The sequence below is a fragment of the Camellia sinensis genome, unplaced genomic scaffold, assembly GCF_055761805.1.
Source record: "Camellia sinensis isolate YWXY unplaced genomic scaffold, ASM5576180v1 Unanchor3, whole genome shotgun sequence".
Classification (NCBI taxonomy): domain Eukaryota; kingdom Viridiplantae; phylum Streptophyta; class Magnoliopsida; order Ericales; family Theaceae; genus Camellia; species Camellia sinensis.
Window position 1 is genome coordinate 17,070,058 of NW_028129178.1, and position 123,396 is coordinate 17,193,453.

At 39.8% G+C, this 123,396-nt stretch overlaps 4 protein-coding genes across 4 annotated transcripts; 2 read left to right on the forward strand and 2 right to left on the reverse strand.

Moving 5' to 3' along the window:
• Positions 1–52,855: 52,855 nt before the first annotated feature.
• Positions 52,856–74,299, reverse strand: LOC114284679 (uncharacterized). The gene is made up of 11 exons (XM_082912353.1): positions 73,619–74,299; positions 72,963–73,456; positions 72,549–72,876; positions 72,072–72,455; positions 71,621–71,911; positions 54,594–55,906; positions 53,658–54,468; positions 53,521–53,580; positions 53,368–53,418; positions 53,033–53,131; positions 52,856–52,912 (listed from the first exon to the last, which is right to left on the reverse strand). The coding sequence occupies exons 1-11, from the start codon at positions 74,297–74,299 to the stop codon at positions 52,856–52,858; spliced, it is 4,569 nt and encodes a 1,522-aa protein (XP_082768479.1).
• An 11,077-nt stretch (positions 74,300–85,376) lies between these two features.
• LOC145816108 (uncharacterized) lies at positions 85,377–86,246 on the forward strand. The gene has a single exon (XM_082912354.1). The coding sequence runs from the start codon at positions 85,377–85,379 to the stop codon at positions 86,244–86,246; it is 870 nt and encodes a 289-aa protein (XP_082768480.1).
• A 2,993-nt stretch (positions 86,247–89,239) lies between these two features.
• LOC145816109 (uncharacterized) lies at positions 89,240–89,862 on the forward strand. The gene is made up of 2 exons (XM_082912355.1): positions 89,240–89,504; positions 89,552–89,862. The coding sequence occupies exons 1-2, from the start codon at positions 89,240–89,242 to the stop codon at positions 89,860–89,862; spliced, it is 576 nt and encodes a 191-aa protein (XP_082768481.1).
• Positions 89,863–89,967: 105 nt separating this feature from the next.
• Positions 89,968–112,423, reverse strand: LOC145816110 (uncharacterized). Its single transcript, XM_082912356.1, has 7 exons — positions 112,250–112,423; positions 111,606–112,087; positions 111,192–111,519; positions 110,715–111,098; positions 110,264–110,554; positions 93,789–94,635; positions 89,968–90,059 (listed from the first exon to the last, which is right to left on the reverse strand). Exons 1-7 carry the CDS (start codon positions 112,421–112,423, stop codon positions 89,968–89,970), a joined length of 2,598 nt encoding a protein of 865 aa, XP_082768482.1.
• Between the last annotated feature and the right edge of the window lie 10,973 nt (positions 112,424–123,396).

Sequence of the window (123,396 nt, forward strand, 5' to 3'; positions counted from 1 at the left end):
ATAGGGTACTTATTCTTAACCGTAGCCCGATTCAATTTCCAGTAATCTATGCAAAGTCTCAAAGCACCACCTTTCTTTTTAACAAAGAGGGCCGGTGCTCCCCACGGCGAAACATTAGGACGAATAAAGCCCTTATCTAGCAACTCCTGGAGCTGAATCTTCAACTCAACTAACTCGGCTGGGGCAAAACGATAAGGTGACATAGAAATCGGCGCCGTGCCGGGCACTAGGTCAATAGAGAATTCAATCTCCCGATGCGGTGGCAAACCAACAAGATCCTCGGGAAAAACGTCCGAATACTCACAAACCACCCTTGGCAACACAATCTGAGTCTCATCATCCTCACTAATCGAAAGGTTAGCAAGCAAACCACTAAGCTCACTTCGTCCTCGCGGAACATACCCCGGTGGCAACACATTACCAACCCGGTCCCCCAGAAAATGAAAATACTCTCCGCTCACAGTACAACAAGTGACCCTCTGGTGGTAGCAATCCATAACTGCCCGGTATGACGATAACCAGTCCATACCCAAAATAACATCGAAACCCCTCATAGGCATAACGACAAAGGAAAATGGGATTCTATGGTAATCAACCTCTATATCACAACCCCTAACACCTTGTTTCAAAATCAATTCACCCCCAAGAGGTGACACTACACAAATAGGAGATGCTAACTGTGCTAACTCCAACTCCAAAACAGATGCAAATGCAGCAGACACAAAGGAATGAGATGCACCCGTATCAATCAAAACATTAGCAACCGAGTTGCAAAACAAGAAGGTACCTCTCACAACTGATGGTGCTGGCACAAGATCCTGCGCGGTAACAGCGTACACGCGCCCAGACGACCTCTGATCAACTTGCTCACCCCTAGGAGCATAAGATTGCTGCACAGACTGGGACGATGAAGCCCCCTGATTGGCCCTCGAGGCCTGACCTGACTGAGCTGGCTGCTGACCCTGAATCGGCCTCAAACCAGATGCACCAAGTGTGCCACCCAACTGCGGGCAATACCTCTTCATATGCCCTGGCTGACCACACTAATAACACGAGAGTGGCTGGCCTCTACCCTGACTCTGGCTCTGAGATCGAGCCGAAGATGATGCTGTTCTCTGCACTCCTCCCCTCTGAGGACAAACTGGAGACTTGTGGCCCAGCTGGCCACACTTGAAGCAGGTAATGTCTCCCTGACTACCTTTCCCCGAACTAGCACTCGGCACAGGAAAAGTCGATCTAGAAAAGCTACCCTGAGACTGCTGAGGATTAAAACCCTTCTGTCTCCTACCATCACTCTGACCATTCTGACTCCTCTTGGAGCCCTTCTGTCCTTCCTCCTCCTCCTGCATCATGATTTCCATGTGGGCTGCAGCATCAACCATACGTCCATAATCCCGAATCATAGTTCCCCCAACTCTCAGCTTGAGGCCACGCCTCAACTTCTTCTCAAACTCAATACAGCGGCGTTTCTCAGACGCCACCAACTCAGGTGCAAACCTGGACAAGCTAGTAAATGCAGCATCAAACTCGGCCACTGAAGAACTCGACTGCTTAAGCTGACAAAACTAGTCTCGCAGCTTCTCCCTGACTGCTGGAGATAAGAACTTCTCCTGAAAAGCATTCACAAAAGCCTCCCATGTACCTCCTATACGACCTTTAGTAAACTTCCACCACTGACCCGCATCCCCCTTCAACTGGAAAGATGCCAAGGTCACTTTCAACCCTTCGTCTTCGATGCCAAGCATCTCAAACGTCTTCGTTGTCTGTTTGAGCCATTCATCTGCCTTAAGCGGCTCTTTAGGATCACCCACAAATTCATCCAGATTAGACCGGAAGAACTCCCTCTTCAGAAAGGAAGGTCCTGCATCTGCAACAACAACCTGAGCTTGATTCTCAGCTCTGAGAATGCCTACTGACTCCCTGAATGCCCCTGCTATCTCTCGGGCTAAAGCGCCCATAGCCTGCTGACCTACTGGCTCGGCCACATTGGCCTGGCCAATTCCCTCCTGAACTACCGGAATCCCCTCTGGCACAGGCACCTCCTGCCTACCCGGCCTACCACGCCTACCGCGTCCTCGTCCTCGTCCTGACATCCTAATAAAGGAAACAAAGACATTAGCACATTAATAAATGTGCCGAAGCTAAACACCCGCGTCCTAATGCATTGGACAACAATAATTCATTCCACGTAAGCACATAATCACATAAGCACCTACGAATTTCATTCCTGGATAATGATAGTCCCATTGGGTTACTATAGTTCCGGTTGGAAGCAGCAGTGATCAAGTGCCTTTCCAACAAGACTACTAGAAACTCAAGGGTCCAATCAACATCCTAGAAACTACATTCCATACCCACATAATCACATAAACATGTTATCACATAAGCATATAACATTGCACTAAGTCTCTATCAAACGAGACGAACCCAATGTGATACTAATCACTTCTCACGTACCCAAAGTATTCAAACCCGGTACGCTCTGATACCAAGTTGTCACGCCCTCAAAATAACCCATTATATATATACCATTGACATGCATTCTTTAAAGAAAACAATTTATTAATTCATTCATCAGAGTATATTACTAAATAAAAGCATTACATGTAACATCGAATAAAATGCCCTACAGGCTTACATCTTTCCAAGCCAACACTTGGATACAAAAATATGAGTTCTAACTCAATACAAGAAAAGCCCTGGGCTTGAATGTTTACATGTACTAATAAATAAAGATAATTAACTAAAAGTAGTCTTCTTCAATCCAGAAGCCAAACCCTCCCAAGCTAAGTCCTTGGAGGTAGTTTATCACCTGAACCTGAAAATGATGTTCCCATAAAGGGTGAGCCACAGCCCAGTAGAAATATACTAAACCACATATAAGCAATGAATAAAGCAATAGCATTCAACAGATGGTTAACCAAGATAATCAATTACTTCATTTTACAGCCTCGTGACACTATTGTCTAAGATACGTTTTACTTTCCAACTTTATCAACATGGCTCCGAACCTGGCCAAACTTACAACAGTGAATTATATATATCATATTCACATTCTTCCAATATCAACAAACAAATGAGACTCATGCTCAAATCAAAACACTTCATACTTCCAGATTGATACACATTTTAGTGCTGTATCAATAAAACACTTCTATATAAATAAGCACACATAAAAGTGATGCTAATGGAGTCCATCCCCTATCTCCTCCCAAACAAAATCCGGTTTAGAGGTCCATCCCCTATCTTCCCCTAAACCGTAGAGTACATCCCCTATCTCCTCCCACACACAAAACAATGTAAGCAAATGCAATGCTCAATCAATACACGTATTTTCTGTATCAATGCAATAGTCAAAATTAATGACTTAATCAATGTGATTAGTTTCAGTTATTCCTAATCCACATGCAATGTCTACAACAATCACGACTATCCTCCACCGATAGCCCAAAACAGTTATTTCTAGACTGGAAATAAATATATCAACAATTCAATGGGCGAGTGATTTACATTATCCAACTACACCATTTAAACAATAAATTTCCCACTTTCATGAATTTAACCAAATTCCCCAATCCCCTTAAATTAATTATACAAATTAATTAATTTAAACAACTAGGTTTTCCCAAAATTATCAAAGTAACCCCAACTTATCAAAATACCAAAACTTAGAACAAAACTTATAAAATGGAGTAGGAAATCCCTACCTCGAAGAAGACAACCCAAATGGAGAAGACAGAGATGATACCCAAATACCAAAGTGCTCCAAAATCACCAACTATTCAGATTAAATGGAAGCTCTCGACTCACTCTATCTTTTTAATGAAGGATCTAGGGTAGAAACACTCCCTAAGTGGATCAAATCTAAGAGAGAAGGTGAGTAGGGAGAGAGAGAAGTCGGACCTAGGGTTTGGAATAAAAAAGGAGATGAAAAGGACTGATCAAAACCCGCGGCTGTGTATATAAACTGGACAGGCTTGCTCGAGCGAAGACTTGGTCGCTCGAGCGACCAGACACAAAGAAGCTATGCTCGAGCCAAGGAAGCCTTGCTCGAGCCAACAACCCAAAAGCTCGCTCGAGCGAAAGAAAACTCGATCGAGCGAAGAACTCAAGTCCTCAGGTCTGTAACCAGACTCACGCTCGAGCGAAGGAACTATCGCTCGAGCGAAGAACGAACTAACTCGCTCGAGCGAAGAAAATCTCGCTCGAGCCAAAAACCTCTGCTCTCAGGCCTGACTACAAAACGCAATCCTCGCTCGAGCGAATTAACCCTGGCTCGAGCGACGGACCAAAACAAAGAGCTCGCTCGAGCAAAGAACTTCTCGCTCGAGCGAAGGGTCAAAATTCTGGGCAGCAACCCTTTGCTCCCAAGCTCAACCAACCTGCTACAACCTGCCCATTGCATCCCCCAACTCAGAAATAAGAAATTAAAGGACGGTAACAATCATAATACAATGGCAGGAGCTACGGAACCTAAGTCCGGATACAATAATCAATGGGAAAAGACCGGGGTCGCTATACGAACAGATTCTACACATTATAGTAGAACCTGTAATCCAGCAAAGACCAAACATAATTAAATAATCAACAACAGAGTACTTTGCAAAACTCAGAAACCTGAAACAGTTAACATCACACATATAATTGCTCACTACAATCAACCCACAAGTATCTATGCTCACATCACTCGGAAAAAACCAGCTCCATACACCTGCAAAAGAAAATATACAGAGAATATATAAAAGCATGTTAGTTCCTCTCAATGTGGCTAGTAAGTTGGGGGTTATGGAGTGTTTATTCCTCACACGAAACTCAACCCTCAGATTGATTGGCATACACTCATCCATTGGTTTTCCAGGACTCCAAGCACCTATATGAATAACAAACATTAGCAAACCCCACAATGTAGTTTCTAACCTTCACTCAACCCATATTTTGTGAACTCTCAATCCTCACATCAGCAGCAGCACGCTTCAGCATAGTATGTGGCAATTTCCATGAGCTAAGATACCATCTGTCATTATGGTTAGTCTTCAAATTGGTAATATGCATTACCCTGAATCTTACCATACCACAATACACTTAATAACAACCTCTTCAGGGACCATATCTTTACTAAACACTCTATTATTCCTAGCAACCCATAACTGGTACACAGTACAAGTAAATGCAAGCTTGGCCCAGGGATTTCCCTTTCAAAGATTTAGTAATGAGCTAGACCAAATCATCCCAAAGAAGGGATGGCCAATCAACATTGATTTTACCTTTAATACAAGACCACACCCTTTCCGAGAATGGACATTCAAAGAAAAGGTGGTTATGGTCTTCATTATGGTACTGACAAAAGGCACACACAGCAGATTGCGTCACAGCAAAAAGGTGCAACCTATCCCCAGTGTTCAGACGGCCAAGAATCGCCATCCAAACCACAAAACTCACTTTAGGGATATTGTGGGGGCCCCAAATTAAATGAGACCAATTCACATGATCAAAGTGAGTCCTTAACGCATTCCAAGTGGATTGAATGGTGAATTTCCCATCATGAGCAGGACACCAACTAACACTATCATGACCACCAGTAGGGAGGAAATTTGAAGGAGTTTTGTTAATGAGGTCCATAATCTCCCAAGAAGAAGGAAATGGCTATCTCCAAATATTACCCTCCACAATCTGACTAACCTTAGCATCTATGCTTAAGGCGGTGTCGTACACAATACGATTCCCAAACAGAACCCATAGGGTGCCAATTATCAAACCATAAGAAAACTTCAGATCCATCTCCCACCTTATATTTGATTAAGAGGTAAATTATAGGCCTTAGGGAGAGAACCTTCCTCCAGACCCAAGAAGGGTCATTTGGCACCCTAACTCTCCAAAAACTCCTACCTTTGAGGAGATAAGACTTTACCCAGCTACGCCACATAGACTGCTCACCCCCAAAAAGAAGGAACCAAACATGCTTAGTAATAGCAGCTTTATTCCATACAGAAAGAGACTTAAACCCCAGACCCCCTTCCTTCCTGGGAGAGCAAATTCTATCCCAAGAAACCTTAGCCCCATGAGTTTTCAACTCACAACCCGACCAAAAAAAAGCCCTAAAAAGACTCTCGATAGACCGAATGACCTTCTTTGGGAGAATGAACAAAGAGGGCCAATACACTTGCATCGAAAACAAAACAGATTGGATCAATTGAGCTCGGCCAGCATAAGTAAGACACTTATTTGTCCAGCTCTTAATCCTTTTAGTTATCCGATCCACAAGTTGATCACAATCAGTGGCTTTAAGTTTCATGGAAACTAATGGAACCCCCAAGTATCTCATAGGCAGTTTGCCTTCACTGAATTGACAAACCCCAAGAATCTCATCTCTCAACTCATTATCACAACTAGAAAAGAAAATATGACTCTTAGCGGGGCTAGGTGACAACCCAGACAAGCTCTTAAATTCTTCTAACCCCAACTTAATGGACCGAATAGTGAACACATCCCCCTTACAGAAGATCATTAAATCATCTGCAAAGCACAAGTTAACAATTTTAGGTTGATCACATCTCCAGTGGAATTTGAAGGCAGGATGCGAAGCCTTCTCAGCCAAAATTCTTGAGAGAATTTCCATGACTAAAACAAATAGGTAAGGGGATATAGGGTCACCTTGTCTCAAACCTCTCTCCCCCCTAAAATAACCATGCAGACTCCCATTAATGCAAATGGAATAGGTGGGACTAGTCATGCAAGCTTTGACCCAAAAGACCATGTTAGGGGGGAAACCCATAGCATTAAGGGCATTAAGAACAAACTCCCATCTTACATTATCATATGCTTTCATAATGTCCACTTTCATGGCACACCTAGGAGAATGAGAGAATTTATGATACCCCCTCATAAGTTCCTGTGAAAGGAAAATATTGCCAGCAATTCTCCTACCGGGGACAAAAGCTGATTGCACATGTTCAATAAGATCATTCAGACCAGATTTGATCCTATCGGCATTGATCTTAGAAATACACTTGTACAAAGTATTATAGCAAGAAATGGGTCTAAAATCCTCCACTTTTTCAGCATTGGGGATCTTCGGGATAAGAGCAATGGAGGTGCTATTTACTTCCCGAAGAAGCTCTCCCGATAAGAAAAAAGATTTGATGGTTTCGACAACCTCTCTCCCACAATGTCCCAGGCTTTTAGAAAAAAACCCGCAGAATAGCCATCAGGGCCGGGGCTTTGTTGGTTTTTAGAGACCTGAAAGCATCAATGATCTCTTTTTCAGTAACATCCCTAACAAGGCTATGATACTGAGTTTCAGACACTCTCTTGGTGATAAGACCATTAATCCTCTCAGACCCATTATAGTTGTCAACAAACAGCTTACCGAACAAATTAGTGAAGTAATCCACAAAAGAGTTATGGACCTCAGCACTGTTTGTCACCCTCTCCCCATTCAGAAGCACAGCACTACGAACACGCCCCTTATTCACATTCCCCTTAACAGTTCGAAAGAAGAACTTTGAATTCCTATCCCCTAATCCGAGCCATTGGACACGAGATTTTTGATGGGCAAGGCTTTCCTCAGCTTTATTGAGATCAACATATTTAATGTAAGCAGCCCTTTCCATTTCCTAAAGATGAAGATTCATCGGATCTTTATCAAGCTTAATTTGTGAATTAAGAAGTTGATCCTTAGCAGCACCAACACGGATGGAAATCTCACTATACTCCTTTTTGTTCAAATCTCTTAGGATAGGCTTAAGGGTTTTAGGCTTCTAACAAACCCTAAACATAGGGGATCCCCTAATGTATTTAACCCAAACGCCATGCACTCTAGGGAGGAAACTAAAGTGATTAGCCCAAAAGTCAAAAAACTTAGAAGGCTTTTTGAACTTAGCCTCCTCACCCTCAAGATGCACAACAACTGGAGAATGGTCAGATACACCAGGAGGCAGAAAAAGAGCATAAGAGTTCGGGTTAGCAGACAACCATCTCTCATTAGCAAGAACTCTATCAATTTTTGAAGTAATAAAATTACCACCCCCCCCTCCCCCGCTTATTGGACCAAGTAAATTGACACCCCTTGTAACAAAGATCATCCAACTCAGACTCCAAGGAAAATGGATGGGTGACTAGCATGAGTGAGAGCAATTTTCTTTAAATCAAAAAATAAGGGGAACTCTTAACTCATGTTTATTTTCAGCGTAAACAAAAGTGGCAAAGAAACTGGAATCTGTATCAAAAACATGAACTTTGACAAAAATATACTGGTTTGATTTTTGAAGCATCAAAATATCACAAAAGTTTGGGTCCCAACACACCCAAATTCTAGCTGGCAGATCTGGCTGTGAATTCAACAAAAAATTCCAATTTTTAGAGCTATTTGCAAAAAGTTTAGCTTCATTCTCCATTTTAATTTTTGTCTCCAAAATACTTATTATTTTAATGTCTTCTTTTCTAACAAAATCAGTAACTTCTTTGTGTTTAGATGGGTTGTTAAACCCCCTAACATTCCATGATGATAATTTAAAAGACATGATAAACGTAATAAAAATACAACCAGATCACCACAAAAACAACAAAAGATAGTTACCTCATTTTCTTCTTCTAGCTGCCTGATTTGCCAGAAGACTTCTTCTTTGTTGAGCTACTCACTTTGAGACCATCATCTCCCTTGCCTCCCAGAATTTCAGGAGAATTAGCTCTCATTTCCTCTTTTCCCACATTTCGGACAATATCCTCAGCTGCAGGGCTAGCATTTTCTACAACCTCAGGAAGGGGAAGATCAATAAGTTCCGTATCAACCTCAGCAGAAATGTCAGCCACTGGATGGAGGCTAGCCCCCTCAGATTGGATCTCAGGTTCACCCCTCTTAGTAGCAGATGAACTGTTGGCTTCAGGAGGGACACTGTGAACAGGAGAGGAAGGATCCCCCACTTTTTTCTTTCCCTTATCCTTGACTATGGTCCACCCCTCATCATCTTCAATCCGTTCCTCTGAATTCTTCTATAATTCAATGAGATGAGTTACTTGAGCAGAAAGACAAGTCTTAGTCTCATGTCCAAAAACATGGCAATGTGTGCATCTCGAGGGAACCCCTTGGTACTCCACATGGATGTTCATAGAAGCATCACCATCAGTGAGAAGAAAACTGTCAGGAAAGGTCGATTCAGCTGATATATCCACACACAATCTAGCAAAGGAGATCCTACTTCCAGGAGAGGTAAGTTGAACCATAAACAAAGGGACACCCACAGCACTGGCTATTCTCCCTAACCGTTCCCCATCCCAATATTCAAAAGGAATGTTAAAAAATTTCACCCAGATAGGGATGGTTTTCTTGTCTTCCTTTGACAGCTTCATCATACGATGCCACTGTTTCAAGATAAGCAGAAAACCACTTACATACCAAGGTCCCCCCTCCAGCACATCAATACAACAATCCCGATTTTCAAACATAAAAAAGAAAAATCCATCATCATTCTTCAGAATTTCTACCAATCCCTTATGCTTCCACATATTATTAGCATTATATTTTATAAGGGTGTATGGCAGATTTTTGTCAAGAAAGAACCCTACCAAGCAAGCATCCCATTTCACCGTGGGGGAGAGGGGAGGCATCTCAACCACAATTTTATCTTGATCCATCTCAACCGCAAAGTTTAACTCAAGCTAGCCTTGCATAGCCACTAGAAACGAGAGTTTTATGAGTAATCGTAGCTTAATGACATTAGTTTAACCTAAGCACCTTATTTAAGGTTTTCTTAAACACCCAAGTGTTCAATTCTAAATTCCAAAAGGATGAACTTCAATTCCCTTTGATTTTTTTCCTATATCTCTTTCCTTTCCCTAAGTTTCTCTTCTTGCTCTCAAGAAGAATGTTTCTCTCTAACTTTCTCCATACTTCTCTATCCTTCCCTATTTTGTTCTAGGAACTAGTTAGCTTCAGCCACTAATTGTTTCATTAGATTAGGCGGCCAAGTTTAACTCAAACAACCTTGCTTTTCCTCTAAGAACGTGAATTTTCGGATTAACTGGAGCTTAATGATATTAATTTTAACTTAACCACATTGTTTAAGGTGTTCTAAATCACCAAAGTGTTCAATTCTAGCGTAAAAAATGATGAATTTGATTTCCCTTTGATTTTCATCATATTTCTCTATCTTTTCTCGAGCTTTCTTTTCTAGCTCTCATGAAGAATGTTTCACGATAACCTTCTCTGTCCTTGTCCATCCTTCTCTATTTTGTTCTATGAAGTAATTAGCTTAGGCCACAAAATGATTCATTAGCTTAAGTGGGAAGTTTAACTCAAACTACCCTTGCTCAGCATTTAGGAAAAATAATTTTCTCAGTAACTCTATAGCCTAACGATATTAGTTTAACATAAGCACCTCATTTAAGGTTTTCTAAATTACTTAAGTGTTCAAATCTCAAGCACAGAAGGATGAATTTGAATTCCCTTTGATTTCCTTCCTATTTCTCCTTCTTTTCTCTAACTTTCTCTTCAAGATCTCAAGAAGAAAGTTTCACTCTAACTTTCTCTGTCCTTCTACATCTTTCTCTATTTAATATAACCACATCATTTATGGTTTTCTAAATCACTAGAGTGTTCAATTCTCAAGTCCAAAAGGATGAATTTGAATTCCCTTTGATTTTCTTCCTGTTTCTCTTTCTTTTCTCTAACTTTCTCTTCTAGCTCTCATGAGGAATGTTTCTATCTAACCTTCTTCGTCCATGCCCGTACTTCTCTATTTTGTTCTAGGAACTAACTAGATTAGGTCAGCAACTGATTCATTAGCTTAGTTGGGAAGTTTAACTCAAACTAACCTTGAATAGCTTCTAGGAAAGAGAATTTTCTGAGTAATTGTAGCTTAACGATATTAGTTTAACTTAAGCACCTCATTCACGGTTTCTCACTCACCTAAGTGTTGAACTCTCAAGTCTATAAGGATGAATTTGAATTCCATTTGATTTTCTACTCTTTATTTATTTATTTATTTATTTTATATTTTTTCGTAACCTTCTCTTCTAGCTCTCAAGAAGAAAATTTATACCTAACTTTTTCCATCCTTCTCCATCCTCCATTTTGTTTTAGGCACTAATTAACTTAGACAACTAATTGTTTCTGCAGTAAGCTTAAGTGGCCCTGTTTAACTCAAGCTAACCTTCTTTAGCATCTAAGAACGAGAATTTCTGGATTAATTGGGGCTTAAAGATATTAGTTTTAACTTAAGCACCTTATTTAAAGTTTTCTAAGTCACCTAAGTGTTCAATTCTCAAGTGCAAAAGGATGAATTTGAATTCCTTTTGATTTTCTTCCAATTTCTCTTTCTTTTATCTAACTTTCTTTTCTAGCTCTCATGAAGAATGTTTCCCTCTAACCTTCTCCGTCATTCTCCATCCTTCTCTATTTTGTACAAGGAATTAACTTAGGTCACCAACTGATTCATTAGCTTAAGTGGGAAGTTTAACTCAAACGAACCTTGAACCGCCTCTAGGAAAGAGAATTTTCTGTGTAATTGTAGCTTAACAATTTTAGTTTAACTTATGAACCAGATTCAAGGTTTCTTAGTCACCTAAGTGTTGAATTCTTATTCACCCAAAAACGTGTTGAATTCTTGAGTCCACAAGCATGAATTTGAATTCCCTTCGATTTTATTCCTAATTCTCTTTTATGTCTATAACTGTCTTTTTTAGCTCTAAAGAAGAAAGTTTCTCCCTTACTTTCTTCGTCCTTCTACATCCTTCTCTATTTTATTCTAGGAACTAATTAGCATACGCCACTAATGGTTTCATTAGCTTAAGTGGCCAAGTTTAGCTCAAACTAACCATATTTTCTTTTCTTGGTAAATAAACTAACCATCTTTACGCTCTAAGAAGGCAAATTTTCAGTGTAATATAAGCTTAACGATCTTAGTTTAGCTTAAACACCTTATTTAAGGTTTTCGAAATCACCAAGTGTTCAATTCTCAAGTCCAAATGAATGAATTTGATTTCCCTTTAATTTTCTTCCTATTTCTCTAACTCTCTCCTGTTGCTCTCAAGAAGAATGCTTCTCTCTAACTTTGTTCGTCCTTCTTCATCATTCTTTATTTTGTTCTAGGAACTAATTAGCCTAGGCCACTAATTGTTTCATTAGCTTTAGTGGCAAAGTTTAACTCAAGCTAGCCTTGCATAGCCACTAGGAACGAGAATTTTATGAGTAATCGTAGCTTAATGATATTAGTTTAACCTAAGCACCTTATTTAAGGTTTTCTTAAACACCCAAGTGTTCAATTTTAAATTCCAAAAGGATGAACTTCAATTCCCTTTGATTTTTTTCCTATATCTCTTTCCTTTCCCCAAGTTTCTCTTCTTGCTCTCAAGAAGAATGTTTCTCTCTAACTTTCTCCATACTTCTCCATCCTTCCTTATTTTGTTCAAGGAACTAATTAGCTTAGGCCACTAATTGTTTCATTAGCTTAGGTGGCCAAGTTTAACTCAAAACAACCTTGCTTTTCCTCTAAGAACAAGAAATTTCAGATTAACTAGAGCTTAATGATATTAGTTTAACTTAAGCACATTGTTTAAGGTGTTCTAAATCACCAAAGTGTTCAATTCTCAAGTCAAAAATGATGAATTTGAATTTCCTTTGATTTTCATCCGATTTCTCTTTCTTTTCTCGAACTTTCATTTCTAGCTCATATGAAGAATGTTTCACGATAACCTTCTATGTCCTCGTCCATCCTTCTCTATTTTGTTCTATGAAGTAATTAGCTTAGGCCACTAAATGATTCATTAGCTTAAGTGGGAAGTTTAACTCAAACTACCCTTGCTCAGCGTTTAGGAAAAATAATTTTCTCAGTAACTGTAGCTTAACGATATTTGTTTAACATAAGCACCTCATTTAAGGTTTTCTAAATTACTTAAGTGCTCAAATCTTAGGCACAAAACGGTGAATTTGAATTCCCTTTGATTTCCTTCCTATTTGTCCTTCTTTTCTCTAACTTTCTCTTCAAGATCTCAAGAAGAAAGTTTCACTCTAACTTTCTCTGTCCTTCTACATCTTTCTCTATTTAATATAGCCACATCATTTAAGGTTTTCTAAATCACCAAAGTGTTCAATTCTCAAGTCCAAAACTATGAATTTGAATTCCCTTTGATTTTCTTCCAATTTCTCTTTCTTTTCTCTAACTTTCTCTTCTAGCTCTCATGAAGAATGTTTCTATCTAACCTTCTTCGACCATGTTCGTACTTCTCTCTTTTGTTCTAGAAACTAACTAGACTAGGTCAGCAACTAATTCATTAGCTTAGTTGGGAAGTTTAACTCAAACTAACCTTGAATAGCTTCTAGGAAAGAGAATTTTCTGAGTAATTGTAGCTTAACGATATTAGTTTAACTTAAGCACCTCATTCACGGTTTCTCACTCACCTAAGTGTCGAACTCTCAAGTCTATAAGGATGAATTTGAATTCCATTTGATTTTCTACTCTTTATTTATTTATTTATTTATTTTATATTTTTTCGTAACCTTCTCTTCTAGCTCTCAAGAAGAAAATTTATACCTAACTTTTTCCATCCTTCTCCATCCTCCATTTTGTTTTAGGCACTAATTAACTTAGACAACTAATTGTTTCTGTAGTAAGCTTAAGTGGCCCTTTTTAACTCAAGCTAACCATCTTCAGCCTCTAAGAACGAGAATTTCTGGATTAATTGGGGCTTAAAGATATTAGTTTTAACTTAAGCACCTTATTTAAGGTTTTCTAAGTCACCTAAGTGTTCAATTCTCAAGTGCAAAAGGATGAATTTGAATTCCTTTTGATTTTCTTCCAATTTCTCTTCCTTTTATCTAACTTTCTCTTCTAGCTCTCATGAAGAATGTTTCTCTCTAACCTTCTCTATCATTCTCCATCCTTCTCTATTTTGTACAAATAACTAATTAACTTTGGTCACCAACTGATTCATTAGCTTAAGTGGGATGTTTAACTCAAACTAACCTTGAACAGCCTCTCGGAAAGAGAATTTTCTATGTAATTGTAGCGTCACGATTTTAGTTTAACTTATGAACCAGATTCAAGGTTTCTTAATCACCTAAGTGTTGAATTCTTATTCACCCAAAAAAGTGTTGAATTCTTAAGTCCACAAGCATGAATTTGAATTCCCTCGATTTTATTCCTAATTCTCTTTTGTTTCTATAATTGTCTTTTTTAGCTCTGAAGACGGAAGTTTCTCTCTTACTTTCTTTGTCCTTCTACATCCTTTCCCATTTTATTCTGGGAACTAATTAGCATAGGCTACTAATGGTTTCGTTAGCTTAAGTGGCCAAGTTTAGCTCAAACTAACCACCTTTTTTTTTTTTTTGGGTGAATAAACTAACCATCTTTACACTCTAAGAAGGAGAATTTTCAATGTAATATAAGCTTAACGATCTTACTTTAGCTTAAACACCTTATTTAAGGTTTTCGAAACCACCAAGTGTTCAATTCTCAAGTCCAAACGAATAAATTTGATTTCCCTTTAATTTTCTTCGTATTTCTCTTTTGTTTCTCTAACTTTCTCTTGTTGCTGTCAAGAAGAATGTTTCTCTCTAACTTTCTTCGTCCTTCTTCATCATTCTCTATTTTTTTCTAGGAACTAATTAGCCTAGGCCACTAATTGTTTCATTAGCTTAAGTGGCAAAGTTTAACTGAAGCTAGCCTTGCAAAGTCACTAGGAACGAGAATTTTATGAGTAATCGTAGCTCAATGATATTAGCTTAACCTAAGCACCTTATTTAAGGTTTTCTTAAACAGCCAAGTGTTCAATTCTAAATTCCAAAAGGATGAACTTCAATTCCCTTTGATTTTTTTTCCTATATCTCTTTCCTTTCCCCAAGTTTCTCTTCTTGCTCTCAAGAAGAATGTTTCTCTCTAACTTTCTCCATACGTCTCCATCCATCCCTATTTTGTTCTAGGAACTAATTAGCGTAGGCCACTAATTGTTTCATTAGCTTAGGTGGCTAAGTTTAACTCAAAACAACCTTGCTTTTCCTCTAAGAACGAGAATTTTTGGATTAACTGGAGCTTAATGATATTAGTTTAACTTAAGCAGATTGTTTAAGGTGTTCTAAATCACCAAACTGTTCAATTCTCAAATCAAAAATGAGGAATTTGAATTCCCTTTGATTTTCTTCCTATTTCACTTTCTTTTCTCGAACTTTCTTTTCTAGCTCTCTTGAAGAATGTTTCACGATAACCTTCTCTGTCCTTGTCCATACTCCTCTATTTTGTTCTATGAAGTAATTAGCTTAGCCCACTAAATGATTCATTAGCATAAGTGGGAAGTTTAACTCAAACTACCCTTGCCCAGTGTTTAGGAAAAATAATTTTCTCAGCAACTGTAGCCTAACGATATTAGTTTAACATAAGCACCTCATTTAAGGTTTTCTCAATTACTTAAGTGTTCAAATCTCAGGCACAAAAGGATGAATTTGAATTTCCTTTGATTTCCTTCCAATTTCTCCTTCTTTTCTCTAACTTTCTCTTCAAGATCTCAAAAAGAAAGTTTCTCTCTAGCTTTCTCTGTCCTTCTACATCTTTCTCTATTTAATATAACCACATCATTTAAGGTTTTCTAAATCACCAAAGTGTTCAATTCTCAGGTCCAAAAGGGAGAATTTGAATGCCCTTTGATTTTCTTCCAATTTCTCTTTCTTTTCTCTAACTTTCTCTTCTAGCTCTCATAAAGAATGTTTCTATCTAACCTTCTTCGACCATGTTCGTACTTCTCTCTTTTGTTCTAGAAACTAACTAGACTAGGTCAGCAACTGATTCATTAGCTTAGTTGGGAAGTTTAACTCAAACTAACCTTGAATAGCTTCTAGGAAAGAGAATTTTCTGAGTAATTGTAGCTTAACGATATTAGTTTAACTTAAGCACCTCATTCACGGTTTCTCACTCACCTAAGTGTCGAACTCTCAAGTCTATAAGGATGAATTTGAATTCCATTTGATTTTTAACTCTTTATTTATTTATTTAATTATTTTATATTTTTTCGTTACTTTCTCTTCTAGCTCTCAAGAAGAAAATTTCTATCTAACTTTTTCCATCCTTCTCCATCCTCCATTTTGTTTTAGGCACTAATTAACTTAGACAACTAATTGTTTCTGTAGTAAGCTTAAGTGGCCCTGTTTAACTCAGGCTAACCATCTTCAGTGTAACGCCCTCAAATTAAACCCATAATATATATAACATTAACATGCATTATTAAAAGAAAACGAATCTTTTGACTTATTCATCAGAGTACTTTTATTAAAAGTCATTACATGGAACATCAAAATAAATGCCCTAAGGGCTTACATCTTTCCAAGCTAACACTTGGACACAAAAGAATGAGTATTAACCCATTTACAAGTTAAGCCCTTGGCTTGAATGTTTACATGTAATCTTATTTAAAATAAATAACTAAAGGCAAGCCTTCAAAATCCGCATCCTTCCAAACTAAGTCCTGGGAGGTTGCTTATCACTTGAACCTGAAAATGATGTTCCCATAAAGGGTGAGCCACAGCCCAGTAGAAATATACTAAACCACATATAAGCAATGAATAAAGCAATAGTATTTGACAGATGGTTAACCAAGATAATCAACCACTTCATTTTACAGTCTCATGACACTATTGTCTAAGATACAATTTACTTTCCAATTTTATCAACATGGCTCAGAACCTGGCCAACCTACAACAGTGAATTACATATACCATATTCACATCCTTCCAATATCAACAAACAAATGAAACTCAAGCTCAATTCACAACACTTCATACTTCCAGATTGATACACATTTTAGTGCTGTATCAATAAAAACACTTCAATATAATAAGCACACATAAAAGTGATGCTAATGGAGTCCATCCCCTATCTCCTCCCAAACAAAATCCGGTTTAGAGGTCCATCCCCTATCTTCCCCTAAACCGTGGAGTACATCCCCTATCTCCTCCCACACAAAACAATGTATGCAAATGCAATGCTCAATCAATACACGTATTTTCTGTATCAATGCAATTGTCAAAGTTAATGACTTAACCAATGTGATTAGTTTCAGTTATTCCTAATCCACATGCAATGTCTACAACAATCATGACTATCCTCCACCGATAGCCCAAAACAGTTATTTCTAAACAGGAAATAAATGTATCAACTAACATAATTCCAACATTTTCATTGGTGAGTGATTAAACTAACCAACTACACCATTTACTCAATAATTTCTCCAATACAATGAATTTAGCCATATTCCCCAATTCCCTTAAATTAATTATACAAATTAATTTTAATATTACAACCAGAGTTTTCCCAAAAATTACCAAAGTAACCCAACACATCAAAATACCAAAACTTAGAGCAAAACCTATAAAATGGAGTAGGAAATTCCTACCTCGAAGAAATAACCCCAAAAGAGAAGATGGAGATGAATGTCCAAACTCCAAAGTGCTCCAAACTACCAACAATTCAGATTAAATGGAAGCCCTCCACCCACTCTATCTTTTTAATGAAGGATCTAGGGTAGAAACACACCCTAAGTGGATCAAATCTAAGAGAGAAGGTGAGTAGGGAGAGAGAAAAGTCGAACCTAGGGTTTAGAACCAAAAAGAATAAGAAAAAGACTGATCAAATCCCGCTGCTGCAAATATATACTGGACAGGCTCGCTCGAGCGAAGACTTGGTCGCTCGAGCGACCAGACACAGAGAAACAACGCTCGAGCCAAGGAAGCCTTGCTCGAGCCAACAACTCAAAAGCTCGCTCGAGCGAAATAAAGCTCGATCGAGCGAAGAACTCAAACCCTCAGGTCTGCAACAAGACACACGCTCGAGCGAAGGAACTATTGCTCGAGCGAAGAACGAACTAACTCGCTCGAGCGAAGAAAAACTCGCTCGAGCCAAGAATGCAAAGCTACAGGTCCATACTGGACGCCAACTCTCGCTCGAGCTACCAAACCCTGGCTCGAGCGAATAACCAAAAACAACAGCTCGCTCGAGCGACAAACTCCTCGCTCGAGCGAAGATCTAAAATTCTGGACAGCAACACTTGATTCCTAAACCCAACCAACCTGTAACAAACCTGCCCAACACAACCTATAATTCCAAATGAGAAAAAAAAAGACAACAACAACCATCATACAATGACAGAATCTACGGAACCTATGTCCGGACACAATAGTCAAATGGGAAAAGACCGAGGTCGCTATAACCTCCCCCCCTTCAAAGAATTTCGTCCCCGAAATTAAGCATAAATTTTTGAAAACAGATTTTTCTCGATTTCCCAATGATATAATATAACCATAATAAACAACTTGACCCAAAACTGGTCATTTCATCTCTTTATCAAGAGGCATCTCATATTAAATATATAACACAACATATATTTCAACCCGTACCATTTATTGTGCATTATTCCTTTCAATGTTAACAATTCTCATATCATATTCAATCGCATGATATATACAACCCATTCAACAATGTACTCAACAGATGCAATGTTACACTAAACTTCTATAATGAAGCAAGTTTCAAGATACACTCTTTTATCAAAACAAACTCAATGTTTTACAACTTAAGACATATATATAAAGCTCTTAAGTTCAACAATATAACAGAATCTAATTATAAAATTACAAATCAATAAACATGTCCGGATATTTCTCGCGGACTTCTAACTCCCGTTCCCAAGTGGCTTCTTCCACTCCGTGGTGTTTCCACAAAACTTTGACCAAAGGGATGATTTTGCCTCGCAAAACTTGATCCCGCCTATCCAAGACCCGAACCGGTCTCTCCTCAAATGAGACATCATCATCAACCACTAAATCGGTCCAATCCAACACATGTGATGGATTCGGCTCATACTTCCGAAGCATACTCACATGAAACACGTCATGTACTCCGGACAACTGCGGCGGCAAGGCTAAACAATAAGCAGCCTCGCCAATCCTCTCAAGGATCTCAAACGGACCAATAAACTGAGGAGACAACTTCCCACTCTTCCCAAACCTCATCAAACCTCGTCTAGGTGATATCTTCAGAAAGACATGATCACTCACCTCAAACACCAAAGCTCTCCTCCTACGGTCGGCATACGATTTCTGACGACTCTGTGCTGTAACAAGCCTCTTACGGATAAGCTCAACTTTCTCCGTCGTTTCCTTCACCAACTCCGGACCCAACAGAGGTGCATCACCCACCTCAGCCCAACAAACAGGAGATCTACACGGTCGGCCATACAAGGCCTCAAATGGTGCCATACCGATACTAGATTGGAAACTGTTATTGTAGGCAAACTCCACCAATGGCAAGTGCCTCTCCCACGACCCACTAAAGTCTAGAACACAACCCCGAAGCATATCCTCAAGGATTTGAATAGTACGCTCGGACTGTCCGTCAGTCTGAGGATGATAAGCCGTGCTAAAGGTCAACTTAGTGCCTAAGGCACTCTGCAAACTCTGCCACAACCTGGCAGTAAAACGAGGATCTCTATCTGAAACGATCGTCACTGGAACCCCGTGTAACCTCACTATGTCCCGAATGTACAAGTCGGCAAGATGATCTACCGAATCTCTCACGCGCATAGAAATGAAGTGCGCCGACTTAGTCAACCGGTCTACAACCACCCAAATAGCATCACTACCCCGCTGAGTCCTCGGAAGACCCACAACGAAGTCCATAGTGACGTGCTCCCACTTCCACTCGGCAATAGGCAAGGGTTGTAACAAACCCGCTGGCCTATGATGTTCGGCCTTCACTTGCTGGCAAGTAAGGCACTTAGATACAAAAGCTGCCACATCTCTCTTCATACCCCGCCACCAGAACTGGCGACCCAAATCCCGATACATCTTAGTGCCTCCCGGATGCACCGCAAGGCGTGAATGGTGGAACTCTCGGAGTACTTCCTCTCGGCAAGACTCCGGCACAAACAGACGGTCTCGGTATCTCACACTCTGGTCGGAATACACCGTCAAACCCTTCTCTACCTTCCCACCGGAAATCTTCTCACGGAGAGATTCTACCTCAAGGTCACCTCTCTGAGCCTCTAACACTCGAGTCACAAGTGTGGGCTGTGCAACAACAGAAAATAAGGCCGCAGCCTCAACGGATTCGCCCAGAAGTAAATCAAACTCCCCAAGTGCACCCAACATCTCCCATTCTCGGATGGCTATACCAGCTATATCACCAATAGGTTTCCTGCTAAGGGCATCGGCCACAACATTGGCCTTTCCCGGATGATAATGCAACTCAAAATCATAATCCTCTATAAATTCCATCCACCGCCTTTGCCTGAAGTTCAAGTCTTTCTGTGTAAACAAATATTTCAGACTCTTATGATCCGAGAATACCTCAAATCTCTCACCATAAAGATAATGCCTCCAAATCTTCAAGGCAAATATCACAGCTGCTAACTCTAGATCATGCGTAGGGTAATTCTGCTCGTGAATTTTCAACTGACGTGAGCCATAGGCAACTACTTTCCCTTCTTGCATTAACACACAACCCAGACCCTCTCGTGAGGCGTCACAATAGACTGCATAACCCAACCCTCTCTCTGGAATAATCAAGACCGGAGCGGTGGTCAGTCTAACTTTCAACTCCTGGAACGACTTTTCACAAGTCTCACTCCATACAAATTTGACTCCCTTTCGAGTCAACCTTGTCAAAGGCGAAGCTAATCTGGAGAAATCTTTTACAAACCGACGGTAATAACCAGCTAATCCCAGAAAACTACGGATCTCAAAAACACTCTTAGGCTGTGCCCAATCCTGCACTGCCTCTACCTTGGATGTATCAACAGACACTCCTTCCCCAGAAACAACATGGCCTAAAAACTTGACCTCTTCTAGCCAGAACTCACACTTCCCAAACTTAGCATAAAGCTTATGGGCTCTAAGTAACTCAAGCACCACTCTCAAGTGTTCCTTGTGCTTCTCCTCAGATGGTGAATAAATAAGGATGTCGTCCACGAAGACGACCACAAAACGATCCAAAAATTCCCGGAATATCCGGTTCATCAAATCCATAAAGACTGCCGGTGCATTGGTGAGCCCAAATGGCATCACCAGAAACTCATAGTGGCCATACCGTGTACGGAATGCCGTCTTCGGAATATCCTCCTCCCTGACCCTCAACTGGTGGTAACCCGATCTCAAGTCTATCTTAGAGAAACAACGGGAACCCTTCAACTGGTCAAACAAATCATCTATACGAGGCATAGGGTACTTATTCTTAACCGTAGCCCGATTCAACTTCCGGTAATCTATACAAAGTCTCAAAGCGCCTCCTTTCTTTTTAACAAAGAGGGCCGGTGCTCCCCACGGCGAAACACTAGGACATATAAAGCCCTTATCTAGCAACTCCTGGAGCTGAATCTTCAACTCAACTAACTCGGCTAGGGCAAAACGATAAGGTGCCATAGAGATCGGCGCCGTGCCGGGCACTAAATCAATAGAGAATTCAATCTCCCGATGTGGTGGCAAACCAACAAGATCCTCGGGAAAGACATCCGAGTACTCACAAACCACCCTTGGCAACACAATCTGAGTCTCATCATTCTCACTAATCAAAAAGTTAGCAAGTAGACTACTAAGCTCACTCTGTCCTCGCGGAATGTACCCCGGTGGCAACACATCACCAACCCGGCCCCCCAGAAAATGAAAATACTCTCCGCTCACTGTACAACAGGTGACCCTCTGGCGGTAGCAATCAATAACTGCCCGGTATGACGATAACCAGTCCATACCCAAAATAACATCAAAACCCCTCATAGGCATAACTACAAAGGAAAATGGGATTCTATGATAATCAACCTCTATATCACAACCCCTAACACCTTGTTTCAAGATCAATTCACCTCCAAGAGGTGACACTACACGAATAGGAGATGCTAACTGTGCTAACTCCAACTCCAAAACAGATGCAAATGCAGCAGACACAAAGGAATGAGATGCACCCGTATCAATCAAAACATTAGCAACCGAGTTGGAAAACAAGAAGGTACCTCTCACAACTGATGGTGCTGGCACAAGATCCTGTGCGGTAACAGCATACACTCGCCCAGACGACCTCTGATCAACCTGCTCAACCCTAGGAGCATAAGATTACTGTACTGACTGGGACGATGAAGCCCCCTGATTGGCCCTCGGGGCCTGACCTGACTGAGCTGGCTGCTGCCCCTGAATCGGCCTCATACCGGATGCACCAGGTGTGCCACCCAACTGCGGGCAATACCTCTTCATGTGCCCTGGCTGACCACACTGATAACACGAGAGTGGCTGGCCTCTACCCTGACTCTGGCTCTGAGATCGAGCCGCAGATGATGCTGCTCTCTGAACTCCTCCCCTCTGAGGACAAACTGGAGACTTGTGGCCCAGCTGGCCACACTTAAAGCAGGTAATGTCTCCCTGACTGCCTTTCCTCGAACTAGCACTCGGTACAGGAAAAGTCGACCTAGAATAGCTACCCTGAGACTGCTGGGGATTAAAACCCTTCTGTCTCCTACCATCACTCTGACCATCCTGACTCCTCTTGGAGCCCTTCTGTCCTTCCTCCTCCTCCTGCATCATGATCTCCATATGGGCTGCTGCATCAACCATACGCCCATAATCTCGAATCATAGTACCCCCAACTCTCAGCTTGAGGCCACGCCTCAACTTCTTCTCAAACTCAATACAACGGCGTTCCTCAGACGCCACCAACTCGGGTGCAAACCTGGACAAGCTAGTGAATGCAGCCTCAAACTCGGCCACTGAAGAACTCGCCTGCTTAAGCTGGCAGAACTGATCTCGCAACTTCTCTCTGACTGCTGGAGATAAGAACTTCTCCTGGAAAGCATTCACAAAAGCCTCCCATGTAGCTCCTATACGACCCTTAGTGAACTTCCACCACTGACCCGCATCTCCCTTCAACTGAAAAGATGCCAAGGTCACTTTCAACCCCTCGTCTTCGATGCCAAGCATCTCAAACGTCTTCGTTGTCTGTTCGAGCCACTCATCTGCCTTAAGCGGCTCTTTAGGATCACCCACAAATTCATCCGGATTAGACCGGAAGAACTCCCTCTTCAGAAAGGAAGGTCCTGCATCTGCAGCAACAACCTGAGCTTGATTCTCAGCTCTGAGAATGCCTACTGACTCCCTGAATGCCCCTGCTATCTCTCGGGCTAGAGCGCCCATAGCCTGCTGGCCTACTGGCTCGGCCACATTGGCCTGGCCAACTCCCTCCTGAACTGCCGGAATCTCCTCTGGCACAGGCACCTCCTGCCTACCCGGCCTACCACGCCTACCGCGTCCTCGTCCTCATCCTGACATCCTAATAAAGGAAACAAAGACATTAGCACATTAATAAATGTGCCGAAACTAAACACTCGCGTCCTAATGCATTGAACAACAATAATTCATTCCACGTAAGCACATAATCACATAAGCACCTACGAATTTCATTCCCGGGATAATGATAGTCCCAATGCGTTACTATAGTTCCGGTTGGAAGCAGCAGTGATCAAGTGCCTTTCCAACAAGACTACTAGAAACTCAAGGGTCCAATCAACATCCTAGAAACTACATTCCATACCCATATAATCACATAAACATGTTATCACATAAACATATAACTTTACACTAAGTCTCTATCAAACGAGACGAACCCAATGTGATACTAATCACTTCCCACGTACCCAAAGTATTCAAACCCGGTACGCTCTGATACCAAGTTGTAACGCCCTCAAATTAAACCCATAATATATATAACATTAACATGCATTATTAAAAGAAAACGAATCTTTTGACTTATTCATCAGAGTACTTTTATTAAAAGTCATTACATGGAACATCAAATGGGAAAAGACCGAGGTCGCTAAGAACGAGAATTTCTGGATTAATTGGGGCTTAAAGATATTAGTTTCAACTTAAGCACCTTATTTAAGGTTTTCTAAGCCACCTAAGTGTTCAATTCTCAAGTGCAAAATGATGAATTTGACTTCCTTTTGATTTTCTTGCAATTTCTATTTCTTTTATCTAACTTTCTCTTCTAGCTCTCATGAAGAATGTTTCTCTCTAAGCTTCTCCGTCATTCTCTATCCTTCTCTATTTTGTCCAAGGAACTAATTAACTTAGGTCACCAACTGATTCATTAGCTTAAGTGGGAAGTTTAACTCAAACTAACCTTGAACAACCTCTAGGAAAGAGAATTTTCTGTGTAATTGTAGCTTAACGATTTTAGTTTAACTTATGAACCAAATTCAATAACCCACGTGTTGAATTCTTATTCACCCAAAAAAGTGCTGAATTCTTAAGTCCACAAGCATGAATTTGAATTCCCTTCTATTTTATTCCTAATTCTCTTTTATTTCTATAACTGTCTTTTTTAGCTCTGAAGAAGAAAGTTTCTCTCTTACTTTCTTCGTCCTTCAACATCCTTCTCTATTTTATTCTAGGAACTAATTAACATAGGCCACTAATGGTTTCATTAGCTTAAGTGGCCAAGTTTAGCACAAACAAACCATCTTTTTTTTTTTGGGGTGAATAAATTAACCATCTTTACACTCTAAGAAGGAGAATTTTCAATGTAATATAAGCTTAACGATCTTAGTTTAGCTTAAACACCTTATTTAAGGTTTTCGAAACCACCAAGTGTTCAATTCTCAAGTCCAAATGAATGAATTTGATTTCCCTTTAATTTTCTTCCTATTTCTCTTTTGTTTCTCTTTCTCTTGTTGCTCTCAAGAAGGATGTTTCTCTCTAACTTTCTTCGTGCTTCTTCATCATTCTCTATTTTGTTCTAGGAACTAATTAGCCTAGGCCACTAATTGTTTCATTAGCTTAAGTGGCAAAGTTTAACTGAAGCTAGCCTTGCATAGCCACTAGGAACGAGAATTTTATGAGTAATCGTAACTTAATGATATTAGTTTAACCTAAGCGCCTTATTTAAGGTTTTCTTAAACACCCAAGTTTTCAATTCTAAATTCCAAAAGGATGAACCTCAATTCCCTTTGATTTTTTTCCTCTATCTCTTTTCTTTCCCCAAGTTTCTCTTCTTGCTCTTAAGAAGAATGTTTCTCTCTAACTTTCTCCATACTTCTCCATCCTTCGCTATTTTGTTCTAAGAACTAATTAGCTTAGGCCACTAATTGTTTCATTAGCTTAGGTGGCCAAGTTTAACTCAAAACAACCCTGCTTTTCCTCTAAGAACGAGAATTTTTGGATTAACTGGAGCTTAATGTTATTAGTTTAACTTAAGCACATTGTTTAAGGTGTTCTAAATCACCAACGTGTTCAATTCTCAAGTCAAAAATGATGAATTTGAATTCCCTTTGATTTTCATCCTATTTCTCTTTCTTTTCTCGAACTTTCTTTTCTAGCTCTTATGAAGAATGTTTCACGATAACCTTCTTTGTCCTTGTCCATCCTTTTCTGTTTTGTTCTATGAAGTAATTAGCTTAGGCCACTAAATGATTCATTAGCTTAAGTGGGAAGTTTAAGTCAAACTACTCTTGCCCAACGTTTAGGAAAAAAAAATTTCTCAGTAACTGTAGCTTAACGATATTAGTTTAACATAAGCAGCACATTTATGGTTTTCTAAATTACTTAAGTGTTCAAATCTCAGGCTCAAAATGATGAATTTGAATTCCCTTTGATTTCCTTCCTATTTCTCCTTATTTTCTCTAACTTTCTCTTCAAGATCTCAAGAAGAAATGTTCTCTCTAGCTTTCTCTGCCTTTTTACATCTTTCCCTATTTAATATAACCACATCATTTAAGGTTTTCTAATTCACCAAAGTGTTCAATTGTCAAGTCCAAAAGGATGAATTTGAATTTCCTTTGATTTTCTTCCTATTTCTCTTTCTTTTCTCTAACTTTCTCTTCTAGCTCTCATGAAGAATGTTTCTATCTAACCTTCTTCGTCCATGTCCGTACTTCTCTATTTTGTTCTAGGAACTAACTAGATTAGCTCAGCAACTGAGTCATTAGCTTAGTTGGGAAGTTTAACTCAAACTAACCTTGAATAGCTTCTAGGAAAGAGAATTTTCTGAGTAATTGTAGCTTAACGATATTAGTTTACCTTAAGCACCTCTTTCACGGTTTCTCACTCACCTAAGTGTTAAACTCTCAAGTCCATAAGGATGAATTTGAATTCCATTTGATTTTATACTCTTTTTTATTTATTTATTTATTTTATATTTTTTTGTAACTTTCTCTTCTAGCTCTCAAGAAGAAAGTTTCTATCTAACTTTTTCCATCCTTCTCCATCCTCCATTTTTGTTTTAGGCACTAATTTACTTAGACAACTAATTGTTTCTGTAGTATGCTTAAGTGGCCTTGTTTAACTCAAGCTAACCTTCTTTAGCGTCTAAGAACGAGAATTTCTGGATTAATTGGGGCTTAAAGATATTGGTTTTAACTTAAGCACCTTATTTAAGGCTTTCTAAGTCACCTAAGTGTTCAATTCTCAAGTGCAAAAAGATGAATTTGAATTCCTTTTGATTTTCATCCAATTTCTCTTTCTTTTATCTAACTTTCTCTTCTAGCTTTCATGAAGAATGTTTCTCTCTAACCCTCTCCGTCATTCTCCATCCTTCTCTGTTTTGTACAAGGAAATAATTAACTTAGGTCACCAACTGATTCGTTAGCTTAAGTGGGAAGTTTAACTAAAACGAACCTTGAACAGCCTCTAGGAAGGGGAATTTTCTGTTTATGAACCAGAATTTTCTAATTAACTTATGAACCAGATTCAACGTTTCTGAATCACCCAAGTGTTGAATTCTTAAGTCCACAAGCATGAATTTGAATTCCCTTCGATTTTATTCCTAATTCTCTTTTATTTCTATAACTGTCTTTTTTTTTTTTTTTTTTTTTTTTTTTTTTTTCTATAACTGTCTTTTTTAGCTCTGAAGAAGAAAGTTTCTCTCTTACTTTCTTCGTCCTTCTACATCCTTCTCTATTTTATTCTAGGAACTAGTTAGCATAGGCCACTAATGGTTTCATTAGTTTAAGTGGCCAAGTTTAGCTCAAACTACCCATCTTTTTTTTTTTTGGGTGAATAAACTAACCATCTTCACACTCTAAGAAGGAGAATTTTCAATGTAATATAAGCTTAACGATCTTAGTTTAGTTTAAACACCTTATTTAAGGTTTTCGAAATCACCAAGTGTTCAATTCTCAAGTCCAAACGAATGAATTTGATTTCCCTTTAATTTTCTTCCTATTTCTCTTTTGTTTCTCTAACTTTCTCCTGTTGCTCTCAAGAAGAATGTCTCTCTCTAACTTTCTTCGTCCTTCTTCATCATTCGCTATTTTGTTCTAGGAACTAATTAGCCTAGGCCGCTAATTGTTTCATTAGCTTAGGTGGCCAAGTTTAACTGAAAACAACCTCGCTTTTCCTCTAAGAACGAGAATTTTCGGATTAACTGGAGCTTAATGATATTAGTTTAACTAAAGCACATTGTTTAAGGTGTTCTAAATTACCAAAGTGTTCGATTCTCAAGTAAAAAATGATGAATTTGAATTCCCTTTGATTTTTATCCTATTTCTCTTTCTTCTCTCGAACTTTCTTTTCTAGCTGCCATGAAGAATGTTTCACGATAACCTTCTCTGTCCTTGTCCATCCTTCTCTATTTTGTTCTATGAAGTAATTAGCTTAGGCCACTAAATGATTCATTAGCTTAAGTGGGAAGTTTAACTCAAACTACCTTTGCTCAGCGTTTAGGAAAAATAATTTTCTCAGTAACTGTAGCTTAACGATATTATTTTAACATAAGCACCTCATTTAAGGTTTTCTAAATTACTTAATGTTCAAATCTCAGGCACAGAATGATGAATTTGAATTACCTTTAATTTCCTTCCTATTTGTCCTTCTTTTCTCTAACTTTCTCTTCAAGATCTCAAGAAGAAAGTTTCTCTCTAGCTTTCTCGGTGCTTCTACATCTTTCTCAATTTAATATAACCACATCATTTAAGGTTTTCTAAATCACCAAAGTGTTCAATTCTCAAGTCCAAAAGGTTGAATTTGAATTTCCTTTGATTTTCTTCCTATTTCTCTTTCTTTTCTCTAACTTTCCCTTCAAGCTCTCATGAAGAATGTTTCTATCTAACCTTCTTCATCCATGTCCGTACTTCTCCATTTTGTTCTAGGAACTAACTAGATTAGGTCAGCAACTGATTCATTAGCTTAGTTTGGAAGTTTAACTCAAACTAACCTTGAATAGCTTCTAGGAAAGAGAATTTTCTGAGTAATTGTAGCTTAACAATATTAGTTTAACTTAAGCACCTCATTCATGGTTTCTCACTCACCTAAGTGTTGAACTCTCAAGTCCATAAGGATGAATTGGAATTCCATTTGATTTTCTACTCTTTTTTTATTTATTTATTTATTTTATATTTTTTTGTAACTTTCTCTTCTAGCTCTCAAGAAGAAAGTTTCTATCTAACTTTTCCATTCTCCATTTTGTTTTAGGCACTAATTAACTTAGACAACTAATTGTTTCTGTAGTAAACTTAAGTGGCCCTATTTAACTCAAGCTAACCTTCTTTAGCCTCTAAGAACGAGAATTTCTAGATTAATTGGGGCTTAAAGATATTAGTTTTAACTTAAGCACCTTATTTAAGGTTTTCTAAGTCACCTAAGTGTTCTATTCTCAAGTGCAAAAGGATGAATTTGAATTCCTTTTGATTTTCTTCCAATTTCTCTTTCTTTTATCTAACTTTCTCTTCTAGCTCTCATGAAGAATGTCTCTCTCTAACCTTCTCCATCATTCTCCATCCTTCTCTATTTTGTACAAGGAACTAATTAACTTAGGTCACCAACTGATTCATTAGCTTAAGTGGGAAGTTTAACTCAAACGAACCTTGAACAACCTCTAAGAAGGAGAATTTTCTGTGTAATTGTAGCTTAACGATTTTAGTTTTACTTATGAACTAGATTCAAGGTTTCTTAATCACCCAAGTGTTGAATTCTTATTCACCCAAAAAAGTGTTGAATTCTTAAGTCCACAAGCATGAATTTGAATTCCCTTCAATTTTATTCCTAATTCTGTTTTATTTCTATAACTGTCTTTTTTACCTCTGAAGAAGAAAGTTTCTCTCTTACTTTCTTCGTCCTTCAACATCCTTCTCTATTTTATTCTCGGAACTAATTAACATAGGCCACTAATGGTTTCATTAGCTTAAGTGGCCAAGTTTAGCACAAACTAACCATCTTTACACTCTAAGAAGGAGACTTTTCAATGTAATATAAGCTTAACGTTCTTAGTTTAGTTTAAACACCTTATTTAAGGTTTTCGAAACCACCAAGTGTTCAATTCTCAAGTTCAAACGAATAAATTTGATTTCCCTTTAATTTTCTTCTAATTTCTCTTTTGTTTCTCTAACTTTCTCCTGTTGCTCTCAAGAAGAATGTTTCTCTCTAACTTTCTTCTTCCTTCTTCATTATTCTCTATTTTGTTCTAGGAACTAATTAGCCTAGGCCACTAATTGTTTCATTAGCTTAAGTGGCAAAGCTTAACTCAAGCTAGCCTTGCATAGCCACTAAGAACGAGAATTTTATAAGTAATCGTAGCTTAATGATATTAGTTTAACCTAAGCACCTTATTTAAGGTTTTCTTAAACACCCAAGTGTTCAATTCTAAATTCCAAAAGGATGAACTTCAATTCCCTTTGATTTTTTTCCTATATCTCTTTCCTTTCCCCAAGTTTCTCTTCTTGCTCTCAAGAAGAATGTTTCTCTCTAACTTTCTCCATACTTCCCTATTTTTTTCGAGGAACTAATTAGCTTACTCTACTAATTGTTTCATTAGCTTAGGTGGCCAAGTTTAACTCAAAATAACCTTGCTTTTCCTCTAAGAACGAGAATTTTCGGATTAACTGGAGCTTAATGATATTAGTTTAACTAAAGCACATTGTTTCAGGTGTTCTAAATTACCAAAGTGTTCGATTCTGAAGTCAAAAATTATGAATTTGAATTCCCTTTCATTTTCATCCTATTTCTCTTTCTTTTCTCGAACTTTCTTTTCTAGCCCTAATGAAGAATGTTTCACGATAACCTTCTCTGTCCTTGCCCATCCTTCTCTATTTTGTTCTATGAAGTAATTAGCTTACGCCACTAAATGATTCATTAGCTTAAGTGGGAAGTTTAACTCAAACTACCCTTGCTCAGCGTTTAGGAAAAATAATTTTCTCAGTAACTGTAGCTTAACGATATTCGTTTAACATAAGCACCTCATTTAAGGTTTTCTACATTACTTAAGTGTTCAAATCTCAGGCACAAAAGGATGAATTTGTATTGCCTTTAATTTTCTTCCTATTTCTCCTTCTTTTCTCTATCTTTCTCTTCAAGATCTCAAGAAGAAAGTTTCTCTCTAGCTTTCTCTGTCCTTGTCACGACCCCGAACCGCCCCTAGTAGTTTGATGCCGTAATGGCCAATAATCCGAGATTACTGAAGGCGAACTTACAAAATTCACACACAATCAGAGTATAAATATACGAGGCTCAAAAGTGCGGATGCAAAAACAAGTACAAATACAAGTGGTCCATAAGAGCGGTGCATAAGTTAGATGCAATGGCATACAACTTTACAGCCTTACAACTTGAATACAAATAAAACGAAGTACCAAAAATACATATTACAAGAGGGCTTCACAAGCCGACATAAACAAAATACACGGAATACAACCGAAAGAATAATCTTCAGGATTGCCGACATCCTCACTGCCGACATAGCAAACATACAAGCACACATCCTGATCAAAAGGCTTCTCGAGCCGACGTATGTAACGTACAACTTTTACAAATCGAGAAGCATAATTTTCTAGACTGCCGACGTAAGTACAGGTTAAGCCGACATAAAAAAAATCTAAAATAAGCTCCAAAATCACATCTAGGCATCACCGCCTTCTTGTTCATCACCTACATATATATAGAGAGGGTGAGCTTGGATACTCAGTGAATGATATAAATAATAAACGGGTTTTGCATGAATAATAGCCGAAGTCCTTTAAAACAATACAAGTCAAAACTCTAGATAACAAGGGATGGACCTCGTCCATCCAACAAATCTTCAAAGCTTCAAGGAATACTGCCTAGCATCACATATTACACTGGTAACATTCCGGCAAACATATCCACGAGGTAAACTGTCAGTGGCAAAACAAGACAAAGCAAGAGAGGCATCTCAACCAAGGGTGCTACAAAAGTTTAGAGTCCTCTAGCACAAGGGACCTATGTTACAAAGGCCCGCAGCCTTTTAACACGAGAGTGCTGCGAAAGTTTAGAGTCCTCTAGCACGAGGGACTTTCAAGACAAGATGTGCTGTGAAAGTTTAGAGTCCTCCAGCACAAGGGACTTCCAAAACGATATGTGCTGCGAAAGTTTAGAGTCCTCCAGCACAAGGGACTTTCAAGACCAGATGTGCTGCGAAAGTTTAGAGTCCTCCAGCACAAGGGACTTCCAAAACGAGATGTGATGCGAAAGTTTAGAGTCCTCCAGCACAAGGGACTTTCCGAGAAGGTCATCAAAACAAGATCATGCTTGATATACAAAATAGGGACAATTATTCATGCTTATCAAATACTTTCAAAACAAAGCAAAACGAAGTCTTTATCAAAACGTATAACATTGCTTTATTAAAAATACCACTCACCTAGTTCGTCAAACGTCGGGGTCAAGCAAATCCCAGTCCTACAAACACATGGCAACGTCTATTGAATGTACTACTCAAAACAAGTCTAGCATGCACGTAAATGACCTCGGCATTCTCCAAAAACTAAGCCAAATCAAATCAAAACACCGTTTCTCATTTCGGGAAAACAAGCTGGGCAACTACCAAGTCTAGGCTGAGGTCCCATGCCTCCTTGCCGAGTTGTGGCCCCGACGGCCACATTCAAAAGCGAAGTCGGGAAAATCTGGGTTTCCCTTTTGATAAACATGAAGAACATGAAGAACATGAATCATGAGGAAGACAAGGGCGAAGATCAAAACTGGCTATTACGAAAGCTCGGATTTCATGCTATGAATTCAAAAACATGGACCTGGGTACCCATATTCAAGGATCTTATCAAAACAAACACAAAAACACGGTTCTAGATGCAAACTTTCGGATCAAACGAGGCTTTTCCTCAAGAACACAAGAAAACCATTTTCTCTTTCCAAAACCAACTTTAAATCAATTCATGACGTGTAGAATGAGTTCGATCGTGCAATGCAGCTAGATGATCAGTAAGAACAACAAGAGCAGGTTAAGATTCTAACCTCAAAACTCGAATCTAACGGTTCAAGCTCCAACGATCAAGCTTGGAAGTTCACTCTCTCTAGCTTAAGCTTCCCTTCCTTCTTCCTAGAGTTTCTCTCTTTAAAAGGCAAGATTTGATACAAATGATATATTTCTCACGACAATCACTGACTTAATCCCTCTGCTGGGACACGTGGCATCGGCTGATTGGCTCTACTCGAAAAGGTGACTGACTTGACCAGACAAGACCAAGACAAAGTGTATTCAGCAGGCTAAACAGTAAGAGTACTCCGGCAAGTGATGATCTCGGCTAAGGGAAAAGCTTCGGCAAGCAGGGTAACAATGACATCGGCTTGGAAGGACAACACTTTGACTAAGCTGTGCCGCACCTTGGCCTAGATGTGCCACACCTCAGTCTAGGTCATTTCGTTCTAGGAACAAAATCACTCATGCAAGAATCAAGGATCTAGAATGCCTAGGTATTAACATCTCGGCCCAGATGATGCACCTCTCGGCCTAGGCGACGTGCACCTCAGCCTAGATGGTGACATCTCGGCCAATATGCCAGGGTGAAGGTGGAGGTCAATCAAGGGGTTCCAAGATAGTCCTAAGTGATAGAGGTCTCGATGGTGTCTAGGCTTAAGATGACCTCGTCAACACACCAGACAAGAACAAAGCATGCAAGCAATCATTCAAGTAAAACAAGACAAGATTTGCAAATGCATATATTAAAACAAGATCATCCATAAATGTGTGCAAGTATGACTAATGTTAAAATGAGGGTTGTTACATCCTACCCCCCTTAAAGAAGTTTGGTCCCCAAACTTGAGTTACCTTGTTCCAAAAACAATTCTGGATGTCGGACTTTCATTTCGTCTTCCATTTCCCATGTAGCATCCTCTCCGTAGTGCTCCTTCCATTCAACTTTCACCATTGGTATCGACTTGCTTCTCAACTGTTTCACCTGCCTATCGACAATCCGTATTGGCTTCTCTTTGTAGCCTAAATCTTCATTAATTACGATTTCGAAATAGTCAATCACATATAGCGGGTCTCGAACATACTTCCTCAACATCGAAACATGAAATACATTATGGACTTGGCTCAATCCTAGCGGCAAGGCAAGTCTGTATGCAGCGAGCTTAATCTTCTCAAGAATTTCAAAAGGCCCGATGTAACGGGGTGCTAACTTACCCTTCTTCCCAAACCTTGTAACTCCTTTCATTGGCGAAATCTTTAGGAACACGTGGTCCCCAACTTCAAATTCCAACTCTCTTCTTCTTTGGTCGGCATAACTCTTCTGTCGACTTTGTGCGGTTTTGATTCTTTGCTGGACGAGCTTAATCTTCTCGATTGTTACTTGAATTAAGTCGGGACCAAGCAGAGCTTTGTCTCCTACCTCGGTCCAATATATCGGTGACCTGCACTTCCTTCCATACAGTGCCTCATACGGTGCCATGCTAATGCTAGCTTGATAGTTGTTATTGTAGGTAAATTCTACCAAAGGCAAATGTACTCCCCAACTTCCTTGAAGGTCCAATACACATAGTCAAAGCATGTCTTCAAGTGTCTGAATCATCCTCTCTGTTTGCCCATCAGTCTGGGGATGAAAAGCTGTGCTAAACCTCAACTCGGCTTCGAAAGCTCTTTGTAGGTTCTGCCAGAATCTAGAAACCAACTTCAGATCTCGGTCTGACACAATTGACATCGGCACTCCATGAAGTTTAACAATCTCATTCACATACAACAAAGCAAGTTTATCGACATTGAAGGTGGTCTTAACAGGCAAGAAGTGTGCTGACATAGTTAGTCTATCCACAACAACCCAAATCGAAACCATACCCTTTTGTGTCTTCGGCAAACCAACCACAAAGTCCATGGAGATGTGCTCCCATTTCCACTCGGGAATTGGTAAAGGTTGAAGAAGTTCTGCTAGCCTTTGATGTTCTGCTTTCACTTGTTGACAGTACAGACACTACGACATGAACTCGGCTATCTCTCCTTTCATGTTCGGCCACCAAAATGTCTGCTTCACATCCTGATACATCTTGGTGTTCCCGGGGTGAACAGCAAACTTGGAACCATGAGCTTCCTCCATAATTTTTCTTTTCAACTCTGGGATGTCGGCTACACACAACCTCCCTTCAAACTTGAGCACTTGATTCTCTATGCTGTACCCTGATCTTGGCTTTGCGATAAACTCATCGGCCACTTTCTTGAAGAATTCATCGTCCATTTGTCTCGTCTTTACTTCCTCAACAATAGTCGGCTCCACTGAGATCGCGGTTAGGCATGCCAAATTTCCAACCACCTTTCTGCTCAAAGCATCAGCTACGGTGTTAGCTTTTCCTGGGTGATATTGAATCCGCATATCGTAATCTTTCAACATCTCAAGCCATCTTCTCTGCCTCAAATTCAATTCCTTCTGAGTGAACAAGTACTTTAAGCTTTTATGATCTGTAAAAACCTAACAAGAAGCTCCATACAAGTAGTGCACCAAATCTTCAAAGCAAATACCACAGCTGCTAATTCTAAATCATGGGTGGGATAGTTCTTTTCATGTGGCTTCAACTGACGAGAGGCATATGCTATAACCCTACCTTTTTGCATTAATACACAACCCAGACCCTTATGCGAAGCATCACTGTAAACATGAAACTCTTCATTACCTGATGGTAGTACAAGAATTGGTGCTGCGACCAATCTCGTCTTCAACTCCTGGAAAGCTGCTTCTCTATCCTTAGTCCATTCATAAGCCACTCCCTTCTTAGTCAGTTGTGTCAATGGAATTGCAATCCTTGAGAAATCCTTTACAAATTTTCTGTAATAACCAGCCAATCCCAGAAAGCTACGAACCTCGGACACATTAACCGGCCTCGGCCAATTCACAACGGCTTCAATTTTACTAGGATCGACCGAAATACCCTTTTCATCAATTACATGACCCAAAAATGAAATAGTGGAAAGCCAAAACTCACACTTGTTAAATTTAGCATACAATTTTCGATCCCTCAAAGTCTGTAAGGTAAGTCTCAAATGCTCCTCGTGTTCGGCATTACTTCTAGAGTAAATCAATATATCATCGATGAAGACAACCACAAACTCGTCTTGATATGACTTAAAGACTCTGTTCATCAAATCCATAAATGCTGCAGGGGCATTGGTAACTCCAAAAGGCATTACTAAAAACTCGTAGTGGCCATACCTCGTCTGAAAAGCAGTCTTCTCAACATCTTCGGCTTTAACCTTAAGATGATGATAACCCGACCTAAGGTCAATTTTGGAAAAGACTCTTGCTCCTTGCAACTGGTCAAACAAATCGTCTATCCTCGGCAACGGGTACTTATTCCTGATGGTTACCTTATTCAGTTCCGGGTAATCAATACATAGACGAAGCGTACCATCCTTCTTCTTAACAAACAAGACGGGTGCTCCCCAGGGTGAAGTGCTCGGCCTAATAAAACCCTTATCTAGTAACTCTTGTAGTTGAAGTTTCAATTCCTTAAGCTCGGCGGGGGCCATCCTATAGGGTGCTTTAGAGATGGGCTGGGTTCCCGACATGATGTCAACAGTAAACTCTACCTCTCTATCAACTAAGTGACCAGGCAAATCATTTGGGAAGACGTTGGGGAATTCATTAACCAGAGGGACGTTGGCTAACTCAACATTTCCATTCAAATTACTTAATATGCTACACAGGTAACCCTGACACCCTTTTTGGATTAACCTATAGGCCTTCATGGATGAAATTAAGTAAGGTGGGGATATCACACCTTTTCCCTGAAACGTGACCTCGGCTAGGTTCGGGGGTTTTAACGTGACACTCTTAGAAACACAATTTATGGACGCGTGATTTGCCACTAACCAATCCATCCCCAATATAACATCAAAATGAGTTATGTCCAATGGCATTAAATCAGCTAACAGTTCAACATTCCCAATCACAACAACACATGCTCGATAGATGGATGCAACATTCATAGATCTCCCAGATGGAGTAGATACAGATAATACATAATCAAGGGGTTCTAGTTTCCTATTAATCTTCTCGGCAAACTTAGCAGAAATGAATGAATGCGTAGAACCCGAATCAATCAATACATATGCACTTTGAGAGCAAATTGAAAGTATACCTGACACCACTGTCTCAGCATTTTGAGTGTCCCCTGGTACCAGTGCAAAAACTCTGCCTTGTCTCATCGGTCCTTTCCCAGCGTTACCTTTCTACACGGAGCCCGAAGTATTCTCATCTTTCTTACCTTCACCAGCCTTCGTTTTGGGACAGTCCCTCAAAAAATGACCTACTTCGCCACATTCGTAACAAGCTCCAGACGCCCGATGACAGACCCCGAAATGTGGCTTCCCACAACTGGAACTTGTCAGCTTAGTACCACTCTCTTGTCTTGGGTTGCTTGAACTGTCGACGTTCGATTTCTTCTTGGTACCAAACGGTGCTCGACGATTGTCATAACTCTGCCTCTTCCTCTAGCTCTCTCCCGAACCCTGGTATCTGTTCAAGTTAGCTTCGGCCAGAATAGCTTTGTCCAACACTCCGACATAAGTCGGCATGTTGAGCATGTTAACTCGGTCTTGTATCGATCCATGGAGTCCACTTTCGAACTTCCTAGCCTTCATATATTCATCATTGACCATGTGGGGTGCATACCTTGCCAACTCAGTAAAGGCACGGTCATATTCAGCTACTGTTCTACTGCCTTGCGTCAAAGTCTGAAACTCGGTAGCCTTGCGATTCTGAACACTTAAGGGAAAATGCTTAGTGTAGAACAATTCTAAAAATTGGGTCCAGGTCAAGTCTGGATTGCTTTCTCGAACCATCATCCACCATCTGCAGGCATCGTTATCTAGTGTAAAAGCTGCTAAGGTCACCTTCTGGGTGTTGGTGCTGGGAAAGATCTCAAACAGCTTTTCCATTTCCAAAACCCAAGCTTCAGCCTTCATTGGTTCTATACCCCCTTGGAATTTGGGTGGCTTCATTTTCTTGAACTCCCTGATCAGAACTATCGTGTCGTTCCCATATAAAGCTGGCTGTGGGGGCACTTGTGGTACTGGAGGAGGTGGAGGTGGAACTGCATTTCGGCCGTTTGTCTTCTCGGCCTGAGTCGATGTATCACTAGCATACTGCTGTCTTGTCTGCTTAACTCGCGGGCCAAACCTTCAAATAACCTCTCCAGTCTATCCAATCTGTCCTCGGACTGATCTCGGCCAATTGGAGGTCTACATCTCCTCATGATGCTATGAGTATGCAAAATGTGACTTTTAAACAAGACGAACAAGTAATCACGTAGGCAAGTAGCAATTAAGCATGCCGAGATGATGCACACCTTGACCACATAGCAAGCAATATGATGCAATCCTAGCATCATTCTAAGGGGAAATCATATACTCTTTAGGAGTCAAAGTGTGTGAATAAGTATACCAAGGAACTTGTGCTCTGATACCATTCTGTTACGACCCCAAACCGCCCCTAGTAGCTTGATGCCATGATGGCCAGTAATCCGAGATTACCGAAGGCCAACTTACAAAATTCACACACAATCAGAGTATAAATATACGGGGCTCAAAAGTGCGGAAGCAAAAACAAGTACAAATACAAGTGGTCCATAAGAGCGATGCATAAGTTAGATAGAATGGCATACAACTTTACAGCCTTACAACTTCAATACAAATAAAACGAAGTACCAAAAATACATATTACAAGAGGGCTTCACAAGCCGACATAAACAAAATACACGAAATACAACCGAGAGCATAATCTTCAGGATTGCCGACATCCTCACTACCGACATAACAAACATACAAGCACACATCCTGATCAAAAGGCTTCTCGAGCCGACGTATGTAACATACAAGTTTTACAAATCGAGACGCATAATTTTCGAGACTACCGACGTAAGTACAAGTTAAGCCGACGTAAAAAAATCCACAATAAGCTCCAGAATCACATCTAGGCGTCACCGCCTTCTTGTTCATCACCTACATATATATAGAGCGGGTGAGCTTGGATACTCAGTGAATGATATAAATAATAAAGGGGTTTTGCATGAATAATAGCCGAAGTCCTTTAAAACAATACAAGTCAAAACTCTAGATAACAAGGGATGGACCTCATCCATCCAACAAATCTTCAAAGCTTCAAGGAGTACTACCTAGCATCACATATTACAATGGTAACATTCCGGAAAACATATCCACGAGGTAAACCGTCAGTGGCAAAACAAGACAAAGCAAGAGAGGCATCTCAACCAAGGGTGCTACAAAAGTTTAGAGTCCTCTAGCACAAGGGACCTATGTTACAATGGCCCGTAGCCTTTTAACACGAGAGTGCTGCGAAAGTTTAGAGTCCTCTAGCACGAGGGACTTTCAAGACAAGATGTGCTGCGAAAGTTTAGAATCCTCCAGCACAAGGGACTTTCAAAACGAGATGTGCTGCGAAAGTTTAGAGTCCTCCAGCACAAGGGACTTTCAAGACAAGATGTGCTGCGAAAGTTTAGAGTCCTCCAGCACAAGGGACTTCCAAAACGAGATGTGCTGCGAAAGTTTAGAGTCCTCCAGCACAAGGGACTTTCAAGACAAGATGTGCTGCGAAAGTTTAGAGTCCTCCAGCACAAGGGACTTCCAAAACGTGATGTGCTGCGAAAGTTTAGAGTCCTCCAGCACAAGGGACCTCCAAAACAAGATATGCTACAAAAGTTTAGAGTCCTCCAGCACAAGGGACTTTCAAGACCAGATGTGCTGCGAAAGTTTAGAGTCCTCCAGCACAAGGGACTTCCAAAACGAGATGTGCTGCGAAAGTTTAGAGTCCTCCAGCACAAGGGACTTTCCGAGAAGGTCATCAAAACAAGATCATGCTTGATATACAAAATAGGGACAATTATTCATGCTTATCAAATACTTTCAAAACAAAGCAAAATGAAGTCTTTATCAAAACGTATAACATAGCTTTATTAAAAATACAACTCACCTAGTTCGTCAAACGTCGGGGTCAAGCAAATTCCAGTCCTACAAACACATGGCAAGGTCTATTGAATGTACTACTCAAAACAAGTCTAGCATGCACGTAAATGACCTCGACATTCTCCAAAAACTAAGCCAAATCAAATCAAAACACCGTTTCTCATTTCTGGAAAACAAGCTGGGCAACTACCAGATCTAGGTCGAGGTCCCATGCCTCCTTGCCGAGGTGTGGCCCCGACGGCCACATTCAAAAGCGAAGTCGGGAAAATCTGGATTTCCCTCTTGATAAACATGAAGAACATGAAGAACATGAATCATGAGGAAGTCAAGTGCGAAGATCAAAACTGGCTATTACGAAAGCTGGGATTTCATGCTATGAATTCAAAAACATGGACCTGGGTACCCATATTCAAGGATCTTATCAAAAAACACAAAAACATGGTTTTAGATGCAAACTTTCGGATCAAACGAGGCTTTTCCTCAAAAGCACAAGAAAACTATTTTCTCTTTCCAAAACCAACTTTAAATCAATGCATGACGTGTAGAACGAGTTCGATCGTGCAATGCAGCTAGATGATCAGTAAGAACAACAAGAGCAGGTTAAGATTCTAACCTCAAAACTCGAATCTAACGGCTCAAGCTCCAACGATCAAGCTTGGAAGTTCACTCTCTCTAGCTTAAGCTTCCCTTCCTTCTTCCTCGAGTTTCTCTCTTTAAAAGGCAAGATTTGATACAAATGATATATTTCTCACGACAATCACTGACTTAATCCCTCTACTGGGACACGTGGCATCGGCTGATTGGCTCTACTCGAAAAGGTGACTGACTTGACAAGACAAGAGCAAGACAAAGTGTATTCAGCAGGTTAAACAACAAGAGTACTCCGGCAAGTGATGATCTCGGCTAAGGGCAAAGCTTCGGCAAGCAGGGTAACAATGACATCGGCTTGGAAGGACAACACTTTGACTAAGCTGTGTCGCACCTTGGCCTAGATGTGCCACACCTCGGTCTAGGTCATTTCATTCTAGGAACAAAATCACTAATGCGAGGATCAAGGATCTACAACGCCTAGGTATTAACATCTCCGCCCAGATGATGCACATCTCGGCCTAGGCGACGCGCACCTCGGACTAGATGGTGACATCTCGGCCAATATGCCAGGGTGAAGGTGGAGGTCAATCAAGGGGTTCCAAGATAGTCCTAAGTGATAAAGGTCTCGAAGGCGTCTAGGCATAAGATGACCTCGGCAACACACCAGACAAGAACAAAGCATGCAAGCAATCATTCAAGCAAAACAAGACAAGATTTGCAAATGCATATATTAAAACAAGATCATCCATAAATGGGTGCAAGTATGACTAATGTTAAAATGAGGGTTGTTACAGTCCTTCTACATCTTTCTCTATTTAATATAACCACATCATTTAAGGTTTTCTGAATCTCCAAAGTGTTCAATTCTCAAGTCCAAAAGGATGAATTTGAATTCCCTTTGATTTTCTTCCTATTTCTCTTTCTTTTCTCTAACTTTCTCTTCTAGCTCTCATGAAGAATGTTTCTATCTAACCTTCTTCGTCCATATCCGTACTTCTCCATTTTGTTCTAGGAACTAACTAGATTAGGTCAGCAACTGATTCATTAGCTTAGTTGGGAAGTTTAACTCAAACTAACCTTGAATAGCTTCTAGGAAAGAGAATTTTCTGAGTAATTGTAGCTTAACGATATTAGTTTAACTTAAGCACCTCATTCACGGTTTCTCACTCACCTAAGTGTTGAACTCTCAAGTCCATAAGGATGAATTTGAATTCCATTTGATTTTTTACTCTTTTTTATTTATTTATTTATTTTATATTTTTTTGTAACTTTCTCTTCTAGCTCTCAAGAAGAAAGTTTCTATCTAACTTTTTCCATTCTCCATTTTGTTTTAGGCACTAATTAACTTAGACAACTAATTGTTTCTGTAGTAAGCTTAAGTGGCCCTGTTTAACTCAAGCTAACCTTCTTTAGCCTCTAAGAACGAGAATTTCTGGGTTAATTGGGGCTTAAAGATATTAGTCTTAACTTAAGCACCTTATATAAGGTTTTCTAAGTCACCTAAGTGTTCAATTCTCAAGTGCAAAAGGATGAATTTGAATTCCTTTTGATTTTTTTCCAATTTCTCTTTCTTTTATCTAACTTTCTCTTCTATCTCTCATGAAGAATGTTTCTCTCTAACCTTCTCCGTCATTCTCCATCCTTTTCTATTTTCAACAAGGAACTAATTAACTTAGGTCACCAACTGATTCATTAGCTTAAGTGGGAAGTTTAGCTCAAACGAACCTTGAACAGCCTCTAGGAAGGAGAATTTTCTGTGTAATTGTAGCTTAACGATTTTAGTTTAACTTATGAACCAGATTCAAGGTTTCTTAATCACCCAAGTGTTGAATTCTTATTCACCCAAAAAAGTGTTGAATTCTTAAGTCCACAAGCATGAATTTGAATTCCCTTCGATTTTATTCATAATTCTCTTTTATTTCTATAATTGTATTTTTTTAGCTCTGAAGAAGAAGGTTTCTCTCTTACTTTCTTCGTCCTTCTACATCCTTCTCTATTTTATTCTAGGAACTAATTAGCACAGACCACTAATGGTTTCAATAGCTTAAGTGGCCAAGTTTAGCTCAAACTAACCATCTTTTTTTTTTTGGGTGAATAAACTAACCATCTTTACACTCTAAGAAGGAGAATTTTCAATGTAATATAAGCTTAACGATCTTAGTTTAGCTTAAACACCTTATTTAAGGTTTTCGAAACCACCAAGTGCTCAATTCTCAAGTCCAAACGAATGAATTTGATTTCCCTTTAATTTTCTTCCTATTTCTCTTTTGTTTCTCTAACTTTCTCATGTTGCTCTCAAGAAGAATGTTTCTCTCTAACTTTTTTCGTCCTTCTTCATCATTCTCTATTTTGTTCTAGGAACTAATTAGCCTAGGCCACTAATTGTTTCATTAGCTTAAGTGGTTTAACTCAAGCTAGCCTTGCATAGCCATTAGGAACGAGAATTTTATGAGTAATCGTAGCTTAATGATATTAGTTTAACCTAAGCACCTTATTTAAGGTTTTCTTAAACACCCAAGTGTTCAATTCTAAATTCCAAAAGGATGAACTTCAATTCCCTTTGATTTTTTTCCTATATCTCTTTCCTTTCCCCAAGTTTCTCTTCTTGCTCTCAAGAAGAATGTTTCTCTCTAACTTTCTCCATACTTCTCCATCCTTCCCTATTTTGTTCTAGGAACTAGTTAGCTTAGGCCACTAATCGTTTCATTAGCTTAGGTGGCCAAGTTTAACTCAAAACAACCTTGCTTTTCCTCTAAGAACGAGAATTTTCGGATTAACTGGAGCTTAATGATATTAGTTTAACTAAAGCACATTGTTTAAGGTGTTCAAAATTACCTAAGTGTTCAATTCTCAAGTAAAAAATGATTAATTTGAATTCCCTTTGATTTTCATCCTATTTCTCTTTCTTTTCTCGAACTTTCTTTTCTAGCTATAACGCCCCAATAAAAGTAAACATTTAAAGCCATCAATTTAGACATGCATTGATATAGGAAACAATCATCGTTCTATTCCACAGAGTAATTCTTTTCCGGAAGCATTACATGTTACAACTTTCCAAGCTAACACTTAGTTGCAAAGAGGAGAGTACTAACTCAAATACACATTTAAGCCCTTGGCTTGAAATTACATATAATACAACAAAGATAACAAACCACAAACGTCTGCCTGCCTCTAGCCTCCCAAGCGATGTCCTTGGAGGTGGCATGCTTCATGTACCTGAAAATGGTATCCCATATAGGGTGAGCCACAGCCCAGTAGAAATATACTAAACCAATTATGAACAATGACTAAAAGATTAACAATTGATAAATGGTCAACACTTATACTTCCATTTACATCTTATTACAGTTCCATGACGGTCAAGTCTAGGTTACAATTCACCTTCCATTTCTTATTCAACTTTGAGTTTGAAAACAAGGTTCAGTACTCTGGCCAAAACATTTGATGAGATTATAGTTCATCATGGGAACATCTTCGAAATTCAAGGTGGATACACATTTTGGTGTTGTATCAATAACACATAAACTACTTCCATGCTTCACAAACGATGATGATATACATTTTAGTGCTATATCAAATCAAACAAACTTTTCAATAGATAAGCATATGAGCTATATCACTACTACAACAGATAAGCATATGAGCTATATCAACACTTCAACAGATAAGCATATGAGCTATATCACTACTGCAACAGATAAGCACATGAGCAGTATCAACACTTCAACAGATAAGCATATGAGTTGTATCAACACTTCAACAGATAAGCATATGAGCTGTATCATCACTACAATGGGCGAGCATATGAGCTGCATCCCTGGGTCCATCCCCCATCTTCCCTTAACCATTAACCGGTTTAGAGGTACATCCCCCATCTTCCCCTAAACCGTGGATTACATCCCCCATCTCCTCCCATACACAAGTAATGCATATAAACACAGAATCACATACGCAATCAATCAATACATAAAGTTAATGTATTCTATCAACTGTCTACACATAATGCATATAAACACATTGGCCATATGCACAATCAACCAACACATAAAGTTAATGCGTTCTATCAACCGTCATGCTCTATGACACATCCAATTGATTAGTTTTAGTTTGCCTAATCATCATGCATTGTCTACAACAATCAACACTACCCTCCACCGGCATCTCAAAGCAATTATTTCTAAGCAGGAAATAAATGCACAAGTGGATAATATATCAACATTTCAACTAGATGAGCAATAAAAGATTTGACTACACTCTTTAGTCCCATACATTCCCAATTCCAACATTCTCAATTCAATTCCTCGTTTTCTTCGATTAATTATGTGCATTAATTAATTAAACCAATTAGGGCAAATTACTATAATTCACAAAACAACCCTAAGGTTCCATTTCCATCAATGTCACAACATTGTTCTCATTTCTCTATGCCTAACATGTATATAGGTTTATATATTTAAAACCCAACTTTTGTAAAATTACACAAAGGCTCAAACTTTCTCAAAATTACCCAACAACCCCCAACATATCAAAATGCTAAAATTCAAGGACAAAGTTCATAAGATGGAGTAGGTTATCCCTACCTCGAATGATGGGACCCAACGAAGGAGATGAAGAAACGGAAATGCCCCAAATCCCGAAATTTTCAGATTAAAAGATAGCCCTCGACGATCAACACAACTTTTGTAAAGGCCCAAGGTGAGAAAACAACTCCTACTAGATCAATCCTAAGAGAGAAGTTAGGGTTTTAGTGAGAGGAGCTCTCAAAATGGCTTTTTGGAAAAGTAAGAGAGAGAAAGGATGTAAAAAGTGAATTTAAAACGCCCAGCTGCTAACTGATATACGACATTCCCGCTCGAGCAGAGAACACAACACTCGAGCGTCAAGAACAAAAACTAGGTCCGCTCGAGCGCAAAAAGGCCCGCTCGAGCGCCAAGACACAAGAATAAAGCACATCCGGTCAAGCATGAAAATCACACCTACAGAAGTTTTGCAGGGACACAAAAATACTGGGAGTGCGCAATATCCGCTTGAGCGCTCAAAGACCCGCTCGAGCGGAACAACCAAAACACAGAAACAAGGTTTTAGACCAAGGCTCAACCCACCCGCTCGAAACAAGCCCAACACATCCTAAAACTCACGTAATGGAATCAAAGGATGACAATAAGATGGATACAACTACCAACTCCACGGAACCAAGGTCCGGAATACGACAAATACAGCAAGGGAATACCGGGATCGCCATACTAGCTCCCATGAAGAATGTTTCACGATAACCTTCTCTGTCCTTGTCCATCCTTCTCTATTTTGTTCTATGAAGTAATTAGCTTAGGCCACTAAATGATTCATTAGCTTAAGTGGGAAGTTTAACTCAAACTACCCTTGCTCAGCATTTAGGAAAAATAATTTTCTCAGTAACTGTAGCTTAACGATATTAGTTTAATATAAGCACCTCATTTAAGGTTTTCTAAATTACATAAGTGTTCAAATCTCAGGCACAAAAGGATGAATTTGAATTACCTTTAATTTCCTTCCTATTTCTCCTTCTTTTCTCTAACTTTCTCTTCAAGATCTCAAGAAGAAAGTTTCTCTCTAGCTTTCTCTGTCCTTCTACATCTTTCTCTATTTAATATAACCACAACATTTAAGGTTTTCTGAATCACCAAAGTGTTCAATTCTCAACTCCAAAGGGATGAATTTGAATTCCCTTTGATTTTCTTCCTATTTCTCTTTCTTTTCTCTAATTTTCTTTTCTAGCTCTCATGAAGAATGTTTCTATCTAACCTTCTTCGTCCATGTCTGTACTTCTCTATTTTGTTCTAGGAACTAACTAGATTAGGTCAGCAACTGATTCATTAGCTTAGTTGGGAAGTTTAACTCAAACTAACCTTGAATAGCTTCTAGGAAAGAGAATTTTCTGAGTAATTGTAGCTTAACGATATTAGTTTAACTTAAGCACCTCTTTCACGGTTTCTCACTCACCTAAGTGTTGAACTCTCAAGTCCATAAGGATGAATTTGAATTCCATTTGATTTTCTACTCTTTTTTTATTTATTTATTTATTTTATCTTTTTTTGTAACTTTCTCTTCTAGCTCTCAAGAAGAAAGTTTCTATCTAACTTTTTCCATCCCTCTCCATCCTCCATTTTGTTTTAGGCACTAATTAACTTAGACAACTAATTGCTTCTGTAGTAAGCTTAAGTGGCCCTGTTTAACTCAAGCTAACCTTCTTTTGCCTCTAAGAATGAGAATTTCTAGATTAATTGGGGCTCAAAGATATTAGTTTTAACTTAAGCACCTTATTTAAGGTTTTCTAAGTCACCTAAGTGTTCAATTCCCAAGTGCAAAAGAATGAGAATTCCTTTTGATTTTCTTCCAATTTCACTTTTTTTTATCTAACTTTCTCTTCTATCTCTCATGAAAAATGTTTCTCTCTAACCTTCTTCATCATTCTCCATCCTTCTCTATTTTGTACAAGAAACTAATTAACTTAGGTCACCAACTGATTCATTAGCTTAAGTGGGAAGTTTAGCTCCAATGAACCTTGAACAGCCTCTAGGAAGGAGAATTTTCGGTGTAATTGTAGCTTAACGATTTTAGTTTAACTTATGAACCAGATTCAAGGTTTCTTAATCACCCAAGTGTTGAATTCTTAATCACCCAAAAAAGCATTGAATTCTTAAGTCCACAAGCATGAATTTGAATTCCCTTCGATTTTATTCCTAATTCTCTTTTATTTCTATAACTGTCTTTTTTAGCTCTGAAGAAAAAAGTTTCTCTCTTACTTTCTTCGTCCTTCTACATCCTTCTCTATTTTATTCTAGGAACTAATTAGCACAGGCCACTAATGGTTTCATTAGCTTAAGTGGCCAAATTTAGCTCAAACTAACAATCTTTTTTTTTTAGGTGAATAAACTAACCATCTTTACACTCTAAGAAGGAGAATTTTCAATGTAATATAAGCTTAACGATCTTAGTTTAGCTTAAACACCTTATTTAAGGTTTTCGAAACCACCAAGTGTTCAATTCTCAAGTCCAAACGAATGAATTTGATTTCCCTTCAATTTTCTACCTATTTCTCTTTTGTTTCTCTAACTTTCTCCTGTTGCTCTCGAGAAGAATGTTTCTCTCTAACTTTCTTCGTCCTTCATCATTCTCTATTTTGTTCTAGGAACTAATTAACCTAGGCCACTAATTGTTTCATTAGCTTAAGTGGCAAAGTTTAACTCAAGCTAGCCTTGTCTAGCCACTAGGAACGAGAATTTTATGAGTAATCGTAGCTTAATGATATTAGTTTAACCTAAGCACCTTATTTAAGGTTTTCTTAAACACCCAAGTGTTCAATTCTAAATTCCAAAAGGATGAACTTCAATTCCCTTTGATTTTTTTCCTATATCTCTTTCCTTTCCCCAAGTTTCTTTTCTTGCTCTCAAGAAGAATGTTTCTCTCTAACTTTCTCCATACTTCTCCATCCTTCTGTATTTTGTTCTAGGAACTAATTAGCTTAGGCCACCAATTGTTTCATTAGCTTAGGTGGCCAAGTTTAACTCAAAACAACCTTGCTTTTCCTCTAAGAACGAGAATTTTCGGTTTAACTGGAGCTTAATGATATTAGTTTAACTAAAGCACATTGTTTAAGGTGTTCAAAATTACCAAAGTGTTCGATTCTCAAGTCAAAAATGATGAATTTGAATTCCCTTTGATTTTCATCCTATTTCTCTTTCTTTTCTCGAACTTTCTTTTCTAGCTCTCATGAAGAATGTTTCACGATAACCTTCTCTGTCCTTGTCCATCCTTCTCTATTTTGTTCTATGAAGTAATTAGCTTAGGCCACTAATTGATTCATTAGCTTAAGTGGCAAGTTTAGCTCAAACTACCCTTGCTCAGCGTTTAGGAAAAATAATTTTCTCAGTAACTGTAGCTTAACGATATTAGTTTAATATAAGTACCCCATTTAAGGTTTTCTAAATTACTTAAGTGTTCAAATCTCAGGCACAAAAGGATGAATTTGAATTACCTTTAATTTCCTTCTTATTTCTCCTTCTTTTCTCTAACTTTCTCTTCAAGATCTCAAGAAGAAAGTTTCTCTCTAGCTTTCTCTGTCCTTCTACATCTTTCTCTATTTAATATAACCACAACATTTAAGGTTTTCTGAATCACCAAAGTGTTCAATTCTCAACTCCAAATGGATAAATTTGAATTCCCTTTGATTTTCTTCCTATTTCTCTTTCTTTTCTCTAACTTTCTCTTCTAGCTCTCATGAAGAATGTTTCTATCTAACCTTCTTCGTCCATGTCTGTACTTCTCTATTTTGTTCTAGGAACTAACTAGATTAGGTCAGCAACTGATTCATTAGCTTAGTTGGGAAGTTTAACTCAAACTAACCTTGAATAGCTTCTAGGAAAGAGAATTTTCTGAGTAATTGTAGCTTAACGATATTAGTTTAACTTAAGCACCTCATTCACGGTTTCTCACTCACCTAAGTGTTGAACTCTCAAGTCCATAAGGATGAATTTGAATTCCATTTGATTTTCTACTCTTTTTTTATTTATTTATTTATTTTATATTTTTTTTGTAACTTTCTCTTCTAGCTCTCAAGAAGAAAGTTTCTATCTAACTTTTTCCATCCTTCTCCATCCTCCATTTTGTTTTAGGCACTAATTAACTTAGACAACTAATTGTTTCTGTAGTAAGCTTAAGTGGCCCTGTTTAACTCAAGCTAACCTTCTTTTGCCTCTAAGAATGAGAATTTCTGGATTAATTCGGGCTCAAAGATATTAGTTTTAACATGAGAACCTTATTTATGGTTTTCTAAGTCACCTAAGTGTTCAATTCCCAAGTGCAAAAGGTTGAATTTGAATTCCTTTTGATTTTCTTCCAATTTCTCTTTTTTTTTTATCTAACTTTCTCTTCTATCTCTCACGAAAAATGTTTCTCTCTAACATTCTTCGTCATTCTCCATCATTCTCTATTTTGTACAAGAAACTAATTAACTTAGGTAACCAACTGATTCATTAGCGTAAGTGGGAAGTTTAGCTCCAACGAACCTTGAACAGCCTCTAGGAAGGAGAATTTTCTGTGTCATTGTAGCTTAACGATTTTAGTTTAACTTATGAACCAGATTCAAGGTTTCTTAATCACCCAAGTGTTGAATTCTTAATCACCCAAAAAATCGTTGAATTCTTAAGTCCACAAGCATGAATTTGAATTCCCTTCGATTTTATTCTTAATTCTCTTTTATTTCTATAACTGTCTTTTTTAGCTCTGAAGAAGAAAGTTTCTCTCTTACTTTCTTCGTCATTCTACATCCTTCTCTATTTTATTCTAGGAACTAATTAGCACAGGCCACTAATGGTTTCATTAGCTTAAGTGGCCAAGTTTAGCTCAAACTAACCATCTTTTTTTTGGGGGTGAATAAACTAACCATCTTTACACTCTAAGAAGGAGAATTTTCAATGTAATATAAGCTTAACGATCTTAGTTTAGCTTAAACACCTTATTTAAGGTTTTCGAAACCACCAAGTGTTCAATTCTCAAGTCCAAACGAATGAATTTGAATTCCCTTCAATTTTCTTCCTATTTCTCTTTTGTTTCTCTAACTTTCTCCCGTTGCTCTCGAGAAGAATGTTTCTCTCTAACTTTCTTCATCCTTCATCATTCTCTATTTTGTTCTAGGAACTAATTAGCCTAGGCCACTAATTGTTTCATTAGCTTAAGTGGCAAAGTTTAACTCAAGCTAGCCTTGTCTAGCCACTCAGAACGAGAATTTTATGAGTAATCGTAGCTTAATGATATTAGTTTAACCTAAGCACCTAATTTAAGGTTTTCTTAAACACCCAAGTGTTCAATTCTAAATTCCAAAAGGTTGAACTTCAATTCCCTTTGATTTTTTTCCTATATCTCTTTCCTTTCCCCAAGTATCTTTTCTTGCTCTCAAGAAGAATGTTTCTCTCTAACTTGCTCCACACTTCTCCATCCTTCCGTATTTTGTTCTAGGAACTAATTAGCTTAGGCCACCAATTGTTTCATTAGCTTAGGTGGCCAAGTTTAACTCAAAACAACCTTGTTTTTCCTCTAAGAACGAGAATTTTCGGATTAACTGGAGCTTAATGATATTAGTTTAACTAAAGCACATTGTTTAAGGTGTTCAAAATTACCAAAAGTGTTCGATTCTCAAGTCAAAAATGATGAATTTGAATTCCCTTTGATTTTCATCCTATTTCTCTTTCTTTTCTCGAACTTTCTTTTCTAGCTCTCATGAAGAATGTTTCACGATAACCTTCTCTGTCCTTGTCCATCCTTCTCTATTTTGTTCTATGAAGTAATTAGCTTAGGCTACTAAATGATTCATTAGCTTAAGTGGGAAGTTTAACTCAAACTACCCTTGCTCAGCGTTTAGGAAAAATAATTTTCTTAGTAACTGTAGCTTAACGATATTAGTTTAACATAAGCACCTCATTTAAGGTTTTCTAAATTCCTTAAGTGTTCAAATCTCAGGCACAAAAGGATGAATTTGAATTACCTTTAATTTCCTTCCTATTTCTCCTTCTTTTCTCTAACTTTCTCTTCAAGATCTCAAGAAGAAAGTTTCTCTCTAGCTTTCTCTGTCCTTCGACATCCTTCTCTATTTAATATAACCACAACATTTAAGGTTTTCTGAATCACCAAAGTGTTCAATTCTCAACTCCAAAGGGATGAATTTGAATTCCCTTTAATTTTCTTCCTATTTCTCTTTCTTTTCTCTAACTTTCTCTTCTATCTCTCATGAAGAATGTTTCTATCTAACCTTCTTCGTCCATGTCCGTACTTCTCTATTTTGTTCTAGGAACTAACTAGATTAGGTCAGCAACTGATTCATTAGCTTAGTTGGGAAGTTTAACTCAAACTAACCTTGAATAGCTTCTAAGAAAGAGAATTTTCTAAGTAATTGTAGCTTAACGATATTAGTTTAACTTAAGCACCTCATTCACGGTTTCTCACTCACCTAAGTGTTGAACTCTCAAGTCCATAAGGATGAATTTGAATTCCATTTGATTTTCTACTCTTTTTTTATTTATTTATTTATTTTATATTTTTTTGTAACTTTCTCTTCTAGCTCTCAAGAAGAAAGTTTCTATCTAACTTTTTCCATCCTTCTCCATCCTCCATTTTGTTTTAGGCACTAATTAACTTAGACAACTAATTGTTTCTGTAGTAAGCTTAAGTGGCCCTGTTTAACTCAAGCTAACCTTCTTTAGCCTCTAAGAACGAGAATTTCTGGATTAATTGGGGCTTAAAGATATTAGTTTTAACTTAAGCACCTTATTTAAGGTTTTCTAAGTCACCTAAGTGTTCAATTCTCAAGTGCAAAAGGATGAATTTGAATTCCTTTTGATTTTCTTCCAATTTCTCCTTTTTTTTATCTAACTTTCTCTTCTATCTCTGATGAAGAATGTTTCTCTCTAACCTTCTCCGTCATTCTCCATCCTTCTCTATTTTATACAAGAAACTAATTAACTTAGGTCATCAGCTGATTCATTAGCTTAAGTGGGAAGTTTAGCTCAAACGAACCATGAACAGCCTCTAGGAAGGAGAATTTTCTGTGTAATTGTAGCTTAACGATTTTAGTTTAACTTATGAACCAGATTCAAGGTTTCTTAATCACCCAAGTGTTGAATTCTTAATCACCCAAAAAAGCGTTGAATTCTTAAGTCCACAAGCATGAATTTGAATTCCCTTCGATTTTATTCCTAATTCTCTTTTATTTCTATAACTGTCTTTTTTAGCTCTGAAGAAGAAAGTTTCTCTCTTACTTTCTTCGTCCTTCTACATCCTTCTCTATTTTATTCTAGGAACTAATTAGCATTGGCCACTAATGGTTTCATTAGCAGTGGCCAAGTTTAGCTCAAACTAACCATCTTTTTTTTGGAGGTGAATAAACTAACCTTCTTTACACTCTAAGAAGGAGAATTTTCAATGTAATATAAGCTTAACGATCTTAGTTTAGCTTAAACACCTTATTTAAGGTTTTCGAAACCACCAAGTGTTCAATTCTCAAGTCCAAACGAATGAATTTGATTTCCCTTTAATTTTCTTTCTATTTCTCTTTTGTTTCTCTAACTTTCTCCTGTTGCTCTCAAGAAGAATGTTTCTCTCTAACTTTCTTCGTCCTTCATCATTCTCTATTTTGTTCTAGGAACTAATTAGCCTAGGCCACTAATTGTTTCATTAGCTTAAGTGGCAAAGTTTAACTCAAGCTAGCCTTGCCTAGCCACTAGGAATGAGAATTTTATGAGTAATCGTAGCTTAATGGTATTAGTTTAACCTAAACACCTTATTTAAGGTTTTCTTAAACACCCAAGTGTTCAATTCTAAATTCCAAAAGGGTGAACTTCAATTCCCTTTGATTTTTTTCCTATATCTCTTTCCTTTCCCCAAGTTTCTTTTCTTGCTCTCAAGAAGAATGTTTCTCTCTAACTTTCTCCATACTTCTCCATCCTTCTGTATTTTGTTCTAGGAACTAATTAGCTTAGGCCACCAATTGTTTCATTAGCTTAGGTGGCCAAGTTTAACTCAAAACAACCTTGCTTTTCCTCTAAGAACGAGAATTTTCGGATTAACTGGAGCTTAATGATATTAGTTTAACTAAAGCACATTGTTTAAGGTGTTCAAAATTACCAAAGTGTTCGATTCTTAAGTCAAAAATGATGAATTTGAATTCCCTTTGATTTTCATCCTATTTCTCTTTCTTTTTCTTTTTTTTTTGGGTGAATAAGAAATAAATAAAACAAGAAAATTTACACGATTACAAGGGGCAAACCCCAGGACCTAACACAACTAAACATGATACCAAAAAAAAAACAAAAAACAAAACAAAAGCCCAACAACCTGTTCACCATCCATATGTTCTAGCAATAGGGAAAGTGAACAGGACATATAAACAACTGTAGCAGCCTAGATGAATTAGGAAAAAAATAAATCGAAACATTGATCCAAGAGGCTACGCCCATGACAAAAGAAGCCCCAGCTACTATAGCACCTACCAAGGTAGATGAACTTAGATTCTGTATCCGCAGGTGCAGGAGCCAAACAAATAAACCCAAAGAAAAGTATAGAATTCCCTACACAACCCATAGGGATAGGAGATAAGACCCAAAGAAAAACCAACCAGTTAACATCTGTGCAAACCGAAACATGGTTGCTCAAAAACCTATTAAATACACAAAGATGCACAAAAGTCCTCCTACACAGCCCGTAGGGATAGGCGAAATACACAATAAAACTATGTAAAATAATACAAAGAAAAACAACTGATTTTCTCTCTCATGTAGCACAGCAAGGCGCTTGAAGCAGCCATCACCACGGTACAAACACACCCTACCAACTGCCTCCTGAACCTGTGCAGCAAGCAGCAATCACCCCTCCACACCATAAAACAAATACACTGGCAGCAGCCTCCTGTAACTGCACTGTAGAAAACACCACACGTCCGCACCATCAAGTAAGCCTATTGAAAATCATAAAGGAGAAGAAATAACAAACACACTGTATAGGACCTCCCCACACTCGGCCCACAGCACAGCATGTCCCTCCACTCCATATATAACATCACATCACTTGGCCCATAACTCACATGATTCCTCAAAAGAACCAGAAAGACAGTATACTTGAAAGCTCCAAAAACCTGCACAAACCATATATAAAATATAATAAAAATTAGAGCAAAACATGTATACTGTCTCTCATCACTCAATCTCCAATGTCTAGATATACTTTGCTTGCTCACAACACTCAACCCTCCATTCGACCACTTCAATTTGGGAGATGATTTAGGATTCATCATAACCTGCAAAAGAACACCCAATTAGTAAACCCCACAAGAGATGCTCACCATCACTCGACCCTCAATGAAGGTAATCTCACACCACTCATTCTCCTGCCATCTGCAATAGCATGGTGCTGCTGCATGATTTTGTAAGGTAGATTCCATTCCTTCAAAAGCCAATTATCACCTGCAGAAATTTTAACATTTTCCATTGAAAGAAGCCTACCCCTAACCATTTGGATAATAGAGTTAGTAACAACCTCTTCAGGCTTAAGGGCCTTACTGAAGATTCTACTATTCCTCTCCATCCAAATGTGGTAGACAGTGCAAAGAAATGACAATTTCAGAATCACCACTTTCAAGGAAGTACCACTGGTGGATCTAACAGCAAAATCAACAGTTTCCAACCAAGGCAAAGTAGGCCAATTAGAATTGCACTTGGCAAGAATACCACCCCAAATCCTAGAAGAAAAAATACAGCTAAAAAAAAGATGGGTATGATTCTCCTCAGGATCTTGACAGAAAGGACAGCAAGGAGTAGGAACAAGACCAAATGCTTGAAGTCTATCACCAGTATTAAGTCTCTCATTTGTGGCCAACCAAGCAATAAAGCTAACCCTAGGGATTGAAGGGGGACCCCAGATAAGTTTGGACCAAGAGACTTGAGGGCCCTTATCCCTCCAACAATCCCAGGCCGACTGGATAGAAAAGTTACCATCAGTAGTCAAACTCCACACTGGAGTATCAGAAGAGCCAGGGGAAGGTAGAAGAGATAAAGGGGTGGAAGAGATCCACTCCTTTATCTCCCAAGAGTTAGAAACAGGCCACTTCCAAGAACTATTAGAGACTATAGAGCTAACCTTGGTGCTATCAGGAAGATTAGTATCATATAAAATTCTAGGCGCAAACCTATGCCACAGCGAACCAAGAGGGTGCCAATTGTCATACCAAAGGAACACATTTTCCCCATTACCAATTTTGAATTAAATGTGAGGATAGATTAAATGCCTGAGTGACAGGATTTTCCTCCAAACCCATGAGGGATCACTAGGAATCTTAACGGACCAAAGCTCCAACCTTTGAGCAAGTAAGACTTAATCCATTGGCAGCACATAGAACAATCCCCACCAGAAAACAAGGACCAAACATGTTTGGCTGTAGCAGCCTTGTTCCAGATTGCCAAGTCCTTAAAGCCAAGGCCACCCTCATTTTTATGTCTGCAAATATATTTCCAAGCAATCTTAGCACTATGTTTTTTCAACTCAACCCCAAACCAAAGAAAAGATCTAAGGATACTCTCAATGTCACCAATGATTTTCTTAGGGAGGATAAAAAGAGAGGACCAATACACTAGCATTGAAAACAGGATAGACTGGATGAGTTGAGCTCTACCAGCATAAGAAAGCAGTTTATTGGTCCAACTTTTAATCCTCATGGTAATTCTCTCAACCAGAATATGGCAATCAGACACTTTAAGCTTGGTAGTGATTAGAGGCACACCAAGGTATTTCACCGGGAGGGAGCCCTCAGTAAAATTGGCAATCTGGAGAATATCCTCTTTAAGCTCTATACAACACCCCGAGAAAAAAATATTACTCTTACTAGGATTAGGGGTAAGGCCCGATAGATCCCTAAACTCCTCAAATCCCTGCATGATAAGAGTAACAGCACCAGGATCCCCTTTGCTGAAGATCATCAAATCATCAGCAAAACAAAGGTTGACAATTTTAGTTTTCTCACACCTCCAGTGGAATTTGAACAAAGGGCTCCTAGATTTCTCAGCCAAAATCCTAGCAAGAATTTCCATAGCCAACACAAAGAGATACGGGGGCATAGGGTCCCCTTGTCTTAATCCCCTAGCCCCTTTAAAATACTCCTGAAGGCTCCCATTAATACAAATTGAGAAAGAAGGGCTCGTGATACAAGCCTTTATCCAGGTAATCATACAAGGAGGGAAAGCCATAGTTTTAAGCATATCAATGATAAAGTCCCATCTCACAGTATCATAGGCCTTCATAATATCCACTTTTATGGCACACTTAGGAGAATGAGAACTCCTATGGTAACCTCTCATAATCTCTTGGGACAGGAAAATGTTGTCCAAGATCCTTCTACCTTGGACAAAAGCAGACTGCACAGAATCAATCAGATCAGGAAGAGCCAATTTAAGTCTATTAGCTATGATCATAGCAATGCATTTGTAGATGGTATTATAACAAGAGATGGGTCTATAGTCACCAACATGAGTAGGATTAGGAACTTTAGGAATAAGAGCTATGATGGTACTATTGACCTCAGAAAGAAGTTTACCCGAGTCAAAGAATGACTTAATGGCTAAGGTGACATCCTTACCAACAATATCCCAAGAGCTTTTAAAGAAACCAGCGGAATACTGTAGACGTCCCCGAACGCCCCGGGAGGGTGAGTCCCGTTCTGTTCATATTCGGGCTCACTACAGTTCAGGACTCTCAAATTGTCACGGTTCTTAATCTGAACCAAAGAGTCCAAATCCGGCAAATTGTTTTGAGAAACAGATTTTTAGAAAAGAAGTGCCAAACATGGACTGCTTTGCTAGATACAGAGTCGCCACCTAAATATTTTTATGAGGGGATTTAGGAAACCCTGACTCGGTGCCAAAGGCCACATGTCCGTCATCACCAAAGTAGCCTCGGCTCGGGAGCTTGGGTACGATTGGGAAAGGTCAGCTATGAGCACCCCCTCTCGCCCGATTCGAAGATCGGCCTCTACTAACCGTGATATCGAGTTTTGAAAACATTATGCGTTCTTATTCCGGTTATTAGCCTAGAATTACTATGTTATGCGCACAACAAACAAGTATAGACCAAATCGCCTAAATTGGAACAAAACATTTCATGTTTGTTTTGAAAATAGTTTGCCACACGCAAGTAGGCTAAAATGCAGATTTTGCCACCCTCAAGTGGGCTTTAGAAAAGATGGTTTTGCCACTATCTAGTGGGCTTAAAACTCACGGTTTTAGTGCATTATTCCAATTTAGGTAATTCAACCTCCACCCACAAGCATTCAAGTAGTTATATCACATAAGCAAGTAGCCTCATGGTAAGCATGCTGTCATGGCAACACTCACACGCATGCAAGGATGCTAAAACATAAATGCTCATCGAGTACTCCAAGCCAAAACAGAAACTAGTTAGTAATCATATGCATGATCCTAGTTCATGTTAAGATGGCTAATGCAACACATGCAAAATGCAACTAAGATAGGCTCGGCTAATCTACAATGACATGTGAGATGCTACAACTAGCACGTATTCAACTTGGAATTGAAATACAATGCAGTTAATATGATGCGCCAAGCCCGGTGCATGCAAGACAAATGTATGGATGCACGCATGCATAGCATAAGGTATGCTAATTTAAATATGCCCTAATACTAACCATCAAAAGCATGTAAGTAAAAGGGAGAAAGAAGTGGGGGTTGGAAGACATGCACACACGCACCCACACTTATTACAAATTCGCCCTCGCTTGGAGGGACCAAAAGAATATACACATTAATTATTACAGACCACTTAATTAATTAACAAATTAACTAAACTATGGAAAGCAGTAAAGGCCTCGGGAAGAGGATCCAATGCACGCGTGCTCAAGTTTGCTCGAAAATCCAACGCCATTCACAAGTTTGCCTCTGTTTTCCCTGCTCTGCTCCTCTGAAAATTGCACAAGTCCCAGGGAGCACTCTATGGACACTGTGGAACACCACCGGCTAAGACAGAACACCACCGGCCATGTCGGGATGGTCATCGACCATTTGTAAAGCCATCGGCCAACAACGGATAGCCGGTCGGCAGTATAGATGGCCGGCCGGCCAAAGCTTCCTGCAGAACCTGTTTTGACAGCAACAGAAGGCAAAACAAGGCATGGCAATGCATTTCAAGCAAATGTATGCACCACCACATCCCTTATCATATTTATGACTCACAGGGGTACAGTGCTCGATTCTCGGACCACCAATCGCGCATTTCAATGCGTGATGGCCCAAGAGATCAAGTATGCATTTTCAATGTAGAATGAAATGCACATAAACAAACAATGAGCTCAACCTCTATCATACTCAATTCAAGAGGCAAAGCATGCATGCCAATGTAATGCAACCTAGGCATGTGAGCTAAGTGTGCAACATGATCATGCAAACAACAAAACCATGTGCAATAGGCACATGAACTAAACAAGTAAGCATGCAAGGCATATAACATCAATGTTAATGACACACATGCAATAACATGAAAGGCATAACACATGTAGATATGCAAAGCAACTCAATACAAGAAGCATGCCAAATGCGATGACACTTAAACATGCAACACGTAAATAGGCTAAGTACCTAAACATACAAACATGTATAGCATGCAACAACATGCCAAAGGGATGGTCTTAAACTAATTTGGACAGCTCTCTACTAGGTCCAAAACAGCGGCCAAATGTCATGGAAATGAGGGCCAAAACACATACAAGCATGCATGCACACAAGGTCCAACACTTAGGCACCAAAGAGCAACTTCGAAGCGCACTTAAAAGAGGATAAACATGGATACATGGCATGCATAGAAAGCTCTGAAATCATGTTATAGAAGGTGCAAAACCAAGTAAACATTTCAAGCTAAGCATGCAACAATGGTCTAAAACTCAAGGCAAGCCAAGGGGGTTTACATGGTAGCTATACAAAGCAAAGCATGGATGACCCGAATGACCCAAAACAGACCTCAAGCACACTAAAACATGCATAAAAGCTTCACAAAGCTAAGCCAAAACAAGTAAGCATAGTGGTCTAAATGCTTGATACATGTTAAGGGAATTTCATGGCATTACAAGACAAGTATGCAAAGCAAGCATGGTGTGTCTAAACCAAGTAAAAACAGTGCTATATCATGGCAAAATAAGCACAAATAACACTTAAGACATGGCCAACATGAACTTAAAAATGGTGCTCACACATGAGGCTAAAATGGCACTTTTTGAAGACAACAAGGAGAGGGGATGGCCCTCTCCTTCTTGGGATCTTAAACCACCATCCTCACCACTAAAATCCCTCAAGATTTCAGTGGTGAGGAGGCCCAAACAAGGTGGTCCCGAAGCTCACCAAAAATAGCACAAAATGGGGCCAAACAAGACCTAGGAGGGGGTAAATGACCCCAAACACAAAAGTGACCTTAATTAAGTATCTTAAACAGAAAAAAACAAAATTTTTTTATGTTATACACAAAGCCCAAATCCACAAGCAAGACAGGCTAAAAGGGTGTGCAAAAACGGGGAATAAAGAGGGAAAAGGGGTTACCTTTGAAGACCAGCAAGAACCAGCAGCCTTTAGACCCAAAAATGCAACCCTCAACCTCTGAAAACAAGCTCCAAGAACCTCCAAGTGATGATGGAAGTGTGTGGCTATGAAGTGGTGTGCAATAGGTCAAGAACAAGACCCTTTTGGACCCTCTAACCCACCCAAATGTAGAGAGAGAGGGAGATATAGAGAGAGAGTGATATATATATCTTATATATCAGATTTTTTCAACCCTCTAAAGGGGAGGAGAGGCCCTCTTTTTATAGAGAAACCAAGGGGGCAAAGCTTCTCTTAGAAGCTTTGAGCAAAAAGGCCAAGCTTCTCTTAGAAGCTTTGAGCAAAAAGGCCAAGCTTCTCTTAGAAGCTTGGAGCAAAAGGGCCAAGCTTCTTGGAGAAGCTAGGGAAAGGGGTCAAGGGGTTCAAGCTTCTTCAAGAAGCTAAAAAAGGGTCAAGCTTCTTGGAGAAGCTAAAAAGGTGAAGCTTCTTAGAGAAGCTAAAAAGGTTCAAGCTTCTTGGAGAAGCTAAAAAAGGGTCAAGCTTCTTGTAGAAGCTAAATAGGGTCAAAAGGTTCAAGCTTCTTGGAGAAGCTAAAAAAAGGGTCAAGCTTCTTGGAGAAGCTAAAAAGGGTCAAAAGGTTCAAGCTTCTTGGAGAAGCTAAAAAAAGGATCAAAAGGGTCAAGCTCCCTCAAGAAAAGGTCTCGGCCAGGAAAAGTGGCCGATTGATCAAAAACAGTGGCCGGCCGACCAAACACAATGCCGACCGACCATCAATAGTGCCGATCGGCCATCACCAATGGCCGGTGGCAAGGAAACAAGGCTGGTGGCCTCAAGCCATGGCCGGTGAGGTGTGGGGGTGGCCTACAAGCTATTTCCCACCCTCAGAAGCAAAACAATAAGTGTTTGATGTAAAACCAAACACAAAACAAACAAGTCGAGAGGTCTTGAGGCAAGGCGCGTAGCCGAAACCTCCGAGAACTCAAGACGAACACGAACAGGGATGATCATCGAGTGTTCAAACGATGACGTCCAAGTCTTGAGGACGGTCAAAAATGGGGTGTCTACAGTTGCCCCTCTTTGACAGAACTCGAAAGTCATAAAAATGACGGGAGTTAGTGTCAAAGCCCAGAGACGACCCATTTCTGACAAGGCCGAAGACTCTGACAAAAGCGCTACAAATAAAGGTATGCACCCGAGGGCAGGGGCAAAATGCAAGACAATGCACAAAGTCGAGCATAACTCATGATCATGCAAAGAAACATAGGGACCTATCCCAGTGTTTCGGAAAGGTATAAGCATTGGAACGTATTCTAAATGCTCTTAACCAAAGAGAGAGGAACATAGGGACGCATCCCTATGTTCCGGAAGAGCGGAAGAAACATAGGGATGTATCCTAGTGTTTCGAAAAAGTGAAAGAAACATAGGGACGTATCCCGGTGTTTCGGAAGGAAAGAGAAACATAGGGACGTATCCCGGAGTTTCGGAAGGAATGAGAAACATAGGGACGTATCCCGGAGTTTCGGAAGGAAAGAGAAACATAGGGACGTATCCCGGAGTTTCGAAAAGAAAGAAAAGCATAGGGACATATCCCAGTGTTCCAAAGTGGTTCAAGCACCAGAACGTATTCCAAATGCTCTTAACCAAAGAGGGAGAAACATAGGGACATATCCCGGTGTTTCGGAATGGTGTGAGCATTGGAACGTATTCCAAACGCTTTTAACCGAAGAGAGAGAAACATAGGGACGTATCCGGGTGTTCCGGAAAAGAAGAAGAAACATAGGGACGTATCCCGGTGTTTCGGAAAAAGAAGGAGAAACATAGGGACGTATCCCGATGTTTCGGAAAGAAGAGAGAAACATAGGGACGTATCCCGGTGTCTCGGAAAGAAGAGAGAAACATAGGGACGTATCCCGGTGTCTCGGAAAGAAGAGAGAAACATAGGGACGTATCCCGGAGTTTCGGAAGGAATAGAGAAACATAGGGACGTATCCCGGTGTCTCGGAAAGAAGAGAGAAACATAGGGACGTATCCCAGAGTTTCGGAAGGAATGAGAAACATAGGGACGTATCCCGGTGTTTCCGAATAGGAAGGAGAAATATAGGGACGTATCCCGGTGTTTCGGAAAGAAGAGAGAAACATAAGGATGTATCCCAGTGTTTCGGAAAGAAGAGAGAAACATAGGGACGTATCCCGGTGTTTCTGAATAGGAAGGAGAAACATAGGGACGTATCCCGGTGTTTCGGAAAGAAGAGAGAAACATAGGGACGTATCCCAGTGTTTCGGAATGAAGGAGAAACATAGGGACGTATCCCGGTGTTTCGAATGGAGAGAAACGTAGGGACGTATCCCGGTGTTTCGGAAAGGTATAGAAGCATAGGGACGTATCCCGGTGTTTCGGAAAGAATGAGAAACATAGGGACGTACCCCGGTGTTTCGGAGAGAGAGAAACGTAGGGACGTATCCCAGTGTTTCGCAAGGAATGAGAAACATAGGGACGTATCCTGGTGTTTCGAATGGAGAGAAATGTAGGGACGTAGCCCAGTGTTTCGCAAGGAATGAGAAACATAGGGACGTATCCTGGTGTTTCGGAAAGAAGGAGAAACATAGGGACGTATCTCGGTGTTTCAAAGAGAGAGAAACGTAGGGACGTATCCCGGTGTTCCGCAAGCAATGAGAAACATGGGGGCGTATCCCGGTGTTTCGAATTGAAGGAGAAACATAGGGACGTATCCCAGTGTTTCAGAACAAGGAGAAGAAACATAGGGACGTATCCTGGTGTTTCAGAACAAGGAGAAGAAACATAGGGACGTATCCCGGTGTTTCCGAACAAGGGGAAGAAACATAGGGACGTATCCCGGTGTTTCAGAATGAGAAGGGGAAACATAAGGACGTATCCCCGTGTTTCCGAATAAGAGAGAGTGCATAACAATGCAAGCGAAATGGGTGCATAACAATGCAAGTAAAGAGTGTTCATGATAATGCAATACAGGTGCACAAGGCCGTGCGAGTGAGGTGCACAAGAGAAGTGCGATAAAATGCATTTTCTATGCAAGTGTGGGGGCATTTTCTATGCAACAAACAGGAGCATATTCTATGCAATATTGAAAGCAAGCATATTCTATGCATGAATCATAATGATGCGCGGCACACATGTAACAGAAGTGTATATAAAAGTGCACATTCTATGCAATGGAAGGGCATCAAACATGTACTCTGGTGCCTCCAATTTACCTTTCGGAGGACTTGGCAATACGCTCAACTCAAAAGGGGATACCCTGTTTATATTGGGGAGGATAACATCTGCATATAAAACCCTCGGTTGCTGCTTGGACTGCCATTTTGACTTGAAGCAGGCTTACACTTGGGGTCGAGATACACTCATACTCCAGAGAAATGGTGAGGCCTGAGAAGGTGCACCTGGAGTGCAGTCTCGGAATTTGTCGGAGTTGAAACAGACTAAGATGCTCCAAATTTTCCCTCTTTTCTTTTGCTTTGTAGTCTGGAACCTATATGGCTTCAGATAGGTCCTTGTTCTACTGTTCTCCCATGACTTGGGTTGAACCTTGTGGTTTATGAAAGAAAGAATCTTGTTTTGCATAAATGTGCAGAATGGCACAGCACTCTGAGCACAAAATGATTTTTTGAAAATGAGAAAAGGGTTCTCAACCGGGTATTGAGCCTACAACTGAACACAGCATACTATGACTCAACAAAAGGTACACGACCTAAACACATCGAGTAACGCTCAAAAAAGACTCAAAACAAAAGTTGAGGTAAACAAAACAAAAGACACGACACACAGACGTGTTACAAAGACAAGAGACCTTCTCAGTTCGCAAGGAGCCAGTTTCTCCGGGTAGTGTTTGCCACCCTTTTCTCATTTGTGATTCTCACATCACTCTACCACTCAATCTCTGTTTTTCTGAAAAAGCCATTTTCTCACTTTTTCTCTCAGCTCACATTTCTCTATTCTTCAATCTCTCATTTTTTTCATCCCTCCCGTGGGTGGTTGATGGATAAGCTGGAAATTGTGGGCTCTTGCCCTTGGTATTCTACCAGATTCTCAATCTTGTTCACAACAGTGAGTTTCTCCCACAGAGGGGTTGCGCTACAATTGGGTGTGTAGCAAATCTGCAGCTGACATCGGTTGACAATGCTCTTCTGGGGAGTTTGGACGTGATCAGATCTGCCCAGATGAGGGAATGGGATATCTTGTCCCATTCCGGTTTGTGCTTCGCACTTGGCTTGATACCTCGTTGCTTGGAGGATGAGAGAACTTTCAGCTCTTTTGTGGTCAGCTTCAGTGGTGTCCATTTCTGGCGAATATGGTGCCCCTTTCGGCAAGTAGAGTGCCCTTTCTGGCAAGTATGTTGACAACGGAAGAAAGACAGAACACCTGACTCAACTATGCCCCTATTTCATCATTTTGACCATTTTTTGTTTTTGCTTTCTGCTAAAACAATTTTGACCGATATGAAAGTTAGATTAACATACTTGTTCGATTTTTGATTTGAAATCATGCAAGTCAGGCTATGAGTACTGAAAATTTTCCTTTTTCAGGTCCAAGAAATGGTCCAGTTTTTTGGAAAAATGGAATAATTTTCGAGAGAATAGTCAACCTCAGTAAAAATTCTCTAAAACTATTTTTTTGCAAATGGTCAATGCTCAACGAGCACGGAACCTACTCTTGAGATGCGCAACTTTCGATCCGAAGGAAAATTACCCATTACTTGAAAACAGCTGCACGGCAACAGAAAGTTGCCCCTTGTTTGAAAGGCACCACGGCACACTGTATGGCAACGGAAAGTTGCCCCTTGTTTGGATAGCATCGCAGCGCAGCGCATTGTAATCAGTCCTTAGAGTGACGATGACAACCGAACTCTCGGATACAGAGAAGGCAAAGGTGATCAAAACCATTGCATGGACATAATCGAATTGGAGTGTTTTACGGCTGGACTTCAGAATGAAGTTGCCTACGTATCCCAAAGATGGGAATCAAGCCTCATGTAGTTCAGGGTTAAGGTACACTCGGGTATTAACCTCTCCTTTTGCGCTCTAACTTTTGCCAAGGCCGCCCTTTCTGGGTTTTCAACCTTGTGAGCTTTGTTGTTCTTTTCTTTTCAGTTCTTTTCATTTCTTTTCTTCTTTTTTCTTTTTCATCTTTTCTTTTCATTTTCTTTATTTTCATTTTTTTTTGTTTGTTGTTTGTTTTTTTTGTTCTTTTCTTCATTCTTTTTCTTGCTCTGACTTTTGCCTGGGTCGCCCTTCCGGGTTTTCGGCCCAGTGAGCCTCTCAAGAGTAAAAGTGTAGCTTTGTCCACGTCAAATGGTTTTGAGATCCCGAAGTCATCTGAATCCAGGAGAATGGCTATTGTTCGCTGACAATGCAGGAGTCCATCCAATGGGGGGCTGAATTTGCCCCTAGTGTTGTGGATCGGAACTCAGTTTTTCTTCAGCAATACTTTCTTCTTTCCTCCTTCTGGGATTTGGCATTCTTGCCGACCTTCTTGGATTTGTTGAATGATCCATCTTCGGCTCTTCGAGCACATTTGAAATTCTTTGCCCTAGTTCCAGGGGTGCTTCTGATCTAGCTTTGCAAGCTTCTTTTGATGACATTTGATCTTCTAGATCTGACTTTTCTTGCCCGTTGATTCACGGGCTGCTTCGAATCTGGCCACACAGGCCTCACATTGTAGTTGACCTTTGAACTTTCTAAATTTAAGTCCAAGGTTTGAAAATTAGGGGTCGAGTCTTGAGGCTGAGAGCGATCCTAGGCTGCACAATCTCAAGAGCGATTCCACACAAGTCTTCGCAGGACCGCGCAAAACATTTTTTTTGAAATCTTTTAAGAAAATGACAAATCGCTCGCGTTGAAGACAATGTAGGACCAATCTGGATCAAGCCAGGATCCTTCCAGTACTCACACTAACAAGCATGATCTCAATCATTAAGGGCTTAGCATGCCTCTCTTTCTCTCAATTGATCAAATTTTGCAAAACCCGAGGAATTCCTTCCTCTTCATTTTTATCACAATGTTTCGAAAATTTTTTTGGAAAACTTAGGTCGATGCAATGAATTCAAGGCACAGAAAAGACACAGCTTCTAGTCAAATACTGTCATCTCATTTAGAATTTCCGGCACCACTGGCACACGGTAGAAGCAAACACAAGAGTGTGAGAATTACTGTTTATTTATTCAGATCTGTTGGCGTAACTGGCTCCAAGGCAGAAACAGACTCAAAAGAAAGCAAAAAAAAAAAAAACAAACACAAAACAAGCAAGTGATGTCTGAGATAACACTCCCGAAATCACCCGACTCTAACAAAACAGGACTGACTCAATACAACAAGACAAACCCGGCTGACTCAGCATGAAAAGACTGACTCAATACAGAATGACAAGACTGACCCAATACCCAAGTCAGAAAGTACAAACTAACATTCGTAAATACTCAAAACAATGCGTGCCAAACGCCACATCTTGGAATAAACTGAACGCCGCCCGCAGGTGGTTCATCCCTCGATCACATCACATTATCCCCCACAAGTTCACTGATCAAGTGCCGATAGACTTTGCAGGACCTAGTGCGGGGATGACCCTCTTGTCAATCAAATTTTGTATCTCGTGACGGAGACGGACGTAACTGTCGGTGTTATGACCGGTCTGTTGATGAAAAGCACAGTACTTAGTCAGGTCATGCTTTGAAGGGAGAGGATCGGGTAGAGGCCGTTGCTCCAACGGTTTCAGATATCTTTTCCTGAGTAGGACCCCTAGGGCTTTAGACAAAGGCATATAGAGTGGGGTGAAAGCCCTCTTGCCTCGGGGTAGATAGTCTGAAGTTCGGGGGTTTGAAGTGGATGTACCAACAAAGGGGGTGGCTACTCTTGGTGTGGTCGTAGTGACCATGCCCACTTCAGAAGATCTTGCAGCTGCATCACCGCTAGTGGTCGCACTTGAATTGCGGGAAAACGCCCTCCTAGGCTATTCCTTTTCTCGGTCAATAAGGCCCTGTTTCATAGCGTCCTCGATCTGTACTCCCATCTCATGCAAATCTGAAAAGGTCGGGAAGGGGAGCACGATCATTTTCTGCATTAGTTTGGGCTGGAGGTTGCGCACAACCATCCGTATTTGATCCTTATCCGTTGGCCTAATGGTCATCATTGAGGCCTTGGCCCTCTAGCGAGCCACGAATTCCGAGAAGCTCTCATTTGGATCTTGGCGGGTGACTTCAAGATCGCGAGTTGTGACCTCAATCTGTGCGTTGTAGGAGTATTGATCACTGAAGGCCTCAGCCATCTCTTCCCAATTCTGTTTCACAGAGTTCTCTAATTTTGCATACCAGATTGCGGCTATCCCAGACAGGGTCTGGCCAAACAATGATAGCTTCTGTAATCTGGTGAGGCCCATCGGCCTTGGTATGTTTGAAAACAGCCGCAAGTGCACCATGGGATCCCCGGACCCATCGAAACGGTCAATATGTGGCATCTTGAATCTGTCCGGCAGCGTCACAGCCGAGTCTGTATACCCATCATCAATGTCAGGAATGGAGTGGGCCCCTTGAGACTTCTTGAACAATTTCTCAAGCTTGCTCATTTTCAATGCTGTGGGGTCTGTCTCGATATCAAAGGGGGGGTCTGGTAGGTTGGTGGGTGTTTTAGGTAGCTGGGGTAGAACCGGGGGCGGAGCTGGCCCTGTCGGAATGTCCGTATCTTCCTGGACATTAGTTGTCTCCCCGAGTGTTGGAACTCTTGGTGGGGGAGGAGCCTGGTGTGGAGTAGATACTCCAGTTTGCTGCTCTAACTTGGCAATTGTCTCTGCCTGTTGGGTTATGACCACAACCTGTTGCTTGGCGAATTCTGCTTGACGGACAGCGTCTTGCTGCATGGCTTTCATACTATCCTGGAGTTGGCGCACCATCTCTTCCAGACCCGACATACTGCCCTGATCTAACTGATCTATCGGTATATCTGTCTTTATGGTAAAAGCAGATATCTCAACCCAACCGCACACAGGTGAGATGGATAATGACTGCTAATCCGAAGACTGTTGAACTGATGATCTGTGCTTGACTGGCCTTTTTACCCTGCCTCTGGCAAAGGAGCACTGATTGCTCTTCAACTGAATCTCTGACCTGACAAAGTCTATTAGCACATGTTCGATGAACCTCGGGGGATATCGGAGCCTTTTGAAGTTATGGTTCCAGGACTACCTAGCAAAAGAGAAAACAGGCAGCACCTCAACCTGATTTCACCAAAACAGATATGAGCATACTATGATGACAGTGCCCTCTACTGAATTCTGTCCCAAAATTCTGCCTGTAAATTGATACCCTCAGGTAAAACTAATTCCCCAAATATTGATCCTGATGCCCATAGGCCTGATACTCAAACTTGCAAACTAATACATGCATTCCCTGTAGAGACGCACTCTAAAAGCACATAACAAGCAAGTGAGAGCCAAAACACCCCTATGTTGGGGTAGGGTTTCCCTGTCCTATTTTGTCAGGAGCTAGGGTTTCACGACGCACGCAGCGATTTTCAAACAACCTAACATCGGGTAAGCAACCTGTCCTAGTTTGGAATAGTCACTATGGATTTCGATATGCACTAGGACGAATGGTCGAAAAGGGTGCCCCAGTAAAACCGGGGTTTGCGTTCCCATACTGTCAGAGCCCACAACCGGTCAGCCTTATGGCATGCTTTGACAAAGTCAAGCTTCCAGCAAACCGTTCAGGAATGGTAGATGGCAAACACGGTGTCCTAGGCGCACCAATGCACATGCAATGCAAAGAGACACATAAATGAAATCAAAACAGGATATCATGAATTCGAGTCAAGCTCTCAAAAATCCCCAGCAGAGTCGCCAGAAACTGTAGACGTCCCCGAACACCCCGGGAGGGTGAGTCCCGTTCTGTTCATATTTGGGCTCACTACAGTTCAGGACTCTCAAATTGTCACGGTTCTTAATCTGAACCAAAGAGTCCAAATCCGGCAAATTGTTTTGAGAAATAGATTTTTAGAAAAGAAGTGCCAAACATGGACTGCTTTGCTACAGAGTCGCCACCTAAATATTTTTATGGGGGGATTTAGGAAACCCTGACTCGGTGCCAATGGCCACGTGTCCGTCATCACCAAAGTAGCCTCGGTTCGGGAGCTTGGGTACGATTGGGGAAGGTCAGCTATGAGCACCCCCTCTAGCCCGATCCGAAGATCGGCCTCTACTAACCGTGATATCGAGTTTTGTAAACATTATGCGTTCTTATTCCGGTTATTAGCCTAGAATTACTATGTTATGCGCACAACAAACAAGTATAGACCAAATCGCTTAAATTGGAACAAAACCTTTCATGTTTGTTTTGAAAATAGTTTGCTACACGCAAGTAGACTAAAATGCAGATTTTGCCACCCTCAAGTGGGCTTTAGAAAAGATGGTTTTGCCACTATCTAGTGGGCTTAAAACTCACAGTTTTAGTGCATTATTCCAATTTAGGTAATTCAACCTCCACCCACAGGCATTCAAGCAGTTATTTCACATAAGCAAGTAGCCTCATGGTAAGCATGCTGTCATGGCAACACTCGCACGCATGCAAGGATGCTAAAACATAAATGCTCATCGAGTACTCCAAGCCAAAACAGAAACTAGTTAGTAATCATATGCATGATCCTAGTTCATGTTAAGATGGCTAATGCAACACATGCAAAATGCAACTAAGATAGGCTCGGCTAATCTACAATGACATGTGAGATGCTACAACTAGCACATATTCAACTTGGAATTGAAATATAATGCAGTTAGTATGATGCGCCGAGCCCGGTGCATGCAAGACAAATGTATAGATGCACGCATGCATAGCATAAGGTATTCTAATTTAAATATGGCCTAATACTAACCATCAAAAGCATGTAAGTAAAAGGGAGAAAGAAGTGGGGGTTGGAAGACATGCACACATGCACCCACACTTATTACAAATTTGCCCTCGCTCTGAGGGACCAAAAGAATATACACATTAATTATTACAGACCACTTAATTAATTAACAAATTAACTAAACTATGGAAAGCAGTAAAGGCCTCGGGAAGAGGATCCAATGCGCGCGTGCTCGGGTTTGCTCGGAAATCCAACGCCATGCACAAGTTTGCCTCTGTTTTCCCTGCTCTGCTCCTCTGAAAATTGCACAAGTCCCAGGGAGCACTCTATGGACACTGTGGAACACCACCGGCTAAGACAGAACACCACCGCCCATGTCGGGATGGTCATCGACCATTTGTAAAGCCATCGGCCAACAACGGATAGCCGGTCGGCAGTATAGATGGCCGGCCGGCCAAAGCTTCCTGCAGAACCTGTTTTGACAGCAGCAGAAGGCAAAACAAGGCATGGCAATGCATTTCAAGCAAATGTTTGCACCACCACATCCCTTATCATATGTATGACTCAAAGGGATACGGTGCTCGATTCTCGGACCACCAATCGCGCATTTCAATGCGTGATGGCCCAAGAGATCAAGTATGCATTTTCAATGTAGAATGAAATGCACATAAACAAACAATGAGCTCAACCTCTATCATACTCAATTCAAGAGGCAAAGCATGCATGCCAATGTAATGCAACCTAGGCATGTGAGCTAAGTGTGCAACATGATCATGCAAACAACAAGGCATAACACATGTAATGACACACATGCAATAACATGAAAGGCATAACACATGTAAATATGCAAAGCAACTCAATACAAGAAGCATGCCAAATGCGATGACACTTAAACATGCAACACGTAAATAGGCTAAGTACCTAAACATACAAACATGTATTGCATGCAACAACATGCCAAAGGGATGGTCTTAAACTAATTTGTATAGCTCTCTACTAGGTCCAAAACAGCAGCCAAATGTCATGGAAATGAGGGCCAAAACACATACAAGCATGCATGCACACAAGGTCCAACACTTAGGCACCAAAGAGCAACTTCGAAGCGCACTTAAAAGAGGATAAACATGGATACATGGCATGCATATAAAACTCTGAAATCATGTTATAGAAGGTGCAAAACCAAGTAAACATTTCAAGCTAAGCATGCAATAATGGTCTAAAACTCAAGGCAAGCCAAGGGGGGTTACATGGTAGCTATACAAAGCAAAGCATGGATGACCCGAATGACCCAAAACAAACCTCAAGCACACTAAAGCATGCATAAAATCTTCACAAAGCTAAGCCAAAACAAGTAAGCATAGTGGTCTAAATGCTAGATACATGGTAAGGCAATTTCATGGCATTACAAGACAAGTATGCAAAGCAAGCATGGTGTGTCTAAACCAAGTAAAAACAGTGCTATATCATGGCAAAATAAGCACAAATAACACTTAAGACATGGCCAACATGAACTTAAAAATGGTGCTCATACATGAGGCTAAAATGGCACTTTTTGAAGACAACAAGGAGAGGGGATGGCCCTCTCCTTCTTGGGATCTTAAACCACCATCCTCACCACTAAAATCCCTCAAGATTTCTGTGGTGAGGAGGCCCAAACAAGGTGGTCCCGAAGCTCACCAAAAATAGCACAAAATGGGGCCAAACAAGGCCTAAGAGGGGGTAAACGACCCCAAACACAAAAGTGACCTTAATGAAGTATCTTAAACAGAAAAAAAAGAACTTTTTTATATTATACACAAAGCCCAAATCCGCAAGCAAGATAGGCTAAAAGGGTGTGCAAAAACGGAGAATAAAGAGGGAAAAGGGGTTACCTTTGAAGACCAACAAGAACCAGCAGCCTTTAGACCCAAAAATGCAACCCTCAACCTCTGAAAACAAGCTCCAAGAACCTCCAAGTGATGATGGAAGTGTGTGGCTATGAAGTGGTGTGCAATAGGTCAAGAACAAGACCCTTTTGGATCCTCTAACCCACCCAAATGTAGAGAGAGAGGGAGATATAGAGAGAGAGTGATATATATATATCTTATATATCAGATTTTTTCAACCCTCTAAAGGGGAGGAGAGGCCCTCTTTTTATAGAGAAATCAAGGGGGAAAAACTTCTCTTAGAAGCTTGGAGCAAAAGGGCCAAGCTTCTTAGGCAAAGGGGTCAAGGGGTTCAAGTTTCTTTAAGAAGCTAAAAAAGGGTCAAGCTTCTTGGAGAAGCTAAAAAGGTTCAAGCTTCTTGAAGAAGCTAAAAAAGGGTCAAGCTTCTTGGAGAAGCTAAAAAGGGTGAAAAGGTTCAAGCTTCTTGGAGAAGCTAAAACAAGGATCAAAAGGGTCAAGCTCCCTCAAGAAAAGGTCTCGGCCAGGAAAAGTGGCCGATTGATCAAAAACAGTGGCCGGCCGACCAAACACAATGCCGACCGACCATCAATAGTGCCGACCGGCCATCACCAATGGCCGGTGGCAAGGAAACAAGGCCGGTGCCCTCAAGCCATGGCCGGTGAGGTGTGGGGATGGCCTACACGCTATTTCCCACCCTCAGAAGCAAAACAATAAGTGTTTGATGTAAAACCAAACACAAAACAAACAAGTCGAGAGGTCTTGAGGCAAGGCGCGTAGCCAAAACCTCCGAGAACTCAAGACGAACACGAACAGGGTGATCATCGAGTGTTCAAACGATGACGTCCAAGTCTTGAGGACGGTCAAAAATGGGGTGTCTACAAATACCCATCCGGACCAGGGGCTTTATTGGCCTTTAAAGACCAAAAAACCTCCTTGATTTCAGTTCAGAAACAGGCTTGGACATCGAAACAGATTGAGAGAGAGAGACTTTTTTATGCACCAAAGATTGAATCCTCTCAAAACCCTTATATTGATCCATGGAGGGGGTACCAAATAAATTGGTATAAAAATTGATAAAAGAGGTGTGGACATCAGTACTATTGGTAGACCTAGTACCATCACCCATGTCAACACTAAAGATTTTCCCTCTATTGATATTACTCTTCACAGACCTAAAAAAGAATTTGCTATTCCTATCCCCAAGGCCAAGCCACTGCACTCTGGATTTTTGAAGAGCAAGGCTCTCTTCTAATTTACTAAGCTTAATGTACTTGTTCAAATCCTCTCTCTCCTGAGATTGCAAACCACTGTTCACAAGATCTTTGTCAAGTTTATATTGAATAAGATCCAGAGTGCAATTTGGACACGAGTAGACGAGTAGAAATGTCACTAAAATCCTTCTTATTCAAAAGCTTAAGGCTAACTTTAAGCTTCCTAAGTTTTTGACAGACCCTGAACATAGGAACACCCTGAATGTACTGCCCCCAAGTGTTAGAAACAATACTTAGAAAATCTGGATGTTGAGACCAGAAATCAAAGTATTTGAATGGTTTCTTGAAAGAGCACTTGGTGGCACTGATATTGACCACAGCAGGGGAGTGATCAGAAATACCAGAAGGGAGAAATTGGGCAGTAGCCTTAGGAAATTTGTCCAGCCAAGCCTCATTAACCAGGACTCTATCAATTTTAGTAGTTATATATGCCCCCTCACTCCTATTGTTAGCCCAGGTGAATTGGCAGCCACCATAAGATAAATCGGCCAACTCAGAAGCATTCACATAAGTATTAAATTCCTCATTTTCATTAGTCCAATTAGGAGTCCCCCCAATTTTTTCCTGCTAGTATCTAATAGCATTAAAATCACCCAGAAAAACACAAGGAACTTTGGATTTAACATGGGAGATATCAAGCATAGATTCAAAAAAAACCTTTCTCAATGTGTGCTTATTTTCAGTATAAACAAAAGTTGCATAAAATATTTCATTGGAAGCCAATTCAACAATTTTACACAAAATATGCTGAGTAGACATAGAAAGCATTTGAACATCACAAAAAACATTGTTCCAGCACACCCAGACTCTACCAGTTTCAGTTGGTTGTGAATTAGAGAGCATAGGCCATTGATCAAAACATTTACCACAGATACTACTCTCATTTGACTGTTTTATTTTGGTTTCCAAAACCCCCACGACATGAATATTTTCTTTAAGCACAAACTTTTTAACTTCTTTTTGTTTAGAAGGATCATTCAATCCTCTAACATTCCATGAAGCAATTTTTACATTCATAGGGACATAAAAAGAGATAGTGACAAAACCCACAACCAACTGAAACTGTGTTACCTCTTTTTCTGCCTCTGGCTGCTACTACCTTTGCCAGAGGGCTTGTTCATCACCTGCTGGGATGGAGTAGCAGAGCTAGAGAGCAACTTTTCAGCCTTAGTTTCTTTAACCACATTGTTTAGCATTTCAGCAGCATTTGGAACCACCAGCTTTGCAATCTCGAACACCCTCTTTTGGAACCTACCCACATCACTACTTTCAGAGCTCTGCTCTTCCCTGGATGAGCTCTTGTCAGCAGAAGTCTCATGAGTGTCAAAGGATTGATCAGGTGAGTCCACCACAGTAGTAGCAGGTTCAGAAACTGGAGCTAGGACTGGAATTTCAACTACTACAGAAACTGGAACTGGGATAGGATGTTCCACTACTTCTGGGATAGTTTCCAACTCAGGTTCACCCACCTTCCTCTTCCCCTTAGCTTGAACAGTGGTCCAATCTTCTTCCTGAACATGGACATTTTCCTCAGATGTCTTCTGCAGGGAAATCAGCTTGGCCACCTGTTGAGACACACACTTTTGAGTGCTATGTCCAAATATTTGACAATGTTGACACCTTGATGGCAGCCCCTGATATTCGACTCTGATTAGAACAACATCATCATCATGCCTAATTTGGAACTAAGTGGGCAGTTTTGAGGTGGCCTTAATTTTCACACAGACTCTAGCAAACGCCACCCTACTACCCCGAGCCATAAGCTGGTCCATGAAAAAGGGATGTCCAATTGCACTGGCAATCCTACTCAAACCATCAGGATCCCAATATTCCAAAGGGATGTTAAAAAACTTCACCCAGACAGGAATTTTTGTTGATTTATCTGTAGATAGCTTCATCATCCTTTTCCATTGTTTCAGAATAAGGAGATAGCCACCTATATACCATGGGCCTCCTTCAAGGACTTCTCTGCAACTATCAGGGGTATCAAAAATAAAGAACATGAACCCATCCCCATTAGTGAGAACCTCCTTGAGGCCCTGAGTTTTCCACATCCCAAAAGCACTGTTACGCAAATAGTTGCATCCCACTCCCTTATCAACAAAGTAACCCACAAGGCAAGAGTCCCATTTCTCTAGTGGGTCAGTCCTCGGAGGCATATTTACGACAACAATATCCTCAAAAGTAGTAGGAGGGATATACCTGAGTTTGATGTTTGAACGGGTTGATGCAACAGTAATATTTGCCCATGAGCGACGTTCTTGGCCCACCTGCTCGTTAGATCTCCTACCACCTGCATCACTGCGACCTCCTCTCCCTCCACGATAACTTCCACCCCCCCTGACGCCTCCTCTTTGGGAGGATAAAGAATCCCTAATTGGCATTTGTATGTCGAAAACAAAAGCCATTTCTGGATCTGCAAATTCGACGATATTCTTGTGTTCCCCTCTATTACGCGGTAAAACTACACTATCTGGTAGATTTAGGAAGCTATTCTACTCTTTCTCCACGATATCAGACCAACTCGTGCTGATAGCATTATCAATCGGCGTCGAAGGCGCGAACTCGTATTTGGAAACATCGGATCTTTCAGTTTCTCCGAGTTTGGCACAAGAGCCTTGCCCACATCGTTCTTTGGAACGATTGATGACTCTAAACCAACACCCTCTGCTACCGAATCAACCTCAAGTCCCAGGCGATCTGCCTCAATAACGGCAACTTGCGATTGAATCTCCACACCGGAAGCATCCGCTATCTGAATCCCCACACTTCGATTAACCTCCATACGGGAGGGGTTAACCATTGGACTTCCTCCACTGCTAATCGCGGCTGAAAGACCCTCGCCACTAGGTTTTGTAACTTCTGCTTCAGAAGCCATCGAACTCTCACACAAAATCGCAAAACTATTTTTGGTGAACCCTAAGTCTCCAACGACGAGATCTAATGACTTTACTTCCTCACCCTTAGCATTCACCTTCTCAATACGCTCATTAATGGTAGCATTAACTCCAGACATCGGCAATCAATGAGATATTGAACCCCAGAAAACATAAGTTTTCTAGAGAGATGTCAGAGCTTCTCTCACTAACCCATTCCAAAGCTCAATTAATCACGTTTGCTATTTCGATTTCTTTTCTCGAACTTTCTTTTCTAGCTCTCATGAAGAATGTTTCACGATAACCTTCTCCGTCCTTGTCCATCCTTCTCTATTTTGTTCTATGAAGTAATTAGCTTAGGCCACTAAATGATTCATTAGCTTAAGTGGGAAGTTTAACTCAAATTACCCTTGCTCAGCGTTTAGGAAAAATAATTTTCTCAGTAACTGTAGCTTAACGATATTAGTTTAACATAAGCACCTCATTTAAGGTTTTCTAACTTACATAAGTGTTCAAATCTCAGGCACAAAAGGATGAATTTGAATTCCCTTTGATTTCCTTCCTATTTCTCCTTCTTTTCTCTAACTTTCTCTTCAAGATCACAAGAAGAAAGTTTCTCTCTAGCTTTCTCTGTCCTTCAACATCTTTCTCTATTTAATATAACCACATCATTTAAGGTTTTCTAAATCACCAAAGTGTTCAATTCTCAAGTCCAAAAGGATGAATTTGAATTCCTTTTGATTTCCTTCCTATTTCTCTTTCTTTTCTCTAACTTTCTCTTCTAGCTCTCATGAAGAATGTTTCTATCTAACCTTCTTCGTCCATGTCCGTACTTCTCTATTTTGTTCTAGGAACTAACTAGATTAGGTCAGCAACTGATTCATTAGCTTAGTTGGGAAGTCTAACTCAAACTAACCTTGAATAGCTTCTAGGAAAGAGAATTTTCTGAGTGATTGTAGCTTAACGATATTAGTTTAACTTAAGCACCTCATTCACGGTTTCTCACTCACCTAAGTGTTGAACTCTCAAGTCCATAAGGATGAATTTGAATTCCATTTGATTTTCTACTCTTTTTTTATTTATTTATTTATTTTATATTTTTTTGTAACTTTCTCTTCTAGCTCTCAACAAGAAAGTTTCTATCTAACTTTTTCCATCCTTCTCCATCCTCCATTTTGTTTTAGGCACTAATTTACTTAGACAACTAAATGTTTCTGTAGTAAGCTTAAGTGGCCCTGTTTAACTCAAGCTAACCTTCTTTAGCCTCTAAGAATGAGAATTTCTGGATTAATTGGGGCTTAAAGATATTAGTTTTAACATAAGCACCTTATTTGAGGTTTTCTAAGTCACCTAAGTGTTCAATTCTCAAGTGCAAAAGGATGAATTTGAATTCCTTTTGATTTTCTTCCAATTTCTCTTTCTTTTATCTAACTTTCTTTTCTAGCTCTCATGAAGAATGTTTATCTCTAACCTTCTCCGTCATTCTCCATCCTTCTCTATTTTGTACAAGGAACTAATTAACTTAGGTCACCAACTAATTCATTAGCTTAAGGGGGAAGTTTAACTCAAACTAACCTTGAACAGCCTCTAGGAAAGAGAATTTTCTGTGTAATTGTAGCTTAACGATTTTAGTTTAACTTATGAACCAGATTCAAGGTTTCTTAATCACCTAAGTGTTGAATTCTTAAGTCCACAAGCATGAATTTGAATTCCCTTAGATTTTATTCCTAATTCTCTTTTATTTCTGTAACTATCTTCTTCTCTTTTTTTTTTTTTGGGTGAATAAGAAATAAAATAAAACAAGGAAAATTTACACGAATACAAGAGGCATACCCCAGGCCCTACCACAAACTACCAACAACGACAAAGAAACAAGAAACAACCAAGCAAAGCTGTAACTGTCTTCTTTAGCTCTGAAGAAGAAAGTTTCTCTCTTACTTTCTTCGTCCTTCTACATCCTTCTCTATTTTATTCTAAGAACTAATTAGCATAGGCCACTAATGGTTTCATTAGCTTAAGTCGCCAAGTTTAGCTCAAACTAACCATCTTTTTTTTTTTGGGTGAATAAACTAACCATCTTTACACTCTAAGAAGGAGAATTTTCAATGTAATATAAGCTTAACGATCTTAGTTTAGCTTAAACACCTTATTTAAGGTTTTCAAAACAAGCAAGTGTTCAATTCTCAAGTCCAAACGAATGAATTTGATTTCCCTTTAATTTTCTTCCTATTTCTCTTTTGTTTCTCTAACTTTCTCCTGTTGCTCTCAAGAAGAATGTTTCTCTCTAACTTTCTTCGTCCTTCTTCATCATTCTCTATTTTGTTCTAGGAACTAATTAGCCTAGGCCACTAATTGTTTCATTAGCTTAAGTGGCAAAGTTTAACTCAAGCTAGCCTTGCATAGCCACTTGGAACGAGAATTTTATGAGTAATCTTAGCTTAATTATATTAGTTTAACCTAAGCACCTTATTTAAGGTTTTCTTAAACACCCAAGTGTTCAATTCTAAATTCCAAAAGGATGAACTTCAATTCCCTTTGATTTTTTTCCTATATCTCTTTCCTTTCCCCAAGTTTCTCTTCTTGCACTCAAGAAGAATGTTTCTCTCTAACTTTCTCCATACTTCTCCATCCTTGCCTATTTTGTTCTAGGAACTGATTAGTTTTGGCCACTAATTGTTTCATTAGCTTAGGTGGCCAAGTTTAACTCAAAACAACCTTGCTTTTCCTCTAAGAACGAGAATTTTCGGATTAACTGGAGCTTAATGATATTAGTTTAACTTAAGCACATTGTTTAAGGTGTTCTAAATCACCAAAGTGTTCAATTCTCAAGTCAAAAATGATGAATTTGAATTCCCATTGATTGTCATCCTATTTCTCTTCCTTTTCCCGAACTTTCTTTTCTAGCTCTCATGAAGAATGTTTCACGATAACCTTCTCTGTCCTTGTCCATCCTTCTCTATTTTGTTCTATGAAGTAATTAGCTTAGGCCACTAAATGATTCATTAGCTTAAGTGGGAAGTTTAACTCAAACTACCCTTGCTCAGCGTTTAGGAAAAATAATTTTCTCAGTAACTGTAGCTTAACGATATTAGTTTAACATAAGCACCTTATTTAAGGTTTTCTAAATTACTTAAGTGTTCAAATCTCAGGCACAAAAGGATGAATTTGAATTCCCTTTGATTTCCTTCCTATTTCTCCTTCTTTTCTCTAACTTTCTCTTCAAGATCTCAAGAAGAAAGTTTCTCTCTAGCTTTCTCTGTCCTTCTACATCTTTCTCTATTTAACATGACCACATCATTTAAGGTTTTCTAAATCACCAAAGTTTTCAATTCTCAAGTCCAAAAGGATGAATTTGAATTCCCTTTGATTTTCTTCCTATCTCTCTTTCTTTTCTCTAAGTTTCTCTTCTAGCTCTCATGAAGAATGTTTCTATCTAACCTTCTTCGTCCATGTCCGTAATTCTCTATTTTGTTCTAGGAACTAACTAGATTAGGTCAGCAACTGATTCATTTGCTTAGTTGGGAAGTTTAACTCAAACTAACCTTGAATAGCTTCTAGGAAAGAGAATTTTTTGAGTAATTGTAGCTTAACGATATTAGTTTAACTTGAGCACCTCATTCACGGTTTCTCACTCACCTAAGTGTTAAACTCTCAAGTCCATAAGGATGAATTTGAATTCCATTTGATTTTCTACTCTTTTTTTATTTAGTTATTTATTTTATATTTTTTTGTAACTTTCTCTTCTAGCTCTCAACAAGAAAGTTTCTATCTAACTTTTTCCATCCTTCTCCATCCTCCATTTTGTTTTAGGCACTAATTAACTTAGACAACTAATTGTTTCTGTAGTAAGCTTAAGTGGCCCTGTTTAACTCAAGCTAACCTTCTTTAGCCTCTAAGAACGAGAATTTTTGGATTAATTGGGGCTTAAAGATATTAGTTTTAACTTAAGCACCTTATTTAAGGTTTTCTAAGTCACCTAAGTATTCAATTCTCAAGTGCAAAAGGATGAATTTGAATTCCTTTTGATTTTCTTCTAATTTCTCTTTCTTTAATCTAACTTTCTCTTCTAGCTCTCATGAAGAATGTTTCTCTCTAACCTTCTCCGTCATTCTCCATCCTTCTCTATCTTGTACAAGGAACTAATTAACTTTGGTCACCAACTAATTCATTAGCTTAAGTGGGAAGTTTAACTCAAACGAGCCTTGAACAGCCTCTAGGAAAGAGAATTTTCTGTGTAATTGTAGCTTAACGATTATGGTTTTTGACTACACAGGCTTCATGTGACTCAGCCAGGATCTTTCATGGGATAGATATTTTCCTTCGTCGTGGCTTTGGTTGAGTGGCTAGGATGTCACGGCTATGAGAAGCGAGATGCTTATTGGATTCCATGCTTTCATCCAAGGTAGAGACTGGGAGCAAGCAGGGGCAGTTATCATTTTTCGATTGGTCTTGTTGCGTGTTTAGTTCGTTACATTTGTATTATGTGTTTTTTGTTTATTTGCCCATATATCCCACCCCAAGTTTCCATCTATTATCTCTGATGATAGGGGTTACTTGGGGACAAAAAGGATATATCGGCAAAGTGGGGTTCTGTTTTCTGTTGTTCTTTCACTTCTGCGAGTGTGGCTTTATGTTGTAGGTTGTCTAGTGGTAGTTTGTGGTGTTTTGTTCATCGATTATTTGTTGGGGTATGCTTCTTGTAAACTTGTACATTTTACTGTCTTCATTTTATATTTTTTTGTAACTTTCTCTTCTAGCTCTCAAGAATAAAGTTTTTATCTAAGTTTTTCCATCCTTCTCCATCCTCCATTTTGTTTTAGGCACTAATTAACTTAGACAACTAATTGTTTTTGTAGTAAGCTTAAGTGGCCCTGTTTAACTCAAGCTAACCTTCTTTAGCCTCTAAGAACGAGAATTTCTGGATTAATTGGGGCTTAAAGACATTAGTTTTAAGTTAAGCACCTTATTTAAGGTTTTCTAAGTCACCTAAGTATTCAATTCTCAAGTGCAAAAGGATGAATTTGAATTCCTTTTGATTTTCTTCCAATTTCTCTTTCTTTTATCTAACTTTCTCTTCTAGCTCTCATGAAGAATGTTTCTCTCTAACCTTCTCCGTCATTCTCCATCCTTCTCTATCTTGTACAAGGAACTAATTAACTTAGGTCACCAACTGATTCATTAGCTTAAGTGGGAAGTTTAACTCAAACGAACCTTGAACAGCCTCTAGGAAAGAGAATTTTCTGTGTAATTGTAGCTTAACGATTTTAGTTTAACTTATGAACCAGATTCAAGGTTTCTTAATCACCTAACTGTTGAATTCTTATTCACCCAAAAAAGTGTTGAATTCTTAAGTGCACAAGCATGAACTTGAATTCCCTTCGATTTTATTCCTAATTCTCTTTTATTTCTATAACTGTCTTTTTTAGCTCTGAAGAAGAAAGTTTCTCTCTTACTTTCTTCGTCCTTCTACATCCTTCTCTATTTTATTCTAGGAACTAATTAGCATAGGCCACTAATGGTTTCATTAGCTTAGGTGGCCAAGTTTAGCTCAAACTAACCATCTTTTTTTTTGGATGAATAAACTAACCATCTTTACACTCTAAGAAGGAGAATTTTCAATGTAATATAAGCTTAACGATCTTAGTTTAGCTTAAACACCTTATTTATGGTTTTCGAAACCACCAAGTGTTCAATTCTCAAGTCCAAATGAATGAATTTGATTTCCCTTTAATTTTCTTCCTATTTCTCTTTTGTTTCTCTAACTTTCTCCTGTTGCTCTCAAAAAGAATGTTTCTCTCTAACTTTCTTCGTCTTTCTTCATCATTCTCTATTTTGTTCTAGGAACTAATTAGCCTTGGCCACTAATTGTTTCATTAGCTTAAGTGGCAAAGTTTAACTCAAGCTAGCCATACATAGCCACTAGGAACAAGAATTTTATGAATAATCGTAGCTTAATAATATTAGTTTAACCTAAGCACCTTATTTAAGATTTTCTTAAACACCCAAGTGTTCAATTCTAAATTCCAAAAGGATGAACTTCAATTCCCTTTGATTTTTTTCCTATATCTCTTTCATTTCCCCAAGTTTCTCTTCTTGCACTCAAGAAGAATGTTTCTCTCTAACTTTCTCCATACTTCTCCATCCTTCCCTATTTTGTTCTAGGAACTAATTAGCTTAGGCCACTAATTGTTTCATTAGCTTAGGTGGCCAAGTTTAACTCAAAACAACCTTGCTTTTCCTCTAAGAACGAGAATTTTCGGATTAACTGGAGCTTAATGATATTAGTTTAACTTAAGCACATTGTTTAAGGTGTTCTAAATCACCAAAGCGTTCAATTCTCAAGTCAAAAATTATGAATTTGAATTCCCTTTGTTTTTCATCCTATTTCTCTTTCTTTTCTAGCTCTCATGAAGAATGTTTCACGATAACCTTCTCTGTCCTTGTCCATCCTTCTCTATTTTGTTCTATGAAGTAATTAGCTTAGGCCACTAAATGATTCATTAGCTTAAGTGGGAAGTTTAACTCAAACTACCCTTGCTCAGTGTTTAGGAAAAATAATTTTCTCAGTAACTGTAGCTTAACGTTACTAGTTTAACATAAGCACCTCATTTAAGGTTTTCTAAATTACTTAAGTGTTCAAATCTCAGGCACAAAAGGATGAATTTGAACTCCCTTTGATTTCCTTCCTATTTCTCCTTCTTTTCTCTAACTTTCTCTTTAAGATCTCAAGAAGAATGTTTCTCTCCAGCTTTCTCTGTCCTTCTACATCTTTCTCTATTTAATATAACCACATCATTTAAGGTTTTCTAAATCACCAAAGTGTTTAATTCTCAAGTCCAAAAGGATGAATTTGAATTCCCTTTGATTTTCTTCCTATTCTCTAACTTTCTATTCTAGCTCTCATGAAGAATGTTTTTATCTAACCTTCTTCGTCCATGTCCGTACTTCTCTATTTTGTTCTAGGAACTAACTAGATTAGGTCAGCAACTGATTCATTAGCTTAGTTGGGAAGTTTAACTCAAACTAACCTTGAATAGCTTCTAGGAAAGAGAATTTTTTGAGTAATTGTAGTTTAACGATATTAGTTTAACTTAAGCACCTCATTCAGGGTTTCTCACTCACCTAAGTGTTGAACTCTCAAGTCCATAAGGATGAATTTGAATTCCATTTGATTTTCTACTCTTTATTTATTTATTTATTTATTTCATATTTTTTTGTAACTTTCTCTTCTAGCTCTCAAGAAGAAAGTTTCTGTCTAACTCTTTCCATCCTTCTCCATCCTCCATTTTGTTTTAGGCAATAATTAACTTAGACAACTAATTGTTTCTGGAGTAAGCTTAAGTGGCTCTGTTTAACTCAAGCTAACCTTCTTTACCCTCTAAGAACGAGAATTTCTGGATTAATTGGTGCTTAAAGATATTAGTTTTAACTTAAGCACCTTATTTAAGATTTTCTAAGTCACCTAAGTGTTCAATTCTTCCTTTTGATTTTCTTCCAATTTCTCTTTCTTTTATCTAACTTTCTCTTCTAGCTCTCATGAAGAATGTTTCTCTCTAACCTTCTCCGTCGTTCTCCATCCTTCTCTATCTTGTACAAGGAACTAATTAACTTTGGTCACCAACTGATTCATTAGCTTAAGTGGGAAGTTTAACTCAAATGAGCCTTGAACAGCCTCTAGGAAAGAGAATTTTCTGTGTAATTGTAGCTTAACGATTATGGTTTTTGACTACGCAGGCTTCATGTGACTCAGCCAGGATCTTTCATGGGATAGATATTTTCGTTCGTCATGGCTTTGGTTGAGTGGCTAGGATGCCACGGCTATGAGAAGCGAGATGCTTATTGGATTCCATGCTTTCATCCGAGGTAGAGACTGGGAGCAAGCAGGGGCAGTTATCATTTTTCGATTGGTCTTGTTGCGTGTTTAGTTTGTTACATTTGTATTGTGTGTTTTCTGTTATGTTTTATGTATCTGTGGTGTTTTTTGTTTATTTGCCCATGTATCCCACCCCAAGTTTCCATCTATTATCTCTGATGATAGGGGTTACTTGGGGACAAAAAGGATATATGGGCAAAGTGGGGTTCTGTTTTCTGTTATTCTTTCGCTTCTGCGAGTGTGGCTTTATGTTGTAGGTTGTCTAGTGGTAGTTTGTGTAATAAACCGACCCTCGCACATGATTTCTGTTATATTCTTAGTCCTCGATTGGTACTTTTAAATGCTTACTGTGTAGTTCCGTGAAAAATTATGACTAAGGAAGTAAAATCCATGTCTATGAATGTCTATCTGTCTCACAAGGAAACTATCTGTCACCATTAACACGTTTGAATTAGAAATTGGAAGCCTTAACAGCTTAATTAGCTGAAATTGATTATATATCTGTGATCAGCATACTTTTTAAGTAATATTAAGCATGTTTGCGAAATTTTAATTTTGGAATGATTAAACGATTCATTTTTGTCTTATATGCCTTATTTATGAATATATATACTTCTAAGACTTCATGAGCCTTGGTCAAAAACAAAAAAAAAAAAAAACGTGAATACCATTTTGGGGGAGAAAAGAAGAGAAAGTGAAGAAGAGAAATTGGGGGAGAAGGGATTCAACAAGAAAGCTTGGCAAAATTGTTAGAGGTGTAGGATTGAATTCAAGGTAAGCTCAAGTCCTTCTTATTATGGCCACTTGGAGTTGTAATTGATGTGTATGTTTGATTCATGTCTAATTCTTTTTTTTGGGGTAAGTAAAAAATTTTGGGTAAGTACATTCATGTCTAATTCATGCTTGATTAATGAGGGTTTCTCTCAATTGGTTGCTTAGGCATCTAGATTGGGTGTGGTATGAAATTATACTTCAATCTACAGTTTTCTATCATCACTTCATGGAATTATGCATATATCATGTGTTATGTGTCAAGGATATGAAAAACTTGAATCCAAGAGTGGAATTAGAGAGAGAGATGGCTTGTTGAAGCTTCTAATCTTGGTTAATTTATTATACTCAAGGTAGAATCCATGTTATAGTGATGTTAGGTGGGAATATTGCATTAACCTAACTTTGGGTTGCATGTAAAAAAATGGAGTGAATACCAGGTTGGGACTCGAATGGAAGTTCAGAATTTCAGAATCTGCTCGGTCCGCTCGAGGGGCGGAAAGCCCGCTCGAGCGGGAAAAACCACCTCTCAGCAGTTTTGTGCATTTTACAGTCCGCTCGAGCGCACAAAGTGGCGCTCGAGCGGGAGACTCATTTTCAGGAAAAATTAAATGTTTGTTCAGTTTTGAGTGCTTGCCTCTCTGGTATTTTTAGAATATTTTACAAATGATTTTAAAGCGGTTGTAAATGCATGCAAGGTGTAAGACTCCGGAATGTTTTTAACAAAAAAAAACGAAACTAATGTATTAATTGTGTGCAGGGCACATTCCAGAAGGAAGCAACACGCCACCTCAACACTGTGAGTAGTAGTACCTATGTAATGTTGTGCAATCATGTCAATGTTTTAAGGCATGTTATTCACCCAAAAAAAAGTTTTAAGGCATGTAAGGCAATTATGTTAATGTCTCAAGCATGTAATGTACTTATGCATGTTTAGGATATGTTAATGTTAAAAGCATGTAAAGAAAAGCATTACAAGGGCTAGATGCCATTTTCAAGGGCCTTGTGCCACAAGTTTCAAGTGTATTTCAAGGGCCTTGTGCCACAACTTTCAAGTGTATTTCAAGGGCCTCATGCCACAAATTTCAAGTGTATTGCAAGGGCCTCGTGCCATATGTTCAAGGGCTTCGTGCCATCATGTTTCAAGGGCTTATAGCCACATGCTCATGTCACAGGATTAGGCCTAGGGCCAGGATGAACTAAACGCAGAATCAGATAAACCAAGTGCATGCTGCATCTTTTTATGTATTAATGTATTTAAATTTCAAGTTAGACGTCGTTCATCATGTATTACTACTCATTGAGCCCGGCTCACTCTCTATTATGTCCGTTTCTGTAGGTCATCAGTCAGGGGGTCAATCCTAACTTGACGCTGTCCCTTTTATCAACCTTTACATGTCCAGACACCATACCAGGCCATTTGTTTTTGTGAAGCTGCTAAGATATGGGTTTACTTTTGAGAGCCATCTACGGATGTTGTACATAACTTTCATATTCCTTTTGTTATGCCCAATTATCGGGCTAGGACTGTAAATGTGTATGTTTGTACACGATATCCAAGGATATAGTTTTAAACTTTATCCGCTTTTAACGACATATGTAATGCATGAGATCCTGGCATATCGGAAATAGCTCAATGGAGTATGTTTGTATTATGTTATATTAATATTTTATGCTTCCGTTAAGGCCCCGTACAGTATGTACATCAGTTTTTATGTCCGTTTTTGCATAGGTCATGCCCGAACCTTTAGGGGTAGGTTCTTGGGTTGTGACAGTGGTATCAGAGCACGAGTTGCTATCTCACACACGAATCCATTGAGCTGTAGGGTGTCTAGAAAGGATTTAGGCCTCATGCATGACATCCTAAAAATATAAGACAAGTTCGATGGCAACATTTAGTGCACTCTGATAATGCTAACCATGTCGCACTATGTCAATAGTATTTAATTAATTGTTGTGTAGATCATGGTGAGAACAAGGACAGAAGATGTGGAAGATGCCACCTCAGCCCGACTAGATAGGATAGAAAGGATGCTTATGGAAATGGCAGAGACTTTACGGCAACAACAGCAACAGCCTCACCAACAACCGCCACCACCACCAGTACCCCCACCTGTAGTGCAAGATTTTCACGCTGAAGACCGAACTATCACTCTCACTAAGGACTTTAAAAACATGAAACCGCCAACTTTCAAAGGAGGAATAGAACCGATGAAAGCTGAGGCCTGGGTATTAGGCATAGAGAAGTTATTTGAAGTCTTTCCCTGCACCGAAGCTCAAAAGGTACAACTAGCTGCCTTTACTCTTGAGGACGAGGCACGGAGGTGGTGGATGCTTACGAGGACAATCCATCCAGGGTTAACATGGGACAGATTTCTGGGGCTGTTTTATGATAAATATTTCCCCCAAAGCATGCGGGACAAAAAGGTGACTGAATTCGAAACTCTCAGACAAGGGAATAAGACTGTTGCTGAATATGAGGCCCAATTTGCAGAGTTAGCCCGGTTTGCACCGCATATGGTGGACACGGACTATAAGAAGGCACGAAAATTTGAAGGGGGCTTATGGGGTGCTATCTTGGACCGAGTCAATATGTTAAAGTTGCCTACCTACGTAGATGTGCTGAAGAGGGCTGTTATAGCTGAGGCAAACCTTGCTGCTCAGAACCGGATTGCTAAATGGAAAGGAAAGAGGCAAAATAATCAATGGTCAAAGGGAGTGGCAACTCCACCAAACAAGAAACAAAACTCAGGGACTTCGAATACTTTTGCCCCTAATCAGGGTACGATTCCTGTTTGTTCGGAATGTGGAAAGAGGCATCATGGGATATGCTAATGGAAGTCTGGAGCCTGTTATCAGTGCGGCAAAACGGGTCATTTGATAAAGGATTGCCCTCAGAGGAATCAACGAAATGGTAACAGGGCTGCTACTAGCTCAGCAGGGTCTACACCAACTACTAACACCAAGGCACCGGTCAAACCTAACAACAATAAAGACATAGCGAGACAAGGCAGAGTGTTTGCATTGGTTCCAGGAGATGTGCAGAATGCAGCAACAGTGGTGTCAGGTACATTTATGGTTCACGGTCATTCTACTTCTATCTTATTTGACTCTGGCTCTACCCATTCCTTTGTGTCAAAATTATTTGCACAAAACTTAGATAAAACCGAAGAAACACTGTCTTATATGTTATGTGTATCTTCACCTATGGGAGATTCTGTGCTTTGTACTTCTGTTTATTGTGGTTGCGAACTCGAGCTTGGGGATGTCCGGGTATATGCCAATCTGTTACCTCTCGACATGACTTATTTTGATATTATTCTGGGAATGGATTGGTTGGGTGAATATGGTGCAACTATAGATTGTCTAACTAAACGAGTCAGTTTCCACCCTCCGGGACAATTAGAGTCTACCTTACAGGGGCATGGCGTAATTTCTCCACCTTATTTGATCTCGACAGCAAAGGCATGTAAATTAATTCAAAAAGGGTGTCAGGGGTATTTATGCAGTGTTTTGGAGGGGCAAGTAGTGAATGGAACTGTTGACATGATCCCAATTGTGTGTGAATTTCCGGACGTCTTTCCTGAAGAATTACCAGGGCAGTTGATAGACCGTGAAATTGAGTTTACCATTGAAGTAGCACCGGAAACTCAACCCATTTCAAAGACTCCGTATAGAATGTCGCTAGTTGAGATGAAGGAATTGAAAATGCAGTTGCAAGATTTATTGGACAAGGGGTTCATCCGTCTGAGTGTGTCTCCGCGGGGTGCACCAGTTCTGTTTGTAAAGAAGAAGGATGGAACACTTCGGCTTTGTATTGACTATAGGGAACTTAATAATGTCACAATCAAGAATAAGTATCCATTACCAAGGATTGATGACCTATTTGACCAGCTGCAGGGGGCACAAGTCTTTTCCAAGATTGATCTACGGTCTGGGTACCATCAATTAAAGGTCAAGGCTGATGATATTAAGAAGACAGCTTTTCGAACCCGGTATGGTCATTATGAATTTTTGGTTATGCCATTCGGAGTTACTAACGCGCCAGCAGCTTTCATGGATTTGATGAACCGCGTTTTCAAGCCTTATTTGGATGAATTTGTGGTGGTCTTTATTGACGATATTCTCATCTATTCAAAGAATGCAGATGCTCACGAGAATCATCTTCGTGTGATCCTTCAAACCCTTCGAGAAAAGAAATTGTATGCAAAGCTGAAGAAATGTGAATTCTGGCTACTAGAGGTGGCATTTCTGGGGCATATCATCACGAAGGAAGGAGTTTCTGTTGATCCACACAAGATTGAGGCAATCGTAAATTGGCCAACTCCTACTGATGTGACTGAGGTGTGTAGTTTTATGGGGCTAGCTGGTTATTACAGGAGATTTGTTCAAGATTTTTCTGAAATTGCTGTGCCACTTACACAACTAATACGAAAGGGAGTTGCATTCGAATGGTCAGAGGAACGAGAATCTGCTTTCCAGGAATTGAAGACAAAGTTGACAACAGCACCAGTTTTGGCCTTACCATCCGGTACAGAAGGATTTGTAATCTACAGTGATGCTTCGCACAAAGGGCTTGGTTTCGTACTTATGCAAAACAGAAGAGTCATCGCTTATGCATCTAGGCAGCTGAAACTCCATGAGAAGAATTATCCCACGCATGATCTGGAGTTAGCAGCAGTAGTCTTTGCTTTAAAGATATGGAGACATTATTTGTACGGTAGCACCTGTGAGGTATACACTGATCATAAAAGTCTCAAGTACCTTTTTTCTCAGAAAGAATTAAATATGCGGCAACGACGGTGGTTGGAACTTCTGAAAGATTATGACCTGTAGATTCACTACCATCCTGGTAAAGCCAACACAGTTGCAGATGCACTCAGTCGGAAAAATATGGGGATTTTGGAAGATATGGCAAGTATGGTTACGGGACAAAAGGACTTGGCAATTGAATTGGATAAGGTGGAATTGAACCTTGTGTTACATGGTCAAAAAGCCCTAAGAGTAGCGATAGTGGCACAACCAACCTTACTTGAAGAGATTAAAGTGCACCAAATGGAAGATGAAACTTTGAGGAAGATACATGATGAGTTCGAAACAAAACCAAAACCGGGATTCGGTGTAGTAGGTTCAGTGCTCAAATTTCAAAACCGACTATGTGTTCCCAATGTGAGGAGTCTTAAACAAAAACTGATGGAAGACGCACATACCTCACGGTTCTCAATGCACCCAGGAAGTACTAAAATGTACCGAGATTTGAAGCAGAATTTCTGGTGGCCAAGTATGAAGAAGGAGATTGCGGAGTTTGTCTCTAAGTGTTTGCAATGTCAACAAGTAAAAGCGGAGCATCAAAGACCTGTTGGATTATTGCAACCTCTTCCCATCCTAGAATGGAAATGGGAACATTTAACCATGGATTTTGTTATGGGGTTGCCACGGACTCCTCGAGGTATGAATTCAATTTGGGTCATTGTGGACCGATTAACTAAGTCCGCCCACTTTCTGCCGGTAAAAACTCAGTATAATGCAGACAGATTAGCAGAAATTTATGTAAATGAAATTGTGAGGCTTCATGGTGTTCCGGTCTCAATTGTGTCAGACAGAGATCCTAAGTTTGTTTCTAGATTCTGGCAAAGTTTACAGGAAGCAATGGGTACAGAATTAAAGTTCAGCACGGCTTTCCACCCTCAGACCGACGGTCAATCCGAGAGGACGATACAGACTCTTGAGGATATGCTCAGAATGTGTGTACTAGATTTTCAAGGAAGTTGGGAAACCCATCTACCGTTGATAGAATTTGCGTATAATAATACCATTCGAGCATAGACATGGCACCTTATGAAGCTTTGTATGGAAGACCTTGCCGTTCTCCCGTGTGCTGGGTTGAAGTTGGAGACAAATCCTTATTAGGGCCTGAAATTGTTCAGTTGACCACTGAAAAAGTTCACGTTATTCAAGAAAGGTTGAAAACTGCTCAAAGTAGGCAGAAAAGTTATGCTGATAATCGACGGAGAGATTTGGAATTTGACGTAGATAGCTATGTTTTCGTGAAAGTCACTACGATGAAAGGGCACCCAAGATTCGGAAAAAAAGGTAAGTTGACACCCGATATGTCGGTCCTTTTCAAATTCTGGAAAAAGTGGGTTCGGTAGCTTACCGAGTTGCCCTTCCACCACATATGAGTCAAGTGCATAACGTGTTTCATGTCTCTATGCTTCGTGGGTACCTTCCGGATCCGTCACATGTTATTGACTACCACCAAATTGAGTTGAATGACAAGTTGATTTATGAGGAAAGACCAATTCGCATTCTGGACCGACAAGTAAAACAACTACGAAACCGTGAGATTCCAATGGTAAAAGTTGAGTGGCAAGAACATTACGGAATCGACGCAACATGGGAAAGAGAGGAAGAAATGCAACATCAATACCTACACCTGTTCCAACCCTAAGGTAACCCAAGTTTGGAGGACCAAACTTATTTAAGGGGGGGAGAGTGTAATAACCCGACACTCTCACATGATTTCTGTTATATTCTTAGTCCTCGATTGGTACTTTTAAATGCTTACTGTGTAGTTCTGTGAAAAATTATGACTAAGGAAGTAAAATCCATGTCTATGAATGTCTATCTGTCTCACAAGGAAACTATCTGTCACCATTAACACGTTTGAATTAGAAATTGGAAGCCTTAACAGCTTAATTAGCTGAAATTGATTATATATCTGTGATCAGCATACTTTTTAAGTAATATTAAGCATGTTTGCGAAATTTTAATTTTGGAATGATTAAACGATTCATTTTTGTCTTATATGCCTTATTTATGAATATATATACTTCTAAGACTTCATGAGCATTGGTCAAAAACAAAAAAAAAAAGTAAATACCATTTTGGGGGAGAAAAGAAGAGAAAGTGAAGAAGAGAAATTGGGGGAGAAGGGATTCAACAAGAAAGCTTGGCAAAATTGTTAGAGGTGTAGGATTGAATTCAAGGTAAGCTCAAGTCCTTATTATGGCCACTTGGAGTTGTAATTGATGTGTATGTTTGATTCATGTCTAATTCATGCTTGATTAATGAGGGTTTCTCTCAATTGGTTGCTTAGGCATCTAGATTGGGTGTGGTATGAAATTATACTTCAATCTACAGTTTTCTATCATCACTTCATGGAATTATGCATATATCATGTGTTATGTGTTATGTGTCAAGGATATGAAAAACTTGAATCCAAGAGTGGAATTAGAGAGAGAGATGGCTTGTTGAAGCTTCTAATATTGGTTAATTTATTATACTCAAGGTAGAATCCATGTTATAGTGATGTTAGGTGGGAATATTGCATTAACCTAACTTTGGGTTGGATGTAAAAAAATGGAGTGAATACCAGGTTGGGACTCGAATGCAAGTTCAGAATTTCAGAATCTGCTCGGTCCGCTCGAGGGGCGGAAAGCCCGCTCGAGCGGGAAAAACCACCTCTCAGCAGTTTTGTGCATTTTACAGTCCGCTAGAGCGCACAAAGTGGCGCTCGAGCGGGAGACTCATTTTCAGGAAAAATTAAATGTTTGTTCAGTTTTGAGTGCTTGCCTCTCTGGTATTTTTAGAATATTTTACAGATAATTTTAAAGCGGTTGTAAATGCATGCAAGGTGTAAGACTCCGGAAATGTTTTTAACAAAAAAAAAACGAAACTAATGTATTAATTGTGTGCAGGGCACATTCCAGAAGGAAGCAACACGCCACCTCAACACTGTGAGTAGTAGTACCTATGTAATGTTGTGCAATCATGTCAATGTTTTAAGGCATGTAAGGCAATTATGTTAATGTCTCAAGCATGTAATGTACTTATGCATGTTTAGGATATGTTAATGTTAAAAGCATGTAAAGAAAAGCATTACAAGGGCTAGATGCCATTTTCAAGGGCCTTGTGCCACAAGTTTCAAGTGTATTTCAAGGGCCTTGTGCCACAAATTTCAAGTGTATTTCAAGGGCCTCGTGCCACAACTTTCAAGTGTATTTCAAGGGCCTCGTGCCACAACTTTCAAGTGTATTTCAAGGGCCTCGTGCCACATGCTCAAGGGCTCCGTGCCATCATGTTTCAAGGGCTTCGTGCCATCATGTTTCAAGGGCTTATAGCCACATGCTCATGTCACAGGATTAGGCCTAGGGCCAGGATGAACTAAACGCAGAATCAGATAAACCAAGTGCATGCTGCATCTTTTTATGTATTGATGTATTTAAATTTCAAGTTAGACGTCGTTCATCATGTATTACTACTCATTGAGCCCGGCTCACTCTCTATTATGTCCGTTTCTGTAGGTCATCACTCAGGGGGTCAATCCAAGCTTGACGCTGTCCCTTTTATCAACCTTTACATGTCCAGACACCATACCAGGCCATTTGTTTTTGTGAAGCTGCTAAGATATGGGTTTACTTTTGAGAGCCATCTACGGATGTTGTACATAACTTTCATATTCCTTTTGTTATGCCCAATTATCGGGCTAGGACTGTAAATGTGTATGTTTGTACACGATATCCAAGGATATAGTTTTAAACTTTATCCGCTTTTAACGACATATGTAATGCATGAGATCCTGGCATGTCGGAAATAGCTCAATGGAGTATGTTTGTATTATGTTATATTAATAGTTTATGCTTCCGTTAAGGCCCCGTACAGTATGTACATCAGTTTTTATGTCCGTTTTTGCATAGGTCATGCCCGAACCTTTAGGGGCAGGTTTTTGGCTTGTGACAGTTTGTGGTGTTTTGTTCGTCTATTATTTGTTGTTGAGTGTACCTGGGGTATGCTCCTTGTAAACTTGTACATTTTATTGTCTTCATTTTATATTTTTTTGTAACTTTCTCTTCTAGCTCTCAAGAAGAAAGTTTTTATCTAACTTTTTCCATCCTTCTCCATCCTCCATTTTGTTTTAGGCACTAATTAACTTAGACAACTAATTGTTTCTGTAGTAAGCTTAAGTGGCCCTGTTTAACTCAAGCTAACCTTCTTTAGCCTCTAAGAACGAGAATTTCTGGATATAATTGGGGCTTAAAGATATTAGTTTTAACTTAAGCACCTTATTTAAGGTTTTCTAAGTCACCTAAGTATTCAATTCTCAAGTGCAAAAGGATGAATTTGAATTCCTTTTGATTTTCTTCCAATTTCTCTTTCTTTTATCTAACTTTCTCTTCTAGCTCTCATGAAGAATGTTTCTCTCTAACCTTCTCCGTCATTCTCCCTCCTTCTCTATCTTGTACAAGAAACTAATTAACTTAGGTCACCAACTGATTCATTAGCTTAAGTGGGAAGTTTAACTCAAACGAACCTTGAACAACATCTAGGAAAGAGAATTTTCTGTGTAATTTTAGCTTAATGATTTTAGTTTAACTTATGAACCAGATTCAAGGTTTCTTAATCACTTAAGTGTTGAATTCTTATTCACCCAAAAAAGTGTTGAATTCTTGAGTCCACAAGCATGAATTTGAATTCCCTTCGATTTTATTTCTAATTCTCTTTTATTTCTATAACTGTCTTTTTTAGCTCTGAAGAAGAAAGTTTCTCTCTTTACTTTCTTCGTCCTTCTACATCCTTCTCTATTTTATTCTAGGAACTAATTAGCATAGGCCACTAATGGTTTCTTTAGCTTAAGTGGCCAAGTTTAGCTTAAACTAACCATCTTTTTTTTTTTGGGTGAATAAACTAACCATCTTTACACTCTAAGAAGGAGAATTTTCAATTTAATATAAGCTTAACGATCTTAGTTTAGCTTAAACACCTTATTTAAGGTTTTCAAAACCAGCAAGTATTCAATTCTCAAGTCCAAACGAATGCATTTGATTTCCCTTTAATTTTCTTCCTAATCTCTTTTGTTTCTCTAACTTTCTCCTGTTGCTCTCAAGAAGAATGTTTCTCTCTAACTTTCTTCGTCCTTCTTCATCATTCTCTATTTTGTTCTAGGAACTAATTAGCCTTGGCCACTAATTGTTTCATTAGCTTAAGTGGCAAAGTTTAACTCAAGCTAGCCTTGCATAGCCACTAGGAACGAGAATTTTATGAGTAATCGTAGCTTAATGATATTAGTTTAACCTAAGCACCTTGTTTAAGGTTTTCTTAAACACCCAAGTGTTCAATTCTAAATTCCAAAAGGATGAACTTCAATTCCCTTTGATTTTTTCCCTATATCTCTTTCCTTTCCCCAAGTTTCTCTTCTTGCTCTCAAGAAGAATGTTTCTCTCTAACTTTCTCCATACTTCTCCATCCTTCCCTATTTTCTTCTAGGAACTAATTAGCTTAGGCCACTAATTGTTTCATTAGCTTAGGTGGCCAATTTTAACTCAAAACAACCTTGCTTTTCCTCTAAGAACGAGAATTTTCGGATTAGAGGCACACCAAGGTATTTCACTGGGAGGGAGCCCTCAGTAAAATTGGCAATCTGGAGAATATCCTCTTTAAGCTCTCTACTACACCCCGAGAAAAAAATATTACTCTTACTAGGATTAGGGGTAAGGCCCGATAGATCCCTAAACTCCTCAAATCCCTGCATGATAAGAGTAACAGCACCAGGATCCCCTTTGCTGAAGATCATCAAATCATCAGCAAAACAAAGGTTGACAATTTTAGTTTTCTCACACCTCCAGTGGAATTTGAACAAAGGGCTCCTAGATTTCTCAGCCAAAATCCTAGCAAGAATTTCCATAGCCAACACAAAGAGATACGGGGGCATAGGGTCCCCTTGTCTTAATCCCCTAGCCCCTTTAAAATACTCCTGAAGGCTCCCATTAATACAAATTGAGAAAGAAGGGCTCGTGATACAAGCCTTTATCCAGGTAATCATACAAGGAGGGAAAGCCATAGTTTTAAGCATATCAATGATAAAGTCCCATCTCACAGTATCATAGGCCTTCATAATATCCACTTTCATGGCACACTTAGGAGAATGAGAACTCCTATGGTAACCTCTCATAATCTCTTGGGACAGGAAAATGTTGTCCAAGATCCTTCTACCTTGGACAAAAGCAGACTGCACAGAATCAATCAGATCAGGAAGAGCCAATTTAAGTCTATTAGCTATGATCATAGCAATGCATTTGTAGATGGTATTATAACAAGAGATGGGTCTATAGTCACCAACATGAGTAGGATTAGGAACTTTAGGAATAAGAGCTATGATGGTACTATTGACCTCAGAAAGAAGTTTACCCGAGTCAAAGAATGACTTAATGGCTAAGGTGACATCCTTACCAACAATATCCCAAGAGCTTTTAAAGAAACCAGCGGAATACTGTAGACGTCCCCGAACGCCCCGGGAGGGTGAGTCCCGTTCTGTTCATATTCAGGCTCACTACAGTTCAGGACTCTCAAATTGTCACGGTTCTTAATCTGAACCAAAGAGTCCAAATCCGGCAAATTGTTTTGAGAAACAGATTTTTAGAAAAGAAGTGCCAAACATGGACTGCTTTGCTAGATACAGAGTCGCCACCTAAATATTTTTATGAGGGGATTTAGGAAACCCTGACTCGGTGCCAAAGGCCACATGTCCGTCATCACCAAAGTAGCCTCGGCTCGGGAGCTTGGGTACGATTGGGGAAGGTCAGCTATGAGCACCCCCTCTCGCCCGATTCGAAGATCGGCCTCTACTAACCGTGATATCGAGTTTTGAAAACATTATGCGTTCTTATTCCGGTTATTAGCCTAGAATTACTATGTTATGCGCACAACAAACAAGTATAGACCAAATCGCCTAAATTGGAACAAAACATTTCATGTTTGTTTTGAAAATAGTTTGCCACACGCAAGTAGGCTAAAATGCAGATTTTGCCACCCTCAAGTGGGCTTTAGAAAAGATGGTTTTGCCACTATCTAGTGGGCTTAAAACTCACGGTTTTAGTGCATTATTCCAATTTAGGTAATTCAACCTCGACCCACAAGCATTCAAGTAGTTATATCACATCAGCAAGTAGCCTCATGGTAAGCATGCTGTCATGGCAACACTCACACGCATGCAAGGATGCTAAAACATAAATGCTCATCGAGTACTCCAAGCCAAAACAGAAACTAGTTAGTAATCATATGCATGATCCTAGTTCATGTTAAGATGGCTAATGCAACACATGCAAAATGCAACTAAGATAGGCTCGGCTAATCTACAATGACATGTGAGATGCTACAACTAGCACGTATTCAACTTGGAATTGAAATACAATGCAGTTAGTATGATGCGCCGAGCCCGGTGCATGCAAGACAAATGTATGGATGCACGCATGCATAGCATAAGGTATGCTAATTTAAATATGCCCTAATACTAACCATCAAAAGCATGTAAGTAAAAGGGAGAAAGAAGTGGGGGTTGGAAGACATGCACACACGCACCCACACTTATTACAAATTCGCCCTCGCTTGGAGGGACCAAAAGAATATACACATTAATTATTACAGACCACTTAATTAATTAACAAATTAACTAAACTATGGAAAGCAGTAAAGGCCTCGGGAAGCGGATCCAATGCGCGCGTGCTCGAGTTTGCTCGAAAATCCAACGCCATGCACAAGTTTGCCTCTGTTTTCCCTGCTCTGCTCCTCTGAAAATTGCACAAGTCCCAGGGAGCACTCTATGGACACTGTGGAACACCACCGGCTAAGACAGAACACCACCGCCCATGTCGGGATGGTCATCGACCATTTGTAAAGCCATCGGCCAACAACGGATAGCCGGTCGGCAGTATAGATGGCCGGCCGGCCAAAGCTTCCTGCAGAACCTGTTTTGACAGCAACAGAAGGCAAAACAAGGCATGGCAATGCATTTCAAGCAAATGTATGCACCACCACATCCCTTATCATATTTATGACTCACAGGGGTACAGTGCTCGATTCTCGGACCACCAATCGCGCATTTCAATGCGTGATGGCCCAAGAGATCAAGTATGCATTTTCAATGTAGAATGAAATGCACATAAACAAACAATGAGCTCAACCTCTATCATACTCAATTCAAGAGGCAAAGCATGCATGCCAATGTAATGCAACCTAGGCATGTGAGCTAAGTGTGCAACATGATCATGCAAACAACAAAACCATGTGCAATAGGCACATGAACTAAACAAGTAAGCATGCAAGGCATATAACATCAATGTTAATGACACACATGCAATAACATGAAAGGCATAACACATGTAGATATGCAAAGCAACTCAATACAAGAAGCATGCCAAATGCGATGACACTTAAACATGCAACACGTAAATAGGCTAAGTACCTAAACATACAAACATGTATAGCATGCAACAACATGCCAAAGGGATGGTCTTAAACTAATTTGGACAGCTCTCTACTAGGTCCAAAACAGCGGCCAAATGTCATGGAAATGAGGGCCAAAACACATACAAGCATGCATGCACACAAGGTCCAACACTTAGGCACCAAAGAGCAACTTCGAAGCGCACTTAAAAGAGGATAAACATGGATACATGGCATGCATAGAAAGCTCTGAAATCATGTTATAGAAGGTGCAAAACCAAGTAAACATTTCAAGCTAAGCATGCAACAATGGTGTAAAACTCAAGGCAAGCCAAGGGGGTTTACATGGTAGCTATACAAAGCAAAGCATGGATGACCCGAATGACCCAAAACAGACCTCAAGCACACTAAAACATGCATAAAAGCTTCACAAAGCTAAGCCAAAACAAGTAAGCATAGTGGTCTAAATGCTTGATACATGTTAAGGGAATTTCATGGCATTACAAGACAAGTATGCAAAGCAAGCATGGTGTGTCTAAACCAAGTAAAAACAGTGCTATATCATGGCAAAATAAGCACAAATAACACTTAAGACATGGCCAACATGAACTTAAAAATGGTGCTCACACATGAGGCTAAAATGGCACTTTTTGAAGACAACAAGGAGAGGGGATGGCCCTCTCCTTCTTGGGATCCTAAACCACCATCCTCACCACTAAAATCCCTCAAGATTTCAGTGGTGAGGAGGCCCAAACAAGGTGGTCCCGAAGCTCACCAAAAGTAGCACAAAATGGGGCCAAACAAGGCCTAGGAGGGGGTAAACGAACCCAAACACAAAAGTGACCTTAATTAAGTATCTTAAACAGAAAAAAACAAAATTTTTTTATGTTATACACAAAGCCCAAATCCGCAAGCAAGACAGGCTAAAAGGGTGTGCAAAAACGGGGAATAAAGAGGGAAAAGGGGTTACCTTTGAAGACCAGCAAGAACCAGCAGCCTTTAGACCCAAAAATGCAACCCTCAACCTCTGAAAACAAGCTCCAAGAACCTCCAAGTGATGATGGAAGTGTGTGGCTATGAAGTGGTGTGCAATAGGTCAAGAACAAGACCCTTTTGGACCCTCTAACCCACCCAAATGTAGAGAGAGAGGGAGATATAGAGAGAGAGTGATATATATATCTTATATATCAGATTTTTTCAACCCTCTAAAGGGGAGGAGAGGCCCTCTTTTTATAGAGAAACCAAGGGGGCAAAGCTTCTCTTAGAAGCTTTGAGCAAAAAGGCCAAGCTTAAGAGAAGCTTGGAGCAAAAGGGCCAAGCTTCTTGGAGAAGCTAGGGAAAGGGGTCAAGGGGTTCAAGCTTCTTCAAGAAGCTAAAAAAGGGTCAAGCTTCTTGGAGAAGCTAAAAAGGTGAAGCTTCTTAGAGAAGCTAAAAAGGTTCAAGCTTCTTGGAGAAGCTAAAAAAGGGTCAAGCTTCTTGGAGAAGCTAAATAGGGTCAAAAGGTTCAAGCTTCTTGGAGAAGCTAAAAAAAGGGGTCAAGCTTCTTGGAGAAGCTAAAAAGGGTCAAAAGGTTCAAGCTTCTTGGAGAAGCTAAAAAAAGGATCAAAAGGGTCAAGCTCCCTCAAGAAAAGGTCTCGACCAGGAAAAGTGGCCAATTGATCAAAAACAGTGGCCGGCCGACCAAACACAATGCCGACCGACCATCAATAGTGCCGATCGGCCATCACCAATGGCCGGTGGCAAGGAAACAAGGCTGGTGGCCTCAAGCCATGGCCGGTGAGGTGTGGGGGTGGCCTACAAGCTATTTCCCACCCTCAGAAGCAAAACAATAAGTGTTTGATGTAAAACCAAACACAAAACAAACAAGTCGAGAGGTCTTGAGGCAAGGCGCGTAGCCGAAACCTCCGAGAACTCAAGACGAACACGAACAGGGATGATCATCGAGTGTTCAAACGATGACGTCCAAGTCTTGAGGACGGTCAAAAATGGGGTGTCTACAGTTGCCCCTCTTTGACAGAACTCGAAAGTCATAAAAATGACGAGAGTTAGTGTCAAAGCCCAGAGACGACCCATTTCTGACAAGGCCGAAGACTCAGACAAAAGCATACAAGCTACAAATAAAGGTATGCACCCGAGGGCAGGGGCAAAATGCAAGGCAATGCACAAAGTCGAGCATAACTCATGATCATGCAAAGAAACATAGGGACCTATCCCAGTGTTTCGGAAAGGTATAAGCATTGGAACGTATTCTAAATGCTCTTAACCAAAGAGAGAGGAACATAGGGACGTATCCCAGTGTTTCGGAAGGAAAGAGAAACATAGGGACGTATCCCGGAGTTTCGGAAGGAATGAGAAACATAGGGACGTATCCCGGAGTTTCGGAAGGAAAGAGAAACATAGGGACGTATCCCGGAGTTTCGAAAAGAAAGAAAAGCATAGGGACATATCCCAGTGTTCCAAAGTGGTTCAAGCACCAGAACGTATTCCAAATGCTCTTAACCAAAGAGGGAGAAACATAGGGACATATCCCGGTGTTTCGGAATGGTGTGAGCATTGGAACGTATTCCAAACGCTTTTAACCGAAGAGAGAGAAACATAGGGACGTATCCGGGTGTTCCGGAAAAGAAGAAGAAACATAGGGACGTATCCCGGTGTTTCGGAAAAAGAAGGAGAAACATAGGGACGTATCCCGATGTTTCGGAAAGAAGAGAGAAACATAGGGACGTATCCCGGTGTCTCGGAAAGAAGAGAGAAACATAGGGACGTATCCCGGTGTCTCGGAAAGAAGAGAGAAACATAGGGACGTATCCCGGAGTTTCGGAAGGAATAGAGAAACATAGGGACGTATCCCGGTGTCTCGGAAAGAAGAGAGAAACATAGGGACGTATCCCAGAGTTTCGGAAGGAATGAGAAACATAGGGACGTATCCCGGTGTTTCCGAATAGGAAGGAGAAATATAGGGACGTATCCCGGTGTTTCGGAAAGAAGAGAGAAACATAAGGATGTATCCCAGTGTTTCGGAAAGAAGAGAGAAACATAGGGACGTATCCCGGTGTTTCGGAAAGAAGAGAGAAACATAGGGACGTATCCCAGTGTTTCGGAATGAAGGAGAAACATAGGGACGTATCCCGGTGTTTCGAATGGAGAGAAACGTAGGGACGTATCCCGGTGTTTCGGAAAGGTATAGAAGCATAGGGACGTATCCCGGTGTTTCGGAAAGAATGAGAAACATAGGGACGTACCCCGGTGTTTCGGAGAGAGAGAAACGTAGGGACGTATCCCAGTGTTTCGCAAGGAATGAGAAACATAGGGACGTATCCTGGTGTTTCGAATGGAGAGAAATGTAGGGACGTAGCCCAGTGTTTCGCAAGGAATGAGAAACATAGGGACGTATCCTGGTGTTTCGGAAAGAAGGAGAAACATAGGGACGTATCTCGGTGTTTCGAAGAGAGAGAAACGTAGGGACGTATCCCGGTGTTCCGCAGGCAATGAGAAACATGGGGGCGTATCCCGGTGTTTCGAATTGAAGGAGAAACATAGGGACGTATCCCAGTGTTTCAAAACAAGGAGAAGAAACATAGGGACGTATCCTGGTGTTTCAGAACAAGGAGAAGAAACATAGGGACGTATCCCGGTGTTTCCGAACAAGGGGAAGAAACATAGGGACGTATCCCGGTGTTTCAGAATGAGAAGGGGAAACATAAGGACGTATCCCCGTGTTTCCGAATAAGAGAGAGTGCATAACAATGCAAGCGAAATGGGTGCATAACAATGCAAGTAAAGAGTGTTCATGATAATGCAATACAGGTGCACAAGGCCGTGCGAGTGAGGTGCACAAGAGAAGTGCGATAAAATGCATTTTCTATGCAAGTGTGGGGGCATTTTCTATGCAACAAACAGGAGCATATTCTATGCAATATTGAAAGCAAGCATATTCTATGCATGAATCATAATGATGCGCGGCACACATGTAACAGAAGTGTATATAAAAGTGCACATTCTATGCAATGGAAGGGCATCACACATGTACTCTGGTGCCTCCAATTTACCTTTCGGAGGACTTGGCAATACGCTCAGCTCAAAAGGGGATACCCTGTTTATATTGGCGAGAGATAACATCTGCATATAAAACCCTCGGTTGCTGCTTGGACTGCCATTCTGACTTGAAGCAGGCTTACACTTGGGGTCGAGATACACTCATACTCCAGAGAAATGGTGAGGCCTGAGAAGGTGCACCTGGAGTGCAGTCTCGGAATTTGTCGGAGTTGAAACAGACTAAGATGCTCCAAATTTTCCCTCTTTTCTTTTGCTTTGTAGTCTGGAACCTATATGGCTTCAGATAGGTCCTTGTTCTACTGTTCTCCCATGACTTGGGTTGAACCTTGTGGTTTATGAAAGAAAGAATCTTGTTTTGCATAAATGTGCAGAATGGCACAGCACTCTGAGCACAAAATGATTTTTTGAAAATGAGAAAAGGGTTCTCAACCGGGTATTGAGCCTACAACTGAACACAGCATACTATGACTCAACAAAAGGTACACGACCTAAACACATCGAGTAACGCTCAAAAAAGACTCAAAACAAAAGTTGAGGTAAACAAAACAAAAGACACGACACACAGACGTGTTACAAAGACAAGAGACCTTCTCAGTTCGCAAGGAGCCAGTTTCTCCGGGTAGTGTTTGCCACCCTTTTCTCATTTGTGATTCTCACATCACTCTACCACTCAATCTCTGTTTTTCTGAAAAAGCCATTTTCTCACTTTTTCTCTCAGCTTACATTTCTCTATTCTTCAATCTCTCATTTTTTTCATCCCTCCCCTGGGTGGTTGATGGATAAGCTGGAAATTATGGGCTCTTGCCCTTGGTATTCTACCAGATTCTCAATCTTGTTCACAACAGTGAGTTTCTCCCACAGAGGGGTTGCGCTACAATTGGGTGTGTAGCAAATCTGCAGCTGACATCGGTTGACAATGCTCTTCTGGGGAGTTTGGACGTGATCAGATCTGCCCAGATGAGGGAATGGGATATCTTGTCCCATTACGGTTCGTGCTTCGCACTTGGCTTGATACCTCGTTGCTTGGAGGATGAGAGAACTTTCAGCTCTTTTGTGGTCAGCTTTAGTGGTGTCCATTTCTGGCGAATATGGTGCCCCTTTCGGCAAGTAGAGTGCCCTTTCTGGCAAGTATGTTGACAACGGAAGAAAGATAGAACACCTGACTCAACTATGCCCCTATTTCATCATTTTGACCATTTTTTGTTTTTGCTTTCTGCTAAAACAATTTTGACCGATATGAAAGTTAGATTAACTTACTTGTTCGATTTTTGATTTGAAAATCATGCAAGTCAGGCTATGAGTACTGAAAATTTTCCTTTTTCAGGTCCAAGAAATGGTCCAGTTTTTTGGAAAAATGGAATAATTTTCGAGAGAATAGTCAACCTCAGTAAAAATTCTCTAAAACTATTTTTTTGCAAATGGTCAATGCTCAACGAGCACGGAACCTACTCTTGAGATGCGCAACTTTCGATCCGAAGGAAAATTGCCCATTGCTTGAAAACAGCTGCACGGCAACAGAAAGTTGCCCCTTGTTTGAAAGGCACCACGGCACACTGTATGGCAACGGAAAGTTGCCCCTTGTTTGGATAGCATCGCAGCGCAGCGCATTGTAATCAGTCCTCAGAGTGACGATGACAACCGAACTCTCGGATACAGAGAAGGCAAAGATGATCAAAACCATTGCATGGACATAATCGAATTGGAGTGTTTTACGGCTGGACTTCAGAATGAAGTTGCCTACGTATCCCAAAGATGGGAATCAAGCCTCACGTAGTTCAGGGTTAAGGTACACTCGGGTATTAACCTCTCCTTTTGCGCTCTAACTTTTGCCAAGGCCGCCCTTTCTGGGCTTTCAACCTTGTGAGCTTTGTTGTTCTTTTCTTTTCAGTTCTTTTCATTTCTTTTCTTCTTTTTTCTTTTTCATCTTTTCTTTTCATTTTCTTTATTTTCATTTTTTTTTGTTTGTTGTTTGTTTTTTTTGTTCTTTTCTTCATTCTTTTTCTTGCTCTGACTTTTGCCTGGGTCACCCTTCCGGGTTTTCGGCCCAGTGAGCCTCTCAAGAGTAAAAGTGTAGCTTTGTCCACGTCAAATGGTTTTGAGATCCCGAAGTCATCTGAATCCAGGAGAATGGCTATTGTTCGCTGACAATGCAGGAGTCCATCCAATGGGGGGCTGAATTTGCCCCTAGTGTTATGGATCGGAACTCAGTTTTTCTTCAGCAATACTTTCTTCTTTCCTCCTTCTGGGATTTGGCATTCTTGCCGACCTTCTTGGATTTGTTGAATGATCCATCTTCGGCTCTTCGAGCACATTTGAAATTCTTTGCCCTGGTTCCAGGGGTGCTTCTAATCTAGCTTTGCAAGCTTCTTTTGATGACATTTGATCTTCTAGATCTGACTTTTCTTGCCGTTGATTCACGGGCAGCTTCGAATCTGGCCACACAGGCCTCACATTGTAGTTGACCTTTGAACTTTCTAAATTTAAGTCCAAGGTTTGAAAATTAGGGGTCGAGTCTTGAGGCTGAGAGCGATCCTAGACTGCACAATCTCAAGAGCGATTCCACACAAGTCTTCGCAGGACCGCGCAAAACATTTTTTTTGAAATCTTTTAAGAAAATGACAAATCGCTCGCGTTGAAGACAATGTAGGACCAATCTGGATCAAGCCAGGATCCTTCCCAGTACTCAGACTAACAAGCATGATCTCAATCATTAAGGGCTTAGCATGCCTCTCTTTCTCTCAATTGATCAAATTTTGCAAAACCCGAGGAATTCCTTCCTCTTCATTTTTATCACAATGTTTCGAAAAAATTTTTGGAAAACTTAGGTCGATGCAATGAATTCAAGGCACAGAAAAGACATAGCTTCTAGTCAAATACTGTCATCTCATTTAGAATTTCCGGCACCACTGGCACACGGTAGAAGCAAACACAAGAGTGTGAGAATTACTGTTTATTTATTCAGATCTGTTGGCGTAACTGGCTCCAAGGCAGAAACAGACTCAAAAGAAAGCAAAAAAAAAAAACAAACACAAAACAAGCAAGTGATGTCTGAGATAACACCCCCGAAATCACCCGACTCTAACAAAACAGGACTGACTCAATACAACAAGACAAACCCGGCTGACTCAGCATGAAAAGACTGACTCAATACAAAATGACAAGACTGACCCAATACCCAAGTCAGAAAGTACAAACTAACATTCGTAAATACTCAAAACAATGCGTGCCAAACGCCACATCTTGGAATAAACTGAACGCCGCCCGCAGGTGGTTCATCCCTCGATCACATCACATTATCCCCCACAAGTTCACTGATCAAGTGCCGATAGACTTTGCAGGACCTAGTGCGGGGATGACCCTCTTGTCAATCAAATTTTGTATCTCGTGACGGAGACGGACGTAACTGTCGGTGTTATGACCGGTCTGTTGATGAAAAGCACAGTACTTAGTCAGGTCATGCTTTGAAGGGAGAGGATCGGGTAGAGGCCGTTGTTCCAACAGTTTCAGATATCTTTTCCTGAGTAGGACCCCTAGGGCTTTAGACAAAGGCATATAGAGTGGGGTGAAAGCCCTCTTGCCTCGGGGTAGATAGTCTGAAGTTCGGGGGTTTGAAGTGGATGTACCAACAAAGGGGATGGCTACTCTTGGTGTGGTCGTAGTGACCATGCCCACTTCAGAAGATCTTGCAGCTGCATCACCGCTAGTGGTCGCACTTGAATTGCGGGAAAACGCCCTCCTAGGCTATTCCTTTTCTCGGTCAATAAGGCCCTGTTTCATAGCGTCCTCGATCTGTACTCCCATCTCATGCAAATCTGAAAAGGTCGGGAAGGGGAGCACGATCATTTTCTGCATTAGTTTGGGCTGGAGGTTGCGCACAACCATCCGTATTTGATCCTTATCCGTTGGCCTAATGGTCATCATTGAGGCCTTGGCCCTCTAGCGGGCCACGATTTCCGAGAAGCTCTCATTTGGCTCTTGGCGGGTGACTTCAAGATCGCGAGTTGTGACCTCAATCTGTGCGTTGTAGGAGTATTGATCACTGAAGGCCTCAGCCATCTCTTCCCAATTATGTTTCACAGAGTTCTCCAATTTTCATACCAGATTGCGGCTATCCCAGACAGGGTCTGGCCAAACAATGATAGCTTCTGTAATCTGGTGAGGCCCATCAGCCTTGGTATGTCTGAAAACAGCCGCAAGTGCACCATGGGATCCCCGGACCCATCGAAACGGTCAATATGTGGCATCTTGAATCTGTCCGGCAGCGTCACAGCCGAGTCTGTATACCCATCATCAATGTCAGGAATGGAGTGGGCCCCTTGAGACTTCTTGAACAATTTCTCAAGCTTGCTCATTTTCAATGCTGTGGGGTCTGTCTCGATATCAAAGGGGGGGTCTGGTAGGTTGGTGGGTGTTTTAGGTAGCTGGGGTAGAACCGGGGGCGGAGCTGGCCCTGTCGGAATGTCCGTATCTTCCTGGACATTAGTTGTCTCCCCGAGTGTTGGAACTCTTGGTGGGGGAGGAGCCTGGTGTGGAGTAGATACTCCAGTTTGCTGCTCTAACCTGGCAATTGTCTCTGCCTGTTGGGTTATGACCACAACCTGTTGCTTGGCGAATTCTGCTTGACGGACAGCGTCTTGCTGCATGGCTTTCATACTATCCTGGAGTTGGCGCACCATCTCTTCCAGACCCGACATACTGCCCTGATCTAACTGATCTATCGGTATATCTGTCTCTGTGGTAAAAACAGATATCTCAACCCAACCGCACACAGGTGAGATGGATAATGACTGCTAATCCGAAGACTGTTGAACTGATGATCTGTGCCTGACTGGCCTTTTTACCCTGCCTCTGGCAAAGGAGCACTGATTGCTCTTCAACTGAATCTCTGACCTGACAAAGTCTATTAGCACATGTTCGATGAACCTCGGGGGATATCGGAGCCTTTTGAAGTTATGGTTCCAGGACTACCTAGCAAAAGAGAAAACAGGCAGCACCTCAACCTGATTTCACCAAAACAGATATGAGCATACTATGATGACAGTGCCCTCTACTGAATTCTGTCCCAAAATTCTGCCTGTAAATTGATACCCTCAGGTAAAACTAATTCCCCAAATATTGATCCTGATGCCCATAGGCCTGATACTCAAACTTGCAAACTAATACATGCATTCCCTGTAGAGACGCACTCTAAAAGCACATAACAAGCAAGTGAGAGCCAAAACACCCCTATGTTGGGGTAGGGTTTCCCTGTCCTATTTTGTCAGGAGCTAGGGTTTCACGACGCACGCAGCGGTTTTCAAACAACCTAACATCGGGTAAGCAACCTGTCCTAGTTTGGAATAGTCACTATGGATTTCGATATGCACTAGGACGAATGGTCGAAAAGGGTGCCCCAGTAAAACCGGGGTTTGCGTTCCCATACTGTCAGAGCCCACAACCGGTCAGCCTTATGGCATGCTTTGACAAAGTCAAGCTTCCAGCAAACCGTTCAGGAATGGTAGATGGCAAACACGGTGTCCTAGGCGCACCAATGCACATGCAATGCAAAGAGACACATAAATGAAATCAAAACAGGATATCATGAATTCGAGTCAAGCTCTCAAAAATCCCCAGCAGAGTCGCCAGAAACTGTAGACGTCCCCGAACACCCCGGGAGGGTGAGTCCCGTTCTGTTCATATTTGGGCTCACTACAGTTCAGGACTCTCAAATTGTCACGGTTCTTAATCTGAACCAAAGAGTCCAAATCCGGCAAATTGTTTTGAGAAATAGATTTTTAGAAAAGAAGTGCCAAACATGGACTGCTTTGCTACAGAGTCGCCACCTAAATATTTTTATGGGGGGATTTAGGAAACCCTGACTCGGTGCCAATGGCCACGTGTCCGTCATCACCAAAGTAGCCTCGGTTCGGGAGCTTGGGTACGATTGGGGAAGGTCAGCTATGAGCACCCCCTCTAGCCCGATCCGAAGATCGGCCTCTACTAACCGTGATATCGAGTTTTGTAAACATTATGCGTTCTTATTCCGGTTATTAGCCTAGAATTACTATGTTATGCGCACAACAAACAAGTATAGACCAAATCGCTTAAATTGGAACAAAACCTTTCATGTTTGTTTTGAAAATAGTTTGCTACACGCAAGTAGACTAAAATGCAGATTTTGCCACCCTCAAGTGGGCTTTAGAAAAGATGGTTTTGCCACTATCTAGTGGGCTTAAAACTCACAGTTTTAGTGCATTATTCCAATTTAGGTAATTCAACCTCCACCCACAGGCATTCAAGCAGTTATTTCACATAAGCAAGTAGCCTCATGGTAAGCATGCTGTCATGGCAACACTCACACGCATGCAAGGATGCTAAAACATAAATGCTCATCGAGTACTCCAAGCCAAAACAGAAACTAGTTAGTAATCATATGCATGATCCTAGTTCATGTTAAGATGGCTAATGCAACACATGCAAAATGCAACTAAGATAGGCTCGGCTAATCTACAATGACATGTGAGATGCTACAACTAGCACATATTCAACTTGGAATTGAAATATAATGCAGTTAGTATGATGCGCCGAGCCCGGTGCATGCAAGACAAATGTATAGATGCACGCATGCATAGCATAAGGTATTCTAATTTAAATATGGCCTAATACTAACCATCAAAAGCATGTAAGTAAAAGGGAGAAAGAAGTGGGGGTTGGAAGACATGCACACATGCACCCACACTTATTACAAATTTGCCCTCGCTCTGAGGGACCAAAAGAATATACACATTAATTATTACAGACCACTTAATTAATTAACAAATTAACTAAACTATGGAAAGCAGTAAAGGCCTCGGGAAGAGGATCCAATGCGCGCGTGCTCGGGTTTGCTCGGAAATCCAACGCCATGCACAAGTTTGCCTCTGTTTTCCCTGCTCTGCTCCTCTGAAAATTGCACAAGTCCCAGGGAGCACTCTATGGACACTGTGGAACACCACCGGCTAAGACAGAACACCACCGCCCATGTCGGGATGGTCATCGACCATTTGTAAAGCCATCGGCCAACAACGGATAGCCGGTCGGCAGTATAGATGGCCGGCCGGCCAAAGCTTCCTGCAGAACCTGTTTTGACAGCAGCAGAAGGCAAAACAAGGCATGGCAATGCATTTCAAGCAAATGTTTGCACCACCACATCCCTTATCATATGTATGACTCAAAGGGATACGGTGCTCGATTCTCGGACCACCAATCGCGCATTTCAATGCGTGATGGCCCAAGAGATCAAGTATGCATTTTCAATGTAGAATGAAATGCACATAAACAAACAATGAGCTCAACCTCTATCATACTCAATTCAAGAGGCAAAGCATGCATGCCAATGTAATGCAACCTAGGCATGTGAGCTAAGTGTGCAACATGATCATGCAAACAACAAGGCATAACACATGTAATGACACACATGCAATAACATGAAAGGCATAACACATGTAAATATGCAAAGCAACTCAATACAAGAAGCATGCCAAATGCGATGACACTTAAACATGCAACATGTAAATAGGCTAAGTACCTAAACATACAAACATGTATTGCATGCAACAACATGCCAAAGGGATGGTCTTAAACTAATTTGTATAGCTCTCTACTAGGTCCAAAACAGCAGCCAAATGTCATGGAAATGAGGGCCAAAACACATACAAGCATGCATGCACACAAGGTCCAACACTTAGGCACCAAAGAGCAACTTCGAAGCGCACTTAAAAGAGGATAAACATGGATACATGGCATGCATATAAAGCTCTGAAATCATGTTATAGAAGGTGCAAAACCAAGTAAACATTTCAAGCTAAGCATGCAATAATGGTCTAAAACTCAAGGCAAGCCAAGGGGGGTTACATGGTAGCTATACAAAGCAAAGCATGGATGACCCGAATGACCCAAAACAAACCTCAAGCACACTAAAGCATGCATAAAAGCTTCACAAAGCTAAGCCAAAACAAGTAAGCATAGTGGTCTAAATGCTAGATACATGGTAAGGCAATTTCATGGCATTACAAGACAAATATGCAAACCAAGCATGGTGTGTCTAAACCAAGTAAAAATAGTGCTATATCATGGCAAAATAAGCACAAATAACACTTAAGACATGGCCAACATGAACTTAAAAATGGTGCTCATACATGAGGCTAAAATGGCACTTTTTGAAGACAACAAGGAGAGGGGATGGCCCTCTCCTTCTTGGGATCTTAAACCACCATCCTCACCACTAAAATCCCTCAAGATTTCTGTGGTGAGGAGGCCAAAACAAGGTGGTCCCGAAGCTCACCAAAAATAGCACAAAATGGGGCCAAACAAGGCCTAAAAGGGGGTAAACGACCCCAAACACAAAAGTGACCTTAATGAAGTATCTTAAACAGAAAAAAAAGAACTTTTTTATATTATACACAAAGCCCAAATCCGCAAGCAAGACAGGCTAAAAGGGTGTGCAAAAACGGAGAATAAAGAGGGAAAAGGGGTTACCTTTGAAGACCAGCAAGAACCAGCAGCCTTTAGACCCAAAAATGCAACCCTCAACCTCTGAAAACAGGCTCCAAGAACCTCCAAGTGATGATGGAAGTGTGTGGCTATGAAGTGGTGTGCAATAGGTCAAGAACAAGACCCTTTTGGATCCTCTAACCCACCCAAATGTAGAGAGAGAGGGAGATATAGAGAGAGAGTGATATATATATATCTTATATATCAGATTTTTTCAACCCTCTAAAGGGGAGGAGAGGCCCTCTTTTTATAGAGAAATCAAGGGGGAAAAACTTCTCTTAGAAGCTTGGAGCAAAAGGGCCAAGCTTCTTAGGCAAAGGGGTCAAGGGGTTCAAGCTTCTTTAAGAAGCTAAAAAAGGGTCAAGCTTCTTGGAGAAGCTAAAAAGGTGAAGCTTCTTGGAGAAGCTAAAAAGGTTCAAGCTTCTTGAAGAAGCTAAAAAAGGGTCAAGCTTCTTGGAGAAGCTAAAAAGGGTGAAAAGGTTCAAGCTTCTTGGAGAAGCTAAAAAGGGTCAAAAGGTTCAAGCTTCTTGGAGAAGCTAAAACAAGGATCAAAAGGGTCAAGCACCCTCAAGAAAAAGTCTTGGCCAGGAAAAGTGGCCGATTGATCAAAAACAGTGGCCGGCCGACCAAACACAATGCCGACCGACCATCAATAGTGCCGACCGGCCATCACCAATGGCCGGTGGCAAGGAAACAAGGCCGGTGGCCTCAAGCCATGGCTGGTGAGGTGTGGGGATGGCCTACACGCTATTTCCCACCCTCAGAAGCAAAACAATAAGTGTTTGATGTAAAACCAAACACAAAACAAACAAGTCGAGAGGTCTTGAGGCAAGGCGCGTAGCCAAAACCTCCGAGAACTCAAGACGAACACGAACAGGGTGATCATCGAGTGTTCAAACGATGACGTCCAAGTCTTGAGGACGGTCAAAAATGGGGTGTCTACAAATACCCATCCGGACCAGGGGCTTTATTGGCCTTTAAAGACCAAAAAACCTCCTTGATTTCAGTTCAGAAACAGGCTTGGACATCGAAACAGATTGAGAGAGAGAGACTTTTTTATGCACCAAAGATTGAATCCTCTCAAAACCCTTATATTGATCCATGGAGGGGGTACCAAATAAATTGGTATAAAAATTGATAAAAGAGGTGTGGACATCAGTACTATTGGTAGACCTAGTACCATCACCCATGTCAACACTAAAGATTTTCCCTCTATTGATATTACTCTTCACAGACCTAAAAAAGAATTTGCTATTCCTATCCCCAAGGCCAAGCCACTGCACTCTGGATTTTTGAAGAGCAAGGCTCTCTTCTAATTTACTAAGCTTAATGTACTTGTTCAAATCCTCTCTCTCCTGAGATTGCAAACCACTGTTCACAGGATCTTTGTCAAGTTTATATTGAATAAGATCCAGAGTGCAATTTGGACACGAGTAGACGAGTAGAAATGTCACTAAAATCCTTCTTATTCAAAAGCTTAAGGCTAACTTTAAGCTTCCTAAGTTTTTGACAGACCCTGAACATAGGAACACCCTGAATGTACTGCCCCCAAGTGTTAGAAACAATACTTAGAAAATCTGGATGTTGAGACCAGAAATCAAAGTATTTGAATGGTTTCTTGAAAGAGCACTTGGTGGCACTGATATTGACCACAGCAGGGGAGTGATCAGAAATACCAGAAGGGAGAAATTGGGCAGTAGCCTTAGGAAATTTGTCCAGCCAAGCCTCATTAACCAGGACTCTATCAATTTTAGTAGTTATATATGCCCCCTCACTCCTATTGTTAGCCCAGGTGAATTGGCAGCCACCATAAGATAAATCGGCCAACTCAGAAGCATTCACATAAGTATTAAATTCCTCATTTTCATTAGTCCAATTAGGAGTCCCCCCAATTTTTTCCTGCTAGTATCTAATAGCATTAAAATCACCCAGAAAAACACAAGGAACTTTGGATTTAACACGGGAGATATCAAGCATAGATTCAAAAAAAACCTTTCTCAATGTGTGCTTATTTTCAGTATAAACAAAAGTTGCATAAAATATTTCATTGGAAGCCAATTCAACAATTTTACACAAAATATGCTGAGTAGACATAGAAAGCATTTGAACATCACAAAAAACATTGTTCCAGCACACCCAGACTCTACCAGTTTCAGTTGGTTGTGAATTAGAGAGCATAGGCCATTGATCAAAACATTTACCACAGATACTACTCTCATTTGACTGTTTTATTTTGGTTTCCAAAACCCCCACGACATGAATATTTTCTTTAAGCACAAACTTTTTAACTTCTTTTTGTTTAGAAGGATCATTCAATCCTCTAGCATTCCATGAAGCAATTTTTACATTCATAGGGACATAAAAAGAGATAGTGACAAAACCCACAACCAACTGAAACTGTGTTACCTCTTTTTCTGCCTCTGGCTGCTACTACCTTTGCCAGAGGGCTTGTTCATCACCTGCTGGGATGGAGTAGCAGAGCTAGAGAGCAACTTTTCAGCCTTAGTTTCTTTAACCACATTGTCTAGCATTTCAGCAGCATTTGGAACCACCAGCTTTGCAATCTCGAACACCCTCTTTTGGAACCTACCCACATAGCTCTGCTCTTCCCTGGATGAGCTCTTGTCAGCAGAAGTCTCATGAGTGTCAAAGGATTGATCAGGTGAGTCCACCACAGTAGTAGCAGGTTCAGAAACTGGAGCTAGGACTGGAATTTCAACTACTACAGAAACTGGAACTGGGATAGGATGTTCCACTACTTCTGGGATAGTTTCCAACTCAGGTTCACCCACCTTCCTCTTCCCCTTAGCTTGAACAGTGGTCCAATCTTCTTCCTGAACATGGACATTTTCCTCAGATGTCTTCTGCAGGGAAATCAGCTTGGCCACCTGTTGAGACACACACTTTTGAGTGCTATGTCCAAATATTTGACAATGTTGACACCTTGATGGCAGCCCCTGATATTCGACTCTGATTAGAACAACATCATCATCATGCCTAATTTGGAACTAAGTGGGCAGTTTTGAGGTGGCCTTAATTTTCACACAGACTCTAGCAAACGCCACCCTACTACCCCGAGCCATAAGCTGGTCCATGAAAAAGGGATGTCCAATTGCACTGGCAATCCTACTCAAACCATCAGGATCCCAATATTCCAAAGGGATGTTAAAAAACTTCACCCAGACAGGAATTTTTGTTGATTTATCTGTAGATAGCTTCATCATCCTTTTCCATTGTTTCAGAATAAGGAGATAGCCACCTATATATCATGGGCCTCCTTCAAGGACTTCTCTGCAACTATCAGGGGTATCAAAAATAAAGAACATGAACCCATCCCCATTAGTGAGAACCTCCTTGAGGCCCTGAGTTTTCCACATCCCAAAAGCACTGTTACGCAAATAGTTACATCCCACTCCCTTATCAACAAAGTAACCCACAAGGCAAGAGTCCCATTTCTCTAGTGGGTCAGTCCTCGGAGGCATATTTACGACAACAATATCCTCAAAAGTAGTAGGAGGGATATACCTGAGTTTGATGTTTGAACGGGTTGATGCAACAGTAATATTTGCCCATGAGCGACGTTCTTGGCCCACCTGCTCGTTAGATCTCCTACCACCTGCATCACTGCGACCTCCTCTCCCTCCACGATAACTTCCACCCCCCCTGACGCCTCCTCTTTGGGAGGATAAAGAATCCCTAATCGGCATTTGTATGTCGAAAACAAAAGCCATTTCTGGATCTGCAAATTCGACGATATTCTTGTGTTCCCCTCTATTACGCGGTAAAACTACACTATCTGGTAGATTTAGGAAGCTATTCTACTCTTCCTCCACGATATCAGACCAACTCGTGCTGATAGCATTATCAATCGGCGTCGAAGGCTCGCAACTCGTATTTGGAAACATCGGATCTTTCAGTTTCTCCGAGTTTGGCACAAGAGCCTTGCCCACATCGTTCTTTGGAACGATTGATGACTCTAAACCAACACCCTCTGCTACCGAATCAACCTCAAGTCCCAGGCGATCTGCCTCAATAACGGCAACTTGCGATTGAATCTCCACACCGGAAGCATCCGCTATCTGAATCCCCACACTTCGATTAACCTCCATACGGGAGGGGTTAACCATCGGACTTCCTCCACTGCTAATCGCGGCTGAAAGACCCTCGCCACTAGGTTTTGTAACTTCTGCTTCAGAAGCCATCGAACTCTCACACAAAATCGCAAAACTATTTTTGGTGAACCCTAAGTCTCCAACGACGAGATCTAACGACTTTACTTCCTCACCCTTAGCATTCACCTTCTCAATACGCTCATTAATGGTAGCATTAACTCCAGACATCGGCAATCAACGAGATATTGAACCCCAGAAAACATAAGTTTTCTAGAGAGATGTCAGAGCTTCTCTCACTAACCCATTCCAAAGCTCAATTAATCTCGTTTGCTATTTCGATTTCTTTTCTCGAACTTTCTTTTCTAGCTCTCATGAAGAATGTTTCACGATAACCTTCTCCGTCCTTGTCCATCCTTCTCTATTTTGTTCTATGAAGTAATTAGCTTAGGCAACTAAATGATTCATTAGCTTAAGTGGGAAGTTTAACTCAAATTACCCTTGCTCAGCGTTTAGGAAAAATAATTTTCTCAGTAACTGTAGCTTAACGATATTAGTTTAACATAAGCACCTCATTTAAGGTTTTCTAACTTACATAAGTGTTCAAATATCAGGCACAAAAGGATGAATTTGAATTCCCTTTGATTTCCTTCCTATTTCTCCTTCTTTTCTCTAACTTTCTCTTCAAGATCACAAGAAGAAAGTTTCTCTCTAGCTTTCTCTGTCCTTCAACATCTTTCTCTATTTAATATAACCACATCATTTAAGGTTTTCTAAATCACCAAAGTGTTCAATTCTCAAGTCCAAAAGGATGAATTTGAATTCCTTTTGATTTCCTTCCTATTTCTCTTTCTTTTCTCTAACTTTCTCTTCTAGCTCTCATGAAGAATGTTTCTATCTAACCTTCTTCGTCCATGTCCGTACTTCTCTATTTTGTTTTAGGAACTAACTAGATTAGGTCAGCAACTGATTCATTAGCTTAGTTGGGAAGTCTAACTCAAACTAACCTTGAATAGCTTCTAGGAAAGAGAATTTTCTGAGTGATTGTAGCTTAATGATATTAGTTTAACTTAAGCACCTCATTCACGGTTTCTCACTCACCTAAGTGTTGAACTCTCAAGTCCATAAGGATGAATTTGAATTCCATTTGATTTTCTACTCTTTTTTTATTTATTTATTTATTTTATATTTTTTTGTAACTTTCTCTTCTAGCTCTCAACAAGAAAGTTTCTATCTAACTTTTTCCATCCTTCTCCATCCTCCATTTTGTTTTAGGCACTAATTTACTTAGACAACTAAATGTTTCTGTAGTAAGCTTAAGTGGCCCTGTTTAACTCAAGCTAACCTTGTTTAGCCTCTATGAACGAGAATTTCTGGATTAATTGGGGCTTAAAGATATTAGTTTTAACATAAGCACCTTATTTGAGGTTTTCTAAGTCACCTAAGTGTTCAATTCTCAAGTGCAAAAGGATGAATTTGAATTCCTTTTGATTTTCTTCCAATTTCTCTTTCTTTTATCTAACTTTCTTTAGCTCTCATGAAGAATGTTTATCTCTAACCTTCTCCGTCATTCTCCATCCTTCTCTATTTTGTACAAGGAACTAATTAACTTAGGTCACCAACTAATTCATTAGCTTAAGGGGGAAGTTTAACTCAAACTAACCTTGAACAGCCTCTAGGAAAGAGAATTTTCTGTGTAATTGTAGCTTAACGATTTTAGTTTAACTTATGAACCAGATTCAAGGTTTCTTAATCACCTAAGTGTTGAATTCTTAAGTCCACAAGCATGAATTTGAATTCCCTTAGATTTTATTCCTAATTCTCTTTTATTTCTGTAACTATCTTCTTCTTTTTTTTTTTTGGGTGAATAAGAAATAAAATAAAACAAGGAAAATTTACACGAATACAAGAGGCATACCCCAGGCCCTACCACAAACTACCAACAACGACAAAGAAACAAGAAACAACCAAGCAAAGCTGTAACTGTCTTCTTTAGCTCTGAAGAAGAAAGTTTCTCTCTTACTTTCTTCGTCCTTCTACATCCTTCTCTATTTTATTCTAAGAACTAATTAGCATAGGCCACTAATGGTTTCATTAGCTTAAGTCGCCAAGTTTAGCTCAAACTAACCATCTTTTTTTTTTTGGGTGAATAAACTAACCATCTTTACACTCTAAGAAGGAGAATTTTCAATGTAATATAAGCTTAACGATCTTAGTTTAGCTTAAACACCTTATTTAAGGTTTTCAAAACAAGCAAGTGTTCAATTCTCAAGTCCAAACGAATGAATTTGATTTCCCTTTAATTTTCTTCCTATTTCTCTTTTGTTTCTCTAACTTTCTCCTGTTGCTCTCAAGAAGAATGTTTCTCTCTAACTTTCTTCGTCCTTCTTCATCATTCTCTATTTTGTTCTAGGAACTAATTAGCCTAGGCCACTAATTGTTTCATTAGCTTAAGTGGCAAAGTTTAACTCAAGCTAGCCTTGCATAGCCACTTGGAACGAGAATTTTATGAATAATCTTAGCTTAATTATATTAGTTTAACCTAAGCACCTTATTTAAGGTTTTCTTAAACACCCAAGTGTTCAATTCTAAATTCCAAAAGGATGAACTTCAATTCCCTTTGATTTTTTTCCTATATCTCTTTCCTTTCCCCAAGTTTCTCTTCTTGCACTCAAGAAGAATGTTTCTCTCTAACTTTCTCCATACTTCTCCATCCTTCCCTATTTTGTTCTAGGAACTGATTAGCTTTGGCCACTAATTGTTTCATTAGCTTAGGTGGCCAAGTTTAACTCAAAACAACCTTGCTTTTCCTCTAAGAACGAGAATTTTCGGATTAACTGGAGCTTAATGATATTAGTTTAACTTAAGCACATTGTTTAAGGTGTTCTAAATCACCAAAGTGTTCAATTCTCAAGTCAAAAATGATGAATTTGAATTCCCATTGATTGTCATCCTATTTCTCTTCCTTTTCCCGAACTTTCTTTTCTAGCTCTCATGAAGAATGTTTCACGATAACCTTCTCTGTCCTTGTCCATCCTTCTCTATTTTGTTCTATGAAGTAATTAGCTTAGGCCACTAAATGATTCATTAGCTTAAGTGGGAAGTTTAACTCAAACTACCCTTGCTCAGCGTTTAGGAAAAATAATTTTCTCAGTAACTGTAGCTTAACGATATTAGTTTAACATAAGCACCTCATTTAAGGTTTTCTAAATTACTTAAGTGTTCAAATCTCAGGCACAAAAGGATGAATTTGAATTCCCTTTGATTTCCTTCCTATTTCTCCTTCTTTTCTCTAACTTTCTCTTCAAGATCTCAAGAAGAAAGTTTCTCTCTAGCTTTCTCTGTCCTTCTACATCTTTCTCTATTTAACATGACCACATCATTTAAGGTTTTCTAAATCACCAAAGTTTTCAATTCTCAAGTCCAAAAGGATGAATTTGAATTCCCTTTGATTTTCTTCCTATCTCTCTTTCTTTTCTCTAAGTTTCTCTTCTAGCTCTCATGAAGAATGTTTCTATCTAACCTTCTTCGTCCATGTCCGTAATTCTCTATTTTGTTCTAGGAACTAACTAGATTAGGTCAGCAACTGATTCATTTGCTTAGTTGGGAAGTTTAACTCAAACTAACCTTGAATAGCTTCTAGGAAAGAGAATTTTTTGAGTAATTGTAGCTTAACGATATTAGTTTAACTTGAGCACCTCATTCACGGTTTCTCACTCACCTAAGTGTTAAACTCTCAAGTCTATAAGGATGAATTTGAATTCCATTTGATTTTCTACTCTTTTTTTATTTAGTTATTTATTTTATATTTTTTTGTAACTTTCTCTTCTAGCTCTCAACAAGAAAGTTTCTATCTAACTTTTTCCATCCTTCTCCATCCTCCATTTTGTTTTAGGCACTAATTAACTTAGACAACTAATTGTTTCTGTAGTAAGCTTAAGTGGCCCTGTTTAACTCAAGCTAACCTTCTTTAGCCTCTAAGAACGAGAATTTTTGGATTAATTGGGGCTTAAAGATATTAGTTTTAACTTAAGCACCTTATTTAAGGTTTTCTAAGTCACCTAAGTATTCAATTCTCAAGTGCAAAAGGATGAATTTGAATTCCTTTTGATTTTCTTCTAATTTCTCTTTCTTTAATCTAACTTTCTCTTCTAGCTCTCATGAAGAATGTTTCTCTCTAACCTTCTCCGTCATTCTCCATCCTTCTCTATCTTGAACAAGGAACTAATTAACTTTGGTCACCAACTAATTCATTAGCTTAAGTGGGAAGTTTAACTCAAACGAGCCTTGAACAACCTCTAGGAAAGAGAATTTTCTGTGTAATTGTAGCTTAATGATTATGGTTTTTGACTACGCAGGCTTCATGTGACTCAGCCAGGATCTTTCATGGGATAGATATTTTCCTTCGTCGTGGCTTTGGTTGAGTGGCTAGGATGTCACGGCTATGAGAAGCGAGATGCTTATTGGATTCCATGCTTTCATCCAAGGTAGAGACTGGGAGCAAGCAGGGGCAGTTATCATTTTTCGATTGGTCTTGTTGCGTGTTTAGTTTGTTACATTTGTATTGTGTGTTTTTTGTTTATTTGCCCATATATCCCACCCCAAGTTTCCATCTATTATCTCTGATGATAGGGGTTACTTGGGGACAAAAAGGATATATCGGCAAAGTGGGGTTCTGTTTTCTGTTGTTCTTTCACTTCTGCGAGTGTGGCTTTATGTTGTAGGTTGTCTAGTGGTAGTTTGTGGTGTTTTGTTCATCGATTATTTGTTGTTGGGTGTACCTGGGGTATGCTCCTTGTAAACTTGTACATTTTACTGTCTTCATTTTATATTTTTTTGTAACTTTCTCTTCTAGCTCTCAAGAAGAAAGTTTTTATCTAAGTTTTTCCATCCTTCTCCATCCTCCATTTTGTTTTAGGCACTAATTAACTTAGACAACTAATTGTTTTTGTAGTAAGCTTAAGTGGCCCTGTTTAACTCAAGCTAACCTTCTTTAGCCTCTAAGAACGAGAATTTCTGGATTAATTGGGGCTTAAAGATATTAGTTTTAAGTTAAGCACCTTATTTAAGGTTTTCTAAGTCACCTAAGTATTCAATTCTCAAGTGCAAAAGGATGAATTTGAATTCCTTTTGATTTTCTTCCAATTTCTCTTTCTTTTATCTAACTTTCTCTTCTAGCTCTCATGAAGAATGTTTCTCTCTAACCTTCTCCGTCATTCTCCATCCTTCTCTATCTTGTACAAGGAACTAATTAACTTAGGTCACCAACTGATTCATTAGCTTAAGTGGGAAGTTTAACTCAAACGAACCTTGAACAGCCTCTAGGAAAGAGAATTTTCTGTGTAATTGTAGTTTAACGATTTTAGTTTAACTTATGAACCAGATTCAAGGTTTCTTAATCACCTAACTGTTGAATTCTTATTCACCCAAAAAAGTGTTGAATTCTTAAGTGCACAAGCATGAACTTGAATTCCCTTCGATTTTATTCCTAATTCTCTTTTATTTCTATAACTGTCTTTTTTAGCTCTGAAGAAGAAAGTTTCTCTCTTACTTTCTTCGTCCTTCTACATCCTTCTCTATTTTATTCTAGGAACTAATTAGCATAGGCCACTAATGGTTTCATTAGCTTAAGTGGCCAAGTTTAGCTCAAACTAACCATCTTTTTTTTTGGATGAATAAACTAACCATCTTTACACTCTAAGAAGGAGAATTTTCAATGTAATATAAGCTTAACGATCTTAGTTTAGCTTAAACAACTTATTTATGGTTTTCGAAACCACCAAGTGTTCAATTCTCAAGTCCAAACGAATGAATTTGATTTCCCTTTAATTTTCTTCCTATTTCTCTTTTGTTTCTCTAACTTTCTCCTGTTGCTCTCAAAAAGAATGTTTCTCTCTAACTTTCTTCGTCTTTCTTCTTCATTCTCTATTTTGTTCTAGGAACTAATTAGCCTTGGCCACTAATTGTTTCATTAGCTTAAGTGGCAAAGTTTAACTCAAGCTAGCCTTACATAGCCACTAGGAACGAGAATTTTATGAATAATCGTAGCTTAATGATATTAGTTTAACCTAAGCACCTTATTTAAGGTTTTCTTAAACACCCAAGTGTTCAATTCTAAATTCCAAAAGGATGAACTTCAATTCCCTTTGATTTTTTTCCTATATCTCTTTCATTTCCCCAAGTTTCTCTTCTTGCACTCAAGAAGAATGTTTCTCTCTAACTTTCTCCATACTTCTCCATCCTTCCCTATTTTGTTCTAGGAACTAATTAGCTTAGGCCACTAATTGTTTCATTAGCTTAGGTGGCCAAGTTTAACTCAAAACAACCTTGCTTTTCCTCTAAGAACGAGAATTTTCGGATTAACTGGAGCTTAATGATATTAGTTTAACTTAAGCACATTGTTTAAGGTGTTCTAAATCACCAAAGCGTTCAATTCTCAAGTCAAAAATTATGAATTTGAATTCCCTTTGTTTTTCATCCTATTTCTCTTTCTTTTCTAGCTCTCATGAAGAATGTTTCACGATAACCTTCTCTGTCCTTGTCCATCCTTCTCTATTTTGTTCTATGAAGTAATTAGCTTAGGCCACTAAATGATTCATTAGCTTAAGTAGGAAGTTTAACTCAAACTACCCTTGCTCAGTGTTTAGGAAAAACAATTTTCTCAGTAACTGTAGCTTAACGTTACTAGTTTAACATAAGCACCTCATTTAAGGTTTTCTAAATTACTTAAGTGTTCAAATCTCAGGCACAAAAGGATGAATTTGAATTCCCTTTGATTTCCTTCCTATTTCTCTTTCTTTTCTCTAACTTTCTCTTTAAGATCTCAAGAAGAAAGTTTCTCTCCAGCTTTCTCTGTCCTTCTACATCTTTCTCTATTTAATATAACCACATCATTTAAAGTTTTCTAAATCACCAAAGTGTTTAATTCTCAAGTCCAAAAGGATGAATTTGAATTCCCTTTGATTTTCTTCCTATTCTCTAACTTTCTATTCTAGCTCTCATGAAGAATGTTTTTATCTAACCTTCTTCGTCCATGTCCGTACTTCTCTATTTTGTTCTAGGTACTAACTAGATTAGGTCAGCAACTGATTCATTAGCTTAGTTGGGAAGTTTAACTCAAACTAACCTTGAATAGCTTCTAGGAAAGAGAATTTTTTGAGTAATTGTAGTTTAACGATATTAGTTTAACTTAAGCACCTCATTCAGGGTTTCTCACTCACCTAAGTGTTGAACTCTCAAGTCCATAAGGATGAATTTGAATTCCATTTGATTTTCTACTCTTTATTTATTTATTTATTTATTTTATATTTTTTTGTAACTTTCTCTTCTAGCTCTCAAGAAGAAAGTTTCTGTCTAACTCTTTCCATCCTTCTCCATCCTCCATTTTGTTTTAGGCAATAATTAACTTCGACAACTAATTGTTTCTGGAGTAAGCTTAAGTGGCTCTGTTTAACTCAAGCTAACCTTCTTTACCCGCTAAGAACGAGAATTTCTGGATTAATTGGTGCTTAAAGATATTAGTTTTAACTTAAGCACCTTATTTAAGATTTTCTAAGTCACCTAAGTGTTCAATTCTTCCTTTTGATTTTCTTCCAATTTCTCTTTCTTTTATCTAACTTTCTCTTCTAGCTCTCATGAAGAATGTTTCTCTCTAACCTTCTCCGTCATTCTCCATCCTTCTCTATCTTGTACAAGGAACTAATTAACTTTGGTCACCAACTGATTCATTAGCTTAAGTGGGAAGTTTAACTCAAATGAGCCTTGAACAGCCTCTAGGAAAGAGAATTTTCTGTGTAATTGTAGCTTAACGATTATGGTTTTTGACTACGCAGGCTTCATGTGACTCAGCCAGGATCTTTCATGGGATAGATATTTTCCTTCGTCATGGCTTTGGTTGAGTGGCTAGGATGCCACGGCTATGAGAAGCGAGATGCTTATTGGATTCCTTGCTTTCATCCGAGGTAGAGACTGGGAGCAAGCAGGGGCAGTTATCATTTTTCGATTGGTCTTGTTGCGTGTTTAGTTTGTTACATTTGTATTGCGTGTTTTCTGTTATGTTTTATGTATCTGTGGTGTTTTTTGTTTATTTGCCCATGTATCCCACCCCAAGTTTCCATCTATTATCTCTGATGATAGGGGTTACTTGGGGACAAAAAGGATATATGGGCAAAGTGGGGTTCTGTTTTCTGTTATTCTTTCGCTTCTGCGAGTGTGGCTTTATGTTGTAGGTTGTCTAGTGGTAGTTTGTGTAATAACCCGACCCTCGCACATGATTTCTGTTATATTCTTAGTCCTCGATTGGTACTTTTAAATGCTTACTGTGTAGTTCCGTGAAAAATTATGACTAAGGAAGTAAAATCCATGTCTATGAATGTCTATCTGTCTCACAAGGAAACTATCTGTCACCATTAACACGTTTGAATTAGAAATTGGAAGCCTTAACAGCTTAATTAGCTGAAATTGATTATATATCTGTGATCAGCATACTTTTTAAGTAATATTAAGCATGTTTGCGAAATTTTAATTTTGGAATGATTAAACGATTCATTTTTGTCTTATATGCCTTATTTATGAATATATATACTTCTAAGACTTCATGAGCCTTGGTCAAAAACAAAAAAAAAAACGTAAATGCCATTTTGGGGGAGAAAAGAAGAGAAAGTGAAGAAGAGAAATTGGGGGAGAAGGGATTCAACAAGAAAGCTTGGCAAAATTGTTAGAGGTGTAGGATTGAATTCAAGGTAAGCTCAAGTCCTTCTTATTATGGCCACTTGGAGTTGTAATTGATGTGTATGTTTGATTCATGTCTAATTCATGCTTGATTAATGAGGGTTTCTCTCAATTGGTTGCTTATGCATCTAGATTGGGTGTGGTATGAAATTATACTTCAATCTACAGTTTTCTATCATCACTTCATGGAATTATGCATATATCATGTGTTATGTGTCAAGGATATGAAAAACTTGAATCCAAGAGTGGAATTAGAGAGAGAGATGGCTTGTTGAAGCTTCTAATCTTGGTTAATTTATTATACTCAAGGTAGAATCCATGTTATAGTGATGTTAGGTGGGAATATTGCATTAACCTAACTTTGGGTTGCATGTAAAAAAATGGAGTGAATACCAGGTTGGGACTCGAATGGAAGTTCAGAATTTCAGAATCTGCTCGGTCCGCTCGAGGGGCGGAAAGCCCGCTCGAGCGGGAAAAACCACCTCTCAGCAGTTTTGTGCATTTTACAGTCCGCTCGAGCGCACAAAGTGGCGCTCGAGCGGGAGACTCATTTTCAGGAAAAATTAAACGTTTGTTCAGTTTTGAGTGCTTGCCTCTCTGGTATTTTTAGAATATTTTACAGATGATTTTAAAGCGGTTGTAAATGCATGCAAGGTGTAAGACTCCAGAAATGTTTTTAACAAAAAAAAACGAAACTAATGTATTAATTGTGTGCAGGGCACATTCCAGAAGGAAGCAACACGCCACCTCAACACTGTGAGTAGTAGTACCTATGTAATGTTGTGCAATCATGTCAATGTTTTAAGGCATGTAAGGCAATTATGTTAATGTCTCAAGCATGTAATGTACTTATGCATGTTTAGGATATGTTAATGTTAAAAGCATGTAAAGAAAAGCATTACAAGGGCTAGATGCCATTTTCAAGGGCCTTGTGCCACAAGTTTCAAGTGTATTTCAAGGGCCTTGTGCCACAACTTTCAAGTGTGTTTCAAGGGCCTTGTGCCACAACTTTCAAGTGTATTTCAAGGGCCTCGTGCCACAAATTTCAAGTGTATTGCAAGGGCCTCGTGCCATATGTTCAAGGGCTTCGTGCCATCATGTTTCAAGGGCTTATAGCCACATGCTCATGTCACAGGATTAGGCCTAGGGCCAGGATGAACTAAACGCAGAATCAGATAAACCAAGTGCATGCTGCATCTTTTTATGTATTAATGTATTTAAATTTCAAGTTAGACGTCGTTCATCATGTATTACTACTCATTGAGCCCGGCTCACTCTCTATTATGTCCGTTTCTGTAGGTCATCAGTCAGGGGGTCAATCCTAACTTGACGCTGTCCCTTTTATCAACCTTTACATG

Excerpts from the sequence above, each read along its gene's own strand:
- LOC145816109 (XM_082912355.1), top strand. The coding sequence starts at position 89,240 with ATGGCACCTTATGAAGCTTTGTATGGAAGACCTTGCCGTTCTCCCGTG. Across the intron at positions 89,505-89,551 it reads CCCAAGATTCGGAAAAAAAG|TGGGTTCGGTAGCTTACCGA; the intron begins GTAAGTTGACAC and ends TTCTGGAAAAAG.
- LOC145816108 (XM_082912354.1), top strand. The coding sequence starts at position 85,377 with ATGGTGAGAACAAGGACAGAAGATGTGGAAGATGCCACCTCAGCCCGA.
- LOC114284679 (XM_082912353.1), bottom strand. The coding sequence starts at position 74,299 with ATGGCTTTTGTTTTCGACATACAAATGCCAATTAGGGATTCTTTATCC. Across the intron at positions 73,457-73,618 it reads GTAGGGTGGCGTTTGCTAGA|GTGGCCAAGCTGATTTCCCT; the intron begins GTCTGTGTGAAA and ends GTGTCTCAACAG. Across the intron at positions 54,469-54,593 it reads TTCCTAGTGATCCCTCATGG|GTTTGCGCCTAGAATTTTAT; the intron begins GTTTGGAGGAAA and ends GCTGTGGCATAG.
- LOC145816110 (XM_082912356.1), bottom strand. The coding sequence starts at position 112,423 with ATGATGAAGCTATCTACAGATAAATCAACAAAAATTCCTGTCTGGGTG. Across the intron at positions 112,088-112,249 it reads GTAGGGTGGCGTTTGCTAGA|GTGGCCAAGCTGATTTCCCT; the intron begins GTCTGTGTGAAA and ends GTGTCTCAACAG. Across the intron at positions 110,555-110,714 it reads AGGGTGTTCCTATGTTCAGG|GAGAGAGAGGATTTGAACAA; the intron begins GTCTGTCAAAAA and ends TTGCAATCTCAG.